Source organism: Anolis carolinensis, chromosome 4 (genome assembly GCF_035594765.1).
Source record: "Anolis carolinensis isolate JA03-04 chromosome 4, rAnoCar3.1.pri, whole genome shotgun sequence".
In the NCBI taxonomy this organism is placed as follows: Eukaryota; Metazoa; Chordata; class Lepidosauria; order Squamata; family Dactyloidae; genus Anolis; species Anolis carolinensis.
Genome location: NC_085844.1, coordinates 36946972 through 37089432, shown reverse-complemented (window position 1 = coordinate 37089432; position 142461 = coordinate 36946972). Strand labels below are relative to the sequence as shown.

The 142461-nt window shown below is 39.2% G+C and overlaps 1 protein-coding gene and 2 long non-coding RNA genes across 4 annotated transcripts; 1 reads left to right on the top strand and 2 right to left on the bottom strand.

The window, feature by feature from the left end:
• Nucleotides 1-64561: 64561 nt before the first annotated feature.
• LOC134298838 (uncharacterized) lies at nucleotides 64562-75724 on the bottom strand. The gene is made up of 2 exons (XR_010005943.1): nucleotides 75509-75724; nucleotides 64562-64803 (listed from the first exon to the last, which is right to left on the bottom strand). It is a non-coding gene; the product is annotated as an uncharacterized LOC134298838 (long non-coding RNA).
• On the top strand, nucleotides 75337-128379 carry pkia (cAMP-dependent protein kinase inhibitor alpha). Of its 2 annotated transcripts, none has more exons than XM_008108471.3 (4): nucleotides 75337-75494; nucleotides 76686-76828; nucleotides 124639-124816; nucleotides 126879-128379. In XM_008108471.3, exons 3-4 carry the CDS (start codon nucleotides 124666-124668, stop codon nucleotides 126956-126958), a joined length of 231 nt encoding a protein of 76 aa, XP_008106678.1. In that variant the 5' UTR covers nucleotides 75337-75494; nucleotides 76686-76828; nucleotides 124639-124665; the 3' UTR covers nucleotides 126959-128379. The 2 variants fall into 2 exon arrangements, with proteins under 2 accessions (XP_008106678.1, XP_008106679.1); XM_008108472.3 differs by lacking the exon at nucleotides 75337-75494 and adding an exon at nucleotides 75866-76005.
• On the bottom strand, nucleotides 104094-106048 carry LOC134298839 (uncharacterized). The gene is made up of 2 exons (XR_010005944.1): nucleotides 105955-106048; nucleotides 104094-104174 (listed from the first exon to the last, which is right to left on the bottom strand). It is a non-coding gene; the product is annotated as an uncharacterized LOC134298839 (long non-coding RNA).
• Nucleotides 128380-142461: the final 14082 nt, after the last annotated feature.

Here is a 142461-nt window from a genome sequence, read left to right as displayed (position 1 = left end):
GAGGCAGGAGCTCTGATCATAATTGCTGTCCCGTGTTCATAGTTCCCTCCTTTCAGGACATTGCTGTCTCTTTTCAACCCTGGAACATGTGATGAGCTCCATGCCTTTCCATGCTTGAAAAAACTGAAGTGTCCTATGAAGGAGAAATTTCTCAATGTGATGAGGTCGATTGCTGGAGTTTCTTCCTTTCAGGACACTTCTGCCTCTTTTCAACCACAAAAGGCTATGCATGATAGTCGGAAGTAGTTTAACTCATGTGATGAGCTCAGTGCCTCTTCATGCTTGAAAAGAGACTGAAGTGTCCTACGACTGGGAAATTTCTCAATGTGACAAGGTGGTGAGGAGCATCCTTAAAAATATCTACATATATAAACCAGAACCGCGTTTCGATTGAAAGGACAAGATCCCTCTTCTTTCTTTCTTTCTTTCTTTCTTTCTTTCTTTCTTTCTTTCTTTCTTTCTTTCTTTCTTTCTCTCTTTCTTTCTTCTTTTTCTTCTTCTTCTTCTTCTTCATTTGTCCTTCTCAATGGTGGGGTCTGCTTTACTGGTTGTTGGCACCATTCTGTCCACACAGTTCTACATGCCTCCTACAGCATTGAAGTATCTTTCTTTGATCATTTGCTGGCCAGGGATGGCAGGAGGTGACCAGGGAATATCTGGATGTAATTTGGCAGTGGCAACAGAAAGGTGACCATTGCTCTCGAGCAAGTTATTGGAGTTCCATGTGCCATATCAGGTCTCTTCTCCCAGCTATGGAACTCTGGGGAGAAACAATCTTTTAGATAGTCTGAACTAAGCTATATACATACAGGTTTTGACTGGCATTTGAATTGTGGCCAGAAATTAATCAGAAGGTAGTGAAGATGTTTTAACAAGAGATTAAATGCTGCCTATAATGGGATACAATCAGCATTCTGCCACTGCATTTTGAACCCACTTCAAATTGTTTTCAAGGGCAGTTCCATATATTGAGTACATTACAGTAACCAAATGAGAGGTAATCTAGGTATATGTCACCATACACAGATGTGACATTATGTGGAATGGGTGCATGCTAGATTTAGTTGTGCTAGATAAACTCCTGGTCATTGCTGAAAGCTGGTCATTCAAGCTTAAAGCTTAGCCAGGGGTACACCTAAGCTGCAAGCTTGAGATGTCAAGGAGAGTGTAACCCCATCCAGCACAGGCAAGCCCCTATTCCCTGATCTGCTTTTTGATTGAACAGGAGTGCCTATTTCTTGTCTGAATTAAGTTTCAACTTGTTGGCCTTCACTCAGCCTACTACTGACATCAGACTGAAACATTTTCCTTGAATGCAGATGGAGAGGAAATGTAGAGTTGGGCATCATCAGAATACTGGTGGCACCAAATCCCAAAATTAACCTTTTCCAGTAAGTTTCATATAGATGTTAAATGGCATAGGGGACAAAATAGAACTTTGAAAGACCTTACAGAGCTTCAGGCAAAAGTTTCCCAGCAGGATCTACAGAACTGGAACCACTGCAAAACAGTGTCTCCAAATCTCATCAGGGAGAGTTGGTCCAGAAAGTTACCATAGCTGATGGTATTGAAAGCCTCTAAGAGGTCAGCAGAACCAGCAGGGATTCACTCCCCTTTTCAGTTCCCTAGGTGGGTCATCAATCAAGATTACCAAAGCTGTCTCTGTTCCATAACCAAGCCAATTACCAGGATGCTCCTGGAGCTAGCAAGCCACCACAAACTCTAGAACCTTGCCCAAGAATGGACTATATGATATATTTTATACAATTTGGGGGGGGGGGGGCTGAAGGAAAATCTCCTTTAGGGTACTTTATTCTTCTCTGAGAGGCTCGGTGCTCCCATTTGCCATGTCTTGGTAGCTATAATCTGGTCAGCTTCCATTTAATCACAACTTCTCTGAAAATGTTCAGATTTGCTAATTGTTTTGTAATGTATCTACCTGTGGTGTTTACTTTATGTAAACATAGGCATGCCTTACACTGATGGATCATTTGGAAACAGCACTTCCTAATCTGAATACATGACATGGATGGGAATGCCATGAAGAAAGCAATTTACATATGGTAAGTATACAAAAGCCCTGAAGCATAATATTCAAATCAGAACAAAATTAAACACCTCAACAAGGCAAGAATTCTGAATACAGGAAGGAAGAATAACAAGCAAATGAGGTCCCAGAATTTATCTCTCCTAAAGATCTTGATCCTGATTTGGCAGGTGATGCCCTCCTGAGGCAATAATTAATTCTGCTGCTAGGTTGGTTTGAATCTTTCCACAGCAGAAACCTTCAGCTATGACAACTATGTCCCAAATTTCTGATACACTGATGACATAACAAAGCTTTATCCTGCCAAAATACTCTTACACCTCAGGCACTTACTGATGGAGGAAACCGGGGGATTGGAGAGTAACCTGCACCTAACATGGGCATGGCCACTGGCATTTGTGAAACATACAGGCCTACGGGAATCCTTATTATTTCAAGCCTCTTGACATGTAAAACTCTGCTCTGTCTTGAAATTGACAAAAGGTCCAGTGACATTAGTAGTAACACATGTAAGTAAATGGCTTCTATCGATGAGAACACTAATCAGTTTAACTTTTGCCCAAATCCAAGTTTTTCAAATCTTACATTTCTTCTTCTTCTTCTGAAACAGTGGCAGCCAGTGGCTTCCATTAAGTGTGGAGGTGAATCTGTTCTAGTAGAATTCACTACGAGCTTTTGAGGATCCAACTAAAGTACTAAATCCTATCCCTAAAATAAATTCAAGATCCTGGATATCACCACCCTAGTTCCTGCTACCATAGGTAATCAATATTTAGAAATATATGAACAGTAGTGCATATATATGGATGGTATCATGCCAAGGACCATCAAGCTTGCTATCAGTGTGATGCCATTTGAGAAGGGGCAGTCATAGTTAAAATTTGTTTCTGCTGAGAAACAGTAATTCTGCAATTAAAACCCAGGGGAAGATGTCATAAGGTTATTTCTCCCATAGGGCTTTTTCAAGTAAGAAAGTGTGGGCAAGTGAGTGTCCCAGAGGAACAGAGAGAGAGAGAGAGAGAGAGAGAGAGAGAGAGAGAGAGAGAGAGAGAGGAGAGAACCAGCGATCTAGGTGAGCTTGCTACAAGTAAGTAAGCTCAAGAACACTAGGAACAGACATTGCAAAGGAATTTAAGGTCCAGAGAATGAAATGGAGCATGAAAGTCTCCCTTGTGAAGGAAAAAAGTAGTGGTGTGCATTCATATAGAATTGCTGTTCGTTTCGTGTAGTTTCATTAGTGTCATCTCATTTCATACTTGTGTCCCGCTAATGAAAATGGACCACCTATACGACACAAATTTTCATCTGGCTTACAGAAAAAAATGAACATTTTTGGACCATTGGCTGCAATGGAAGGGCTTCTGGGGCTCACCCTCCCCCTGCTCGGTTTTTGGGCTAGAGGGGTAAAAATTGCCACACATGGAGGGCATTTTGACCCCTTTTAGCCCACCAACTTTTAAAATGTTTGGGTCTTCCCCAGAGTTGTTATTAATATTATTATTATTATCAATACCAATCGATACACATCGGATGTAATTAGGAGGCACTCGTCTCCCAGACTCAGCTCAGGATGCCAGAATAACTGCTGTTCTTAATAAAAATATTATCATCAAGACTCATCGATACACATTGGATATAATTGGGAAGCACTCCTCTCCCAGACTCACCTTAGGGTACCAGAGTAACTATCATTATTTATATTAATATTATTATTAACACCCATTGGTACATATCAGCTGTAATGGGAAAGCAGACCTGCTTATTGTTACAGGGCCAAAACAAAAGGAAAATGAAAGCAAGCATAATAATTCTGCAGCTTTTATTTTTGTGTCGCCTCTCAGTTCCTACAAAAAGTCATCATTCGTTTTGTGTAGACGAACATTTGAAATGATAGCACGAAGGAAACTAAGTGAAAAAATTTGAGCACATCTCTAGAAAAAAGGTTTCAGGAAATGGAAACTGAGAGCAGATCTCTGCACGGCATAAAGTTCAATCAGGATTTTCTCAGTTCAATGCAAACATTCTAAGTGGATTATCCACTTTGATAATATTGATTATATGTCACTGTAGAGGGGGCCTCAATGAACAGTCTCTATAGCAGTGGCTTTCAACCTTTGGGTCCTAAGATGTTTTGGCCTACAACTCCCAGAAATCCCAGCCAGTTTACCAGGTGTTAGGATTTCTGGGAGTTGAAGGCCAAAACATCGGGGGACCCACAGGTTGAGAACCACGGCTCTGCAGCAATCAGTTACACAATTTTTGTGCATCCTTTCTACTGTCTTGTTATCACTATCTTGTCTTTGCCCTCATATAACTCTCCTATATCTTTGGTCATGCCCTTCTTTTCCTGAGCCACAGTGCTTGCAGGTGGATAATAACACATGTCATTGTTTACTCTGTGACACACCTTATAAACTGTGCTTCTTGGGACAGGGCCTTCTCTTTTTTAACCTTTAAAAATGAAAAATGAGCAATGTATAAAGGAAAACTTCAGATGTAGGCACTTCACATAACAGCTTCCATTAACTTCATGAGCAGCAGGCATTATGTTATGTCAAAAAGTGCCAATCCAAGCTTGGTCTGTCTGAATCAGAGGTTTCCACAATGAATGCTCACTTGAGGAAAAAGATCTTAAGGGTTACCATAGTCTATTTTCCATCATTTCACTTCTTATCAAATAATATGTTGGTTTCTCAATGCGAGCAACTGTCTAAACCTGAGTCACTCATTTTTTGAAGGTCCCTCAAACATTTTCCAGTATTGTCTCAACCTCATTGCTATGCAGCCCCTGCAGATGTGGCCTTTATGGTACAAGTTGGCATTGTCCATTGCTCTTGTGCCCTGTAAAGCATAATGTATGCTATAATTTCATGAAGATTAATTGCAAGGAAGGAACAAATTAAGGAAACATTCATTTTACTGACTTTGGTTGCCAATAGTACTTTGTGTGTGCTTGTGTGAGAGAGAGACAGAGAAAGCAATGAAATTACATAGGAAATTCTTTATGTGAAGGATTGAGAAATAAAAATACTATGGTTATACTACATAGAAGGCATTCCTTTCTGATTAGGTTTGCAATCAAAAAGGAGTCATGTTTGCTTTCTACACCACAGCATGTTTCTTGACCTAAACTGTATGCTTGTAAAATGTCTATAACCCATTATTGGATAACAGGGCTTGTTTTCATCTCTCTCTAAATACTAGGGCCATCGTTAATAATCCTTTTGGGAGAAGTGTTCTACTAAAGGTAAGTCACAGGCGCTGTCTAAAACATGCTTTACCATAATAAAAAATAATATTTTAGAAAACCTTTGGACAGAAAAGGAAAGACAAAGTAGAAATAAATTATTATGAAAAGCATCTAGTATGAATAACAACATACTAAATATATATCGTAAATATATCCACATCTGAAATTTGCCTAGGAGATATCAGATGCCTCATTGAAGTTTTTCTTGAAGTTTACATACATTATCTTGGACTTTTTCTTTAGGGAGAAGCTTCCATTCTCCAAGTTCATGCTTAGTACTCAATATATGCTTCAGAAAGCCAGTTAACACTGCACAGTGGTACCGCACCCGGGTCCTCATCACCTCATCCTCAGTGGTAACAAAGGTTACAGATTTGCTCATTTCAGATTCCTTTTAACATGTTCTTTTTAACAAATATGTAGTGCTACAGAAAGGCTCTACTGGCATAATTTAGGCACACATACAGCCTCATGCAGAGAATTCTTTAGATCACGCTAGCTTCAAAATTCATTTACTGCAAAATTGTAGGAGAAACAATGTACTGCTTTGTCTGAGGGGTGGCAAAAGGCATTGCTTTTGCAGTTTATCTTATTTTAGAAACACAGAGGTGTTTTGGGCTGGATACTCCGTCCTATTTTTCTTTCCTCGATATTATGAGTTTTGCCTGAATGCAGATAGCCTTATTGAGCCGTGTGTGTGTGTGTGTGTGAATAAAACACCCCATTTAACCAGAACTAGTGGAATTTCTTTATTCCCCTTTGTAAGTGGTTTTTCTGGCTCTATAATACTGTTTTGGCTGCTTGTAATCTCATGAGTTATGAGTGTTATTTCCTTACAATTGCACATACTTTCCATATTTCACACAACCCAATTATTTATCACACACATATACATGTGTTTTGAATTATTTTTAAATTAGCTGCTTCTTATTCTATACATTTTTTTAAAATTACACTCAGTATTTTTCAGCCTCAAAATAAATGATACAGTCAGCACTTTTTAATGGCTTCCTATTTTCATAAGCTCAGTGTGTTTTTGTTTTCGAAGAATGTACAGAGTTGAATTTTGCTTGTTGTTAGGGTTTTGTTTTGTGTGGGCCTTTTATTTTTCTTATTTTTGCACTTTCTCTGTACCTTCAGGGAACACTTTATGAGCATCTATTCCACTTCCAGTTTATCGGTGATCCTATTTTTTCTTCAAGGCCACCTTTCCTCTAGGGTGGTTCACCAGAGTTGCAAGATCAGTGCTCTTTCTATTCCCAATCCTTCAAATGTGCTCACAGTTCAGCTGAAATTCTGGAAATACAAGATTACTTTCATGGGCACAAGAGAGTACTCGACTCTAGTTATAGCCCACCTATAGTAATAAAACAAATAAAGGTCATCACAAAAAAATAACTAAAATATAAACCACTAGAACACTATCCATTTCAAAACAGAGAGAGAATCCTCTCTTTGCTAATAATATTAATATAACTGTCACAAACCGGACTAAATTACTTTTGGACTTTTTTACTATAGCACCATGCCCACAATTAAGGAACACTGTTTAAGTTATACTACTAATACTATACAAAGTACATGTAGGTAAAGGTAAAGGTTTTCCCCTGCCATTAAGTCTAGTCTTGTCCAACTCTGGGGGTTGGTGCTCATCTCCATTTCTAGGTTGAAGAGCCGGCATTGTCCGTAGACACCTCCAAGGTCATATGGCTGGCATGACTGCATGGTGCACCATTATCTTCCTGCTGGAGTGGTACCTATTGATTTATTCACATTTGCATGTTTTTGAATTGCTAAGTTGGCAGAAGCTGCGACTAACAGTGGGAGCTCATGCCACTCGCCGGATTTGAACCGCCAACCTTTCAATCAGCAAATCAGCAGCTCAGCAGCTTAACCCTTTGTGCCACCAGGAGCTACAAAGTACATGTACATGATGTAAATCAGTGTTTCTCAACCTGGGTCCCCAGATGTTTTTGGCCTACAATTCCCAGAAATTCCAGCCAGTTTACCAGCTCTTAGGATTTCTGGGAGTTGAAGGTCAAAAACATCTGGGGACTCCAGATTGAGAATCACTGATGTAAATAGTCTCCATGTTTAGATAACAGCTGGCATCAACATTGCTGTTATTCTAAACTAGTGTTACAGATCCATAACTGCTTCATATTCAACCATATTCATGATTGAGGCATTAATATCATACTTACAAATCACCCCCCCCCCCCAACTTACCTTGACAATCAACAGCTGCATTGAATGGTGGAGCTTCTTTCTACAGGAAATTATGCTTCAGCATTACAATCCCAACTCTCTTCCATCAGCTGTCTCTAATGTTACAATCAGAAACCGGGTCCTTGTCATAACTCTGTGTCACACTGCAAATCATTTTGGGAAAAGGTTGCAAACACCATCCTTCTGTAACTCAGTTCCCAATCCCCTTCACTTTATCCAACTGTTGGGTCTTAAAGTGGGTTTACAGAGTGAGATCAGGAGATTATACACAGTTACATATTCGTAACTTCTCTTGGTGGACTGGATGTATTTGCTGCTGCTGTCATCTTTTCCCAATCAGACATTTCCTGAAGGGAGAGTCAACTGAAGGATGTTGCAGAGATTTAAAAAGTAACATTTTGAACTAAAGCCCTCAGAATCTTATAGCCATTAGAAAATATGGCCACTGTATTGAGAAATGAGAAAGATATCTTTCTTTAAAGCTGCATAGCAGTATGGAGAGAAGTTCTTTTAGAGATTTCCCACCATCACTACCATCCAACCTCTACAGCATTGCTCTATTATAAAACAGTACAGGTTGAACATGCCTTATCCTGAATGGAGGGCTGAAATAGTGACGCCTCTGTTTCCTGGTGGCTAAATAAATGCACACAAACTTTTTTAATAAACAAATTTATTAAAATACAGCGTATAAAATGACCCTCATGCTATGCATACAAGGTATAGACAAAATACTGTAGAGTCTTGCTTATCCAACGTAAACAGGCCGGCAGAACATAGGATAAGCAAAAATGTTGGATAATAAGGAGGGATTACGGAAAAGCCTATTAAATGTCAAATTACGTTATGATTTTTAAAAATTTAGCACCAAAACATTGTGTTTTACAACAAATCAACAGAAAAAGCAGTTCAATACATGGTAACGTTATGTTGTAATTACTGTATTTACGAATTTAGCACCAAAACATTGCAATGTATTTAAAACATTGACTACAAAAACATTGACTACTAAAAGGCAGACTGCATTGGATAATACAGATCGTTGGATGAGTGAAGGTTGGATAAGTGAGACTCTGCTGTATAAATTAATTTCAAGTTTAGACTTGGCCCCCATTTCCAAGATATCTTCTTATGTACATATATGCAAAAATTGGTATTTCAAAATACAAAACATCCAAAATCCCAAACACTTCTGGTCTCAAACATTTAGGACAAAAGATACTCAACTCATACTAGAGAAAGCAACATTAGACAATATGTCTCATATTTTTTTCATATCAGATATAGATTAGACATTAAGCTCTGCATGGGAATACAAGCAACCAGTGGATAACAGTAGAAAAAGAGTACCTTATCTTCCAATATATTGGCCTCTAGAGGCTGAAATAGAACAGTTATGGTTTTATTTATGTTGCTAAGAGAGTGAGTGAGGTCCACAGGGATTGGAATCTTCTGCCTAGGGCCAAGCTCGCAGCATTCATTCATAAATCAGACTCCAGATATGGTGTAGCATCTCAAGGAGACATTTTTAATTTTTTTTTTATTTATGTCATTCAAACAGTGAACATTCATGTGCAGGGACCTTTCCCACTGGACAATCATATCATAATGATTCCACTAATAACCATGGCTGCATCCCATAGAATCCTAAGGTTTGTAGATCTGGAGAGGCATCAGAGCTCTAGATGAGCAATAGTATCAGGGGGGGAAATAAGTTATTCTTAGTAATTGTTGTTACGGGTTTGTAGAAAAACAAACTGCGTGCAGTCCTGTCCAGACTTATCCAGTCCTTTGTTGTATCCACAATGAGCAAAAGAAAAACAAACCACAAAAATGGAAGAGAAAATCAAAATTTACTCTTAAGTAGCAGAGTCAAAAATCATAATAAAACTTCCAGCAACAAAAACTCACATAGTCTCTTGCATTAAATTCATGCAACTTCATAGTAGGCTCTCAGCAAGCATTCAGTAAGTCCCCCAGTAAGTCCCCAAAAGACATTGCAAACATTTCCCAGATATACCCCATTCAGGGAGTGGCTCAAGCCTGTTAGCCCTGATTGTTCCAATTACTCAACCATGAGTTGTAATTAACCAGGTGTTTTTCTCTTAACACACACTTACACAAGTAGTGATCCCACAGAAACTTAGTCACATACATGCATATACAGTAATAATTGTTACTACCCCCTGAAAATAAGTATACTGGGGTTTTGCCCATTTTCTTTATCCTACTGGCAATTTGGAAGTTCCAAGTCAGTGTAGTGATTATCAAATTTCAGCGACACTTGAAAAGACTCTACTAGATCATTTTGGTATTGATACAAGGGCAACCATATCAGAATAATATCAGCAAACCTTGGGAAATCTACCCAGTTCTGCAGACTCTGCTACACAGAAAACAACACTCTGAAATCTGATATCAGAAATGTGTTCTCTATTGCAAACTCCCTTTGGGCCTTGCCCATTATTTTAGAAAGAAATACAACAAAGACTGAAGGGTATGTAATTGTTGAGATTGCTCTTTTTTCATCCCTTTGAAGTTCAAGATTAAATCCAGTTACCTGGTACCTTTCCCATTTTCACGATGCCTTGATAATAGCTGTGATAAAGAAAAGGTCCTATTGTTTTCCAGAGCTGATTCTCCAAGCAGATACTAAATGTCCAATTGTTCTTCATAGTTCCTTGGCAAATATCAATTCTCTTTGACACTCTTTCTCTTTTCATCACAAGATAAAAATTACTATGTATATGCCTTGTATAGGTGGCTGCATTTTTCTCTTCTTCTTTTACTGATGAGCTGTCTATTGAGAATTCTCGTGTGTGGTCTGCTTTAAAGCACACATAGGCATCCAACAACAAGTAAACATATTCCGTTGCCTGCTTATTTCTACCTCCATTGTGCAGTGAGCTGAGCATTAATTTAAATCTTCCCTTGGGAATCACAACCCTTTTCCACAGTGTTTCACTTTTAATATTTCTTTTTTTATTACAGAGCTATAGAAAGTGAAGCCTGATACCCTTATGCAATTCCTTCAGGCAGTACTCAAAGGAAAAACAAAAGCAGACTGCTCTAGCTCTGTGTCAATCAATTGCTAAATTCCTGAAATATAATACTTTTTTGTTACCAGACCTCATCAGATGAGTCCTCAGCAGTGTCATAGGATGTTTTTGCCCCAGTTGAGACACAGAGCCCCACGCCGCCTATCAGACGACACAGGGTCACTTCCGGCAGGGCTCCATGGCTCAACTGGGGTGCAAATGTCCTATGATGCTGCACCCTGAACACAGAAGACTTCCCATGTTCTATTTAAAACAACGAAGCCAGCGTGTGGGGAAGCAACATAACAACGCTTCCCCACATGTGATGGGGAAGTGTTTCTGCTGGCGAGGCGGGGTACAGGGTGCCACAACTGCCCCGCTGTACCCTACGGGGTACAGGGCGCTGCAACTGCCCCGCTGCCCCGATTCCCCACAGAGGCTGGCAAATTACCCTGCGAGACTGATAAGGTCCTTAGTTTTAAGGGAAATGTATCTTAAACTAAATTGAGATGATGTTCAAAATTCATACTGTGGAGCCAGGTAAGGCCTTCCTAGTATTAAATTCCCAACCATTTTCTCTATATTGGGAAGATACATTCTCAGTGACTACCCCTTTTATAAAGATGGCTAGAGTGCAACTGTACACGTCCACAGAGGAAAACCTTCATATGCTGCTAGTCCAAGAATTCTATTCATTCCTGAACTTCTTTTAAATCTTTGCAATAAACTAAACTAACAGATAGTCTGCAAGGAAACATTAGACGGAAATAGAGAATTGTTGAAAACAAACATCTGGGACTCATTTACACTATGAAATTGTACAGCTATGATTCCACTTTAATTGTCCTGGAACAGCCTATGGAATCTGGGGTTTTGTAGCTTGGTGAAGTACTAGTTGAGAACCCTAATTGCCCTTTCCTAAACTACACATCTCAGGATGTCATAAAACATTACCATGGCAGCTAAAGTTAAATTGTAGTACTATAACTGTAGTGAAAGAGGAGCCATGGCATTGTAGCTAAGAGACCTAAGGCAAACTAAGATGGTGTAAAGAGGGGACTACTTAAAATGGTTGAAGATAACCCAGATAAGGACACAGTCTTTAAGACCTGCTGGTAAGAAAAGATAGCAAGGATGAAGAACTGCATTATTACAAATGCTAACAATAAGGACCTTACCCAGTCCTGCCCTCAATGCAGCAAACCGTCTGGTACACTTTAAGCTTAAAAGGGGACAGAAAAAAATGTGAAAAAAGAGTTCTCTGTAATACAATGGATTCACTCTCATGGGTAAAGGATGAGGATAAGGATCCAATCATATTTTTGGTGTGATATGAACTACTCTTTCTGAGAGTGCAGCTCAGTTGAAGTTCTTTAATTGTCAGTCAAAAGGCAGGCGAACCCTGAGAAGGTGTGAGGGTTACCAGTGTCATGTAGACAATGTTAGCAAAATGCTTAAGAAAGGCCCTTGTTATCGCTGCATTGTAAAGTGTGATAATATTCGAGCACAGCAGAAAGGTCACTTGCCTGCCAGTATATAGTATGCAACAAAAGCTTGTAAAAATTCAATATTAAAATTATAGTACGAAACAATATTAGTAATTGTTTAAAAAATAATGTTTTGAAGCAATGTTGAATGGTTTACACATGAATTTTTTTGCAGGGTAAGTTACTGTGCAGGAGAAGCTGGCTGTGTCTTAGAATTTACGTCAAATGCAGGGAAAACTAGTAATTTATGTGTTTTCATGAGGTGGAGCTAGAATTATAATGACATTTACAAAATCTCTTCCCCACTGCATGCTCTACATGAATGTTGTTTGAGCAGCAAATGCCCAGATGGTTTAGTGAAACTTCCTGTCAACACTTAAACCAGGGAATAATTTTCATCAGTAACCTGATGGATGCTGGATTCAGTTTATACACCAGGCATGGGCAAAGATTGACCCTCCAGGTGTTTCAGACTTTAACTCCCATAATCCCTAACAGCTGGTAAGCTGGCTGGGAATTCTGGGAGTTGAGATTCAAAAAATTGGGAGGGTCAAAGTTTGTCCATGCCCGTTACAAACCTTCAACCTATTCTCAGACTAGAGGGAATTATAGGTACCGCTCTGGCGGGAAGGTAATGGCACTCTGTGCAGTCATGCCAGCCACATGACCTTGGAGGTGTCTACGGACAACGCCGGCTCTTAAGCTCAGAAATGGAGATGAACACCAATCCCCAGACTCCGACATGACTAGACTTAATGTCAGGGAAAATCTTTACCTTTACCCATAGAAGTATCTTTTCACCAGCTGGCCAGAGCAAGTCAGGCAATTTTGCCAAACCTTATGAAAGATCCTCGTTCAAGCATGCAGACCCCTCTGTGCATCTAGCAAACCATCTTCTTGGTTTCAAACTCTCTTCATCTGCAACTAGGTCTGAGAGATCTAATTATTCCTTCAGCAGTCTTTCAGCTATGGATGATCATCACATATTTACTTTGACCTTGTCAAGATTTGAAACTATATATCCCAGAATTATAGGCCTGGAATTCTGGACACTGTAGACTACAAAAGGAATATTTCTAACCTCTTGAGCATTTCTCAGTAACTTGATGAATACAGTCTATGACCGATATAGTTTCAGACTGTTGAGTCAAAGCACACACACATTATTTTAAATGTTCAGGCTGAAGTTGCTTCCTTTTTTTCTCTTTTTCAATTGCAAGCATGAGGAACTCTATCTTATTAATGCATTATAGCATAGGAGTTTTAATTGGGCGTCTTTGGCAGGTTATATTTGAAAGTAGTTTACCTTTCTCGTGCCTCTCTTTACATCTAAGTCTGTATCTCTGTCATTACTAAACCCATCCTGTCTTTTGGCTATGTTTTAAAAAAAACAAATCTAGGGAGCACAGAATGCAGGGCACATGCTTCAGATATGAAAGACATAGCCAGCTCCTGAGTCAAATTAATCTGAAATCCACAACAGCTGTTTCTGAGAATGAAGCAGTCCTTTCTAGTTGCTACTGAAAAGAAGCAATTAATATAATTATGTGAAGTATATGGCTGTTTTGATTAAAGATAAATGGGTCTGTCATTGGACAATTAATGGATGGGGACCTAATAGAAGAACATACATAGTCCTTCATGGCTAGAAAGCTCTCTTTCATGCACTTCAAAAAGTAGAACAGTCTAACCTAATGTAGGCATTCCTAGCTATACCTAACTTCTAGGTAAGTCCTCAAAACTAGCAGTGCTGTAGGAAGGCTTTATTTCTTGTTAGATAGCAGTGATCAGGAGTGGAAACGGTGACAATGATCTCTTTCCATTCATTCATTCATTACTACAAAATCACAAACAAATGAAATGATGTCTCTGCATGCACAAAGAAGCCTTCTGTAAATAGATGAAATAGGAAGTATTTAATAGGAAGATAATCTGTGGAAAAATAAAACATTTCTCTTCATATTTGCCTAGCAGAAGTTGCAGAAGCCCTGGGGATAAACTGCAGATTTTGTGTACGACACATAAAATGACACCTCTGCTTTTAGTCATGCTTACAAAAGCAGCTATATATTTTTTCAGTTGATTTGATGGGGGCACATCTGGTAATTCCATAAACTTCATATGTGAATCAATAGAGCAGTAATGAATAGTGAATGGTCACAAAATTGGCAATCAGCATTCGTTTCTAACATGGAAAATCTGAATTATCAATCGCAGGACCATAATAGTCACTGTTATTATTACCTTCCAGCTAAGATTGTTATTATTGACATGGTCCCAAAGAATAAGAGGTACAAAATAAATAATGAGATATATTTTATTGGGGTCACATGTCTTTGTTACTGTTGGTAAGTTTCATGTTTGCCTATACACATCTTCATTTCCTGATGTGCAGCAACCAGGATGGAAACTGTTGTAGCTCCATTGACTAGTTGAGCCAAGACATTTCTTATTCTCAAGCCCCCAGGGTGACAGTTTCAAAGCATACAAAAAACAGCAGTAGACTAACCAGTTTTCTACAAATATTTTAACCTCAAAGCACAGAAACGAGCTTGCTTCCATTTAGGTCAGAGTATCTCACAACATAACAGAGAATGAAACATATGTAGACATATAACACCAATCTTTCAAAGGACACATGCACATGGTTTTAAATTTTGCAATTTTCAAAGTTGCTTTAACTGTTGCTGTGTTTAATGTGCTTTTATCTTGTTTAAATTATTTATGGTTATAATCTGGAAATATTTAAATCGTCACTATCCCCCCGAGATTCTATCATCAGGGGGTTTTTTGTGGGGGAGATGTCTAAATAAATAAATAGTTAAAAGACAAAAAAAAAGCATGCATGTAAAAAAGAAACACAAAAACCAAAATCCAAACTTATTTCATATAGTGAAAAATGTGAAGTTGAATACTGGTGTCTTTACTGTTACATTTCATTATACACTCTGCCTGAGAGGCAGAAGCTCCTTCTTTGGAGGCTTTTAAACAGGCTGGATGGCCATCTGTTGGAGGTACTTTAATTGTGCTTTTCATGCATGCTAAGGGGTTGGACTTGATGGCCCATATGGTCTTTTCCAACTCTATGATTCTTTTCAACTCTTCCTACGACCACATACAGCTCCAAAATCGATCCATGTCTCGAGCTATATCTCCCTCACATCCATATATGTTTGCTCAAGAATGGCAACTCAGTTCTTCTAGGGGAGCAAAATCAGTCATAGGAAACAAAACAAAAAAACCAAATGGGGGAGAGGAGACCCTTGGAAGGTGGAAATAAGTTTATCCTCACAGCAACTTCATGTAGTACAACAGTTCTCAACCTATGGGTCTCCAGATGCTTTGGCCTACAACTCCCAGAAATCCCAGCCAGTTTAACAGCTATTAGGATTTCTGGGAATTGAAGGCCAAAACATCTGGGGACCCACAGGTTAAGAAGCACTGATGTTGTAGATTGTGCTTGAAAACTGGGCATGATTTCTAAGTTTATCTTCCAGCTAAGAGTTTTTTTTTCAAGTAGATAAATCCAAGAGTCTTAGCCACCATACTAGTTTGTGTCAAGAATCAAATATAACCTTGCTTTCTTTTCCTTACCAGATTAAAACAGCAATCTTTCTCAGAATTTCTTTTGAAAGCTTATATTTACACACTAAACCTAAATTTTAAATTCCGTTAATGTCTCCAGCTATTTTCTCCTCTGCACTGGTCCTCTAGAATCATTTCCTCCAGTGAAACATCCAGGAGTCACAAAGAGGGTTTGATGAAGGAAGAATCAGACAAAATCTGATTTCACTCTACAACAACAAAAATGGGCAAGCAAAGCCAAATGGGATTTGATGTGATGTTTCTCCTTCACCATTTTATGAGGCTATACCTCCATAACTATTCAACTAACTCAAATGTTAGAGTTACACAACAAAAGCCAAAGATCTGACACAAAGAGGGTGGAGAAGGTGTGTTCTTTGCTGCATTAGAAGACAGAACTAAGTCTAATGGGTTTAGGTTACAGGGGTTAGATTTTGAATGAACGTTCGAAGGAAGTTTCTAACAGTAGAATTGTTTGGCAATTGAACCGATTATTGAGAGAGGCATCAAGAGGTCTTCAAAAAGAGTCTGGAGAGCTTGCTGCTCTGCTGCTCTAACTGGACATCTTGCATTGAGCAGGGGGTTGGAGTTGATGGCTCATAGGACCCTTTCCAGTTTTTACAATTTTATGATACTCCTATAATGCTACTTCGCGATCCCTTGTTTGGAATAAGTGACTTCCAAGTTCTGAAGCTGAGAAATGGCCTAGTGAATTAAAACAGAGTGATCAACTGTCCAGCTGTAGACACTGTATGGTCTCAATTTTTTCTTTCTAGAGTCACACAAGTTGGTCAGAGAGCTTTTCTTCCCAAACCAACTACTTGTGGTTCTTGAAGTGCTGTTCCCAGCATTCACCACTTGAGGGCAGTAGAGCTTAATTAAATTTTAATAACAAAACTGCTCAAAGGAACCAAGAAATAATAGTATGGCAATAAAAGAAGTTAGAATAATTTCAATAATGATGTTTTTGACTAATTAGGTCAGAAGTTATGTGTACAAAGCCTGGAGGTTTCAGGAAACATTTGGCGGCTGGCCTCTATGCTCAAGAGAGGCTTCGTTGAGCGGTTGTAAGCCCTGCCGTTTGTTGCTTACAAATTAGGTCCTACGGAATCCAATCACTGGTAAAATAAAATGCAGTAATGGTAGTTTTTCATGATTCAGTGGGCATAGAGCCCATTATCAGCCACAGAATTTATTCCTTCCTCCCTGCTCTATGCTAAGTTGTAAAAAGCAGTACAAGCAGGGAAATAAGGAAACATCATATGAAAAATATTCTCCTCAAACCAAAACCACAAGTCTTGATGCTATTGAACAGAGCTGCGGTTTCCCTTCATACTCAAAATAAAAGGGCAAAAAATACAAAACAAACACATTTAATAAATACGTTTAATAAATACATGACTTGCTCTGCATAAAATAAAAGGATTTTTTTTTATATTCATTCTGGATATAAATGATTCCCTTTGCTGTCTCAGCTTTATAGGCTGGGCTCTAACATCACCAGCATTATAATTGCACACCCACGGTATTATTCTGGCAGGATGTACTATATAAATAAAAGATTACCAGTCAAGAGAGAACAAAAGGGCAGCTGGTTTTTATAATCCTGTTAAAATAATATTGTTTAAAATAATATCGCTATAATTCTCTGCAAAAATACCACTCAAGAAAGGAGATGGAGAAAATGGAAAAGGGAGTTTCTGGCACACATGATGAACTGCCTTCATGCAAATCAGTCTAAATATGAGCTAGGAACTGCTCTTACTTGATAGCAACTTTCCCAAACTGAAGTTCTTTATATGCATTGGACTACAATTCCCATCACCAACTCCGCATACCAAAGAGATCACAACACATTTGAACATAAGTCATAATAAGTACATTCTAAGTATCTCCAGCCAAAAATATTAGCTTTGGCTAGCAAAGGGTAGGGTTAACACAACTGTTGTGTTTATTTTGCTGTCTGTGCCTTTGTTCAGAAGATTTCACCACACTTTCTGTCCCTGTGATCATTGGATTCTGAAAAATGTGGCTGTGGAAACAAGAATCAATGAGATAGCTTCAGTTAAGGCACCTTTTCTCTTTCAGGAGTGATTTTTTTCCCTAGCAGTAGATTTCTCTCACTTCCTGTTGTCTCCCCCCTTACCCCCTACCCCCCCGGTTCTTAACTATGAGCCTTTTGTAACTCAGGGACTGTCTGTATACTTAAGCTTCAGGGCAGAAAAACTGTAAACTGCCAAAAAGTGAGGCAAGAAGTTATGATGGAAGTATCATGTCTGCTCCCTTCTCTTTCTTTTGCCTTTTCATGGCAAATCTGGGGGTTTAGACTTCAGTATCCTCATTCCACTAATACTGGAAATTTCCTCACTTCAAAGGGCCTAGACATTTAGAGAGAGCCTCATTTATCTTACAGTTATACACAATGTGGACTTTGTTGCCTTAGGATGGAATATATAGTATCAGTTAGAGTAGGGCCTGAATCCTGTTTCATCTGTTTCTTTCGTGGTTTTGTACCGTTCCATCCATTCGGATGGCATGGAACTATACAACCCCCTGAGAACAAAAGAAGCAATGAAACAAAAGGAAAAGGGGAACAGTAGCCATTTGGTCAGCTGATTTTCAGTGTTTGGCTGTAGGCCCTGGCTGATAGGGCCTAAAACTAAGTGCTGGGCGCTCGATGCTCATAGACCCAGCTTGTAGGACCTACAATTGAGTGCTGAACTGTAGGCCCTGGAAGCCGGGCCTATGAGCATTGAATGTTTGGTACTTGACTGTAGGCCCTGTGAGCCAGGTCTATGAACCATTGAGTGTTTGATACTCGTAGGCCCTGGCTGCCGGGCCTAATAAATAATAATAATAATAATAATAATAATAATAATAATAATAATAATAATAATTTTATTTTATACCCCGCCCCATCTCCCCGAAGGGACTCGGGGCGGCTTACATGGGGCCAAGCCCGGACATCAACAATATAAAAACAAAGCAATAAAACCGATCAATCAACAATAAAAACAAGTCATAAAAAATCACATACAAAAAATATAATGATAAAATCTTGGATTGGATCCAAAGGAACTGGGCCAAAAGTGCAAGTTATGTCGATATCATCAGGGAGGGGTGGTTACCCAAATTGTCATAGCCAATAAAGTGCTGGGGAAGGCATACACAAGGGACTATTGCTGGATAGGCAACAGGTCGATCCTACTAGATCAGTCACCAAAGGCCTGTTGGAAGAGCCAAGTTTTCAGGCTCTTCCGAAAGGAGAGGAGGGTAGGGGCCTGCCTGATCTCCCTGGGGAGCAAGTTCCAAAGCTGGGGGGCCACGACAGAGAAGGCTCTCTCCCTCATCCCCACCAACCGCGACTGCGAGGGTGGGGGGAGCGAGAGGAGGGCCTCCCCCGACGAGTGAAGAGATCGTGCAAGTTCATAGGGGGAAATGCGGTCACGAAGATAGGTGGGTCCCAAACTATTTAGGGCTTTGTAGGTGATGACCTGCACCTTGAATTGGGCCGGAAAATAAATGGCAGCCAATTGAACTCCTTAAACAGGGGGGTTGAATGCGCCCTGTAATTTGCTCCAGTTAGAAACCTGGCTGCCAAGCGTTGTACTAGTTGCAGTTTCCGGTCCGTCTTCAAAGGCAGCCCCACATAGAGCGCATTGCAATAATCCAGTCTAGAGGTAACTAAGGCATGGACCACCATGGTCAGATCTGACTTCTCGAGGTACGGTCACAGCTGGCACACAAGTTTTAATTGTGCAAAGGCCTTCCCAGCCACAGCCGACACCTGGGCCTCAAGTGTCAGTGTCGAGTCCAGGAGAACCCCCAAGCTGCGGACCTGCGCCTTCAGGGGAAGTGCGACCCGGTCAAGCACAGGTTGCCACCCTATACCCCGATCAGACATACGACTGACCTGGAGGACCTCTGTCTTGTCAGGATTAAGTCTCAGCTTGTTCGCCCTCATCCAGACCAACACAGCGGCCAGACACTGGTCCAGTATCCGAGGGGCTTCCTTGGATTTAGGTGGAAAAGAGTAGTAGAGTTGGGTGTCATCCGCGTAGAGATGGCACTGAACTCCAAAACTCCGGATGACCTCACCCAACGGTTTCATGTAGATATTAAAAAGCATGGGGGACAAAATAGAACCTTGCGGGACCCCATAGGTCAATATCCAGGGGTCCGAGCAGGAGTCCCCCAGCTTCACCAACTGAGAGCAACCCTCCAGGAAGGACTGGAGCCACTACAAAGCAGTACCCCCAAGGCCCATCCCGGAGAGCTGTCCCAGAAGGATACCATGGTCGATGGTATCGAAAGCCGCTGAGATGTCTAAGAGAACCAACAGGGACACACCCCCTCTGTCCAGTTCTCTGCAGAAGTCATCCACCAAGGCGACCAAAGCTGTCTCGGTACTGTAGCCAGGTCTGAAGCCAGACTGAGATTGGTCCAGAAAATCAGTATCTTCCAAGAATCCCTGGAGCTGAGAAGCAACCACCCGCTCCAAGACCTTGCTCAAAAAAGGAAGGTTAGAGATTGGTCTGTAATTACTTAGATTGGTTGAATCCAAAGAGGCCTTCTTCAAGACAGGCCTCACTATAGCCTACAAGCCATCAAGCACTCAACGCTCGTAGCGACTCGCAGGGCCTACAGCTGAGCGCCAGGCCCGCTCAACTGTAGGTCCTGGCTGGCAGGCCCTGGTGTTTTGCTGCACAGGGCCCGAAAAATCTTTGTTCTTTTTTGGGCCTTGGATAGAAAAGCCCATTTGTATAGGCACCCGTTTCTGTAAGCGGCGGACAGAAATGGAAATGGGGCCATACGAATGGTACAAATAGAAATAGGCAGTATAATATATAAATCAGCAGGACTGCTGACCAAAAGTCAGTAGTTCAAATTCAGGGACCAGGGTGAGCTCCCATCTGTCAGCTCCAGCTTCCCATGTGGGGACATGAGAGAAGCCTCCCACAGGATGGTAAAACATCTGGGCATTCCTAGTAAATGCTTCAACTTTCAGTGCTCCATGTGAGCTGGAAGCTGCTATAAATGAACAAAAAACAACGAAACACCAAAAATAAATGGTGCAAATTCAAAACATGAGTAGGCACATTGATTTGTTGCTTTAAAAAAATTTTTTAATTGAATTTAAAATTTTCCGTACAAAAATTACTTTTATCACATAGCAGATATATAATGTATCATACAATACTTGCATTATTCTTTTAACTGGGATATCTATTAACAAAAAAGTGAGTTAGTGTTCTAGGTATTTCTTGAACTCATGTAAGCTTTAAGGAGACCATGGCAGCTGTCTTTATCAGGTGGTAAAATCAAAGATCAAAGATAGCCACGGGCTTTTTAAGACTGGGAGAGACATGTGGGCAAGAAAACTTCTTCAATTTGTCACTGTGGGAGGGTGTTAATGATAAAACTCATAACCAGATGACTTATAAGAGACATCTTGAAAGCACATGCAGAAGCTGTGTACCATTTGTCAACACTGAGGAACATTTGCCCCATCAGGCGTTTTAAACTTCCTCTCACTACAGCCCTGTCCAGCATGGTGAGTTATAAGGGATAGTGGGAGATGTGATCTAAACTAAAACTTCCTGAAGGTCAAAGGTTCCCTCTCCTGTGGTTTGTGTTGGAAGTGGAACTTCTGTCAGGAAAAGTAGAATCTCCTATGTGACAGAGTAAACCTGGGCATCTTCTAATATAGTGCCCTGGTGGCAATAGGAAGCTTAGCTACCTTCCTCAAGTAGCAATAAAAGTGAGAGCAAAAGAGGTCAAAAAAATCTTAGCAACATCATCTAGGAAACCATAGTTATTATCTACAACACTACAGGAAAAATCATTCCAGAGAATAATGTTTGGATTCTTCCTTTGCAATGAAACAAGTGATTACACTAAATTGTTTCCTAATATCATAGTCTTTGTGTAAATGAAATTCAATGCTAGAATGTCACCTATCTGGGAAAAATGACTGCATGTTTGAGAAGCACTAAAGCTGAATCATATTTCTTGTCAGATACTCAAAAGCATTTTATGTTCTTATGGAATTATATTATATCCAAAAGAAAATAAATAGGCAATTTGTGCTGGAGAAAGATCTTGAACAACAATGAACACACACGGAGTGAGACCCTGATGTGTTGTATTAATATATGCTTTTGTGTTCCCTAGATCCACCCAGGTTTAACTGATTCCACACCAAACCCCACCAACATTTCACAGACAGAAACCAGGACATATATAACCAAGCAACTGCAAAGTGGAATCAGGTTGTTGGAAGGAAGGAAGGAAGGAAGGAAGGAAGGAAGGAAGGAAGGAAGGAAGCAAGGAAGCAAGGAAGGAAGCAAGGAAGGAAGCAAGGAAGGAAGCAAGGAAGGAAGGGAGGGAAGATGCTCAAGTTTGGGAGAGGTTGCAGCAATTTGCTTTTGAGTCTATTAGGAAGGAGAAAATATTGGCCCTTTTTACTTCCAATAAGTTCAAATTACCTTTGCATGCTGAACTTAGTTTGCAGCAACTAAATCAAGCTGTGGAAAATGAGAGAAAGTGAGATGACAAAAACTGGGACTTTTTTTAAAAAAATGAAAAAGTGGGATGTTGAATTCCTTCAGCATTCCTTCATTTGGGATCCCCATCTACTATTAGAAGAATTATCTCAACTTAACACAAAAATATGTGTTAATATTTCTGTTCTTTGAGATTCTGAAGGGTTAGCTAACCACTGGTCCTTGGTGCTCTCTGTTTGTTTTTAAGATCTTGAAAAAAGCAGTAATAGCAATAGCATTGTACATTATAATTTTGATTTCTAAAATAGTGGTTTCATATTGGGCTATATCATTTGATCTGTTTTAGGCAGGACTGCTTATAAAAGCATCAAAACAGAATGTTGCAAAGATGAAGAACACATGGAGGTTCTGATATTGCTGGATTCCAGTTCCCAACAGCACAACTAATGCTGAGTTTTGTCAGATAAGACAATAATTGTTGTGTCTTTGCGGACCAATGCAAAAAGACTCAATCTGAGTATAAACATCTTTTGCAGAACCTTCCTCTTTTCAAATCCGGACTTAAAACACAGTTTCTGTTTTGCTTCAATCAGCAAGCAATAAAATAGAATTACAGAATCCACGTAAACAGATCAATGGCTAAACCTGATTTAATAAACTATATGAGCCTTTAGAGTCCGAAACATCTACTGCATAACTTGCATTCCTAAATGGTAACAATCCACCTGACCAATTGTACAGATGATTTAAGTCATTATGAATAAACATGCTTGTCTGATCCATTCTAAGGCAGTGAGAGTAGGGTATGTTCAAACTCCTGGAGTTCACAGAGAAATAACATTCATATTTTAAAGCTTGCATGTTAAAAAAAATCCATTATTTAACTTCCCCCCTACCCAGAAAACAGAAGAAAGGCCCAAAGGAGTTATGTTATGTACACTGAAAAATCAAATATTGCATTTATACAATTCTTGTGCTTCCACATACATAATTCTGCTAGCCTTGTATGGCTGCTGCTTTTTTTGAATGATCAACAAAATCCTTTCTTCAGGAAAGAGAACAACACTTATTAGAGAACTACATTGAAAGAAGAGAAAGTAACGTCTGTAACTAAGACAAGAAGAAGAGAGGAAGAAAAATGTGAGAGGAAGTAAAGTCAAGCCTAAGGGCCCTTCTATACATGCCTAAAAACCTGGAAGAAACAAGGATGAAAGGTTAGGGTGGCACAGAATTGGGATAACAGTTTAAAATCATGTGTTTAAAAAGTGTGCTTAAAACCTGATTACGGCCAAAAAATGTGCATCTTTGCATGACTGTATATCCCTGCAGTAATGGAAAATATGTGACTTCTTTCCAAACCCCCTTTGTGGATTGCTTCAGAGCATGTGCAAATTTTAAAAGCCCCAAACAGCTGATCCGGCTGTCAAAAAATGGAGCCACCGACACACAGGTAGCTCAATCTAAGCACAGTTGGAAAGCAATAAGAATTTTCTGCAACCATTCCTTCCAGTCTAAAAGAAGTAACAGTAGCAACATCACTATAGGGTGTAGGGTTGTGGACTGAACCGTGTGATACCATCAGAACAAGGGATGACACAAAAATTACTGTCTATAAAATTTTTGTGCAGTCTTTCAGCAGTAATTATTATCTTAAATCAAAATATCCCTGTAGTTAGACAGCACCACAAAAAAAGCATTCCCCATAAGCCCAGCTTACATGTACTGTATCCATACACCTACAAGGCTAAAACTCATGTTGAATTGTTTTCTTTTCCTTCTAATGTGCATGTTCTCCAGTTAGGCCTGTCATTACTACCCAATTACAATGATGCTTTAAATTATGTGGCTTCATCTGCATACACTGTTGATTTTGTTGCTGCTGGGGGTTTTTTAATAGTTGTTCATTTTCACAAATTTTCTGGCTTTTTAATTGCTATATTGAGGTATGCTCTGGCATGGGGAAAAGTCCACAGGGATGACACCAACCCTAACAAGGCCACTGAGCATCAGTATATAAGAAGTAATGGAACTAGAAAGTCAATGCAAGAAAAAAAGGAAACATAGCAGAGAATCCTAACTATCTGTCCCTATCTCTGTTCTCCCACAGATGCCCATACAACTGAGGTTAGAAATGCAATAGATTATTTAGAATAAACCTATGCAAATATGTTCTTACTCTGCATGCATAATGATGACAGGAAAAGCTACTCCCATTTCAACTTGTAAGGAAAAGTTTTCACTGCTGGAAAACTTGACCATTATCACTGGCGTTTGAGATAGACAAAACTTAGCTAGCCTAATTATGGATCTGACTCAGGCCCCTGAAACAAGATCATACTATTTTGTCACCTGATTGGTTTGGTTCTGTTGCTACTTTAGTAAGATTAATCTGCCCAGATATCTGAAATGAGAACAATATTTTCCATGCCACTTAAATTTGAGGTTCGGATTGAAGAGGAAAATTCCTGTTGGTAGCTAACCCTGAGATAGTAGCATGAAACAGGCTCTAGCAAAGCATCTCTTTGTATCTTGTATAAGAATTGAATGGCTGTATTGACCCTTGCCTGAAAACTATAAAGAGTCATGATCTATTAGTAGTCAAAACCTGAATCTGGCTCCAAAAATGGTAGAAAAATTAGCATAGGCTTACCATTTTGTGTTTCAACCAAGCTGTACTTTCATGACATGAGTTTGGGATTTAGTGGTAAGTAATTGAATGCTCACTCTGAGGATAACTTTCTATCCTCTGGTACTTTCCCACGGGATATTCTTGAGGTAGGTGTGGCAAATCAGCTGTGAGAAATGATCAGCTTGGACAGGTCCCACATCAGTTCATGTTCATCCAGTGTACTGACTGGGATTAGTGCATGCTGATACACCAAGGTAGTTCTAGACTGTGGGGACTGAGAGTTTGGAAATAGCATTTCCACTCCATGAAACAAACAATTGTCTGGATGAGTGCCCATAACTCCATATCACACATGGAAAGGGGAAATATCATTCAACACACAAACTTTCCTAAGCAAGATTCAAAAACAGACTATCCTTTTCTACAATTGCCTCAGAAAAACTCCTTAGCACACATCTCATCGCTCACTTGGAAAAACACAAATCATCCTCCTCCATGCACAGGGTTGGCAAGAGTTTTTGGTTTGAAAGAGAGATTTTCCATTTTTAGTTAGCCTTTGAGTCATTATCATTCAGAATTAATTCATACCATACCTAAAATAGGAATGGGAACTGTAGATTCTGATTCTCATCAGCCCATTCATTATAGATAGTCAAGGGTGATGGGGATTGTAGTTCAACAATATCTGGAAGAGCATAACTTCCTTTACCCTGCTCCAAGAAAGTTTTCCTATCCCTGCCTTAGATCCTGTCTGAAATCCTGTTGGTACTTTCATACCCTCCAAAATTTCACAGATAAAACTGGGAAATGCATAGCCATTAGGCAAGTAACATCAGAGTGCAGTCAAAATGGCAAAAGTTATTAGCAAGGAAGGACACATAAACCCAAAAAGGCTGCAGCAGTTTGCTTTGGCCTGGGTCTATTGGGAGAAACAAGCTACCACCTTCTACCACTTTGAATTTAGTTTCTTGCCAATGAAATAAAACAAAAAGGAAAAGTGGAGAGGGGGGGGCAGAAGCTAGGATATTTTAAAAGCAGCTGAAAGCATGGGAAAACAGAAGATTAATCAGGACCATCTCTGCCATACTGGGATAGTTGGAAGTAATGTGCTTTATGCCAGTGGAACAGTTTGTGACACTGTTGTAATGAACATTTTGCAAGAGTACAACTTTCTACTATTGTTGACCCATCCCTGCCACCCATACCACTGTAACTATATTTCCCAAAAGGACATTGGCCACCATGTACATGGGTAATACTGAATAAGTATGGGTAAGACTTTCTTTGGTTTATTTTTAATCACAGTTTACCAGACTTCATAAATGTTTTGGCATATGCAACAGAAGAATTTGAGATGTCAAAATAGTAGTGTTAGTAGTGGTTAGAATTTGTATACGTTGTTATTTTATAAAAAATAATCAAAAATCCCAAAACTTGCAGTATGTGCAAACATGTTTTGTTTTTGTAGGGTTTTTGTTTTGATATAAAAATTATTAAACTAGATGTTTAAAAAATGAGGAAGAAACTGCAAATAATCAGTTTGTCTGTCTGGGCTTAGCTCATTGAATGCTTAAGCATTTGAATGTGTATCTCAGTGTATTCAGCCATGTTAGTCCTGAATTAGCATCGTCATGTCTTTTTTTCTGAATCCAAATACCGTATATACTTGAGTATAAGCCAGGTTTTTCAGCCCTTTTTAAGGCTGAAAAAGCCCCCTCCCTCCTCCCTCAACTCATACTCGAGTGAGGGTCCTGGCTGGCTTATATTTGGGTCGACTTATACTCAATTATATAGGTAATCAGAGTTGGAGAGCTTTATCTTATTGAAGTATTATTATCTTAAATTACAGTTTTATGTAAATATTCAAAAACATTTAACCCAGGGGTCCTCAAACTTTTGAAGCAGAGGGCCGGTCCACAATCCTTCAGACTGTTGAGGGGCAGAATTATCATTTGAAAAAAAAATACAAACACATTCCTATGCACACTGCATATGTCTTATTTGTAGTGCAATGCAACAATAACAATGAAAGAACAATACAATATTTAAAAATGAAAACAATTTTAACCAACATAAACCTAGCAGGATTTCAATGGAAAGTGTGGGCCTGCTACTGGCCAATAGATAATCAAGTTAATTATGATGGTTGTTGTTGTGTGCCTTCAAGTCATTTCAAACTTTGGGTGAGCCTAAGTCTAAAATTATTTATTTATTTATTTACTACCTTTATTTACTACATTTATATCCCACCCTTCTCACCCCAAAGGGGACTCAGAGCAGCTGTATGTACATACAATATATTATATTATTAGCATAGCACAATATTAGCATTATATATTACTATATTGAACTATACCACTCTATAGTAATATTATATGTAATATATAACATATAATTAATATTATTATATGGTATTATTATTAGTATTATATTGTATAACATTATAATATTTTTATCAATATTATATGTATATACAATATATTATATTATTAAAACTGATATACAAATATTATATTATAAAACTGAGGGCGGGGCCCAGGTAAATGACCTTGGAGGGCCACATCCGGCCCCTGGGCCTTAGTTTGGGGACCCCTGATTTAACCTAATGATGCCTCAATTAATGTAATTTTATTAGTATCTATTTCTATTTTTATTTTTGAAAAATACCAGTAGCTGCTGCATTTCCCACTCTCATACTTGAGTCAATATGTTTTCCCAGTTTTTTGTGGTAAAATTAGGTCCCTTGGCTTGTATTCAGGTCAGTTTATACTCATGTATATACAGTACATGATGGATCTCTTCATGCTGTGCATGCCCACACCTATTGGTCAAGACAAATGAAACAGAATTTTAATTTCTTTCCATATTTGCCCATTTATTCATATGGGGTATAAAACATTTGAAACAATCAAATCAGGGTAAAAGTGAAAGCAACAAAAAGTTAAAGGCTCTAGAATTAAAACTGTGCCCAGCATCCCTACTTCCAATCCATGCAACCATTTTATCATGCCGATTGCTTTCTCATCCCTCATATGATAGAATAGCACGTTTCAGAATAGGACAATTAGAAACATATTTTCCTCAAGTATATCCAGCACACAGATATCCAAGAGGGAGATTGTTTGGCTCTTCCTCAGATCACATAGTGGTTGGCCTCCTCAGTATGGAAATACATGAATAACTTTGAATTTTGTTTTCTCTTTTCAACATTGTCTTTTTGTTCTCTATTTATTGCAGGTATCAAATTCTTGAAAACAGAGAAAGGAAGAAAGGGAGAGAGGGTGGGAGGAGAGGAGGGATACAATTTCCCTATAGAAATAAAGCTTAGGTTGCTATGAAGAGAATTATTCATAGCGGAGGCTGAGATTTCATCTACAGGTTTTAAAAAGCCCATATGTACAACACCAAAGACAACTGGCTCATAAAATCCTTGAATGCTTAGCTTCCTTTCTTAATGAAGCTGTTATTCATTGCTACTCAGCATTTCTTTCCTTTTAAATATTGACATCAGCCTCACCCACTTCTCTTCTCCACCCTTTCATATATATACAAATTTTGCCAGCTCATAATGCTTGCTGGATATAAATGTGATTCCATTTTCATCCTGATGTTATTCTGAAGCTCGGAGTATTTCTTTCTGAGCAGGCCAGGACCAGACAACCAAATCCATCTACTTAGAGCCATATCACTAAAAGTATTCATTGTTAACCCCTAAAGAATGCAGGAAGATGTCTTATATCTGAAGCCTAACACCATGTTATTTTAGCTGTGTGACTATATAAGAGTTTTTATAAATAAATACATTCACATTTATAGATAAAATGTGGAAGAAATTACACAACGTACACACACACACACAGGGTCAACCCTATTACATCAGTAAGTCAGTTTAGATGGTGAAAGTCTATTGGAAGCAATATTGCTTGCTGACAGGACACTGGATGTAAAGATAGTCTGGCTAGGATTTGCCTTGGCAGTGAGTTCCAGCGCCTGCAAGCAGCAACTGGGATCATTGAACTTGTCAGTCTCAGATTCATAACAGTTCTTGTATTTTATCCCAGCTAGTTTGATAGATAAAAGTTTCTTCTTCCTGTACAGAAGGTTATATCACGTATGCTTGGATAAAACTCACCCTCATGTATTAATCGAGGGCAGGTTTGGAGGCCAAAATTATATATCTCGGTGTGACACATGGATAAGTAGAGTTATTTCATGCAGACGGGAAAGTATGTGTGTCGCTTCAAGGGGGCAGTTACTCTGGGCTGTGGCTGCCACTGTTTTTCTGTCCAGGTGTTCAGAAAGGCCTTTCGCCACTCTGCTTAGAGAAGGGGATGGTTCATTTTTTGATAAAATTAAGTGAATAACTCTACTTAAGTATTAACCCTAATTTCCCAGTAGAGTGGCAAAAGATGAAAACTCAGTTTATCTCAGGTCAACCAAAAAGAAGCACTGACACCACCACCCCAAAGATCTTTTGAGGGGAAAGATCAAAAGCTGCCACCACTATCATAATCACCATTTCGCACATTTAAACAATTCAAAAGTAGGGCTATGATGGAACGAGTACAGGGTGGTGGTGTTTCTTTCTGGTTCTCCTGAGCTAAGTTCTCACCTTTCACCGCTCAATTCAGAGAAAGGGGTGGCTCCTTTTTTGATAATAATTAAGGTATACAGTGTTCCCTCACTTATCGCGGGGGTTATGTTCTAGGACCACCCGCGATAAGTGGAAATCCACGAAGTAGGGACACTTTTTAATTTTAATATTTATACATTATTTTATTTACCCCATTGCTGCTGCTTCTTCTCCTCAGGGCTGCTCCCTTGCTTCGGCCCTGCCATGTGACTCTGGCTGCCTCTGCCAGGGAAGAAAGAACACCGCTCCGCTCAGTGAGTGAGCGAGGAAAGGAGGGAGGGAGGGTGGTGCGGCGGCAGAAGAGCCAGGAAGAGGTGGCCAGACTCCTCTTCTGCCTCCACTCCAGCCGGCTATGCTGGGAAACGTGGAGGACTCAAAGCTTAGAGGCGGGAGTGGAACCTGTTCTGAAGGAGGAAGGGAGGTGGATCCTTCATCCCACACCTTGTGTTTTTTTTTTTACCCTCTCTGAGTGGTTACAGAGAGATGCCAATCAAACCAAAGCGAGCTACAGCCCGCATTCTTACCCTCCCTATCCTTCCCGCGGTACGCATGCGCACACGTAATCACTCATACGGCCACGGCTGAGAAGTAGCAGAAGCAGGTGGTGGAAGGGCGCGCGGGCAGAGCACGCAGGCGCAGGTGTGTGCAAGGAGGAAAAAAAAGGCAGCCTCTTTCTGGCTCTTCTGCCTGCCCTCCCTTGCTCACTCACCGATCAGAGCAGCATTCCTTCTTCCCTGGCAGAGGCAGCCAGAGCCACATGGCAGGGCCGAAGCAAGGGGGCAAGCCCTGAGGAGGAGACACAGCAGCAGCAATGGGGTGGGTAAATAAATTAATAATAAATAAATGTTCCCGTGAAACAGCGAGTCCACGATAAGCGAACCGCGAAATAGCGGGGGAACACTGTAGTACTTATACTAACTTGTGGATAATTTGATCTAGGTATTTTGGGTTGATAGGTAAAGGTAAAGGTTTCCCCTGACATTAAGTCCAGTCATGTCTGACTCTGGGGGTTGGTGCTCTTCTCCATCTCTAAGCTGAAGAGCCAGCATTGTCCGTAGACACCTCCAAGGTCATGTGGCCGGTATGACTGCATGGAGCGCCATTACCTTCCCGCCAGAGCGGTACCTATTGATCTACTCACATTGGCATGTTTTCGAACTGCTAGGTTGGCAGAAGGGTTGATACTAGACTAAAAATGTCTAGACTTATGTGTATACAGTAGTTATTGTACATAATTTTTCTGAGTTCAGTTGACTCAAAAAGGACCAAACTCATGTGAATCTCATGTGAATCATTTGCCTTACCAAATACTTTCATTATTCCCATGAATCAGTCACAACAGAAAAAAGATTTTAGGACAGGCATGAGAAAATTGAAAACAATGGGTTGCATGAGGTCTCAATCCCATATTGGAATCTTCTGAGCTACTAAATTCCCCAAAACTCCAACAACCAGCAATTTTAGGCTGAAAAATCATACACAGCCTAGAAAATATCCAAAATGTTCCAAAAACTGGGAAAATCTGATGTCTTGGGCAGATCCTCTATGGATACAACATACCTGCAAAATGGCTCAAAGATGTCAAAAAGCAGTCATCTTTTGACTAAAATGTGAAAACAGAAGTGGTGTGACATTACATCACTAACAGGTACTTGGGAAATGAAATTTTGGGCTGCTCCTGACACAGTTACTGACCTCTAGCCATTTTGTGTCCCAACCTGTATAAACTACCCCTATGTTGCCAGCCATCAAGTGATGTCTATTATTTATTATTTATTAATTTCCAGCATTTATACCCCGCCCTTTTCACCCGGGGGGACTCAGAGCGGCTTACAACAGTTGGCAACATTTAATGCCAAGAACATAATAATAAAACAAAAACAGTACATATAATCAATTAAAACTATAAAAATACATCATTAAAATACATTATACTAATGAGTGCTCAAACAATGTGCATGAATGTGCAAAGATGTATTAGATGATACCTTGGTAGGATTGACTGGGGAAGTGAATTTTGTCAAAAGAGCCTCTAGATTATTTTATAAACAGCTGTTCTGTACCCAAGTTCATCTGAGTAAGCACTGCTGAAGGAGATGTATTTTCAAGAAGGTTTGCATTTTTTTAAAAAAATGTACAATTTTGTTGCACTGGTGATCTTTCTGTGGAAAAATAGAGGCTTCTACCATGTGCTGTGAGAAAAATCAGCACAGCTTCCTCACAAAGATGGCTTCCTTTTTCAGGGCCTGCTGTGGTCATTAATTCTCAGGAACTTCTTGATAGGTTTCTCTGGCCACTTTCTATCCATGGCTTCAATACAAGCTTCTGACTTCAGCAGAGGAAGTGAATCTGAGACAATAAAATGGATACATTTTCCTTTGAACTGCAGGGTTAAAAACATTAGAGTAAATGGTGGCTGAAAATCTGAGATTAAAGCATGAATCTCATTCCAGTTCACTTGTGACTCTGAGTGGGGGTGGAAATGAATTGAAGTCTCTAGACCACAGTGCCTTAATGCAATCATCCATACAGCAAATTACCTGGAATGATTAGATTGCTGAAGTGTGCCCATGGGTCCCTACCCATTATGTATTGGGGTGCTGGAATCTCGGCTCTTTCAAAAGGAGAAGCTAAAATTAGATGAGATATTACCATTCTGAAACATCCACTAGAAACAGTGCTATATTCCCACCATTGTTCTTCTTCTCTTTTCTTTCTCTCATATACCCCAAACGAAGCTTGGTCTCTGAAACTGTTTTAGTCATTCCTTGCACAGGAGAGAAAGTAAACACAGCTGTAAGATTTTAATGGCCTGAAGATAAGTGTACATATTTTTCTTGGTTTTGGTATCGCAGGCTGTTGACTGAATTTCAAAGTGAGCAATAACAACAGAACTGTGAGCAATTGTTCCGATGCAGGGTGCATATTAATACCCAGACAGAGCATACCAACGGAGAAACATTACTGTTGCCATCTTTCTGGGCAATAAAATTGCCACAAATCACTAAATTGCCTAAGTACTGTACATTTCTGTCGAGAGAGATTGAGAGAGAGAAAGATGTGGCAATTTCTAAGGTAACTGACCCGCAACACAATTATGACTGAAGCAGGTCTGAAACCTGCTTAGACTAAGAGAGACAATGCAGGCACGCAAGGCCAGTATGAAAAGGAAAGAGGAACACAATGACATCAGGTTTGAACAACACCCCAGTATGTGAGAAGGAAAATTAATGCCTACAGGGCTGCCAAAGTGAACTTGTTTCTAAGCCCAGGAGTGGAATACAAGGGAGACTTTTTATCACAATTATATCTGGGTGAGGATTGTAACATGATTAAAAATCCACCGCCACACCCACATCTATTATTAAATTGTGGAAAACAAACAGTCATGCTCTCAAAATGTATTCAGCATCACATATGGCTTGACCTTGAATCTCAATGTCAATAAAAAAAGTTGTAGCTTTAATGACTGTATAGACTCTTTGCTAAGCTTGTTCTCAAAGGAAACAATAAATGATTTAGCAGTTATCTTATCACCTCAAGAATATTTTTGAAAAGTACAGTTTTGGAAGACTATTCCCATTTTGGGATGTAGTTTGCACAAAATTCACAAAAATAGGATTTATTCGCAAAAACATAAACCACTGTGCCAAAAAAAATCCTTAAATGGCAACTCTAGACATTTGGCACAAAAGATAAGTATGGCAGATCCAGCATCAGCCCCAAAGGATTTTGCTAAGATGTGCCAGCCCTCTGCATAAGTAAGCATAACATTCACATGTGCCGGGGAAATGAGATTCCCGAGTGAGTGGGTGTCCAATGTGCCAAAAACTCTACTGACTCGATACCCTGGAAATCCACTGGTGGACCTTGAACAAGTCCCCCTGTTTCAGCCTCAGAGGAAGACCATGGCAACCCCCTCTGCCCACATCTTCCCAAGAAAACCCAGGAACAGTTTGATCTTAGGTTCGCCATAAGTTGGAAATTACTTGAAGGAACACAACAACAGTGAGTGTATCCTAATAGTTCTGCTAAACACGTTTCACAGTTTTATATGTGTCAGTTAGACTGCCAACTCCTCCTCCATCTCTCCAATCCTCCTTTTTTTATTTATCAACAGCCTAATTCTAAAACATTAATCCTAAAATGGAGGCAACTATTATGGGGATGGTATTGCTTAAAGAACATAATTTCTTCTTCTTGGATGCTATTGAAGGCATAGGAGCAGAGTCAGACAAAGGTAACAATTCCACTTCACAAATGTTACTTTTTTAAAGCTAAAGCATACAATAGGCAAAACTTGATTCACATATTCATTACAAAGAAGGGTAAATTTGCATGTCTATCCACAGAGGGAAACAGGATGCTGGACAAGATAGGTTTCTTTCTTGTTCCAGCAAAATTCTTATTATGTTCTTAAAATATACAGTAAGTAGCAATGTGTGCAAATCTGCCACTGAAATATCTGGGCTGGATTCAGATATCTTCCTATGAAAGGAAGTGGGCGGAAGCTAAGACTATGAGCTACTTTGAAGCTCTAGAAATAGAAAACAGAAATACATGTGTGTATTCAAAGGTGTTGTACAGCTAAGAAGTGTATATAATGTGTTTGGGCCTTTGTGCCTTCCTTGAATAGTTATTCTCAGAAAATTAATTATATTATTTCATTGTGTTTGAGATATTTTATAAGACTATACTTAACTCCCACAAATTGTGAATGTACGGGAAAGAACATAAAGATTAAAGAGCTGTTCAGCAGTGGAACTCTCTGCCCCGGAGTGTGGTGGAGGCTCCTTCTTTGGAGGCTTTTAAACAAAGGCTGGATGGTCATTTATCAGGGGTGCTTTGAATGTGATTTTCCTGCTTCTTGGTAGGGGTTGGACTGGATGGCCCATGAGGTCTCATCCAACTCTATGAGTCTATGAAAGATGATTAGCAAAAACTGGCAGATTCAATCAGACTTTTAGAGTTTGCCTCTAAAACGTCTGGCTTTGAATCTCTGCATATTGTGTGTGTGTGTGTGTGTGTGTGTGTGTGTGTGTGTGTGTAATAAAGTTTCCAGTAGTTTTTTATGACAGCATCCACATCTTTAACAACACGTTGATGGTAGGAATAACATGTAATTCTCCTTGCTGAATTTGGCTAGTTCAGTTTGCTGATGTTTCCATTCTATTCATTTTATTGTAACCACTTACTAACATTCGCAAATTCATAAACAATCTAAAGTCTCTTTGAAAAGCTGCATCTCATACTGTGATCCTGTCCAAGTCTGGAGATCTTTTTTGGAAAACTTTCTTTCCGTCGCAAACCAGTTTGGTGAAGTTACAGGAGAGGGCCTTCTTGGCAGCTGATCCCCATTTAAAATCTCTTTTTACTGGCAGGAAAAGATATTTTTTCTGGTATTTGATGATTAATTGGGGTTTTATGGGGTTTTCATTTTAGGGGATAATTAATTGGTTCTTTTTATAAGAGGAGGTTTTTCTGCATTTTGTCTTTTTATTATGCTTTTTAAATTATTTATTCTTTTTTATTAATTGTGTTTTAATATAATAGCTTTGGTCTCAGATTTATATTGTCTTGTTTTAACTTTGTATTCTGTTTTGACTCTCATGTAATGAGAAAGGTGGGTATACAACAGACAGAACAAAATTAATTTTATTTTTAAAATATGAGAAAACTGCAATGACATATTTCCTATCTATCCCTTGCCTAATCTGCAGGTAGTATCTGGGATCTAAGGATGCCCAAATGCAAAGAATGTAAGAAATGCCTATATCATCATAGCTAGTACAAAACAAAGAATTTCAGCATTAGTTACTTACATGACAAGCACAATATGCTGAATTTCCCACTTCTACAACTGCTAGAATGTGAACATTGTCTTCTTCTTTTACAGTTCACCATCTTCGTGGTATCTATAGTCATAAAAGTGTTATGTGCCTGATCCATTATTGTTGTCAGATAAGGGAAAGAAACCAGAAGGAAATTATACTTGCCTACTTAAAAAAGAACCCTCAGTATATTGTGGGATGCTGCCATCTGCTGAAATATTAAGGAAATTGTGAATTTGGATAATATAATGTATGTGGGATACAATTTACAACTGGTGTAGGATCTTTGCCCTGCTCTTTCTGGGTTGGATGAGGCATTAGGCCAACTTCACACATATACAGAGGACATATATACAATCATAGACCATATAAAATCCAGATTATTTGCTTTGAACTGGCTTTTATGGCAGTGTGGACTCATATAATCCAGTTCAAAGCAAATAATGTGGATTATCTGATTTCATAATCTGGATTATACGATGGTATAGAAGTGGTCACAGTGAGTATACATATCATTTAAGCCTGTTAATCTGTTACAAAGTAAATATTAGTGAAATCATAAACATCTCCTTATAACATGCCAAGCAGTTTGGTTCACCTCAGTAGCAGGGTCTTTGTGGACTCCCCCACTCTGACCCTAGTTTCTTAAAATGACCTCAGTTCACAGAGCTTACTGCCATGTTAAGTTTGGAAAGATAGAAATATTACTGTTTTCATCCTGAGGTCTCATAGAAGGTCAGAAATTTGGGGCACATGAAGTTTGCCGTGTGGATTATATTCAAGTCTTTTGTTATCTTCATTTTCTAGACTTCTGCTGCTCTTCTTATTTTCTGTATTCCTGAACATAAGGCTTAGGGTGCATCTACACTTTAATGCAGCTTGATACCACTTTAACTGCCATGGCACAATGCATGGAATCACGGGAGTTGTAGTTTTATAATGTCTTTAGCTTTCTCAGCCAGAATGTTGGTGACATACCAAACTAGAAATCCCAGGATGCTATAGCATTGAGCCATGAAAGTTAAACTGATGTCAAACTGCATCAATTCTTGTATAAATGCATCGTTCTCTGTCATTTGGGGGTTTTTTAGCCTATATGGATGTGTTGCTAGTGGGAAAGAATGGCTCTTCAAGTGGTGCCATTGGTTTTTTATTTAGATGTTTTGTGTTAAAAGCTCGTGCCAAGAACTAGATAAGTACACAGACTGTAAACTAGTTAGCGTTTTGGCAGCGAGCTCATGTTGGTTTCAATCATTTCTTCATTTTATGTACATTCCTGTTACTGAGGTTCCAAATCAAAACTTCATGGGGAAACCCTTGATGGGTATGCAACTGAATAGATTCCTCTGAACCTATTCCCTTTTTCTTTGCTGGGGAAAAATCAGATTACTGGAAATCTGATAATCATAGGAATTCATTGAATCACAAGAATTTATTGAATTAGTTTGCTCAGATGTAATATTTAATATTCTGTTATTCCATAACTGTGTCAAATTTAATATCTTCCAGCTCTGTCATCATTATTATAACTATGAATATTTGAACCAAATGAATGTCTTATATAACACTGGATTAGAAAACTACAAAAAAAGGGTTAGATAAGACTATAGGAGAATCAATAACTCTGCAGAAATGTTGAGAGGGTAGCATGTCTTTGGATCATCTGTTTCTTTAAGTAGAGGTACATTGGCTACTCAAAGTTTCTGGCTCAGTGGCTGAGGCACTGTTGGGAAAAGTCTTGAAAATACAAGTTTAGTATCACTTATCCAAAATGCTTGGGATCAAAAGTTTTTTGGAATTGATGCCTTTATTTGATTTTGGAATACTTGCATATACATAATGATATACCTTAGGGATTAAATCCAAAGTCTAATAAACCTGAAATTCATTTTTGTTTCATATAAACCCAATATACATAGCTTGAAAAGAATATTATGCATAATATGTTTAATAATTTTGTGTGTGAAACAAAGTCTGAGAGCAGAGGCGTCACCCATATAGACAATTTCAGATTTTGGAATTCTAGATAAGACTTTCCTGTAAAGCATACATATATGGGACTTGTTTTCCAGAAATATTTTTTCTATGCTCTGGTTCCCACTCTCTGGCTCCAGGTAACTCAAAACTGAACACTCCCCCATGGTGCATTCTTTTCCCTTCACCATTAGTTTCAATGGAAAACAGCAATCTGTATGAGGCACCCTGGAGAAGACAGAGGCTGGATCTATACTGACATTTACAGTGTTCCCTCACTACTTCGCGGTTCCTTTTTTGCAGATTTGCTGTTTTGCGGTTTCTCAATAAACTCTAAAAGACTATTAAAAAGGTAAAGGTTTCCCTTGACGTTAAGTCCAGTCATGTCTGACTCTGGGGGTTGGTGCTCATCTCCATTTCTAAGACGAAGAGCCGGCGTTGTCCGTAGACACCTCCAAGGTCATATGGCCGGTATGACTGCATGGAGTGCCGTTACCTTCCCGCCAGAGTGGTACCTATTGATCTACTCACATTTGCATGTTTTCGAACTGCTAGGTTGGCAGGAGCTGGAGCTAACAGCGGGTGCTCAAGCTGCTCCTGGGATTTGAACCTGGGACCTTTCGGTCTGCAAGTTCAACAGCTCAGCGCTTTAATGCACTTCACCACTGGGGCGAATTACAATTTACAATTTACAGCCTAAGGAAGGAAGGAAGGAGAAGCCAAAGGGAGAGAAAAGGAGCCCAAGCGGCAACGGGAGGAGAAGGAGGCGATTTATCAACACACAATTGGTTTATAAAGACTTAAAATAGTGTATAACTACTAAAATAATGTATAAACATTAAAATAAATATAGTGTCCCTACTTCGCGGATTTTCACTTATTGCGGGTGGTCCTGGAACGTAACCTCAGGGATAAGTGAGGGAACACTGTAATCCAAGGTTTCTTCAGATGAGTTTCCTACCACCTCCCCTGAGGCTGGGAAAGTATGACTTGCCCAGCATTACTTGTCACTTTATCGTTTTTTAAAGAAAACACCTTAGGATATTCATAACAGAATATTCTAAAGCAAAGCCAATTCATGGTTCTAAAGTGCCTTTTAAATTGCCTTTTAGAAGTAATTAGGAAAATAGTACTCATTATACCACTAGGGTGCCATATTTGTACTCCTTAGGTCTACTTAGAAATGTAATGTTAACCAGAAAAGTAATTGATAACAGCTATCTACATTACTTCTAAACTCTGAATCAAGAAGTCAGTGTTCTAGATTATGAACACTGATCCAGAAAAGTGCAACCTCGTCAGAAAGCTCAGGTGAAGCGTCCCGCTTCGTCAGACTTCTGCGAGGAAAGAGTGAGCAGCGGAGCAAATATGTCATCCTGCGCCCCATTCCCTCTCCGTGACGCTTTCCCCATCACATGGGGAAAGCATCATCCTCTCAGGGAGGCCCAGTGGAACCAGCACAACACGGAAAGCCTCCCATGTTGAGGTGAACATGTCCAGCAACACTTTCACCCCAGTTGGGGGCAGGGCCTGAAGTCACACCATGTTGTGTGATATCCAGCATGGGCCTCCATCCTCCAGATGGGGTGAAAGTGTCCTAGGATGTTGATTTCACCCCTTCTCATGAGGTTGATAGTGGTAGCTGATGTCTTTGCATGGCACCAATTCACCTTACCACAGCTAGAAACATTCACAAAAATAGAGTGCATATTTTATAATTTCTTGATTCAAGAAAAATACTGTTGATGTTCTTATGACCCTATCCAAACACTGTGCTATTCTTTTCCTCTGAAATCTACAAATATATCCTATTGTTTACATATGCAGTGCTCATTTAGATTTGTGTTGTCGAAGGCTTTCATTTAGATTCATCTCAGTAGAAATTATACATGTTCACATTCAAGCTTTGCCAGTAAGAGAATCTTTGTTAAAATAGCTCCTGAAAATTACTTATTGAAGACTCAAGTATATTCAATGCATCCTTACTCCAACACAAAAGGGGCAATTGTTTCTTCTTCAACAGCTCCAAATTTAACTTGTTAATATGCCTTCTCATTCTTTTTCCAGCAAAAGCAAATCCTTTTATATGAATCTAGATGAAATAATTTGCTGCAGGTCATTTTCACAGAAACCATTTGAGCAATCCTGCTTATTTGGAATGTTAACAGGCAACTAAAAATCAGTGAATTTTATGACTACATGTTTTAAAAAGCTTTGTAAATGGACTCGTTATAACAATTTTCATTCAAAAATCCAAGTGAGCATCTCTAGCTCGAGCCATCCGTTAGCTAACAGTTACCTAGTTTGAGGGACAAACCTAATAAAGGCAATTAAAGAGAGAAACAGCAGGAAAGCTGAGCACACCAGCCTGGTGACAATGGTATTCCTGCTGCTTGGACAACAGGAACACAGCAAACAAGGAGTCTCTCCATAAGGACAGGCAATCAGCAAAAATAATGAGTTTTAAATTATCATAGGGGCTGACAACATCCTTCTTTAAACAAAGCAAAGGTGGGATATAAAAATCCAGCTACAGAAGACAGAGAAAACGCATCTATAAACAAGCAACATCAACAAAAAAAAATAACCCTAGAAAAGTTATTATAGAATGGAGACTGTTTTTGCTGCCTGGCTGTCAATGAAAATGTATTGCGGTTCGCTTTCCACTCACCCCCCTTCGAAATTAAAATGCTCTGTCTGGGGACAGTTGTTGACTGATAAGGAAGGGCTGCCTGGATTTCAGTGTGACATTATTTCCTTGCAATAGCATGGAGAAATTAATTTGTTTAAAAGAAAAGCAGCAATGCAAAATTGAAATGGAATGAATTAAAAGATCCTTTCTTCTCAAAGCATGGTGAGGTGGTTTTCTCTTCTTTCACACACACACACACACACACACACACACACACACACACACACACATATGTCTTCCTATTGTATCTTTACCTGCATTTCCCTTCAGTCACTGAGACTGAAATCTGTTTTCCTGGGCACTTAAAAAAAAACCTGAGAAGTAATGATTGTGGTGAGCGTTAGGATGCATCCTCCACACACATTTAGTAAACATTCACTCTCCTGATTTTAAAGCATCTTTTACAAGTTGATTGAACATCAGCCAAATCAAGATTTGTATAAAAAGTCACACTATTTGCTGCTGTTTGAGCATCACATATAGGGATTTAATAAAACAGAATGCTTGCTGTATATATTTGAAAATATTAATTTTACATTATAATGAGGTGAGACCTTTTTTGGCCATGTGGAATAAGAATTTATTTATTTATTTATTTGCATCATTTCTATTCCGCCCTTCTCACCCTGAAGGGGACTCAAGGAGGATCACAGAACATATACACGGCAAACATTAAATGACTTTGGGCATACAAGACAGACAACTGATAGAGGTATTTGTAGCATTTTCCAACCTGGCCACAGGGGAGTGCTGCAGTTCCATCCTCTGACGACAAGCCCTTTCCTCCTTGTTGTTTGATCGCCTGCATTTCTGGTATTTCCTTTTTTATGGTGCCCTAAAAAATACCTCCCCACTAAGTGGTGCCTAATTTCTCTACTCATAGCTACAGCTGTTTTCGAAATGCCTAGGTGGACAGCGAGCTGGGCCAAAGTCGGGTGCTCACCCCAACCTGCGCTTTGAACTGCCATCCTTTCAGTTGGTAAGATTTATTGCTGCTGGTGATTAGCCAGCTGTGTTAAAGCCTTGCCCTAATGTTCAGGCAGAACCTCAATTCCTGTCATTTGAACCCATTTCTCCGTGTCCTACTTTCCAGGTCAGCAGAAAACAAGCCTGCTCCCTCTTCCTTATGACATCTTTTCACATGGCTATTTTTTGTGTTACATTTTATACAAGTCCTCATAGATCTAGGCTGGATTCATTCTCATCACTCCTTAGCAAAGAGCATGTGTAAATTTTCTTTTTATTTCTCAAGAAGGGCATTCGCACATCTAGGAAATATCCTCCTAATTAAACATGAATGTACCCCATCATCCCAGAATCTAAAATTAATTACAAACTGGAAAAAAATACAACATCTGCATTAAGGTCACTATCATGAATCTTTCTGATATTATTATACAGTTAGCCTTTCTTATCCACTGTTCTGCATCCACAGCTTGAAGCAACCACAGCTTAAAAATATTTGGAAAAAATCTGATAAAACAAAGCTTGCTATTCACTATTTTATATAAGGGATGCCATTTTATTACACCATAGTATGTAATGGAATTTGACCAACCATGGATTTTGGTATCTAATCCATCTCAAATCCCAGCAAATACAAGGGAGCTGATATTAGTCACCAGTATTAGTCGCTAGTATAATAAATATACTTTATATTTATATTCCACTTTATCTCCCTGAGAGGACTCAGAGTAGATTACAGGATACATACAAGGCAAAAATGCAATGCCATCACTTAATAACACAATCAGGCAATATATAGACAGAGGCAAGGCTTCCTGCTTTTTTTCATTTCTGTCATCTGGAGGTTGTGCTTGACTCAGCCACAGGGAAGTGCTGTTGTTCTATTTTCCATGCCAAGATGGCTGATGTCCATGGACGCCTTCCTGATTGAATTAGCTGGCACGTTTTTCAGGGGTGCCTTTTACCTCCCTGCCGAAGCGATACCTATTTATCTACTTACAATGCTGTTTTCAAACTGCTAGGTGCACAGAAGCTAAAGGTGATGGTGGAAGCTCACCCTGATCTGTGGCTCAAACTGCTTGTCTTCAGATATTCAGTATTCAGTAGCTGGAGGTTTTGACCTGCTATGCTAGCCACAGCCCATTAGTATTAGTCACTCATGATTATGATTTCATTCTATATCTTTCTCTTACTGCAGTACAATAACATTCATAATACTGTTGTTCCTCCACATTTATGAGGGTTAGAGCCATGAAAGTGGGAGAACTGCAAATATAAATAATTTTCACCTGAGAGATCACTTCTCTAAGCATTTCCAGTGCAATTTCTCTGGATCAAGGTAACTAGGAGGACACAGAAATGCCTAGGAGGAATTTTATTTCATTTTTGTTGTTTATAGACAGCCGTAGAGGCAGTTGTGTATAGGCAACAAACAGTGTCAGCAAGGAGAAAAAATAAGAGAAGTGTAAAGCAACCAGAATGGATGTCCAAAGAACTTTTAAGTGAGGTAAAAATTAAAAGAGACATGCACAAGAAATGGAGAAGGGCAAAAATCACCAAAGAGGAATTCAAACATGGATGAGTTTTTAAACTGGGCGCCACAGTTTAAAAGAGATATTGACAAGCTGGAAGGTGTCCAGAGGAGGGCAACTAACATGATCAAAGATCTGGAGACCATGTCCTACAAGGAGTGGCTTAAAGAGCTGGGTATATTTAGCCTGCAGAAGAGAAGGTTGAGTGAAGACATGATAGGCATGTATCTATATGTGAAAGGATGTCAATAAGCTTGTTTTCTGCTGCCCTGGAAACTAGGATTCACAGCAATGCATTCAAATTACAAGAAAAGACATTCCACCTGAACATTAGGAAGAACTTCCTGACTGTTAAAGCTGTTCAACAGTCAAACTCTCTATCTCGGGGTGTGGTGGAAGCTCCTTTCTTGGAGGCTGGAAGGAAATCTGTCAGAGGTACTTTGACTATGCTTTTCCTGCATTGGGGGGGGGGGGTTGACTAGATGGCCCATGTGGTCTCTTCCAACTCTATTATTCTATTATTCTATAAACAACCAAATCTTGGAATACATAACCTGAAAATGCCAGGAGACAACTGTATTACAACTGTTGTTGTACTACTGCAAAGTATTGTTTTATAACTTTCAGCAGTTTTCTAGTTGCAAGCAATACTTTCTTATCTGATTAATGATTTGTAGGAGTATATGTTCATGTTACTTTATTTTTAATAAAACATAGGGTGCATATTTTATAAGTAAAATGTAATTATTATGATACAGAGCTATGGTTGTTATATCTCAATGATTCCTTTTTATATTTCATTATTTTTATGCTATTACTATACAAAACATTATTTTCATACCTTGATCTATAGTTGCATTATATTTTAATGTAGTTACTGTTTTTAGATGCTCCTGCAACCCTTGGTGGTAGTTTGCATTTTACAGATGGGAACTTCTCTTTTTATTTTTCATAAAATATGTCCATGACACATATCTTGTCCAATGTCAAAATCCCTGCTCAGCCATGGAATCCAACCATGTGACCTTAGCTAAGTAGCAACACTGTCTCCCAGCCTTAGAGGAAGGCAATAGAAATCCTTTTTAAAATAAATCTTGCTGAGAAAACCCTATGAGAAGATTACCATAAATTGGAGTCAATTTGAAGACACTGAAACAACAACAAAAATTCATCTGCAAATCACTTTTTAAAAATTGTTTTGGTGAATGTTGTGTTTGGTTTTCAACATGTAATATATGAATTTAGGAAAGAAAGAGAAACAAGAACTCGTGGCTCCTGAAACTCTAAAGTTGATAGGAGTGGGATAGATCCTTTATTATTCACCATTTCTTTGCTGCTATTATTCCTTTGGACATTTATTATATAGAATCAAGACAATATCACCATCTATGTTGTTTTCTATGTTGTCATTCCATGATATACATATTTTTTAAACCATATGCTGCTATTGCAGTCTGAGTGAGACATCAGCACTGTGTTTGTAATCTGTAAATTCTTACGCTGTTTAGTACTACTTTAAACTTATTTTCATCTTTAGAAGATAAAATAAAAAATACCCTTTAGGTTTGCTAGGAAGGACAGAAATTTGACATATTCTGCCTTTTAAAAGTAACTAGTTAAAGAACTAGAAAGTGGAACTCACAAATGAATGGAGAAGTGTTTCAATTCATTTGCATAGAGAGGAAATTTGTGCAGAATGAATTTTGTATGTGGCAGTGGCTGATGGCTTTCATCATCTCTTTAGCGAATCTGCTTCAGGGTTTAATCTGAACTTTAATGTCATCATTCAAGGTGCTGAGTGCTATCCCCAAAATGGGTTCAGCAACCATTTTTATCTTTTTAAAGGTCAGTTCTGATATGGATTCACCATCCTGTCGACACTGGAGTTGCTGGTTGTGTGTGTTGTGCGGTGGGCCAGTAAGAAAGAATACAGTGGAAGAAATAACACAGAGGGACAAGACACTTCCAATATTTTTTAACAAGACACCTGAGCATGGCAGACATGACTCCTCACTGCTGTTACATGGTAATGTATGTGACATTTTTTTAAAAAAATACCAGAAAGGCTTTTTCATACCCCTACTATTTTCAGTAAATGTGCTAGGACTTCATCCATGCTCTCTGTACAAAACTCTATCCTGCCTTTCTTGTGGTCTCCTTGACTGGGATTACTGCAAGCCAGTCTCATTCACACAAGAGATGTACTTTTTCTGGTGACCCATACTGCGAAGCCCACAGACCTATCTTTGCGGCATGCTCCTAGCATTTTTTGTTTTGATGTGTGTGCCATTCATTCTTAGTATGTCTAGGATTGCTGCCAGATCAGATACATGTGTTTACACAGAGTTCAACCTTGGCTCATTCCCAATTAAGTCAGCATAAGGTGCTGACTGAGTTTTATACAGTAGAAGAGCCAAAAAAAAAATCAATTTAACTGTATGCTTTTCACTTCACAAAGACAAGAATGTACTCATTGTTCTTTGGGGATGTGCCCATACTGTAATTTGCAGTAAGAAATAAAATAGCTTGCACTGGAGGAACACTTTATGTATGTAGCAGCTAACATATCCATCATCTTACATGTCCCATGAATCAAATTCTTATATAGTAGAGAAGCAATATAATTCTGGCTTCTTATACTTGGTTCAAACTTCAGCTTTTCCCTTCATTAGCTCCACCCAAAGCATAAGTTATCCCTGTCATGACCATTTCGCTCTAATAAAAAACAGGACCAGGAAATTTCCTTTGGTCCACACATTTCTTTTGTTGTAAAGGCTGAAACCATCTCAAAACAAAACCAAAAGATTCTGGAATGGGGTTTTTTTGTAGGCAAAGAAAAGGAAATTGGCAAGACTGTTGATAGTAATAGTTCCATTTTTCTTATTTTGTTTGTGGCTTTCTGCTTATGCGAAGTTGCATTCCCATGAAGTTGGATATACTTCTAAACATTATGGATGGATTGCACTGTTACAAGCTGTAAGAGCACAATATATCTGCATCACATTAATGTTTGGGGTCAACAGCATTGGAGATTATGATTAATCCAAACTGTTGAAAAGTTATGTCTGGGGATTACAGCATACCCTGGCCAATGGCACTGCTAGATGGGAGTTCTCAGATTCATAGTCCAAAAATGTTATTTCCAAAAGATTGAACTAGATTTACCTTTCCAATATAGTAGCTTAAATCTATAAGAAGAGCAGAGAAAAAAAAGTTTTTTTTATTGCTTGGGGATTTGTAGTCCAAAAATTACTTTTTCAAGCTTTTCCAACAAAGTGATTTAAATCCAGTTATTATATCTAGAGCAGGAATGCTAAATTCATGGGAATAATTATGCAACCTCCACATACTCTGCAGGTCTACTGTACTTGGGAGTAACAACTGGTTTTACCTATAATGTCAATTTTTAAGGTCATTGAAGGCACATTGAGGGCCAAAAGGCCACATGAGGCTGAATCAGAGTGATGAAAGGAAAAGTCACCTCAATGTGGCTTTGACCTGTGTTAACCAACTGTTCGTCTACTTTCCCTTCTAGAATAGTAGACTCAAAAGGTGGGATGTAGAGTTCTTCCATAACTTACAAAAAGCACATAACTATAGTGTTCTTCTCCAAGAATCAAATTCCCAGGTGACAACAGATCCCTAAAGAAGAGTTCCCCTTCTACCACTTCATTTTGCAATAAGGAACAGTGAAGTCACTAAAATAACAAAATTGTCAGGACCCAGGCTGCAGAGCACCAATAACCATACGCAGAGACCAGAATCTATCTAATATCTTTATTAAAGGATTATATAAAGTCAATAAAAACAAGTGAAGAATATAGTTCAGAAGTAGACCTTTCAGGAAAGGTCAAATATAGTCCAGGAAAACAATGTCCAATATGTGATATTAGAGTCCAAAGTTGTAATCCAATAACCGAAACACACACTTTGCCAAGCAAAGTGTGGGGAAATGACAGGGTCCTTTAGTCCAATGGAGCTTGGCAACAATGCTGGAAGCAAACTAGATTCTTGGCAAACAAGGCTTGATACGTGGCAGCAAGAGGCAAGAAACAAGAACAAGGTCCGTGGCGAGGTCCGTGGAAACAAGGAGAGCTTGATGCTAGAACAAGGTCCGAGAAACAAGGCTTGGAACTTGGTCCTGGAGGCAAGGGACTGGAGTAGCGTAGTCCACACACGATCTCACTCCACAAGGTGACGAATTGACTCCGCAAGGATTTCTTTGCGGGCAAACACCTATATAGGATCTTGTTTTCCCGCCAAGGAACACTTTCCCTGGGGAACAAGAAACGAAACCCATACTGTGTCCAGATGCATGACTCCTTAAGATTTCCCAAGGGAAACAGGCTTAATCAGTTAATTGTCTGGCAGCAATCCTGGCGCTTCTGCGATTCGCCTCCCTAGCGCCTCTATCTCGATTATAATAATCCCGGCGAGAAAATGGGGGAGATTTCTGCCCAAGGCTTGTTTGGCTGACTTCTTGTGGGCAAACATCTTGCAGGTGCAAGGGCTCCAATTCTGGCTGAAACGGTGGGAAACCCAAGTTTTCCTCTTCATCTGCCACAATAGTACTGGGAACGGGACTACATGGCCCATGAGTCATCACAAAGATGAAGTTCAACAGGAGCAAATACTCCACTTAAGCAGAAAAAAATGGAATGCAAAGATACAGAATGGGGGACGCCTGGCTCAACAGCAGTACGTGCGAAAAAGACCTTGGAGTCCTCGTGGACAACAAGTTAAAACATGAGCCAACAATGTGATGCAGATTTGAAGACATATTACGAAGCCAGTAACTTAATTTGGATAAAAGATTGGATTCAATTAAAAAATAAAAAAAAATTAACATTAGAGGGATTTGATTTAAGAGCCGGCTGGCATTCATATTTATGGTACGACAAAATTAAAATCGAGAAAATTTTTGGAAATCACTTCATTAGATCGGCGCTTATAAAAACTTGGAACAAATATAAACTAAGAATGTATAATAAGACCCCGACATGGATCTCCCCTCTCGAGGCGGTCCAAAGGAGACTTCTAGGTTGGTCACAATGGCCCAAATACGAAGATCTAATAAAACTGCAAGGATCAGAATATGTATTAAAATCCCAACAGGAGTTGAAAACAGAATATAAAAATATAACTTGGTTACAGTATGGCCAATTGAAGGAATACTATAAAAAAGATGAAATAAAGGGTTTCATGGGGGGAAACAATCTCTGGGACAAAATACTATTCTCAACAGGCCACCTAATCTCAAGAATTTACAAAATATTACTAGAATGGAATACAGAGATAGAACAGGTAAAGAATAATATGGTTAAATGGGCCACAGATATAGGAAGGCCCATCCAAATGGAAGAGTGGGAAGCATGCTGGGGAAGGAAGTTAAAACACACATATTCTTACCAGTTAAAAGAGAACTGGATGAAGATGTTTTACAGGTGGTATATCACCCCCAAAAAATTAGGAATGATTAATAATAAACTAATAAAACTAAAAACTACAAATGTTGGAAATGCGGTGAAAAAGAGGGAACCTTCCATCATATTTGGTGGGAATGTAAAAAAGCGAAAGAATATTGGAATAAAACACATGAAATTATACAAAATATGTTGAATATAAAAGTGAAAAAGACTCCGGAACTCTACTTGTTAGGAATTTTTAAAGAATCCCAGGACATAAATGAGGAAAAACTAATGACATATCTAACCACTTCGGCCAGAATGTCATACGCCAGATATTGGAGACAGAAAGTAATACCTAAGACAGAGGAATGGTTAACTAAAGTGGCGGAAATAAAAAATATGGATAGGCTAACCTATTTAATAGCAAAGAATCAGGGCAGACCAAGGAAAGAAACAAACTGGCAAGCAATAGAAAAGTACTTAGGAACTAACATGGCTACAAAATAGGATTGGAAAATAAAGAATAAAGGAAGGACTATATAAATAACAATAATTAAATAAAGAAAATAAATTAATTTTTTATATACAAAAAAAAGAAGAAGAAGAAGAAGAAGAAATTCCAGAACACGCCCTAAGATTGAGTCCAAACCTAATCACAGATCCCATGAAGAAGACAATAAAATAGCAATGGGAAAAGAAGCAAGTAAAGAGGAACAGATGAAGAATTTTCAAAATGAAAAAGACAGACCTACCTGCCGAGTGAAGTGGAAGTCGACCCCCCCCTTCCCCATCTTCCCTCTCTCTCTCTCTTTCTTTTTTTTCTCTTCTTTTTTCCCTGCCCCCCACTTTACTCCCCCCCTCCTCCACCCTCCCATGGTGTGTTCTTTGTTTTTGCTTTTTTTGTTTTTTTATATTATTTTATCTTATCTGTATATACATATATATGTACAAAAATATAATAAAAAATATTTTTTTAAAAAAAACAATGTGATGCAACGGCTAAAAAAAAGCCAATGGGATTTTGGCCTGCATAAATAGGAGTATGGTGTCTAGATCGAGGGAAGTCATGCTACCCCTCTATTCTGCCTTAGTCAATTTTGGGCACCGCAATTTAAGGGAGATGTTGTCAAGACCCAGGCTGCAGAGCACCAATAACCATGCGCAGAGGCCAGAATCTATCTAATATCTTTATTAAAGGAATATATAAACAAGGCTTGATACGTGGCAACAAGAGGCAAGAAGCAAGAACGAGGTCCGTGGCAAGATCCGGGGACAAGGCAGGCTTGGAACTAGAACAAGGTCCGTGGCAAGGTCCGGGGAACAGGAAACTGGAGTAGCGTAGTCCACACACGATCTCACTCCCGAAGCTGACGAATTGACTCCGCAAGGATTTCCTTGCGGGTAAACACCTATATAGGATCTTGTTTTCCCGCCAAGGAACACTTTCCCTGGGGAACAAGAAACAAAACCCATACTGTGTCCAGATGCATGACTCCTTAAGATTTCCCAAGGGAAACAGGCTTAATCAGCTAATTGTCTGGCAGCAATCCTGGCGCTTCTGCGATTCGCCTCCCTAGCGCCTCTATCTCGATTATAATTATCCCGGCGAGAAAATGGGGGAGATTTCTGCCCAAGGCTTGTTTGGCTGACTTCTTGTGGGCAAACATCTTGCAGGTGCAAGGGCTCCAATTCTGGCTGAAACGGTGGGAAACCCAAGTTTTCCTCTTCATCTGCCACAATAGTACTGGGAACGGGACTACATGGCCCATGAGTCATCACAGATGTTGACAAACTGGACTGTGTCCAGAGGAGGGTGACTAAAATGATCAAGAGTCTGGAGAACAAGCCCTATGAGGAGTGGCTTAAAGAGCTGGGCATGTTTAGCCTGCAAAAGAGGAGACGTGATGGCCATGTATTAATATGTGAGGTGAAGTCATAGGGAAGTGGCAGCAAGCTTGTTTTCTGCGACCCTGAAGACTAGAATGTGTAACAATGGCTTCAAACTACAGGAAAGGAGATTCCACCTGAACATCGGGAAAAACTTCCTGACTGTGAGAGCTGTTCAGCAGGGGAACTCTGCCCCAGAGTGTGGTGAAGGCTCCTTCTTTGGAGGCTTTTAAGCAGAGGCTAGATGGCCATCTGTCAGGGTGCTTTAAATACGATTTTCCTGCTTCTTGGCAGAGGGTTGGACTGGATGTCCCACAAGGTCTCTTCCAACTCTATGATTCTATGATATCTTCCATGCTAATGAGACAGTGAATCTCCTCTGGATTTCAGTGTGAATTCGAGAGTTAGTCAATGTATTGAAGCCTATTCTTACAATAGGTTCAGCAGCTTGGATTTTCATTTGAGACCAGAATGTCACATCCTCTTTCCTAACTGCAAAATAAGGAGAGCAATACATGGTCATCATAGGCCCTTCTTCTTAGCACTCAGCCTCATATAATAAGGGAATAATTTGTTGCTTGGACTCAATTTCCATTAAACTTAATATGTATAAAATAACAGCAGTCATTTTACACCCCTTTTGCATAGAAACTAGAAGCTATTAAAATACAACAATAATTACACAATTTCTTAAATGAAACTTTGATTACTAAAGCACTTATCTTTATTTCAACTATTGTGTTTCATTAACAATTTTTTTTGGATTTCTTCATTTTTTTAATGATCAGCTGAAAACTACAGAAGTCCAGGAAAGCTGGACTTCAGACAAAGGAACTGTCTGATTAATACTTTGTTTTGTCTGTCTCTTCACATGGCACAAAATTATATGTGGGTATGATTTCTTAGCCTACTCTGCCACTGTGAGGTCAGACTGTAAAATGCATGAGGAAAAGTATGGGAGGAGGGTGTTCCTGAAATGTATTGATTCTTCTGCCCATGTGGAAATATGATACAAATAGTGCAGCAGCCCAAAATAGGACTCATGCAGGGTTGTGCGAGAGCTCAGATGCCAAAAATAAGAATTCCTCAAAGACTCCATCCAATGATATCATGGACAATTTATAATTTTGTTTTTCAATTTTACAACACTTGCGTACTGAAGTGTGGAATTATAAGATAGACCTTATGCATCTTCACAAAATGCTATGAGAAAGTTTAATGTTGTGTGAAGCCCACTGAAGACACACTGTTATTAATGCTGTTTATCTGTTCCATTTTGATCATTCATAGCATGTATTTTTTTTAAAAAAACTGTTGGTTCTATGGGAACATCCATTTATTAGTCTTTTGACATTTGTACTCACAAATTCAAGTCACACACTATACTTATATGCATCTTTCAATGATGCTGTAATTAATTATGAGTTTTCAAGTTTTAAAATTTGCATTCAAGGGCTACAATCTTAACACTGCAGTTTTACAAAAAATCCCATGTAATTCAAGGTAGCTTCCACCCAGGACACTGAATTTCAGCCAGTCTATTAACCTGGACATATGGCTACCTCGGTCTATGACCAATAATGTTAGTGATAGACAATCAATTGATGAGATCTGAATACACAACTAGTGCGATACATCAATATATTCTCAATTATGTTTAGTGTGTGTGGCACACTATTGCATATAATACGTAATTACTGGAAGACTCCACTGAATTCCAGCAATAAGCTTATGTATGTTAGTAAATATTGCCTTTTTAAAAAAAATATGCTTAGAATAATATTTTTCCCTGTTCCTTCTTATACATTACTTCAGAGATAGTGTTTAACAAATAGTCTTAATAAAATAAAGACATGGGTATATGTAAGAAAAAGAGTGTGTGTGTGTGTGTGTGTGTGTGTGTGTGTGTGAGAGAGAGAGAGAGAGAGAGAGAGAGAGAGAGAGAGAGAGAGAGAGAGAGAGAGAGAGAGAGAGAGAAGGAAATACAATACTGGTTTCAGACATTTGTATAGATCACCCTCTTGTGGACATTTTGTTTGATCTCTAGTAAGAATGAATGTGCTGTATTTCATCACTTTAAGCTCTTGAACTGAAAATGAAGCTATCAGCAATGCTTAATTCAAACAAAATTCAATAATCCGAGCATAACAACTAGGATTTACATCAAGATGGCTTTACCATCACTTCAGTAGTTAGAAATATACTCTAGAGCTTACTCTTCAGCTGCATATGAGGGTCAGGTTCATGCCTGTATAACCAAATACATTTTTTAGTCATGCCTTGTCTAGAAACAACCAGATTTCATGCTAAGCATGTCATTAGTAAACGTTTCCCGTAGCAGCTTGTGATGTCTTAAGAGTCTCTTCTGAGGCTCTAATCTGTGTACTCTCCTTATCAAAGGTGATGTGCATAATTTCAATAGAGAGGAATGTTTCAGTAATAGTTCCCCAGCTTTGGGACTTATGCCCCAAAGTGGTACACCTAGGACCATTTTACAATTATAGCAATCTGATTCCACTTTAACTGCTGTGACAACATCTTATGAAATCATGGTGCTTGCAGTTGGTTGAGACACCAGAATCCTGGCTGAGAAATCTAAATGGTAAAGGTAAAGGGTTTCTCCTAACATTAAGTCTAATCGTGTCCGACTCTGGGGTTGGTGCTCATCTCCATTTCTAGGTCGAAGAGTTGGCATTGTCCGTAGACACCTCCAAGGTTATGTGGCTGGTATGATTGCATGGAGTGCTGTTCCCTTCCTGTTGGAGTGGTACCTATTGATCTACTCACATTTGCATGTTTTCGAACTGCTAGGTTGGCAGAAGCTGGGGCTAACAGCGGCGCTCACTCCTATTCCCAGATTTGAACTGCCCACCTTTCGGTCAGCAAGTTCAGCAGCTCAACAGTTTAACTTGCTGCACCACCAAGGGCTCTAAATCTAAATACCCTTCTAAATCTAAATCTAAATACCTCTCTCTAAATTCCAAATCTCAAGATTCATGCACTGGCAGGTAAAATAGAACTAAAATTGTATAGTTCTGTGATATGATTCAAAGAGAAAACTGGAGAGAACCCTTATGCCTTTAATGATTGGTTAGAAAAAAATCAGGAGTTGATTCTTGTGATTGCACAACAAGTAGCACCTGTTAAAATTCCCTCTTTTCCATCATCAGAGCCAGCAGAGTATTGTGATTTGAGCACTGGACTATGAAATTTAGAAATAAAGGTTCAAATGCCCTCTCTCACCCATAGAAAGCTACTGGGTGACTTTGAGCAAGTCACACTCTCTCAGCTCCAGAGCCAAGAAAACACTCCAATAGGCTTGTCTTAGGACCATAGGTCATACAGGTGATTTTGCTGATGTCAGCAAAGGTGCCTGGAAATAGTCAGAAGTTCTCTGAAGCTTGGTGACCAATATTATGATGACAAGCAATTTCCCAGGTAAGTTCCATCCTCTTTTCCCTGCATAGTGGAATGCAAGGGACAATAGGATAGCAGCACAGGCCTGGTGACAGGTGCCTGATGACAGCCAGAAGTTCTCCAGAGCTCCTTGGCCAGTTCAGTGCAGTTCAAATTGCATTATATGGATCTACACTGACCCTATCATTATTATTTTCATTACAGTAGATTCTCGCTTATCCAACCTTCTCTTATCCAGTGTTCTGTATTATCTAACACAGTCTGCCTTTCAGTAGTCAGTGTTTTTGTAGTCAATGTTTTCAATACATTGCGATGTTTTAGGGCTAAATTCGTAAATACAGTAATTACTACATAATGTTACTGTGTATTGAACTGCTTTTGCTGTTGATTTGTTGTAAAACATGATGTTTTGGTGCTTAATTTGTAAAATCATAACGTAATTTGACATTTAATAGGCTTTTCCTTAATCCCTCCTTACTATCCAACATTTTCACTTATCCAACGTTCTGCCTGCCTGTTTATGTTGGATAAGCAAGACTCAACTGTATTATCTTTATTTATAGCCCACCTTTTTCCCTGTGTGGACTCAGGACGGCTAACACTCCACACTAAACAAGTTTAAAAGATTCAACACAAAAGTAAAAAAATAAATAAATAACAGTGTGGCAAAAACAGATTTAAAATACAGTAAATACACTAAAATGGCCTTTAAAACTCATATTTTCCCCAATCCCACCCAATCTCCCCAATCCTGCCCCTTACCTTTCCCCAAATGCCTGTAGGCCTGAAAAGGTCTTCACCTGTTTGCTGAAGACCAGCAGGGATGGGGCCATCCTGGTCTCTATTGAGAAGGAGTTCCACAATCTGAGAGCAGCCACCCTAAATGCCCCCTCTTGTGTTCCCACCAAGCACACTTGAACAGGTGGTGGGACCAAGAGAAGGCTCTCTCCAGTAGATTGTAAATGTCTCCCAGGTTCACAGAAAGAGATACAGTCCTTCAAATAACCTGGACTGGAACCACATAGAGTTTTTTTGGGTCAAAAACAGCATTTTGAATTGTGCTCAGAAACATGTTGGCAACCAGCGGAGCTGTCACAACAGAGAAAGTTGTGTGCTCATACTGCATTATTTGGCAGTGTAGATCCAGACGTAGATGGGTGGTGCAAAAAGATTTGCATAGCTTTTTTGCTGGAATATAAAGCATGATCAGGTTTGTTTCAATGTACGCATATCCGGTGGCTCAGTGTGTTAAAGCGCTGAGCTGCTGAACTTGCAGACCGAAAGGTCCCAGGTTCAAACCCGGGGAGCGGAGTGAGCACCCACTGTTAGCTCCAGCTTCTGCCAACCTAGCAGTTCGAAAACATGCAAATGTGAGTAGATCAATAGGTACCGCTCCAGCGAGAAGGTAATGGCGTTCCATGCAGTCATGCCGGCCACATGACCTTGGAGGTGTCTATGGACAACGGTGGCTCTTCGGCTTAGAAATAGAGTTGAGCACCAACCCCCAGAGTCAGACATGACTGGATTTAACGTCAGGGGAAACCTTTACCTTATATTGTGTTAACTACCTGCTGCCTGCTGGTAGGTAGATTCTGGGAGCTGCTAAGAATGGAATTTTGGTTGGGAAGAATGCTATCCTGGCATGAAACATTTTTGAATGTTATTAGCCATAGGATGTTGTCTGTACAAATGCTAAGATTTAAATATTCCCCTCCTCAGGAAGGCAAATGCACTTATGTAATATTTTTCCTCATTTTTATGCTATTATATAGCCACTATATAATACAGGCATCCTCAAACAGTGGCCCTGCAACTATTTTAGCCTCCAACTCGCAGAATTCCTGACTAGTGAACAAACTGGCTAGGACTTCTGGGAGTTGGAGGCTCAAACAGCTAGAGGGTAGCAGTTTGAGGATACCCGATTAATGTATGGAAAGAAACCTATTTTAAAGACACAATTTAACCACATGAGGGCAGTCTTTCAATATCTTCAAATAAGACACAGACAACTTTTCAAGAAATTTGGAAGCCTGAACGTTTAAACTATTAAAAACCTATCATTTTATTTCTCTAGTTAAAATAAGAAATCCATACTGTAAAATGTTCTCACCCTAAACCAGGGGTGTCCGAACTTTTTTAAGCCAAAGGTCAGTTCACAGTCCCTTGGCCTGCTGGGGGGCCAGACTATAGTTTGGGGAAAAAATGGACACATTTCTATGCACACTGCATATGTCTTATTTGTAGTGCAAAAAAATGAAAGAACAATGCAATATATAAAAAAAAGAACAATCTTAACCAACATAAATGTACAAGTATTTCAACGAGAAGTGTGGGCCTGCTTTTGGCTGGTCAGAGAGTCAAGTTAATTAGGATTTGTGTTGTCGAAGGCTTTCATGGCCAGGATCACAGGGTTATTGTATGTCTTTCGGGCTGTGTGGCCATGTTCCAGAAGTATTCTCTCCTGACGTTTCGTCCACATCTATGGCAGGCATCCTCAGAGGTTGTGAGGTATGGATAAATTAAGTAAGGAAAGGAAAGAATATATATCTGTGTATAGTCCAAGGTGTGGCAAGAGTTCTTTGTCACTGGGAGCCAGCATTAATGTTTCAGTTAATCACCCTAATTGGCATTGGAAATGTTTTGTCCCTTGCCTGGGGGCATCCTTTGTTCAGTCAAGTCCTTATTGTGTTGGTTCCCATCTACTGTTTTGATTTTGGAGTTTTGTAATACTGGTAGCCAGATTTTGTTCATTTTCATGGTTTCTTCCTTTCTGTTGAAGTTGTCAACATGCTTGTGGATTTCAATGGCTTCTCTGTGTAATCTGACATGATAGTTGTTAGAATGGTTCGCAAGTTCCTGGACCATCTTAACAGCATCCACCCAAACATCCAATTCACCATGGAAAAAGAAAAGGAAGGAAAACTGCCATTTCTAGATGTTCTGGTCATCCGCAAACCCAATCAACAATTGGGCCACACAGTTTACAGAAAACCTACACACACAGATAGATACCTTCATAAAAACTCCAACCATCACCCAAGTCAAAAAAGGAGCACAATCAAAGCCCTGACAGACCGTGCACAAAGAATCTGCGAACCTCACCTCCTCCAAGGTGAACTCAACCACCTAAACTGGGCTCTACAGGCCAATGGATACTCCACCACAGACATCAGAAGAGCTGCAAGGCCAAGAACAAGCCATGAGAGTCAAGACAAAGATCCACCCAGAGGAAAGGTGTTCTTACCATACATCAAGGGAACTACTGACCGCATAGGCAAATTGATGAAAAAGCACAACCTACAAACTATCTACAGACCCACAAAGAAAATCCAACAAATGCTATGGTCAGCGAAGGACAAGAGGGATCCTCTCTCCTCTGCAGGAGTCTACCGGATACCATGCAGCTGTGGACAAGTATACATAGGGACCACCAAACGCAGCGCCCAAACAAGAGTCAAAGAACATGAAAGGCACTGCAGACTAATTCAACCAGAGAAATCAGCCATAGCAGAGCATTTGATGAACCAGCCTGGACACAGAATACTATTTGAGAACACAAAAATGCTGGACCATTCTAACAACTATCATGTCAGATTACACAGAGAAGCCATTGAAATCCACAAGCATGTGGACAACTTCAACAGAAAGGAAGAAACCATGAAAATGAACAAAATCTGGCTACCAGTATTACAAAACTCCAAAATCAAAACAGTAGATGGGAACCAACACAATAAGGACTTGACTGAACAAAGGATGCCCCCAGGCAAGGGACAAAACATTTCCAATGCCAATTAGGGTGATTAACTGAAACATTAATGCTGGCTCCCAGTGACAAAGAACTCTTGCCACACCTTGGACTATACACAGATATATATTCTTTCCTTTCCTTACTTAATTTATCCATACCTCACAACCTCTGGGGATGCCTGCCATAGATGTGGGCGAAACGTCAGGAGAGAATACTTCTGGAACATGGCCACACAGCCCGAAAGACATACAACAACCCCTTAATTAGGATTGTTGTTGTGAGCCTTCAAGTTGTTTCAGACAGCGGCATTTGGTGCTTCAGAGGATGGTGGAGTCTCCTTCTCTGGAGGGTTTTCAGCAGAGGTGGCATGGCCATCTATCAGGAGGTCTTTGAATATGGCAGGGGGGCTTATAGTTACTTTCTGGCTCTCCCCCTTTCTTCTCAAGCAAGGAGCAGCAGCAAAAGGCAGCCTTTTTGGATAATGCGAGGAGGTGATGCGAACAAAGACAGGCGGAAAAGGAAGTGAGGGAGGGAAGCCAGGCAGGCACTCGGCCACCAGCAGCAATGCAGCAGCAACAGCAGCAGTGAGCGCTTAGGACAAGCAGGGCCATTGGGGAGCCTTCCTTTGTAAAGATTTTTTTTAGAAGTTGTGAGGAGAGAGAGAGAGAAGGAGAAGTGGTCCTTGGGACAGGATGCCCAAGGCCAGAGTCACCCAATGAGAAGGTGACGCTTAATGCAGGTGAAGGAACGCAAGAAGCCAACATCTTCTCTCTCTTCTCCCAAGGAACCCGCCTTTTCTGGGGTCCTGATCCCCAAAAAGGCACGAACAAATAAATGAATAAAGAGAAGAAGAAAGTAAAAAAAGGGAGGGGGGAAGGAAGTTAAGGGAGGAAGGAAAGAAAGAAGCTAGGGAGGAAGGCCTGGAGAGAGAGGGCCGGTGAAAATTTGAACAGGGGCTGCAATTGACCCCTGGGCTGGACTTTGATGACACCTGCGCTAAGCCATACAGGTAAGCAGTAGAGTTCAGTATCTTTTCATTGTTTTGAAAGAACATTGCCTCTGTCATGAAGGCTTTGCAAATCAAATATGAAATGAACTGAAACAAATTCCCTCTGCTTTTTGCACTGTCGAAATTTGAAAGGTATTGCTATTTCCAGCATAGAGTGTATGCTGTTTTAGCTGTTAAAAATGGGTCCATGAAGAAGGGAAATGAAGTAACATAATGAAGACCCATATAATGTAGTTTGAACTGCATTGAACTGCATTATATAGGTCTAAACCAGCAGTTCTTAAAGTGTGCTCCACGGAGCCCTTGGGGCTTTGAGAAGCATAATAGGGGGATCTGCACTTTACTTCCTCCTTGCTCCTCCAATAATTTCTTCATCTTTTCTGCTCCTCTCTTTCCCACACCTCCCTCACCACCAAAAGCCTTTTTCCTCATTTCCTTTGTCACTAAAGCCTTTTTTCCCTCACCTTCCTCGCCACCCATATCCTTTCCTCTTTGCTTTCCTAGCTTCTAAAGCCCTATTTCCATCTTACCACTCAGGGGGTGCTTTCATTGTGCTTTTCCTGCATGGCAGATAGGGGTTGGACTGGATGGCCCCTGGTGTCTTCCACTGAAATACTATTACGTTTATGTTGGGTAAAATTGTTCTTCATTTTAAATATTGTATTGTTCTTTTTTTTCTTTTCCTTTTTTTTGCACTACAAATGAGATATGTGCACTGTGCATAAGAATTTGTTCATTTTTTTTCTAAATAGTTCACACAAACACTCTCTATCCATCTGCCACTGGCCCAGCCTGTCTGTCAAATTTTAAAATGCAGTGCGTCAAAAAGTTTGTTCATGCTTGATATATATACATTATGTATAGTATAATATATAATATATAAACATTTATTGAGGCTCCACGAGAAACTTCTTCTTCAAAGGGGGCTGTGGCTGAAAAAGTTGAGAACCCCTGGTTTAGACTGACCAGATAATGCAATTCAAATTGTATTATTTGGCAGTGTAGATCCAGTATAACCTAAATGTAGTACTATAAATATAGGTGAATACACAGAATGACAAATCTAGACTTTTAAGAATGATGGATTAAAAGTCGTCTACTCCCCATTCCTGAAAACATAAGTACTGTACTGATTGCGATTCATGCACTAGGCAAGGAGTCCAGCTTGATCCACCTTATTTGGTAATTACCAAATGCCTCTTTAACTTGTCTCCCCAAATAGTGGTGTAATAGTGGTGGTTAAGGACTGCAATTTCTCTATGACAGGTCGGAGTTTTGTCTTCAGAGTATAATCTTTCATAATACTCTGTGAATTGTTTTTCTATATCTTCATTCCTATAGTATGTAGGGAAGGTAACACAATATTTAGGCAAACAAGAAATCCCAAGAATCACAGAAAGCCAAAGAGAGATTTTAAATAGGAAGGTAACACAAGAGGAAATAAAAAAAGCCATTAATAGACTCCCGCTTAATAAAGCACCGGGACCCGATGGGTTTACGATGTTATATTATAAAATATTCAAAGAAATCTTAACGACACCACTACAGAAGGTCATGACTAAGGCATTAGAAGAGGGTATAATTCCAGCAACTTGGAAAAGTGCAAATATAACATTGCTCCCAAAGGACAAGGTAGATATCACCAATATAAAAAATTACAGACCAATATCACTTCTGAATGTCGACTATAAAATATTTACAAGTATTCTAGCAACAAGACTTAAGGAAATACTAAAAGAAAGGATCAAGGATGACCAGACAGGTTTTCTACCAGGTAGGCACATGAAGGAGAACATCAGAAATATCTTGAACGCCATAGAGTATTACGATAAAAATCCTCAAAAAGAAACAGCCTTTCTATTCCTTGATGCAGAAAAGGCATTTGACAATGTCAACTGGTTTTTTATGCTAGAAGTTCTTAGAGAGATGGATGCAGGTTTCTTCTTTACAAACGCAGTCAAGGCAATTTATTCTCATCAAATGGCAAAAATAATAATAAATGGAAACCAGTCAAGAACTATAGAGATACAAAAAGGAACAAGGCAGGGGTGCCCTCTCTCCCCGCTACTGTTCATTATGACTCTGGAAGTCCTTCTGGAAGCAATCAGGAAAAATAAAGATCTTAAAGGCCTAAGGGTAAGAAATCACAGCTATAAAATACGAGCCTTTGCTGATGATTTAGTTTGCTTGATAGAAAACCCACTACAACAATTTGACCATTGGTGGGAGACAATTACAAACTTTGGGGAAGTAGCGGGATTGAAGATAAATCGAGAAAAAACAAGAATATTAACAAAAAATATGTCACAGAAGAATAAGGAAAACCTAAAAGAAAAAACGGGTATAGAGATAGTGAAAAAGCTAAAATATCTTGGGGTAGAACTGACGGCAAGCAATGCTCAGTTGCAAAAAAACAACTATGAAAAGAAATGGAAGGAGATAAGGGAAAAAATGAAAAAGTGGGGGGCGCTCAAACTCTCTCTACTAGGTAAAATAGCTGTAGTCAAAATGAAAATCTTGCCGGAAGTTCTATTTTTATTTCAGAACATACCGATTTTGAGAAATAAAAAAATGATTAACAATTGGCACAAAGAAATAAGTAAATTTATATGGGAAGGCAAAAAGGCCAGAATCGCTACAAAATATTTGAAAGACGAGGTAAAAAGAGGAGGACTGGGTTTACCAGATTTACAGCTATATTACGACGCAGCAGCACTGAGCTGGGTAAGAGATTGGGCTAACCTTAAGGATAAGAGAACATTAGATTTGGAAGGATACGATCTAAACAAGGGATGGCATAGCTATCTATGGAAAGAGAAAGATAAAAAGGAAAAAAACTTTAAGAATAATTACTTAAGAGCTGCCTTGATAGAGACATGGAACAGACACAAGAGAAGATTCTATACGAGAATTCCGTTGTGGTACTCACCACTAGAAGCAGAACATAGAAGGGAAACACCAAGGGAAAATTGGCTAACATACAGACAGATACTAACGATAGTAAACGAAGACATTAATTTGAAAAGATTCGAGGAAATAAAACAGTTGGAGCCAAAAATGACATGGCTAAACTATTGGCAAATTAACAAAAATTACAAAGAAGACAGTAAGATAGGATTTGAAAGGAAGGAAACCAGCTGGGATAAAATGCTAAAATCAGAAAAGAAAATAATAAAAATTTTATATCAACAATTATTGGCTTGGGAAACGGAAGAAGTACAGGTCAAAGAGGTGATGACGAAATGGGCTAGAGATATAGGCCACACGATAAGTATGTCAGAATGGGAGAAAACATGGAAAACAAAGATCAAATATACATATGCTGTGGAAATAAAAGAGAATTGGTATAAGGTATTTTACAGGTGGTATCTCACTCCAGTCAAGCTTGCCAAGATGAGCAAAGGGAAGGGGGACGACAAATGTTGGAAATGTGGGGAACACATTGGTGATTTTATGCATATGTGGTGGAGGTGCAAGAAGGTTAAGAAATATTGGCATACTATTCATAAAGAAATGGAGAAAATACTTAAAAAGACATTTGGCTTCAGGCCAGAATATTTTCTACTTGGCATAACGGATTTTCAGATGGACTATAGTACAGAAAAGCTATTCACATATATGGTGACGGCAGCCAGGATTTGTCTGGCAAAAATGTGGAAAACAAAAGAAATTCCACTAAAAGAAAACTGGGTTCTGAGACTTCTGGACATTCAAAATATGGATTTACTAACCCAAATTTTAAAACGAGACAATGCTACCATGCGAGAGACAAATTGGACTATATTGAGAGAATACATAGATAAAGTAAAGTGGGACTGAAAACAAAACACTGCAAGAAATTGACTATGGACTGAACAAGTGCTAAAGTACAGCGCAAAAAAAAAAAATTGATTATACGTTGAGCAAAAATATGTTGTCATGTAAAGGGTCTGGAAGGAAATGGGTTTTTTTTTCTTTTTTCCTTTTTTTTTTCTATTCTCTTTTCTCCTTGTTTTTCATGACTCTCTCTGTGGTATTGTTTTGCTTCGCCTCTATCGGTTATGAATGTAAACTTAATAGATACTGCTGTAGGTTGGATAGAGGTATAGATAATCACGAAGCTGCGTCACCGTTCTAATGTAAAAATTTTATCTATCACAAAACCTAATAAAAACAAATTCAAAAAAAAAATTCTCTATGACAGGTCGTAACATTCTTTGATGTATACTTCTGCCTTCTCTTCCCCTCTGTGCCCATAGATAGCCTCCAGTTCATTTTGTTGGTTTAGTGCCATTTTTCTTATCTGTTGAGGCCATCTTGAGTTCAGTCTCTATCTTCTGAGATATTTGCTTCATCTGTAAACTTGATGCTCTCGTCCTTCTATCCTTCCATCCCTGTAATTTACAACAATGTTGAACATTACTGGGCCTAGCATCCTATGGCATCTGGACCTATGGCATCCTATTTGTTACTTCTCCCAGGGATGAGGACAAAATAGTGAGCATTTGGAGGTTTAGGTACTCAACCAGTTACAAATGCACCTAACTGTCACATCGCCAAAGCCATGCTTCAGCAGTTTGCCTGCAAATATATCATAAGACTTGTACTTTGAAAATCTGTACTCTGAAATCTGCAAGGTTTGTAATTCTATTTTTTTAAATATGCGGTTAGTCTGGCATGAGTTATTTTTGAGAAACTTATATTGTTTTTCTCTAATCAAAACATTTTTCTAAGGTTCCCGGTTGGACTGTTACAAACCTTTACCTGGTGTCAACATCAAGCTGACCAATTACATTGCATGCAAGATATCATTATATTACAGTATATGGCAGGTAAGGACTGAGCCTTCATATCATTTGCATCTCTTTTAACAGACAAATGTACTGTTTTGCATAAAGGAAAATAAGTTCCACATTTGTGGCTAAATTAGCAGGCATCTAGGGGGTTAATCCTTGGACATTGCTTTATACACAACAGCACCCATTAGCCTACTAGAACTCCCAAAACAATGCATAAGATAAAAAAATTAAATAGTATAATTGTTTTTATAATAAGTTATGATTGATGATGCTAATCTCTTGGGTTTTATATGCTACTTTTCCATAAATGGGTTTGCCAATTTCTACAGCATCACAATGGAAATGTAAGCTTAAGATCTATGTTTGTCTGGTGCTGTGTGTATGTGTGGATATGTGGATACATCAGTCCTTCATCCAGTTCCCACTGATACAAACTCCTTTTCTTCAATTCCATATGAGTCCTTCACCTGTAAGAACAGCTAATTGACAGTTTTTAAATTAAGTTCTGTAAATTCTCTTGGTCCTCACTAGAGACAAAGACCATAAAGTGGAGAACAGCATAAAATAAGGATTGACAATAGTTTATGATCCATGAATACTGGTTTTGGATTTCTATGGTGAATGGTCTAGGCCAGCTTTTCTCAACATTGCGATGGGCATCTTCTCCAGGAAATGTTGCCATTGTGGATAGGAATGATAGAAATCATGGTCCAGTTTCTAGAGTGTGCCAGTTGGTGAAGAATAAACTCAGCTGTTATCTGTATGAGATTGGGGGGGGGGGGGGTCATCTCTGTGATAATAAATACTATTTTGTCTATCTTTATTCCAGGACATTTGCAGAAGTAGACTCAGCTGTTCACTAGAGAAAGTAGAAATCTTTTGGCATTCCAGTGAGACAAACCAAACCAAAACCCTTATCTTACTTTTCAGCCCATTCTTTAAATTATTATTGAATTCTTTCCTGAAACCACCTTATTAAACCTGTGTGACACCAGTGACTTTTGTATTTGGGGTTTTATTTTCCAACACATCCCTCCATTTTAATGAGGTTTGTCACAATGAACCAGTAACACAAAATGTATATTCTCGTTCAAATCATTTATAACAGTACGCAGTGGAGCGACAAAGCACCAGACAATACGGGGACTGTCTAGCCATTCATTGTATTGTCAGCATGCTAACAATAAACACATTGTAAGGAAAACAAGAGAGAAAAGAAATAAGAACTCTGACATCGATTTTAAAGGAAATGCCAGAGGAACATGATATGGTTTCTGCATGGTCCTGCTAGACACATGGAAAGTTGAGCAAAGTATAAAGTTGGCCTGAAAGCAATCAAGGATGCAAGATGGAAGGAAACCAAAGCCCTGATGGATCATAACAGGCAGTATCAGAAGCATTCTTCAAAAGTAGGAATTTTGGAAATCTGAGATAACTAAAAGATCTTTGGTTTATGTTTTGCTCTCAGGGGTCTCATCCCAGTGACAGAATACTTCATCATATAAGACAGAGGCCAATAAGCATCAGGTGAGTGCTTTTTTAAAAAATATATGAGGAAAGCAAGTATAACCTAACTGGCATTGGTTCCATATTCTAAGATTTATTATGTGAAGCACACTAGGAACATTTCAAGAAGCAAAATGCTACTAATGGGAAATACCTGGCTGCCTCTAGACATGGAATTCATTCCTTAAGAAGGCTAGAATGGCCACAACTTGCTGTCCTTACATCCACAACAAAGACTTAGGCTGGATCTACATTGCCATATAATGCAGTTTTAGAATGCAGATTAATTGCATTGAATTTGATTATATGAGTCTACACTGTCTTATTGTGATTTCAACATTTACAAAAACCACAGGTTCAGGGCCTGGCATGTCTAGCTTCCCAGAAGGCCAAATGAGACACAGATGGGTTGAAGGCAAAATCAGAGGTTTATTTTCACTGGCCAGAGAGGATGCAGCAGAGAAAGCACTTCAAACAACTTGCATATCTAGATCTGCAAACACATGGGTTTATTTATACTATATTTGACAGAAAGGCAGAGCAATACAGAGCAACTGGAAATTGCCACACTAGTCTCCCATTGGTCCTGGAGAGTCCTGGCTAGAATCCGTAGGCCCATTGGAGGAGGCGCGAGTCTGCTTCTGAGCCAACCTATTCAATGCAAAAACATATGGTGTAAAGGTTATAATAAAAATGACAATAACATGAAGTGGAATTAAACATTTCATCAATAGCCCAACTGCTATTTCAGCAATTGCCAACCTAATCCCAATACACAAACACAGAGTTCAAAGGTATATCAAAGATCATCCAGTCCAGCATTTACCAGTGCAGGATCTTTGCTAGGGGGCCATCCAGTTTCATCTTAAAAGTAACTCACAACACATATATGTTCCACAGCAGTTGAACATTTTTTTAAAAAATTCCCACTGTTTACTCAAAACTGCAATCATTTTGTGTGATTTTTAGCTAATGATTTTAGTCTACCTTCTAGAACAAAATAAAACTAATTTTCAATCATCAATATCTATTTCTATAGAGATTGATTTGGGATTAAAACCCATACTTAGGTTTCACTAGATAAGGAATTTCTGGATCTGATAGAAGCCCTGATATGGTGGAACGTCAGATGACATACTATTATAACATATACAATGGCAGAATTCCTCAGATAAAGCAGCTCGTACTCTGTTATTGAGTTATTATGGAACAATCCCAATATGCATAATCATAACCCACTTTTTGGAAATTCAAATATTGTAATTCTATTCTAGCCAAGTAATAACCTATATGCTTCCCAAGCCTACTTTTGCATCCAACTAAAGGAAAATAAGTGAACACATCTCAGCTGCTCCCCTCATTCTATTTGGACATGCGGAGTTTCCCAAAATGTGTGCTGGACACATAGCAAGAATAGGGCTGAAAAGGACTCTACAGCACAATTCTACTAAGTCTTTATTCTTTTCTTATGGATGCTGTTCATGGTCTTTCTACCTTCATGGGCATAGGATCATGAAGGAATCCAACAGAACTGATATATTTTTCAAGATACAATTTGCTGTCTTTTTTTGTGTTACATGCCAAAGTGCTGGAATCACTTATGTAAAAACAATTTTGGAGGGACAATATGTAGAAATAGAAGATGTGGATGGATGAGAGGTCCATGCACCTACTTTTTATGCATGGAATATAACTTCTGAATGGGAAATTTATGCTTCTCACTCAGTGGAGGTAAAATCAATGAAAGCAATTTATATGAAAAGGTTGACAGCACTTTATAGATGATATATGGCAATATGAAATAGTAGTGAAAATCTTAAGTAATATATATCCTCTGGAGAAAATATATGTATAACTCAGCACTATGGAGAATATAATTAATCAACAAAAGTATTATTATTATTATTATTATTATTATTATTATTATTATTATTATTATTATTATTATTATTATCTTGCCCTCTCTCCCCATGGGGAGGTCTGTCAAGAGGTAAAATTCCTTAAAATTATCTTTTTCTTCTATCATATATTACAGGCACCTGGAAAATTTTGGAATTAGTATAGAGAGCTGACTATATGGGTGGTGGAATCCATGGATAAGCACCAAGAAGGCCATTGCAAACAAAATGATTTATTTTCTTTGCTTTTTGTCTGATCTTTCCCTATCCTGCTGAATTTAATGATAAAATGTACTATTTTCAAGTAGGCTCATTGTGGGTATTCTTTCTATTTAGATAGTCAATGTTAAAGAAATCAATTTCCAATTCAATAAAATAAGCTGTATACAAAAATGTTTGCATATGTTTACATGTATTTTCTGTGAAGAGAGTCCATAGCTTTCCAAAAAAGAAAAAAAATATGGTTTATTGTCCTGTAGCTTGTCACTTTAGAACCTGAGCTTCCATAATTTATGGATAGCTAACTAATTAACAAATGAGCATATTTTAGGGAGGTTTTTTGACCCATGGGCCATATTTGTCCTATCATTTATAATTTCATCCACCTTCGGACATTTCATGGATTAGAACAGGAGAGCAATTTCAACAGCTCCAAAGGTCAATTTCAAACCCACATACTGAAAGACACACATTCTTAAGACAACATACACTACCACCACTTCCAAATTTCCTCAACAAACCCTTGAAAACCAGCTTATCGCTTGCTTTAAGCAGTTTATAGTGGTGTGGCTCCAAGTACAGCTGCAAGTCATTTAAAGCAAAGCCAGGCAACTTCATGAGGTGTTTTGCTAAGACTATCCCCCCACCGCCTCCATCCCAATTTATGCACTTCTAAAATGGCAGGAGAGGACAGTGGATCCTTGGTATCTGCTGGGTTTTGTTTCCAAGATCATCCATGCATACCAAAATCTGTGAATACTCAAGTCTTATAATATACAATCGTGCGGTAAAATTGTTTCCCTTAGAGAAAATGGCAAAATCAAGGTTTGCCTTTGGGGAAATTAAATCAGGTTTACTGGGATTTCTAGTTTTCCACAGTCTTTTCAATCTGCTTTTGGTTGGTACCATCACAATGGTTATAGAAAATAACAACTGAAGCATTACAAGCACACAGACAGAAAAACATTATGTTTATCTAGTATTAAAATAATTTTAACAGCCCATTTCACTTTTTGGTTGAAGGGTCAGGGCTTGCTGTTAGTTTCCCTTCTTCGTCTCCTTTTCTATATATGCCTCTGCCACTGTCAGGGATCAGTGCCACCTGTGGCTGATGTGGCAGCCTATGTGTCATTCTCCTTTCTAGCGACCTAGTTATTTTGTGAAATGTGACCAAAAGCATGAGGCTGCTCTGAAATTTGAAAAGCATAGTCTGGTATTGGTTTCTGTGTATGCTCACCTTTCTTTTAGCACTCACCCCTCCACCCCTTCCTGCTTCCTATTTTGATTGAACAACCTATCTAGGCACAGCTGCAGCATCTTACAAAGAAAATCCATAAATCCTTTTTTGGCAGGAACTTCATTTTGTATGTTGACACAGTCATAATATGAAACTCTAAAAATAGCTGCTAAAATAGCAGGTTTGCTGGCTCATCACTCCTCACATCTAAGATGGTTGCTCACAATAGCAGAAGGTGGGAAATTGCTTTGTGCCAAGTCTGATTATTTATCCATCTTCTAAACTATAGCTATTCTAGCAAAATTGCTGTTTTGACTACAATTTCCAAAAACCCTAGCTGGTATGGCTTTCTGTCCATGCTTGTTGGAGAGTCTGGGATTTGGAATTTGAAAAGTAAATTGTCCAGACTCTGCCCATTTTAATTGGCAATGATGCTCCTTGCAAATCAGCTGAATGCATCATGGATCTTCATGCAGGTTAGTTATCCAATGGTTCAATGTCTGATCAGGGATGTGATCTCTCTTTCCTACTACACTATTATAATGCTACTAGCTGTGCCCGGCCACGTGTTGCTGTGGCAAAGTGGTGGTGGTATTGGTTAAAAATTGTTGTGTAATTGTTATTTGACGTTATTTGTATTTTTTAATTAATTTTATTGTAAGTTGTCTTTTTATTTATTATATTTTATTATTTTCTTGTATTATTTTTAGTTATTTTCTGTTATTATAGTATTTTATTGTATTAATTTTTTAGTGTTTTTTATTATTTTTAGTGTTTTTTATTATTTTTTATTGGGTTGCTAGGAGACCAAGTTGGAGGAGCTTAGCCTTCTAACTGGCCGCAATTGGATAAAAGCAATTATTCCTCTCTCTCTAATTAGGACTTTATTTTTCTTCTTTTTGTTGTATCAACCTAGAGCCGTGGATGATGGTTTGTATCATCAAATTTAGAGGTTGGGGGGCTGTAGTTTTGTTGTTTTGTGGGTCGCCATGATGCCATCACTCTTTTATATATATAGATGATGTTGCTTTAGCTGTCACAATAACATCCTATGGGGCCCTAATCATAGGATTCAGAATCATAGATAGATAGTTGTATACTAATATGAAAAAACAATGAAATAGCTGAAATTTGTTTGTGACTGAAATTAATAGTATTGTAAATTTAGGTACAGTAGAGTCTCACTAATCCAAGCCTCGCTTATCCAAGCCTCTGGATAATCCAAGCCATTTTTGTAGTCAATGTTTCCAATAAATCATGATATTTTGGTGCTAAATTCATAAATACAGTAATTACAACATAACATTACTGCGTATTGAACTACTTTTTCTGTCAAATTTGTTGTATAACATGAAGTTTTGGTGCTTAATTTGTAAAATCATAACCTAATTTGATGTTTAATAAGCTTCTCCTTGGTCAGTCCTTATAATCCAAGATATTCGCTTATCCAAGCTTCTGCTGGCCCGTTTAGCTTGGATTAGTGAGACTCTACTGTATATAATTTACTTCCAAGCGTAACTGGGAGAGTATTAAGCACGGCTAGATTTTTCATAGATCCAAATATGATTTATCTGACAACAAAGCTTATGGTTTACTTATGGTTTTATTTTCAGTTTACTTATGGTTTGGCAATTTTTATTCACTAATATTTTAGCCAAGGATATTTATTAAAAATATCTTATTAAGTACATATATGCAAACACGGGCATTCCAAAATCCAAAATAATAATAATAATTTGAAACCCAAAACACTTCTTATTCCAAGAATTGGGGATAAAGGATAGTTAATCTTTATGGCACTAATAGAAAGACTCTGTTCTTAGTATTCTGTGCAGTGGTGCTACAATGAGATAAATCCATGTGAAGAGATTTTTGTTTAGAAGTGCCATCTAAATTTCCATAGAAACATACAGGGGACAATATTCTTGAATGTGATTGTGCTTAATCTCTTCATTGACAAAAGATGTTGGCACTCAAAACCATTTGGAAATCCGTTTTCCAAGGCTGAATTCACATGAAGGCCATATCCCAGCTCAAGTGGGCAGTATCCTGCCCTGGGTTGACTCCAGGAGTGTGGTGAAGGAAAGTAAGTTGTGTGCTGCTTTATGGGGTAAATGGAAGGAGCAGGACAGGGAGAGGGGATAAGGAGACAGCCATGACAGATGACAGTGGAAGGAGGAGGATAAGGGCAATGGGAAGGAGCTGGATTGGCTGCTCCTACAGCAGTGTCCTCAGTGGATCTGACCTTAAGCATGACTATATACAGGGTGTTTGAAAAAGAACTCCCTAGTTTTAAGTATAAATACATTAAAACTAGGGAGTTCTTTTTCAAACACCCTGAATAAGCCTGTATTAAGCCCAGACCCAGCAAAGCCAATGCTGCAAGGACAGTGGAAAGGGGCTGGGGTGGCTGCTCTTATGGCAGTGGCTCTCATCTCCTTGCCTCCCCATCCTCTTCCCTCCATCCATCCAAGACACACCACTCACCCTCCATCCTCCTGCTCTCCCATCCCATCCCGTTCTCACCCTCCTACCTGAATAAGTGAGGAAATCTGCACATAGGCTGGCCCAGCCATCCAACCAATTTGATTTCCTCCCAGCAACCAAAGATTTAACCACTAAGCCTGAACACAGATGGACCCAATGTTGTCATGTTAAAAATGGGATAAGGCAGCAACACTGGATTATAATCCATCATTTGTGGATTGTTCACAGTTTTCCTACTTTCACAGGCAACCTGCACTACTAATCTTTGTAAATGTGGAAAGATGGTTGTATTTAATAAAATAATAAATATTTAATGAAATGTAACACACAGTTGAGCAGAGAATCTTGGACATTCAGATATTTGAATATGCAGTTATCCACATATATACACTGAATGTGAATGGGTTTGGAAACATGACCTGATCCAAGATATCTTTACAGGGAGCCAAAACTGAATTCCCACTGAGTTTAATAATATAAACACATATCTTTGTGAACAGAGAACCTCAGACCTTCGGGTATTTGAATATGCAATTATCTGCATGCATAATCTGTATAAAAAACCTACAAAACATTATGAGGTCATACTTGCTGGGGAGGATGCCAGCAACTGTCCGGACCTACAACCATTCTCGCCTTCAATTCCACAATCCTAATTTGGGCCCAGGACATACAATGCCAAAAAAAAAAAAACCCAACAGTTTTTTTCCTAGAAGCTTCAGAGTACTAAGTTTGGATATTATTATTTTTTTTAAATGTATTAAGCCCTCAAGCATCTAAAAGAAGGGGGTTCACTTTGAAACTGGAGGGACATGGGACTGGGACAGAAATAAGGGTGAATTATTTTGAATTATTCAGTCTATGTGTCAGGCATGCAGAAGAGATTATGTTTTATCTTTGGGGAGAGAAAGTAACACTGTGCATGAGTCATCAATAAACAGAGCCTGTTTATTGTCAATAAATTCATTTTTCCCTGGCATTGGAAACAGTGCCTTTGTTACAGTGTAAGCCTTTCTTCCACAGCCTGCAGTCTCCAGATATGTTGGAATGCAATCCTCATGACCCCCAGACAGCAAATCATTGACGGTGTTGGTAGGGATAAATGGAGGTTTTAGTCCAACACATCTTCTGATTTCCAAGCTGCCGAAGTCTGCTTTGTAATAATCTTGAGAATTTGCACAATATTCCCATCATCTGCATAATACTTATAGGAAACATTTGAATCTGACTGGTTTGCATTTAAAAAGGTCAACACTGAAGCTATTAAGTTCTACTGGATTTCATCTTGCATCTATGTGCACAAGCTGTGCTGATCAGTAGGCCATCTTTTTACCGCTTCATCTGGAATTCCAACTGCATAGTTCCCTGAAAAAACCAAACGTAGTCTTGATAATGTATTCTTCCCTCACTCACAGACCAGACTACTGCTGTGCCCTTGAAGACAGTCTAGAAGTTTCAACCAGTCCAGAATAAGCAAACCTGAACTGTCTCTTGGGACAAATGGTTCACAGAGGAAGGAACCTATTAGAAAACAAACAAACAAAATCTTCAAGATGATAAAGTCTAGCTCAAATGAGAAGAAAGCAAAGCACATCCTTTTGGCAAAACAGTAACCGTCATAAGGGATGAAAGAAAGAAATTGAAACTATTAATCCAATAATATTAATCTCCAAATGCATTTTCCAACACTCAAACCACTACATCATGCTGACTCATAAGTAATTATACAGTAGAGTCTCACTTATCCAACATAAACGGGCCGGGAGAATGTTGGATAAGTGAATATGTTGGATAATGAGGAGAGATTAAGGAGAAGCCTATTAAACATCAAATGAGGTTATGATTTTACAAATTAAACACCAAAACATCATGTTACACAACAAATTTGACAGAAAAAGTAGTTCAATATGCAGTAATTCTACATAGTAATTACTGTATTTACGAATTTAGCACCAAAATATCATGATGTATTGAAAACATTGACTACAAAAATGTGTTGGATAATCCAGAACGTTGGATAAGCGAGTGTTGGATAAGTGAGACTCTACTATACTATCAAAATTAAAACCAATTAAAACCTCAACCACTAAAAAGAAAAAAATGTCCTCGATGGCATGTTGACACAAAACTTGCTTGCAGAAAGATTGTTTAAAGGGCATCTCAGTAAAGTAAATTCCAGCACCTGAGGGCAACCACAGAGAAGGCGCTCTTGCATGACCCCTCCAGAGATAACTGCAACAATGGTGGGACAGACAGATGGACTTTCCCAGAAGACCTCAAAACATGGACAGGTTTGTATCCTTTAAATAACCCAAAATTGAGTCACATAAGAGTTTACTAGTCCTATCCAGCACTTTGAATTATGCCTGGAAATGCATAATTTCCAGGTAGCCAGTGAAGCTGTTGCAACAAAGGAGTGTCATGTTTCCTGTAGTTTTCCATAGTTAACAATATGTCTGCAACTCTTCACTCACTGAAATTTCCAAACATTCCTCAAAGGCAGTTGCACATAGAATGTGTTACAGTAATGGATAAAAAGTGTGTGTACCTGTGGCCAGATTCAACATCTCTAGGAATAGTTGCAGCTGGTACAGAAATTTTAATTTTTGCCAAAGCACTTCTGGCTACTGTCAAAACCTGAGCTTCTAGAAGTCCAGGAGTGCACTTAGACTTCAGGTTTGTGTCTTCAACAGATGTGTGTAAACCTATCCAGAATAGGCTGAACCCATATTATTTGACTGAACAGGAGCACCTCTGCCTTATCTGGATGAGAATTCAAGTTCATTTGCCCTCATCCAATCTATTACTGATGACAGGCACCATATTAGGAATGAAATAGCTTCTCTGCATTGTGAAAAGGAGAAATAAAATTGTCATCTGCATACTGTTCACACCAGACCGCAAAACTCCAAGTGACCTCTCCAAGCAGTTTCATATACAGTAGAGTCTCACTTATCCAACATAAAAGGGCTGACAGAACGTTGGATAAGTTTCTACTACAGAAAAAGTAGTTCAATATGCAGGAATGCTACATAGTAATTACTGTATTTACGAATTTAGCACCAAAATATCACAATGTATTGAAAACACTGACTATAAAAATGCGTTTGATAATCCAGAACGTTGGATAAGCGAGTGTTGGATAAGTGAGACTCTACTGTATATGTTAAATAGTATTTGGGGGGGGGGGGGCAGATCCAAACCCCAAGGGACCTCAGATCAGCAATCAAGGGGTCAAACCATAAGGCCTCACTAGCACCTTCTGGATTTGCCCCCTCATGGGAAGAATAAATCTACAGTAAGGCAGCACTTCCAAATCCCATCCCTGAAAGATACCCTTGAAATAGATCTGCTGAAAGCTGCTAAACCGTCCAGCAGAGCCAACAGGGATACTCTCCAACTGTCTAGTTTCTGGCATAGGTTATCAATCAAGACAACCCAAACCATCTCTGACCCATACCCAGGACTGAAACAAGATCGAAATAGAGCTAGATAATCCACCTAATCTAGAAATAACTGTAGATGGGAAGTCATTACACAGTACAGTATTTTGCACAGTAATGGGAAATTTAAGACTGGCTAATAATTATAACATAGTAGGAACCAGAGACAGTTAAAATAATAGCATTATTGTAAATAATGGTATTATTGACAACTCTGTCTTGCATTAGAGGAGCATCAACAACTCCCTGTGCCCTCTCCGCCAGGAAGGGCAAATATCTAACACACATGTGGTGGCTCTCACCCCTTCAAAAATCCTGTTCACATCCTTAGGTTGCAAAAATTGAAAAGGATCCATTGTCACTGGGCAAGCAGGGGCCAGAGTTACCTCCACTGGATTTGTGTCATTTATAATTTCCAAGCAATTTTATCTGTAAAGTGCCAGGCAAGTTGTTCACAGTGAGCTTGCCTATAATAGATCCCTGGTCACTTGAAAGATCTCCACTGGTTGACTTTTAGGTAGGTGAAATAATGGCAAATAATTTTAAAGTCTCTCCCCCCTGTGTTGCTTCACAGTAGGTCTGCAAAATGTTCTAGCCTGAAGAGTCAGCCTGATATAATGGTTTGACTGTTGGACTTCAATTTTGGAGATCCGGGTTCAAATTCCTGCTCAGCCATGGAAACCTTGGGCATGTCATTCTTTCAGCCTTCAAGGCAAACTTATATCTTGCCACATTAAAACGACTTGAAGGCACCTTCATAATGTTCAGGTGGAATCTCCTTTCTTGTAGTTTGAAGACATTGTTCCACGTCCTAGTCTCCAGGGTGGCAGAAAACGCACATGCTCCCTCCTCCCTATGACTTCCCCTCACATATTTATACATGGCTATCATGCCTCCTCTCTGCCTTTTCTTCTGCAAGCTAAACATGCCCAGCTCTTTAAGCCGCTCCTCATAGGGCTTGTTCTTCAGACCCTTGACCATTTCAGTCCCTTCTCTGGACACCTTGCAGGTTGTCAACATCTCCCATCAATTGCAAAGCCTGGAAGTGGACACAGTGTGATCCCAGGTGTGGTTTGACCAAGGCAGAATAGAGGTATAGCATGACTTCCTTGGACTTAAGACACTAGACTCCTATTGATGCAGACCAAAATCCCATTGGCGTTTTTAGCCCCTGCATCACATTGTTGGCTCATGTTTAAGCTTCCCATGCTGATCTCAAATAGTTTCCTATGTCAGGGCTGTAGCCAAGGCAGGGGGGGCTAGGTGTTCAAACCCCCTCTCCCAAATTTTTAACTGGTTTACTCATGAATTTTAACTGGTTAACCAAATCCCCATGAGTGTCCATTGAAGTTTATCTGTCCTGAGTGTCGACTGAAGTTTATCAAAGGAGCCAAAAAATTATTTTGCGTTATGGAACTATTGTACTCTTAATGATTTGCTAAAAAATAAAAGTTTTACTCCCCCCACCCCCCACTCTCGAAATTTTTTTCTGGCTATGGTCCTGCCTATGTGTAAGCTGCCTTGAGTCCCCTCTGGGGTTGAGAAAGGCGCAAATAAATAAATAAAATAAATAATATTGAAGCCTGGTCTAGAAATGCAGTAGAATGCAGTAGAGCAGTTCCTAAGCGCTGTATGCTAGCTCCCCAAATACACATGCTCTTATCTGCTAAACCCTCTGGGAATGGAAACCAGCAGGATGTGAAGCCCCCACGTTGCGCCTCCTTCCAGAGAGAGTGCGTGGTGGCCTTCGCCTCTCCCCTTTCCCTTTTTCCAGCCCCTGCTCCCGGGTGGGAGAAAAGGAGGAGCGAGTGCTCTTTGCGCGTCACAATTTGATCGCCTCTCTCGGCCAATCGGCAGCTTCCCCTTTAAAAATCGAAGTGGGAGCCGAAGGGTGCCCCCTCCCTCCCTCCCTCCCTCCCTCCCCAAATCCACATTCCCTCAGGTCGGGCTCAGCCAGGGGGGCCGAAGGCACGCCAAGGAAAGTGGGGGAGAGAAAGAGAGACCCTCGGAACACAACACCCCCCAGAGTCTCCAAAGGCAGGGGCGGCGCAAAAGGAGGTGGGGAATCTCACCCTTTTTCTTTCGGGGGGCATTCCCAGTATGGTTCCTTCTTTCTTTTCCAGAGAGGGAAGGATTGAAGGTGAAACCTGACAGGGGGAAACCTAGGCACGGCGGGAAAAGCACACCCCCCCCCCCCCGTCTTGGAATCCAGCCTTGGCGCGTAAAAGCATTAAAGACCTGTTTCATTGCCCTCTCGCGCCTCCTTTCCCTCCCCTCCCCGCGTGGGAGCCAAATGCAGTGATCCGCGGGTGGGAGGAGGGAGGGAAGGACTGGGGAGGAGGAGGAGGAGGAGCGGGATGACTTCACGGCAGCGCCGTGGCTTTGGACTCAGCGGCTGCAGCTGGATGCTGGGGAAGGGGTCCCTGGGTGTCGGTTAGGGGAAGGGCCAGCAGAGCAATCTCCGGCCCGCGCCTCTCGCCCCCCCATTCTTTTAAGTCCGTTTTCCCCCTTCGTTTGGGGAAGTGAAGCCGGGCCGTTGCGCAACGCTGCGACCCTCCCCTCGAGGAAGGTGAGTGGGTTTGCTAGACGCGCTTCTCCAGGCCGTGGAAGCCCAGAGAGGGAGGCAGGGTACGCTGCCATGTAATGCAGTTAAACTGGCCATGTTTCAAGATGGATTATATGGCAGCGGAGATGGGAGCCAGGGAAGGCTGGATGGGGAAGCGCGGGCCCTCAACACGTGTCAAGCCCGCGGGGGCGCGAGCACGTCGGAATGATTCCCTCGCGGGCGGGTAGAGAGGGAGAGGAGGGAGGGAGGGAGGGAAGGCTGCGGTTGGCCGCTTCCCTTCTGGGTGGGAAGCCAAGCTGGGAGAGGGCGGGAGGGAGACGGGGGTGCCCAGCTGTCGCTCTTTTCCGTGCCCCCCCCCCCACCCCGCTCCCCGTTGGCTCTGGTCAGGGACAGCAGGAGGTTGTCTTGCTCTCCGAGGAGCAACGCACCACTGCTCTGCGGATGGGAGAAAGCGTCGCCTCCCCTCCCCGACGGTGGTCTGGCCCTCCTCCTCCTCTTCTGGGGGACAGCGCTTGTTTGCTCTGCTTCCTAAAAATAGCCCAGAGTCTGCGGAGAGGGAGGCAGGGAAGGAGCGAAGAGGTGGGCTGCAGCCCGGGTCTCCTTGCTTGCCTTGAGGGGAGGGGGAGCTGCTGCTCTGGCCTCAAGGCACACTCACCGTGGCTGTTTTTCCTCCCCTTTGCCAGCCCCAAAAGCCCCGAGCGGGTTCCACCGTGCTTCTCTGCGATGACATCCAAGACAGAAGCCAGCTGCAGCCGAAGGGGCTAAAGGGTGGTGGCGGCACGTAAAAGATGGGACCCGGGACTGCACCACTTCAGTTCACTTGAAGGTAGGCCAACCAGCCGACTTGGGGTCATGCTTGAGCCATGGACTCTGGAGATCAGCATGGGAAGCTTAAACATGAGCCAACAATGTGATGCAGGGGCTAAAAACGCCAATGGGATTTTGGTCTGCATCAATAGGAGTCTAGTGTCTTAAGTCCAAGGAAGTCATGCTATACCTCTATTCTGCCTTGGTCAAACCACACCTGGGATCACACTGTGTCCACTTCCAGGCTTTGCAATTGATAGGAGATGTTGACAACCTGCAAGGTGTCCAGAGAAGGGACTGAAATGGTCAAGGATCTGAAGAACAAGCCCTATGAGGAGTGGCTTAAAGAGCTGGGCATGTTTAGCTTGCAGAAGAAAAGGCAGAGAGGAGGCATGATAGCCATATATAAATATGTGAGGGGAAGTCATAGGGAGGAGGGAGTATGTGCGTTTTCTGCCACCCTGGAGACTAGGACGTGGAACAATGTCTTCAAACTACAAGAAAGGAGATTCCACCTGAACATTATGAAGGACTTCCTAACTGTGAGAACTGTTCAGCAGTGGAACTCTCTGCCCCAGAGTGTGGTGGAGGCTTTTTAAGCAGAGGTTGGATGGCTATCTGTCGGGCCGCTTTGAATGTGGTTTTCCTGTTTCTTGGCAGGGGGTTGGACTGGGTGGCCCACGGGGTCTCTTCCAACTCTATGATACTAAACCATTGGGTGACCTTGGTCAAGTCGCACAGTCTTAGCCTCAGAAAACCCAGTGGGAGGTTCCCCTGCATGAGGGACAATAGTCACCAAAGAATGGGCTAAATGTTATATCAGGTTCCTCAAAACCCTGTGAAATGTTTGCCTTAGATTCAACAGTAATCAAAATGTGAGCTAAACCCTATGACAGGTGCAATTCATACAGTCATAGAGTTGGAAGAACCCACAAGGGCCATCCAGTCCAACTCGCTGTCATTCATGTCAAGGGGGCATGGGAGGGTCTTGCTTTGCCCCTTGACTACCACAGCACTTCCCTCACTTCTCCATTCTTTTCACTACACCCCCTCCAAAAGGATTGCATATATGCACTTGCCTCCTACATACTATGTACTTGATAGCTGGAAAATGTCATAGCATTTCACATGTGAAAGTTCATGGTGGGCATGCATATGGATGCTAGAACCTGTTTTGGGAATGCACTCCAGAATGTGGATCTGAGACTTGTGGCGCAGTTGGGTAGTTTTAGACTCTGGATTTAATGAGGATGTTTGTTGTTGCTTTTTGGGGTGGGTGTGGGCAGTCTTTGGGTGGTAATATCTATTTCTTGAAAATGTGATAACATTGTGCTCAGAGAAGCTGCCCCAAAGTCTCTCCTACAGAAGACAAATATCAACTAGGATACAGCATGTGGGTGAGGAGTCCAAACAAACAAAGGAGTGAATATGATAATAAATAATAATATGAAAAACATACAAACCAGCCAGTCTCAAGGCACTTAATTATGACTGATAACCAACCATATAATAAACACATTAATAAACATAATAATAGAACAGAGAACAAGAATACCAAACACTACCTAGCTTCTACAAATGTTTCTGTGTGGAACGTAGACTAAATACAACCCAAAGATGAAGAAATTTATCTTAATTTCATACGATATAGATAGTTGCATAGTAAATAATAGTTTAATCCTCGGTGTGGAAGTCTATGATGAACCATGTTTAGGTTTAAACTGTTGTTTACAATTCAGGTACCTTTGGTATAATTTACAAAATTATAATAAATTTCATTGTCTATAGGTTTTGGTGTTTTGTGTTCTTTGAGTTAAGTTGTCCTCATATAGACATTTATAGATCTTAATTATAGTGATATATATTATTATGTTTTGCATTATTATGAAGTGTGTTATTTTTTGTATTAGTCAATAGTATATAATATATGGCATCTTCAAATACTCTGGTGATGCCAGCCACTGATGCAGGTGAAACATCAGGAGAAAATGTTGCTAAAATACGGCCATACAGCCCAGAAACCACACAACACCCCAGTATATCATATGGTTAGTTATCAGTCGTATGTAGATGTCTTGAGACCTTAATTACCCTGTGTTCTGTATATTTTTCATATTATTTATTATTCTATTCCCTTTTTTGGTTTTCAATTTCTCCCTTTCCTGTTGTTTCCTCGCTAGGGTTTTCCTTGTTTTGAGATCCTCCTATGTTAAGATTGCTATCCAAGACAGCAGTTGGTCCAATTGGGATTAATTTACATTGTATCTAAAGCATGTCATGCTGTTGTGTTTGTAATCACCCTTATGCTTTTAAATTTGGGGTAGTGTAAAGGCTAAATTTCCTTGACTTTTTCTTCTTGGTGTATGTTTTTGGACTTTTGATTCTAATTAGTGTTCTGCCAATTTTCTGTTGGATGTATTGAGTGTTTGGCTTAAAAACTACAAACTGGTGCTTGTCGAGTAAACTGTCACTTCCCTCCAGTAATTGAAAATCCTTCCAGCCTGAAACATGAATTTGTGCCAGAATGTGAAATATGTTATGCCAATAATCTGCTGAATACTGAGCAAACTTCCATTATGTTTGTCAAAAATGAATCACGAAAGATAAACAGTAGGCATTTGCCCTATTTAGCCAATGTGGGAGAGGAAGTAGTGCATACTGGAGACCATTACTAATTCTGCCACATGTTTTACTAATTTTGATGATCGCATGTGTTTTAAAATTCTTGTTCATGTCTTTCTTGACCCTCACCTGATCAAGAGCAAACATGTACCAGATGAGCCATTTTTCCAGTTTTGATTAAAATGGAGAATCATGTCCTGAAGAGTAACTCAATCCTCCATTCTATTCTTGATGCTACAAATGTCCACTTTATGGAACTCTAGGTCTAGTTGGCCTGTTTCAAGATCTAATGAATTCCTTGTGTTTCTTAGTATTCATCTCCCATTTTCTGAGCAACTGGAACTGTATTTTAAAATAGAAAAGCCTGAATGGGGAAAATATACATTTGGCAGGTGAAATTTTTGGTGAAATGTCTTTTTGACTACAGTTTTTGAATATATGTTGAATGCCCTCTTTATTAGAATGATTTAAGAAAACACACAGTTATTTTCATAATCTAAATGTTGTTGACATAGGAGTACTCCACAGGGGAGAAGCATTTGGAAAGGATATGAGGGAAGAATGCACAATGTGTTCTGAAGATGGTGAAATTAGGATAATTGAGCCGCAAATCATGAGAGTTTTACTGAATCATCAAAATGGCCATTTTAAAAACCAGGCAGCATTTTCGTTTGCCAATTTTCTGACAGGGTTCTTGTGTTATAAATGCTGCAGGGAATATAGGAATATAGTGTCCGTTCTGTAACATGTAGTTATGCCAAGGACCAGGTACAGTGACTGGAGAGAGTAGTGTATATGTGTACATATTTGGCCACATCCACACATCAGGACACTTTGAAACAGTTACATTTAAACAATTGCACACAATGCATTGTGCACCAATTCTATTTTATAGACAGAAAAACATAAGGTAGAAGGGAGAGCAGGGAAGCATAACGAAGTTACTAGTGGAAGATGTGTTTGTGAACTTTTTCTTTTATCATGTCAGATAAAAATTGGATGTACTTGTCCTTTCAACTAAGCACCAGGGAATTTGTTTTGACAAGCAGAAGTGCGTGGTCTCTGCTGCTTCTGCACACAATTTATCTCCCAATTTCAAGCCTAATTTGCGTGTGCAAAGGTAGAAGTCCATCATTCTTTTCTGTATGTATTTTTTCTTGTACTGAGCTGAAATGCTACCTCCATTATTAACAAGTAGCTATTTTCTGTCAAAACATCCTTTTTGCAGGTTTTACTTACAATGCATGTGTGTGACATATTCCACACATACAAAGTACCCAAAATTATCATTACAATTTCAATTTTATATACAATTGATCTTGTAAAGATATTTTTCAGATAGCCTTTGCATAAGTGGAAACTCAATTGTATGGAAGCCTACATTCAGGCAATTGTTAGCAAAAGCCTTTTCTTATTCTAATCGCAATGCTTAGACCTGGATGTCTGTTGTCAGTACTGGGTTCAGTACTGTTTTCCCATTCATCGTGTAATGCCTTTTTCATGCATGTAATACATAAAGAAGAACTTTGTGTCCACTCCTTTCTAACAAGAGTTTTCAAAATGTCTAATGTGCAGTTTTCTTGTAATTAATTTATCCGTGTACTATGTGTGTATTCAATTCAGCTTAAAGAAAATATGTAAACACCAGAACCTGTGACCCTTCAGATGTTGCAGATCTAGTTCCATCTGTCTTTGCCAGAATGGTCAGTGGTTAGATACCATGGAAACAGCAGTTTATTACTTTTCTCCTGCAGGAAAGGTTACATTTTCAGTGCCTTTTTAGAGGAAGAAATATACAAATAGTCCATTAAAAATATTGCAGTGTCTTGGTCTCAGCACATTTAAAACAACAATGGCAACAAAAGACTTAATGTGATTCTCCAGATGTTGAACTGCAGCTAATGCCATTCTAATCCATTCTAGTCAATGGCGAGTAATTGTGGGAATCAAGGAATTCATAGCTATATGTTGCACATCTATGCCCTAATTTATCAGAAAATATCCTGAAAGTTGAGCACTCTGTCAGGCAGGGATACCCAAATGTCTTATTATCGTATAGAAACATGATTTAAAATAAAGTGAAAAATAGGCTAAACCAAGATAATAAAGTGTTAAAAGAGCTTGAACATTTGAATCAGATATATATATGCATGCTACTTATATATAATAGAGGCTGTGGTGGCACAGCAGGATCAGGTCCTGGATGGCAGCAGTTTTACCATTCATGGATCTGGCATTCAGCAGCAAGAGTTCACCCCAGTTTAAGGCTCTTCCCATGACTTTGTAGCACCTCAACTTCCTTCTTGTTTACAAGTTCCACTCAGTGCACTTTGCCCAGCTCATTTTATGTTTTTATTGCTGTGTTTTTCATGTGTTTTATAATGATTGTGATTTAAGCCCGGGGGGCCTGTCATGTTGGCTATCCAAACTATTTGTAATCAGGAGGCACTTTGGGGGTCACAAGAATTATCTCGCAGCTCCCAGCATGGTGGAGTACAAGAGGTGATGATGGCAGATAATCAGAAAGTCTACTAACATCTATTCTCCAGTCAGAGATGAAATGAGAAGTTCACATGTCTTGTGCTTTTATTTATTCTCTTATGCAAGAATAGCCAGTTTTGTTTACATGAATGTCAGGTGATGGTTTATAAAGCCAGGTGCATGAGAGTGAAGCATTGCTTGAAAGTACACCTTATGCTGTCAAGTACAGTAATACTTGTGCCAAAGTAGAAAATAGAATGGAACTGGCAGTGGGAGGCCAACGGAGAATGTATTTCTTTTGTTCCTTTTAAAAAAGTGCTTCATTGCATCTGGTCAGTCATTGTATGTATGTTTGGCTGCTGTCTGTAAACGTCTTGTGAGAATTATATTGTTCTGTCAACTGCAGGAATTTAATACTTCAGCTGATGGTTGCAGATGGCCATAGAAGATGTTCTGCTTACCTTCCACCTAGGTCAACATTATGATCAGATTTTATTTCTCACTTCCCTAGATTCTAGAATAAGCTTAATAAAAGAAAAGCGGCATAGGATTTGGACAGACAAAACTGCATTGTCAAGTGTTCTATTAAAATAAATGCAGGTTTCTTCAGAGAGAGACTTCTGTGGAGAGGTGGACTGTGTAGCTCCTGTCCTCCTCAAAAGTTATTGTTAGCTTTTACCACCCACTCTACCCCCATTTTCTAGCTTTTCCACTTCTTCCTACAAGAGAAGTAAGTTGGTGCATTCAATCTATCAGTCAATCACTTTCTTTGTATCCTGTCTTCCCCCAGACCTGGGACACAAAATGGTTTCCATATAAAAAGAAGTAAAAGCTGATGTAGCTTTCCAGTGTCACAATAGCTTAACTCATATATTACTTATGTGAATAAGATAATCATAGTGAAAGAGGCAGTGTGCACATATGTTTTGCTTACACTGTGACATTAGAGCACAATTCAAAATGCTGGTCACACTCTATAAAGCTCAGGTCCCGGCTACTTGGCAGATTATATCTCCCAGCATGAACCTGTCCAAGATCTGAGATTATCAGGAGAGGCCTTTCTTTCAGTTATACCACCATAGCAAACATGATTGGTGGGAACATGAGAGAGGACCTTCTTGATGGCTGTCCCTCGACTGAAACTCTCTGCCATGGGAAGCCAGAATGGCCCCCTGCTTGCTATCCTTCGGACAACAGATGAAAACATTTTTATTCAGGTAGCCTTTTAAGGAAAAACTTTCTGAATAGCAAGCCAGGGGGTGTTGTAAAGAATTTGATATTTTAACAGTTTTATTGGTTTTAAGTGTTTTAAGGCAGTTTAACTGTCTGTTTTGTTTAATCCATTTGAATATTTGTTTGTACTTTTTTAAAAGGTGAGGTGCTTTGCATCTCATTCAAACTAGACGTGATATATAAATAAATATAGTAATTATAATTATAGTAAATGTTTTAAACCCAGCATTAGTGGAACAAATATCTGAAATGGGAAACCTCCCATAATGTTAGGAATGTTGCAGCTGTTCCGATATTGTTGGATTGCAACTATGAGCCTTCCACGCTATTATCCATACTGGTTAAGGCTGCTGGGGTTTGCAGTTCCACAGAATGTGAAGGCCTTAATGAGTACTCCCTCACAGAAACTCACCAACCCAGTACTCCCCCTACTTGAAGAAGCTGGAACAAATCATGGTAAATAAGGAGTAGTTTTTATGGCAAGCTAATTGTTAGTGGAGTTAGTACCAGAAGGTCAAGACTTTTATATGGTCACTATCTGTGCTCGGCCACAAGTTGCTGTGGCTTATGGGAATCATTTGTTGACCAGGTGGAATAGCATTAAATAGCCTTGCAGCCTCAAAGCCTGGCTGTTTTCTTATACGAATCCTTGTTTGGTGAGCTGGAATACAATGGAATAGGCTTGCTGCTTGGAAGGCTGGATACTTGCGTTCTAGGGAAATGGGTTTTTGGCCAATTTGAATTGCACTGAATAGCCTCGCTGCTTCAAGGCCTGGTCTCTTTCTGTATAGGGGCATTTTTCCTTGGGCGGGTTGAATGGGACGGTTGAACAGTACTGAATAGCCTTGCTGCTTGCAAGCCTGGCTGCTTTCTACCTCGTAGAATCCTTGGTTGGCCAGGTTGAATAGCAATGAATAGTCTCAATGCAGCAACTATGAATGCTGCAATTAGTCACCTTGATTAGCATTTAATGGCCTTGCAGCTTCAAAGACTGACTGCTTCCTGCTTGGGGGAATCCTTTGTTGGGAGTTGTTAGCTGGCCCTGGTTGTTTCCTTTCTGGAATTCCCCTGTCTTCTGAGTGTTGCTCTTTATTTACTGTCCTAATTTTAGAGATTATATTGTTCTGTATTATTATACCACGGTAATTTTAGATATTATATTAATCTTATATTATCTGCTTAGAACTGGATTATATGAGGCCCGTTCTACACAACTGTATAAAATCCACACTGAACTGGATTATATGGCAGTGTGGACTCAAGATAATCCAGTTCAAAGCAGATACTCTGGATTATCCTGCCTTGGCATTCTGGGTTATATAGGTGTGTGGTAGGGCCCTGAGTCTACACTGCCATATAATCCAGTTCAAATCAGATAATCTGTATTTTATAGGCAGTGTGGAAGAGGCCTAACTGAGCCCTGGCTGTCCCTGGCTGGGGGTTGCTAAGAGACGAAGTGGGTGGAGCCTACCCTTCTAACTGACAGCAAGGGGAAAAAGTTCTTCCTTTTCCTTTAATTCGGACTTTATTTTTCTAGGGGTTTTTTTTTTTGAGAGACATATGTCTTTTGTGGCCAAATTTGGTGTGATTTGGTTCAATGGTTTTGTTGTTTACTCCATAATAAAATGCATATTACATTTTATAAATGTAGATCGGATAGTTTTCCTTATTAAAAGTCAGCTTCTTGAACAAAATGGCCAAGATTCATAAGAGCAACCTGAATCAGAGACCATAGGGGCCAACCGGTGCGACCCCCTACTATGCCTTCCCCTGGTATAATACCTTATTTATTGTGTGTTCCTTTATTTATACCAAAGGTAGGCAGCTATGGCAGTTCTAGTGGTCAATTTTCTTCTTGGCATTCTCTTTAAGCTACATGGACTAACAAATAGGGGGATGGAAGGAAGTTGCTTTAAAAATTGTATATAGGTTAAGCAGTGCAGGTGAATAGTTACTTTTGAAGTCTTCCAGAGAAGGCACTTTATCTTTACTGTTCAGAAAAGCAGCATTTAAGTTAGCCTAGGAAAGCGGAAGTGGGGGGGGGGAGCAGAGGGCCACAAGAACAACCTATAGCTTGATTTGCAATTTGCAGACTTCTTTGAATCTTTGGCTGCAAGGAGGCAAAAGAAAGAAAGTGCAATTCAAAAAGATGCATCAGACAAAGCAAAAGAGAAACGTCTTCTTCCTCCACCCCATGTTTTGTGCATCATTTGCTTTGCATTTCAGCCTTTCAGCCTCTATGTCTGCATTTTGTGAAAGAAAGAAAAGCTTGACAATAAACTTTTTATGGCCAAACTTTTTATGACCAAGCATTATGTTTAGTTTGACACCTAAGAAAAGTGAATAGGGCACACTTTAAATACAGGAGGGAAGAACACGTTTAGAAATATTGCTGCTTAGTTCTGTTTTCTAGTAATACTTCTGTAACAGGGCATTCCTTGGTGGGTAGATTGTCTCCTTAAAGCAGATGTTGACGTGGGAGGCAATTACAGAGGATATGGAGCTACTTTGCACATTAAGGAGGAGAAAATAGGGAGGTGTCTGTGGGAGGACAAAGACACAAATTCATTTTACCAGGAAAGAAACTAAGAAGCATTAATTTGGTACAGAAGATAGCAGCATTAGCCCTCCTCTGACATTGCATGCATGTCTGTTTTCATGTTGAAATCAGTCTGGACTCAGAGCTAAGGGGAAATTTTCTCCTTATTCTTTTCTGCCTTGGCTTCGTTTACTGAGATGTGAATGTGTCCAGCTAGAAAGGGCAGCAGATTAAGAACTTGTAATGTACTCATTGTTTGACCATAAACTATGAATCATGAGTGGCCTTTAGATGGTTTGGCCTGAAACCTGGGATGTCAAAGTACATTAATCTGCTGCTGTGGGATCTAGGAAGAGTATCTTGCTTTCTTGCTCACTAGTAGATCAGGTGTCCTTAACTGGAGAGTTCGTTGTTTGATATCTCTTAGAAGATAGCCTTATATTTCTTCAGCCAGTGTTTGGCGTAGGAAAAAGAATCCTACAAAAGGAGAGTCATAGAATCATAGAATCATAGAATAGTAGAGTTGGAAGAGACCTCAAGGGCCATCTAGTCCAACCCCCCGCTAAGAAGCAGGAAATCGCATTCAAAGCACCCCCGACAGATGGCCATCCAGCCTCTGCTTAAAAGCCTCCAAAGAAGGAGCCTCCACCACGGCCCGGGGGAGAGAGTTCCACTGCCGAACAGCCCTCACAGTGAGGAAGTTCTTCCTGATGTTCAGGTGGAATCTCCTTTCCTGTAGTTTGAAGCCATTGTTCCGTGTCCTAGTCTGCAGGGCAGCAGAAAATAAGCTTGCTCCCTCCTCCCTATGACTTCCCCTCACATATTTGTACATGGCTATCATGTCTCCTCTCAGCCTTCTCTTCTGCAGGCTAAACATGCCCAGCTCTTTAAGCCTCTCCTCATAGGGCTTGTAGAGACCATAGAGAGACCAAGGGCTTTGAAGATGTCCATCAACAGTTATGCCTAGATAGTAAATGGAGCAGGCACCCAGATCATCTATCCACAGGTCTTTTTACTTTGGTGGATGCATTGATGTGGGACAGAAAACATCAGAACTGAAACATGTCAGGAAATAAACTATCCTATTTTTCATTAGGAAGTCCAATAGCCATAATAGATAAATGCCATTTGCAAAATATACTGTTGGACTAGCTTAGCATTTGGAGGTCTTTAAACAAAAATTGTATGGCCATCCCTTAGGTGTACTTTAGTGGTGTTTATCTAATGGGGGTTAGACTAGGTAGTATGTTTCAGTTCTGCGGTCATTGAAACAGATATAGTAAATGTCTTGTATTTCTGTTGGAGACCCTGCAGCTACATTGAGTAGGTAAAATAGAGAAAGTGTTTTGAAGTTATAGCTGCTGGGGGACTCCCTTTGATTGTGGGTACCTGGAGGGCTTCATAAACTTCTAAATGAGGCTTTCATAATATCTGTGCAAATTTTACCATTAATAATAATAATGATAATAATACAGGTAAACAATAATCTATATTGATAATGTATGATATATGATTGATACAACTCTAACTGTATTTAGCAGTAATTAACGGTATGACAACCATATATGCAACATCATTACAGATTCTATTATCACATTTCACAGCAGGTGCAAGGACTCCATCCAGCCCTTTGTCCTCTTTTCAGTATTGAGCAAGAAATACCCCTCTCACACTGTTATTCTCTAGGAAACTCTCTGATACTAGAATAAGCGTGTATATATATGCATCCTGACTAGCAGCTGTTGATAATCATTTTGTGTACTGATCTTTATAGATAACATAGGTTATTATTATAGCTCTTTTTGGCAGTGATTTACAAAAATCTCCTTTTTCTTCTGCTTATCATACAGCCTCACAGTTTCTACTCCTGATACATTACAAACCAATCCCACATGTAACCATTTATATGCTTACTAATAACCATGGATCCCAAAAATGGTAACTAAAGGTTTAGGCATATTCATTCAGAAGCAAGAATTTACCTCCTTGGGTCTTAATCTCATGTAAGTGAATACAGGAGTGAAACTTAAGCCCTTCTGAACATCTGAGAACACATACAATTTTCAGCACAGCTGCCCTTCTTACCTCTATCATGTTACTTGCTTTTCTCAAGCAAACACAAACAGCTCCATTGACTGCACAAGTGCTGTGTCAACATCAGCACCTACTTACAGAATCCTACACAAAGAGAATGAGGAAGAGGATTGTAGCAATGTGTTTGGCTCAGCAAAAATAAACAAAATATGTCGACATTAGAGAACGGGGAGGGGAGACAGAAGTGTAATTCAAAGAGTCATCCAGGATTTTTTAAAAAATGATTGAATTGTAATTAAAGATATAAAGTGGAATAGCATCTTGGAATAGTCAGATACAAATGTTCAGAGAGTGCAAGCAAGTATTCACTACATTCTATGAGTTCTAAACTAAGATAATCTATATGATTTGTAGAATGACAATGTGACCCAACTGTAGTTGTGCTACAAAATACAAGTACAATTGAAGTGCTGAAGAAAATCATGTAATATCCAAGTTCACCCCTTACCTATTTTACAGCTAACTAAATCAGTCATTTTTGCTATATTCATGCTATCCTGACACAATTTTTAGCTGTGATCCTGGCCATATTTCCTTGTGGTCATATTCCCTAAAACATGGGCAAGGGTGAGGCTAAAGCCAAAAGTAGGTGAGATTGATGTATGTCTTTCTCTGCCATAGTTTTTTTTCCTCTTCCTCTCTAGACATATCAACATTGTGGAAAACAGATATAAAGGTTTTGAAGAATTATGATCATAGAATAGAATTTTGACATAGAAGCCTAAACTTAGTCCTTTCTCTTCAAACCTAAGTTGTGGGATGGTAACTTGCAAAGAAGTGGTGCATGACCACTTAAACAGTAAGGACTGAATCTCCAGTTAAATGAGTTAAATAACTGCACTTTAATACAAAAGTGAAATAGATTATAAAGGGGACATGTGATAAATCAGTTAAGCATAAGTAATTAAAATATAGTCTTATGTTTTTATTAAAGATGTATCTGATTTTCAACCCACTTCCCACCAAGTGTAAAATATAGACACAGTATGTGAGTCAAGGCTTTAACTAGGGTGGGGAATTGCTCTCAAGACTTTTAATGAGGCTTTATTCTATTGTCAGGGATCAAAAGGGTTTGCATCTGCCTGCCAGACAAAGGCAGAAGGCTGAGGAGGTGGAAGAAATAGGTAATAGTAGAATAGAGGAGGAGGAGCAATGCCAAGTGGAAGCTTTGAATAGGACGTGTACTTAAACAGAGAGAGCTGGATTCTTCCTTAAGAGGATAGGGGGAGTTGAATTGAGGAGTAGGAGGGAGGGCAGGCTTTAGCAAAGTGCACACACACATATACATGCAAAGAGAGAAAAAAACCTCCAAACATATTTACTAATCTTTTATAAGTTGGTGTTTGTAGGATACTTGAGAGTAATGGATAGTCCAGCTTAAACATGCGCCCTGGGCAGCTATTTTTATGTATTTTTATTTTTTTTTATGGATTTTAAAATACATTTTGCATGTGTAAATTTCTCCATGGTTTAGAGTCCTATCTATCATTTTTAAAATCACCAATATAGAGAAAGAAGTTTGCCTGCTTTGATTTCATTAACAGGGTTCAGGCTCATCTGAAAGTGTTTCACAACACCTTAGCTGACGGTGATAGCTTTGGGGCTAATGCAGTGGTTCTCAACCTGTGGGTCCCCAGGTGTTTTGGCCTACAACTCGCGGAAATCCCAGCCAGTTTACCAACTGTTAGAGTTTCACGGAGTCGAAGGCCAAAACATCTGGGGACCCACAGGTTGAGAACCACTGGGCTAATGGATGCTTCTGGTACATACCTAGTTTTTCTTGGGGCAGGGACGTGTCTTAGCTCGGTTGCTAGATATGAATGGGTTGAACAGAAAATAAAGCAGGTCTCATTAAATCATATAATATGTGGGGAATGTGAAAATGTAAGTCTCATTTTAAAAAGAAAAAGTAGTTAGGAATGCACATAGAGAAAACTGAATAGACAGTAGGCCTAGGCTCAGAATGTTAAGTAACCTGTCTTTGTGTTAGTTTTATGGACAAGTTCTAGCATCAGACGTGCTTAGACAGACAAACAGAAAAACAGAAAATTCCAACAAGAATAAAATGCTCTGGTACTATGCCACGCTCTGTCAGTGAACTACCAGAGGAATATTTTGCTTACAGATAATAACTACTGTCAGTATAGGCATGTAGCAATACAAATTGTACAGGTAAATATATTGCCATACTGTTTTGAAGGCATGTCACACCACAAACTCAAAGCTACATGATCAGGTATGTTAATGGCACTGTAGCCTAAAGTGGGGTGGAGGGGGGTCTTGTGAAACTTATTAGTTGTGAATGTGATGCATATTAACACAACAATTATTATTTTATCAAGGTTATGGTCATATGGCTATAGCTAATGGAAATATAAAATAGCTCACCTGGGATCAATCTCTGGCCTAGGATGTTATTAAATTTTAGAAAATTACCAACATTCTCAACATCGTATTGGTGCTAGTTTTCTCCCTTTCCTTCTCTAAGCTCTCTGTGACACCAAAGAACTGTTCTAGTGAGATGCTGCTTAAATATTTCTGAATCCAGAATTGACTGGTTTTTCCTGTTTGTATCTTCCTGTCTTCTACATTTGCCGTACCATTGTTTCCTGAGAACATTAAGCTTCACTTCATCACTCTGTTCCAGTTTCAGCTGCAGCCTCCATAAGTAGATTCAGGGCTAACATGGTTCTGTACCATTTCCTTTTGAGAGATCATTAATTCTTGAACTGTGCACATTCTATTCACATGCTTCGAGGTGGCCTAGTTTTCCAATCGAGAGTCCTAGCAATGAAGCAAAATCTGAATAAGAAGAATACAGATGTAGTCACCCATGATATTCTTTTTGAGTCATCCAGCATACTGCATTAAACATAGGAAATGTGAAAGCCCACCTCTAGTTTGATGACACTAGCAGTGAGCAGTAGGTTACAGATATTATACCAGAGATTGTGGGTACATACTTACCTTGTAAGGAAATTCAAAAATATTCACAACATGTGTGAGCTGGAAATAGGATTTTTGTGTTCTTCATCTTACGCAGTATGACAAAGGCAGGAGGCAGCTTCATAGACTCTGATGGTTACCAAACTTTCTTAATTTGAGGAATTTCTGTTATTGCAGCAGTTTCTAGAAAGTATATGGTTATATTTTAAAGTACTGTATTACTGTTACACTCTTACCTGGAAACATAAGGGCTGTGACAATTCACTGTGGTTCTTTGGGCCTTAATCCATTTCAAAAGAAAAACTGCCTTTATCCCCTGATTTTACAGGAAACCCCAATTCTTAAGAGTGTTGCCAGCCCTCCAGATGTATTTGTGATGAAAGAATAAGTGAAAGCCAAAACTGGTTGTTGAGGGACAAGCACTGCCACCAGGAAGTGGTTTTTCCTGAGTTTATCATTTTTTAAGAAGGTTTGCAGTTGTGCTACTTATTTATTTGTATTACTGTACCTCTCCTTAACAGAAAATACTATTAAATGCATGCATGATGGGGAAAATAATGTGAAGGACTGGAAATGCAGATTGCGCCCTAAAAGCGAGATGAGTTTGGCAAGGGGAGATATGTGGCCAATAATGGCAATCTCACCACGACATGTGTGGTGGTAATGGGGTCATTTCAAGGTCAATGTGGATCAGAAATTCTTTTCATCAATGTAGACAAGCCATAGGTTATGTCATGGTGTTATATTCATAAGACAAGTGTGCTTCAAGCTTTGAAATAAATTTGACAAGCACCATAAATTAAACATTTTCCAGTTCACTCAGCACATCTTGTAAATTCGTTTTCGTAATCGTTGTCCTTTCATTCTATCTGCATTTTCCAGAATTCTGTTTTCCCAAAGGCAGTCTTGCTCTGGAGCACAGTATCTCTCTGATTTAATAATTCTAACAAATATTAGCTATCTTCTTTTCTTGTTCCTGCCCAAAAAGGAGTTGGAAAGTGGTACTATTGTGATTCTAAGGCCAGAATCCCTTCAAATTTCACATTGGTTTAAATCTGTTTTTAGAAATATGTCTAACAGAGATTTTTTATACCACCAACTAATTCCCACATGATCCTTGATGATGTTGACTGTATGTGGTATGAGAAAGGCAGATGTAGGGACCAGGCAAAGGATGAGTGGATCGAGGATTTCAGCACTAGCAAAAGAGCCTGAGGAAGAATTCTACTGTGCATGAACTTGAGACAGACCTGAAGCTGCAAACCCCCGAACCAAGTGAAGGATATCAGGCCAACAGAAATTTTAGTAAACTTTCTGTGGCAAATATCTACCTGATATTACAGAAACAGGGCAGTGAAATCCCTGGCAGGCCATAATGCACAGGTGCAGTTGGTTTGATGGTGTAAGCCTAGTTTGAACTATTTGAAGAACGTATAGGCTATCTATATTCTTCAAGCATTGCTATGGTTGCACACCACAAAAATGGGTAGAAGTCTAGGTTTGAGAATATGAGGCGGCATGTCCAACTACAAAAAGAGGTTGAGCAAACTACACATTTTGTGTGTGCATATCATTAAGTTGGTGTGATGTTTGAATCTAGCAGTCTGTCCCTACTAAGCAAGAGTCAAGTTTTGATTGTGTCATGTTCCTCTGATTTGATGAGGGAAAAACAAGACAGAATGCTGCATTTGAACATTACAATAAGCCACTGATAGAAGGCCTGTAAGTTGTTTATCTGCCCTCACTTGTAGACATTGTGTACTATCTCAGCCTCGACAAGCAAGAACTCTACAGAATTTGTCTTTTCGCTGCATGTGAACACATCCTATTTTTAGAAATATTTTCTTCAGGGATCAGACTCAGACGTTTATCTTTGTTCTGTAGACATCATCTATCCTGGAAGCTCCCAAACATCTTCACAAACATTTCAGGAACAACATTTTCATTTCTGAGATGAAAGATTTGGAAGCTTGTAACAATTTGCTACCTATCATATGTTCCAGAGGCCTACAAAAAAGGATTGTCTTTGATCTGTGACAGAAGTCTCTAGCTTGAGGAATCCAACCAAAAATGCCTGAATGGTATTGAGCTACAGTGGTAATGCAATGGTATTGAGCAAGCATATATTATTTCTGCTCTCAGGTTAAGTATGCGCTGGAAAGGTTACAGTTATAGTAAAATCAAGTGGAAGAGCTGCCCCAGTGTATAAATGATGTGGGGTGTGTGATTCTTTTCTACTATATACTGATTCCCTGATTGACTTTTATGTGGCAATCATAATTGATTTGCACTTGGCCTGTACTGGAAAGAGCCTCAAGCCTTAGTTGTCAAAGACAGAACACCACAAGATAAAAGATAACAAAGTTTATTGGAGTTACAGAACCAAAAATGCCCGTAAAAGACAAGGGCTAGGCAAACACTGGCCTTAAAAGTAAAAAGAGACAAGAAAAACGTTCAAAAGATAAACCGGATTAAACCGGAGTTTAATCCAGGTTAAATCCAAACAGCTTGCTTCAGCCTGGGAATAAACAAACAGAAGCTGGTGAACAAAAAGTTCAAAGGAATGCAACTAATTGGCAGCAGATGCTTCTCTGCTGCCAAGAGCTATGTTTGAGTAACTTAGAGGTTACTCCTCCACACAGCAGGCAATTTCCCAATACAAACACAGCAGACGAGGGCAGAAGCAGTCAGCGAAGTCCCAATCCGTTCCGAAGGTCGTAAGGCAGATGCAGACGTTTGTAGTTCACCAGTTCCAACGATAGACACAGGTAGGAGAATCCGAGGCCGTAGTCAGTTCAGTCCGTAAGTCCAGAGTAAGCAGATGGCGTCCGTCAAGAAGACGACGGAAGGTCAAAGCTATTAAGATTAAGCAGAGGTTGCACAACAAAACCCCACACAATTCCTCCCGCCGTCTGAGCCCAATGTCCAGAATACCTTACGTAGTCAGCAAACGAATCACACCCGTCTTCAGGAAAACTTCCCACACAGATCCCAAGCGTTCGTCCAGATTACCTTGCCCAACGCAATTTGCTATTGCTCCCAAACCCCATTTTATGCCAGTTACAAGTCCTCATCGCTATCAGCTGTTCTCCTTAGCCCGGGCGTTTCCTCATCACTTTCCTCATCAGAACTGGAACACCTTTGACTACGCCCCACAGCATCCCCAGCTGTGGATCCCGTCCCATCCCTCCAGCTTGTCCACGGGTCTAATCCTGAAGGTCCCCAATCGCCTTCCATACTATCATTGCCAGTGGCACCCAAATCCTCCCTTACACGAGTCCATTCCATGTCATCCTCTTCCGAGCTAACCATCTCTTCCTCCATTCTCTCAGTAAACCCCTCAAAAGAATCCTCGTCAGATGGTTCTGCAAAGATATCTCGCAGCCGCTTCCTTTCTCGCTCCTCGAGAGTATCTGACTCTCGAGGAGTCTTACGCCCACGTCTCCCAGTAGTAGAGCCATGAGGCTCAACCATAACACTATCCCCTCTCACAAAGGCCTCCTCCTCCGAAGGCGGAGAGACGGCAGTGATGTCCTCCGCTACAGCACCACGACGACTGGAGGTATCTAACTTTAACAGAGAACGATGGAAAACTGGATGGATTTTAAAAGTAGAAGGTAAACGCAAACGAAATGCTACTGAAGAAATCTTTTTAACAATAGGAAAGGGTCCCAAATATCGTGGCGCAAACTTTCCCCCAGCCTGTTTAATGTACTTAGAAGATAACCACACCAAATCCCCTTCTTCCAACTCTTCCCCTGCCTGCCTATGACGGTCGGCCTGAGTCTTTTGCGTTGCCTTGGCTTCCAATAGTAAACGACGGGCAACATCATGCAACGCAGCCATTTCAGAGGAACGGTACACCGGGTCAGAGGAAACCACATTGGTTGACGGCGCCACACCTCCCCGCGGATGAAAACCATAAGTCAGTTCAAATGGAGTATGCTGACTAGACGTGTGCACAGCGTTGTTATAGGCGAACTCAGCCACCGGTAGCCATTTTACCCAAGCAGTGGGTTGATCTAAACAAAAACAACGTAAATATTGCTCCAACAACCCATTAACCCTTTCCGATTGACCATCCGTTTGTGGATGAAACGCTGAGGAGACGTTCAATTTAGTACCTAGACACTCATGGAAGTGTCTCCAAAAGCGTGACACAAATTGTGGAGCCCTATCAGAAATAATCACCTCAGGAGCTCCGTGCAAACGATAAATGTGTTTGGTAAACAATAAAGCCAATGTAGGGGCCGCCGGAATGGTCGAACAAGGAATAAAATGAGCCAGTTTAGAAAATAAATCCACCACCACCCAAATACATGTGTAACCCCCAGACTTAGGCAAATCAGAAATGAAATCCATGGAAATAATTTGCCATGGTCTCTCAGGAACAGGCAAAGACGACAACAACCCTCTAGGGCGCCCAACAGGCGTCTTACTCTGCTGGCAAACAGCGCAGCTATCACAAAAGCGAAGAATGTCTTGCCGCATCTTTGGCCACCAGTAGTTCCTGGTGATGAGCTGCACGGTCTTAAATCTGCCAAAATGCCCAGCCATGGGTTCGTCATGGTGGGCTCTAATAACCTCCAACCTGAGTGCCCCCACCGGTACATAGACCTGTCCCCTGCGTACCAATACTCCATTCTGATCTTGCAAGTGAGGCAGTATTGTACGATTCCCTGCTGACAACAGCATGAGTTGCTCTTGAGTCCAAACATCTTCTTACTGAGCCTCTATGATTTGATCATGTAACCCGATCTCATTTTCCACAACACATAAAGAGGCAGTAGGCAAAATGGTCTGGCACACTACCTGCTCATTAGTCTTAAACTCAGGCTTGCGGGACAATGCATCGGCCCGCAAGTTTGTCTTCCCTTCCACGAATTGAACTTTGAAATTAAACCTGGAGAAAAACAAAGCCCATCGGATTTGACGTTGGTTTAACTTCTTGGCCGTTTGCAAATGTTCCAAATTCTTGTGATCAGACCTGACCACGATTTGGTGCCGCGCCCCCTCTAGCCAGTGCCGCCACACCTCAAACGCCACCTTGATCGCCAATAATTCTTTCTCCCATATGGTATAGTTTTGCTCAAATGGTGTTAGTTGCCGAGGGTAAAATCCACAGGGACGCAAAGTCCCTGATGAATCTCTTTGAGACAATACAGCCCCCAACGCGTAGCTAGAAGCGTCTGCTTCTACTACGAACGGTTTGTCCACATCTGGATGTATTAGTATGTTGTCTGCCTGAAAACTAGACTTTAATTGTAAAAACGCATCGTGAGCTTCCCGCCCCCACACAAATGGCTGTTTCTTACGCAGGAGCTGCGTTAAAGGTACCGTGAGTTTGGCAAAGTTTGGGATAAACTCCCGGTAGTAATTAGCGAATCCTAAGAACCTCTGAACATCTTTCTTAGTCTTGAGCTCTTGCCATGAGTTGACTGCGTCAACTTTATGTGGATCCATTTTGAGTTCCCTTCCTGAAACTACATGACCTAGGAACTCAACTTCAGGTACATGAAAAACGCATTTAGAATCCTTAGCGAAAAGCCCATTAGCCCGCAGACGATGTAGTACCTGCTTAACATGCTGACGATGTTCTCTTTCATCCTTAGAAAAAATTAAGATATCATCCAAATAAATCACCACAAATTGGTCAATTAAGTCTCTAAATACATCGTTTATGAACCTCTGGAAGACCGCAGGCGCATTGCAAAGTCCGAAAGGCATTACACGGAACTCGTGGCATCCGAAACACGTGTTAAATGCCGTCTTCCATTCATCACCTTCCCGTATTCTAATCAAGTTATACGCCCCCCGCAGGTCAAGCTTGGTAAAGACCTTAGCCCCTTGCACCCTCGATAGTAATTCCGAGATTAAAGGTAGCGGGTACCTATCCCGAATGGTGTGTTTGTTAAGGACCCGGTAATCACAAACCAACCTGAGGTCCCCTGTCTTTTTGGCAACAAAGAACACAGGAGCAGCAGTTGGAGAGCTAGATGGGCGAATAAACCCCTTAGCTAAGTTCTCATCGAGGAACTCTCTTAAAGCTTGCCTTTCTGGTACTGTCAAGGCGTACAACCTTCCTGCTGGCAATTTTGCACCTTCCGCTAGTCTAATGGCGCAATCGTATGGTCTATGCGGCGGTAGCTTATCCGCTTCCTTCTTACAGAATACGTCTGAGAATTCCCCATACTCAGCAGGCACTCCCTCCATATCAGGCTGAGTAGGGTTTAGAGTAAAACATTCCTGCCTCCTAAAAGTTATCTTACGCGTCACCCAGTCCACTTGTGGATTTACTAAAGCTAGCCAATCCATTCCCAGGATCACATCGTATCTGGGTAAGCTTGTAATATCCCAAACAAACGTTCCCGTTAATCCCTGTACTTCCCACATTATTTCTGAGGTCCCATGGTTAACCACCCCAGTCTCCAATAGTCTCCCATCCGCTCCTTCCACCCATACGTCGCATGCTTTACGCACTACAGGAATGCCATGCTTCCTAGCAAATTCAATATCCACATATGAGACCGTAGCCCCTGAGTCCAGCAGTGCCAAAGTAGAAACAAGTTCTTTTCCCCCAACAGATAACGAAATGGGTACAAAGACATGTTTCTTCCCCTCAGTTGACTGCTTTAAAAGCCCTAATGCGTTGGACTCACGTCGCACTAGGGCTGGCCTTTTCCCGAAAGCTGGGAAGGTTTTACATTACAAGTTCTGGCAAAATGCCCAGCATTCCCGCAATACAAACACAACCCCAGTTGTCTCCTACGATTTTTTTCTGCTATAGACAGTTTTTTAAACACCCCGAGTTCCATAGGCTCGTCCCCCTTTACCACAGGTGCCTTAGATTCAAACATAGGTGGCACACACATTGCTCTAGATTGTTTACGGGACTCGAACCTGGCGTCCAAACGCAACACTTTAGATATTAAGGCATCCCAATTTTCTGCCGGCTCCAAGCGTGCCAATTCGTCCTGGAGGTAATCATTTAAACCAGCAGTAAACAAAAGCATAAATGCATTTTCCCCCCAGTCTAACTGATGACGGTACGAATTAAACTTATTTAAATAATCCAAAACAGTCCCCTTTCCCTGTTTCAACCGATACAGAGCCCAACTAGCATTCTCCGTACGGAGGGGATCCCCAAAAGTGTCAGTTAGTAGTTTTTTGAAATCACTCAAATTGTCCTTGACTGGGTCATTTCCCAAAATCAAATTAGTGGCCCATTGTCCTGCAGGACCAGTCAACAAACTCAAAATAAATGCCACCTTGCTAGTGTCCGTAGGAAAAGCTTGTGCACTAAGCTGGGAAAAATAAAGTTCAATTTGTGCCAAAAAAGTTGGCAGTTTGCTCCTAGACCCATCAAAGCGTTCGGGAGTCATAACATGTCCTTTAGCTGGCTGTGCTGCTTGCGCAGCGTAAAAAGCAGCCTGTAATTGATCAAAACGAGCCTTTAACTCCTCCATCGTCTTCTTGACGTAATTAACTTCTACGGAAAAACTTTTTTCAGGCGTTGGGCAATCTGTCAAAGACAGAACACCACAAGATAAAAGATAACAAAGTTTATTGGAGTTACAGAACCAAAAATGCCCGTAAAAGACAAGGGCTAGGCAAACACTGGCCTTAAAAGTAAAAAGAGACAAGAAAAACGTTCAAAAGATAAACCGGATTAAACCGGAGTTTAATCCAGGTTAAATCCAAACAGCTTGCTTCAGCCTGGGAATAAACAAACAGAAGCTGGTGAACAAAAAGTTCAAAGGAATGCAACTAATTGGCAGCAGATGCTTCTCTGCTGCCAAGAGCTATGTTTGAGTAACTTAGAGGTTACTCCTCCACACAGCAGGCAATTTCCCAATACAAACACAGCAGACGAGGGCAGAAGCAGTCAGCGAAGTCCCAATCCGTTCCGAAGGTCGTAAGGCAGATGCAGACGTTTGTAGTTCACCAGTTCCAACGATAGACACAGGTAGGAGAATCCGAGGCCGTAGTCAGTTCAGTCCGTAAGTCCAGAGTAAGCAGATGGCGTCCGTCAAGAAGACGACGGAAGGTCAAAGCTATTAAGATTAAGCAGAGGTTGCACAACAAAACCCCACACAATTCCTCCCGCCGTCTGAGCCCAATGTCCAGGATAACTTACGTAGTCAGCAAACGAATCACACCCGTCTTCAGAAAAACTTCCCACACAGATCCCAAGCGTTCGTCCAGATTACCTTGCCCAACGCAATTTGCTATTGCTCCCAAACCCCATTTTATGCCAGTTACAAGTCCTCATCGCTATCAGCTGTTCTCCTTAGCCCGGGCGTTTGCTCATCACTTTCCTCATCAGAACTGGAACACCTTTGACTACGCCCCACAGCATCCCCAGCTGTGGATCCCGTCCCATCCCTCCAGCTTGTCCACGGGTCTAATCCTGAAGGTCCCCAATCGCCTTCCATACTATCATTGCCAGTGGCACCCAAATCCTCCCTTACACGAGTCCATTCCATGTCATCCTCTTCCGAGCTAACCATCTCTTCCTCCATTCTCTCAGTAAACCCCTCAAAAGAATCCTCGTCAGATGGTTCTGCAAAGATATCTCGCAGCCGCTTCCTTTCTCGCTCCTCGAGAGTATCTGACTCTCGAGGAGTCTTACGCCCACGTCTCCCAGTAGTAGAGCCATGAGGCTCAACCATAACACTAGTTGTGCAACCCTTTTAGAGCCAAATGAAATAACGGGTGGTGATTTCCTATTTTAAAGGATAATGTGGCTTATAGCCAAGTGCCCTCTCTTGATTGTCAAATTGTCTTTTATTTGCACATTCCATACCAGAGATTTTATAGTGGCAAGTTCCTCCATTCTCATAGGGTTTTCTGTGTGTGACTTCAAGACAGCTGTTGATTTATGGCAACCCCATGAATTTCATAGGGTTTGCTAAGGCAAGAAGTACTCAAAGATGACTAGGACATCATCCAAATTCTATCTGTGCTAATGGAATACTTGCCCTGTTTATTTGTTGGGCATTACAAGGGGAGCAATAAAGTTTCAGAATTTAACACACTGCACAGTATCATTACTATGGACAGTAATAAATTCAAAGTCACTGATTTCCATTTGCACTGGTATGAGCTGAAGGTGACAGAGAGTGTAAAATGTGTTCTGGGTATTCTTTTATTAGCTCACCCAATAGGAAGGGCAGCTGCTAATAGATCTAGAGTATTGTTGAGTCATTAGATTTGCCAAAGATTTATCAAAGTATACTGGATATGTATTTTTCTGTTGGGTGGTAGTGATAGTATGGATCTGAGGGTGAAGGCATTCTCTGTAGCCATGGACAAAGTGCTTTTAGTTCAGTCTATAAAATGGCAGGCAACAGATTAAGATAGTCTGGTCCTTGATGTATTTTTTGTTTCCATTCTTCACTAGATATTATCCTCTCATATCATCAGGAAATTTATTTTACACAGGAGGCTGTTACCATTTAACATTTGTCTGTTGTTTAAGAGCTTGGGTGCAAGCTCTCGTTATTGTTTTGTTCTTGCTGCACAGACATTTTGTGTTATTATTTAATCAATATTTTGTTTTGCATTCTATACTTTAGTGTTAATTAACTTGAGTGCCTTTTGGGACTGGGAAGAAAGATAACTCCCCAGGATGAATGAATGAATAAATAAATATATGAAATCCTGCTCACATGCTGTTAGCATGTTTATGTATCTCCAAAAATATGTTTGAGAGAGTCTACCTTCCATATGGTGCATTTTTAATGGCTGACGTGAGGGTAAAGGATAAAAATAGTGTCATGCAAATCGCTTTTGGTTTCATGTTTAGCAGCAGCATAGGAGTATAAATAAACTTAAGCTTTGTGCTGTCTTATATGTGTGTGACTTATGTGCAGGGCCGGCCCCACCATAGAGGCCACGTGAGGCGGCCGCCTCGGGCGCAGGTCCCCAGGGGGCACCGTCAGGCTTCCCCCGCCCCTGCGGGGGGGTGCTTTTCCCCACCCCCTGTGCGGCGCCGGAGGGGGGGGGCACTTTTCTCCACCCCCGCTTAATATTTTAAATTATCTCCAGCCGGCCCTGCTTATGTGTGAACATATCTGCATATTAGTGTAATTTCTTTTTTGAAGATGTGATTGCTATTGTTTTATTTTATTCAATAGAGAACGATAAACCAAAAAATGCAGCAATTAAACTTCTGCCTGGAACATCATACGAAATTCATAAAGGAATACACTGTCTTCCATTATGTGTCCAGGCTGAATCATAGAATCATAGAATAGTAGAGTTGGAAGAGACCTCATGGACCATCCAGTCCAACCCCCCGCTAAGAAGCAGGAAATCACATTCAAAGCACCCCCGACAGATGGCCATCCAGCCTCTGCTTAAAAACCTCCAAAGAAGGAGCCTCCACCACAGCCCCGGGGAGAGAGTTCCACTGTCGAACAGCCCTCACTGTGAGGAAGTTCTTCCTGATGTTCAAGGATGAATTCAAGGAACTGTTAATGACTTTAAGGCACTAAAGGGCTTGGAACATTGATACTTAAAGGAACATCTACCAGAAAGGTTTAAGACCTGCTGAAGATGTCTTCCTCTGTATCCCATTAGTGAGAGCAATACATTATGGTAGAACACAGGAGAACACCCTTCCATTGGATGCCCAGTTGCTTTTATTTAAGCACCAAGTGAAAATATGATTATACATGAAAGAGGTCTAATTAATTTTATTTGAACATTCTTCAAATTAATTTCTTTTTAACTATTTTAATCCCTTTTAATAGAGAACAAAAGTGGCTTCTGGTCTGATCATTGAACTACATAGAATCGTGTGTGGAAGAGTTGGAGGAGACCACAAGAGCTATCTAGTTCAGCCCCCTTTCATGCAGAAAAAGCAATCAAAGCACTCCTGACAGATGGCCATCCAGCATTTAAAGAACAGAATCCAAATCTCACTTCAGTGTAGAAACCATTTGGACGGCTATGTCTCTGAACAAATCTTGCTAAGAAAATCACATGATAGAATCAGCTTATGGTTTCTATGTCGGAAACCACCTGAAAACACACAACAAATTATTTTAGTCTGTCTGTGTAACTTGTATAATATGTTTTTAGCCTTTTGAAATAAATGTAAGCATTTATACTGCTCAGATTTATCAGAGTGGTTTTAATGCACCCTCCCCTGAGAACTCTGGATAGAAAGCAAAATTTAAAAATATTTAATAAATAGTAATTCACATACCACAAATAATAATTTTATGCATGTTGACTATAGGAGCCAAGTTCACTTGCTGTACAGGGTAACTACTGGGACATATGACCACATCATGCTTGTGCATGTGTGCATTTGCCTTTAAGTTGCTTGTGGATTTATGGTGACCTACTTGTAGATTTCATAAGGTTTTTGTAAGTAATGAATACTCAAAAGTGGTTTTGCCAATTCCTTCCTCTGAAATATAACTTACAACAGCTAATATTATTGGTGGTCTCCCTGCTTACCTTCCATGATCAGAAAGGATCTGGTTCCTTTGGCGTATTTTAAGCCTCACATCCTTTCTAGTGACCAATAAGTTGGAAGTTAAAGTGACACATTGCCACATCATTTAATATGGCAAGAAATCAGATTATAATGTTTTCCTTGCTACTACAAATACTGAACTTGGTCATTTAATTCGGTCCAGGTATATGCTCGCTCTGTGCAATAATGTTTTTACTGAGTGTCATGTTTGAATTTGTTTTTTCTAATTTGGAATTTTTATTATAATGAGTATGTTATCATCAATTTATACTTTTGATACTAAGTGAAGTAGTTGTGGCATTCAATGTTTGCCATTTATACGTATTTTTACTGCCCTGAGTCCCTCTGGGGGGGAGAGGGCGGTCTAGAAATAAAGTGTTGTTGTTGTTGATGTTGATGTTGATGTTGTTGTTGTTGCTGCTGCTGCTGCTGCTGCTGTGATTCCTTACTGGCAATCAAATGATATGTTTCTTGTTAAGATTTGTTCAGCCCCATGTTCCAACATTAAATGCATTTTAGCATGCTGCTTTCTGCTTTTTCTATTTGCATTTAGTGATGTGGGATTTTGAGAATAACAACTGGAGAAGTTCCCTGTGCCCTAAGTATCATTATCTATTTAGCACATTTGGTTTAAATGTTATATTCAAGCAGACTCTAAGCCTTTTATGGAAATTATTTATTGGAATTTTTGTCATAAAAATGGGTACACCTGACAAAAAACTTTTGCAGAGCTGTGCATTGAAAGAGAACTGTATCTAATATATCTTATATCAAAAGTATGCCTGTCCTTTGCTGAGGTAATAATTATAGTATTTTTGTTCAGCCCCTGTCTCCACTACTTATCTGTTTCATTGAAAGATAAATGTGAGTCTGTGGTTACAGACAATGTATTACATCTTGTACTGTGTACTTATACTTATGACTATATTCAGAGGGATCATGCATTCCCTTAGAGACTAGGGGAATAAAATTGGTAGCATAGGCTTTTGTATATTAAGTCTATTTTCATCAGATGCAAATTTAACTCCTCAAATGTACCTATGACTTTTTGAAACAAGCTTTGCAGTATTTTCATTTGTTAGTCTGTTTTTCTGTGCATTACTGTTTCTTAACGCTTGTTTTTTTTAAAAAAAAATAACTGGTGATTCATATCCTGTGTTTAGGCAATCTGATATGATTGATTGCAGTATAACAGTTTAAACAACTATGGATACACGTAGGTCCACACATACATGCATACACTATACATCCATCCATACATCTACATTTGCATGCATATATTTGAGATATGGAACATAGAAAATTATTCAGAACCTCCTCCCCCCAATCCCTGGTTGCAATGTAATGGCTCACCAAGTTATGTGCATGTTTAATATCTGTTAGTGGTAAAGTGGCTGTCATCCTCCTTTCCCATTGTCCCCCACCATTTACTATTGCAGTTTCTGGTAATTTCATAGAAGCATCATCTCATCATGGAGTTTATATAATCCAAATGCCAGTGTTTTTATTCAGGATGAAATTAAATTTGTTTTGCCAACTTTACTGACTGTCTGTTCTGGAAAATAATATTACTTGTCTCCAAGGTGTTGGGACGAATGAGAAAGAACAGGACTTGTACTATGCTACCTTAACTTTATGATATCATGACATATATTTTGTGGGTGTTTCCCTATTTTGCCAGCCACAGTGATTTCTTGAATCTGTATGATCTAAGTTCTCTTCTGGGGGTGGGAGGGGTGGGCAATGTATGGCATTGTGCCCCCTTAGCACAGTGGCAGCATAACATCTGTTTAGCTCTGTCATGTTTTAAATGATTCTGTTTTATATATACTTAGGGAAGTCTCAGTGGAAGTGATCATAAATAATGCTTTCTACATCTTGTTATTCAGCCATGTTTATTCTTCAGTCCCTTCCCTGCTGCCATATATAACTCGCTTTTTCTTTTCACAATAACACTTTCTGGAAAGGAAGACAGAGAAAGAGAGGGTGAGGAAAATCTTACATTAACGCAAGAGTGTAGAATAGGGGGTGAGGTTAAAGAATGGCAATATTTGCTAGAATAGGGGACTAAGCAGTGTGGATTAACAATAGCAGGATTCATTCTCTTTTTGTTTATATTGAAGTTGCAGAGAGAAATGGTAAGAGGTTAAATCTATTGCCAGTGAACGGTGGATAAAACTGTAATGACAACTGATGTTTAAGGAGTAGGCAGACTAATGCACTGTATTGATGTTTTAAATGCTGTCTTCAGTAACAGATAGTGTCCTTCTCTTGGATCCACACAGGCTTCCTTATTCACAGTCAACTATTAAACTCAAACTTTTCCCTCCTTTTGTGGTTGCATTTCATGTGCCAAATTTCCTACACCTTGTGGTTGTGTGGTTTTCAGAAGCCCTATAGTTGTGTTTTTTACCACAAGTGATATTGTCTTTTACAGGATTGCATGTGGCAATCTGACAAGGCATAATCAATGTCTATGCATAATAGTTTTACTGTTGCCATTTTTTATCTTTCTAGCCATTATTTTGTTTTAATGATGTGACAAAATAATTTCAAAGAGATGCAATGAGATTGTCATTGAAGCATTATGTTGTACTGATGGTGTCTAGTGATTAGCTCCAAGATAATGTTATACATCCCATGGCCTTAAGCAGAAGTTGGTAGCTCACTGCCACCATGATTAAAAAGTAGTCAAACTAGTAGTCAAACACAGTAGTCAAACCAATGAAAATGACTCTCATGACCCCCACTTCTTTAAAGCAAGATGAAATGTACGTATGCATTTATAGAGAAATTAACCTTATATATAATGTACACACTTTGATATGATATCATATAATCTTGACTATTGAATGTGATAGTCACTGTGATAGTATCAATCTTTCCCCTGTGCATTAAAGTCCATTTCGCAGTTTTCTATAGAAATGTCTGGACAAAGAAACAGAAAATTCTCATCTGTGCAGAAACTGGTGAAGCAGTTCTTCTATGCTTAGATCATAGTGTTACTCACAATGAAGCATTGCTTCCATTCTATTTATCCATTCCTTTTAAATGTGAAAGTGGATGTGGGCTTTGTCCTATTTCCACATCTTTAACATACTGAAATCATCCCACATTGAGTTTCAGTTATGACTTTCAGCTGCAATTGTGTGTGTAGTTTAATGCAGGCATATGCCTTTCAGCATGATTACCAAAAGGAATGGTTCCAGCTTATAACAAACCCCTGTGAATTTAGCAAAAACATTTAATGCTTTTTTTTCATCAAATTGCATTCATGTGAGCTTCTTTGTTTGTCTTTCGCTTTTTCTCACTGGGTGCCACTTCAAACAAAGCTGGTCTACAAATAATTCTGTACTGAGGAAGAAGAATTTTGGCTTGTGTACAAACCAGGATCCATTTAGCTGTCAGGATATTTCTTGGAACAAGCAGTTTTTAAATATCTTCATATTTCTTCACATTTATTTTGAGTCACATGTGATCACATAGTGTCATGAAAACACAGTGGTGCTTGTAATTGACATTTTCTAAAGAGAAGAAATGGTTGATCCTAAGCCCATTGCCAAGGGGGTGGTTTACAAATTCAACCCACCCTAAACATTTTTCAGGTTTTAAAAAAACCTGGTTTACTCATGAATTTTAACTGGTTAACCAGATTCCCATTCTAAGTCTATGGGAAGCAAAAATTGCAAACACTATTTCAACCAAATTTTGATCATTTATTTACACTATTATTACCTACCTTTCTGCCAATTTACATTGCAAAAGCAACAATAGCCAACAAAGTGGAAGTAACCAAGTTTTGGCATTGTGGATGTTTAATCAGCATTTTCAATGTGAAGATGACATAATCTACTGAAATTGACATCACAATCATATCTGTGAAGAATCTTTTCACAATGATGGTAATTTCAGAGCCTTGTTGAGATCTCTTGCCAGATCAGGAGAAACTGACCTGAAAAGTCCTCTCAAAACTGCAGCTGTGAATGCCCAGTATACTTGTTCTCAAATACAGAATGAACTAATAGACATTTATAGTGACAAGATAGCCAAATAGATTGTTGAAAGATTCAGTGCATCACAGTGTTTTTCTATTTTGGCAGATGAAACTTTGGATGTGAGTACCTCAGAACAATTATTGCTCATGGTAACATATATTAATGTCAAAGTTACAGGAATCATAGAAGACTTTTTAGGGTTTGTGAAGATAAGTGATATGAAAGGAGGAGAACTTGCAGACATTATTTTGAAAACACTGAAAAAAATTGGGCTGAACTTGCAATACTTGTGAGGACAGGGTTATGATGGAGCTCCTAATATGAGCGATTATATTAGTAGTGCACAGGCAATTATACCACAGAAGTATCCGATGGCTATCTGCATCCACTGCAGTGCTCACTCGCTAAATCTAGCCTTAGAAAAGACTTGCAGCATTTCACCTGTCAAAAACTTCCAAGGAACAATATCATCTGTGTGCAATCTCATCAGAGCATCATCCATCAGACTGGTACCTCAGGCAATGACCAAAGGTGTTTTTTTCCCATTTTTTATTTTAAAATTTATTACATTCCAACAATTAACAAAATTTTAGCGATGCATGTCTTATTTCAATATACATAATACCAAAAGTAACTAATGCTTAAATGACATTTTAAACAATCCTTTGGAATGTCCCCCCAAAACTTAGTGATATTGGCCAGGTGGGCAGGGCTTCAATGCGTGACTGAGCACAGCTAGACATAGTCCAGACAGGAAACAACCAGAGCCAGCTAACACCTCCCAAAAAAGGATTCCCTCTTGAGAGTCGTCGTCATCATCATCATCATCATTATTGGGTTCCTGGGAACCCTCAAAAGGAACAAAACCTGACAGCCAGCTTTAACAAACTCTACAATCGGGACAGTAAATAAAGACTCTGAAAATAAGGGTATTCCAGACAGGAAACAACCAGAGCCAGCTAACACCTCCCAATAAAGGATTCCCCCAGAAAGGAAACAACCACGCCTTGAAGCTGCAAGCTCATTCAGTGCAAATCAAGGTGACTAATTACAACATTCATACTTGTTTCCACAAAGAAAACCCCACTTAGGACGACACCACAGCAACATGTGGCCGGGCACAGCTAGTTCAATATATTATCATTGTATCATTTTAACTGTGTGGAACGCCTGGTTCAAGGTAGTGTATCTTTCGTCTCCATCTATTTTGTTAATTAGGATTGACCATTTCCTGAACCAGTCAGGTTCTTTTAGACTATTTGTATATTTTCTTTTCCTTTGATTAATGAAATCATTAATTATATATTCTGATATATAAGACCACCAAGTTTCTATGTCCCATTTTGTCTCATTCCTCCATCCTCGGGCTATTGTGGCTTGTATTGCGGCTGTCATATATTTTAGAATTTAGAATTAATAGTGGTTAGTACTCTGCGTTGTGACCAAAGGTGTTGTTGGACTGTGATTCCCATAGCAAGTGATGAGGATGAAGGTTAATTGATGATGCAGTCCAGCAATATATAGACACTTAGGCTTGTGTCCCATCTCCAAAATATCTCATAATGTTTGTATATGCAAATACAGGTATTCCAAAAGCCCCCAAAAATCTGAAATCCATAACACTTATGGCCCTTAGCATTTCAAATAAGAGATATTCAAGCTGTAGTGTCAGTGAACTAATCAAATCATTGCCAATTCACATAGTAAAAAAACCACATTATTTCAAAACATACTCTTTATCTATATATCTAACAGATAACGAAGCATATTTTCTGCTACTGAGTTGTATCCTTTCTCTGTACCCATTCCCTGGATGAGTCAGCTCTAGCATATAGATATTCTCCTGGGCATCCTTTCGGGTTTTTTCCCCCTCCAGCAGCTTGATTTCTGGAGAGCTTATTAGCTCGTGTTACTATCAAAGCAGCATCAGAGTATCAATGTTATATCCTGTCTAGTGTGACCTTTCTGCTCTCTTATTTATTTGACCAAAGTGACTATAGGCTATATACAGATCATCTTGAGTGTCTTGAAGGAAAGGTGGATAAAGTGTAATAAAACAATAATAAACCAAAACCTAAAAGTCAATTTGATAACATGTTTTCAAGGCCTACTTCCATTTCAGTATCTCTTAGGGAATAGTAGACTATTACACAACATTGCAAGAGCCACAAAACAGCAATATCCCTTCACGTTACCTGCGACTTTTTGTCAAAACTCTTCAGGTAACTGATTTATGCAGGAGGGAGCTAGATATTGGGGCCAAGTAGATGGGCACAGAAATAAAGAAAAAAATGTAAGTGTTGAATTGTGACCAAAGCTGGTGAAGAATTTAGGATTTAAGTGTTGGTATGGTGCATCGCTATATGTATTGGACTGTGACATGAATCCCCACACAAACATGATGAAAGCTCACTGGATAACTTTGGACAAGTCTTGAACTCTCAGATTTAAAGGAAGGCAGTACCCTCTCCTGAATGAATCTTTCCAAAAAAAACCTCTTAAGGTAGGGTCACCGTTCACCAGAGATGAACTGAAAGCACATAGCATCTGCAACAAAAACCATAAAAATACAAGTCACATACTTGAAGTGTACATTATAAAGCTCCCCCCTCAGACTCATTCACATACACTCAGCAACATTTTTTTTAATATTTGAAGGTTTTTGTTTTTTCATTTCTTTAGTTACCCTGAGAAATTGAAGATACTGAGATCTGTAATTTGGACATGGTCTTGCTCATAATATTTACATAGTGGTTCTTGATAGAGCATGCTATTTGTAAAATCTAATTATACTTGTCTACTTTCAAATAGACCAGACTCTTTATATCATGCAACTGTGAATCATTTGTGTATGCTAGTCCATGACCAGCTGTATGCAGACTAGCATCAGGAGCTGTAATTAGGAAAAATTTAATGTGGCACCATTTGGAATATGGGCAGCCAGCTGTGCGGTATCTGAAAGCTGGCATGAATAGAATAGTTTCTGAGCAATCCAACCCGTTTCCTGTTGCTTCTTATAACAGAGATTGTAGAATAAGTCATGAAGATGCCCAAATTCTGTTTTGTCTTCTGTCTGTTTAATTTCATCTTAGAATTTTCTATAAAGCTGGGCAACTGTATCAGGCTTGATCACCAGTTTTCACCCCTGTGACCTCTGCCCTTGCAGATCATAATGGCATGTCTGGACAGGAAGTGACATTCTATCTCCAGTCACCATTTCTGGAAGAATTGCAATCAAAAGGGGATTTGGAGTTCTGGAAACAATGAAAGGCAAATCACATTTGGACATGATTTGGGACAGTCTGGCATAATATTCTGGTAGAAAGTCGCCTGAAAATTGTGGGTTTTTCAAACAGGGAGGTTTCAAGAGCTGCAAAAAAATGTGCATTGAGGACATCATGTATCCTATGGGATGCATCTCCTCCATCTTAACTTCTTATGAGAGCCTTTCTGGAGGCACTCAAAAAAACAAAAATAGCACATCTGCCAAAAGAGGAAGAATGCTAGACCACATGTTACTAGCATGATGTGAATGGACTAAAATATTTATTTACAACAAACCCCTTTTTGCACAGGGATGTATTTTATTTTTAAACCATATTGAGTCTGCAAATAATAGGCACAAAATGTTCTGAATAAATGTACATAATCAGCTTCAGGTGGCTCATGTAAAGATCTGGACAGACACCACTTTTGAGTTGGATGTAACATTGAGTAACAACATTAAATACCCTCCACTGCTCTCATTTTGTTGGCAGATGTTTATTGGTTGGCAGAAACTAAGGGCAATATGAAACTGGTGTGCATAAAGCTCAATTTTTTTTAATTTATGCATGCTGAAAGTATCCCATGGAGATCTATTTTTATTTGGTACAGATTGAGTTCCCTTATCTGAAATGGTTTGAACCACAAGTGTTTTGGATTTCAGAATTTCTTTGGATTTTGGTATATTTACATGTCTGCGTGTCTGTATCCTTGAGCTGGGTCCAATTAAACAGAAATTTCATTTAGGTTTACTCCTAGCCTGAAGGTAAATTTATAATTAATACTTTTTTTTTGGCATACATTGAACTATCAAAAAGCAAACGTGTCATTATTTCAGCTTTTGAAGTATTTCACATTTCAGAACTTCAGACGAGGGCTGCTCAACCTATACTACATTTTCAGAGTCAGCATGATGTAGTGTTCTGAACATTGGATTACAATTCGAATCCTGACTCAACCATGGAAACCTACTTAGTGACCTTGGACTCTCTTGGTCTCAGGAATGCAATGGCAAACCTCCTCTGAACAAATCTTGCCAGGAAAACCTGTGAAAGAGCTGCCTTTGGGGTTGCCATAAGTCAGAAACAGCTTCCAGGCATAAGCAACAATAATTGTATTCTAACACTTACAATTATCAACTCAGTGCTTCAAATTCACTCTTGAGTGTAATTATTTTTTTGCTCCGGTAACTTGTGCCAAGGTCTTTTAAAGAGTATTGTCTGCTTTTACGATTCTCAAAGAATGACATTTGGACTTTGCTAAAGTATGCTAGTGTTTTGTGTTGCTTCTGGAAGCTAGAAAAGATGTGGGTTCAGGAAAAAATTACTTTAATTGTCTGTCTGCCTTTCAAGTGGAACATGTATATTCTCAGGATGGCCTTTTGAATAATGCTGTAATAAGAACTTTAATGGCCTATGTAATAATGAAGTCATAAATGTATTCCTGCTGGAAAGAGAGCTGAAAAGGCAGGCTCAGAACTTCCTGATGAAATAATAATTGTCTTAACTAGGCTCCATGGTTGCATAGCAACAAAAGCAAGCAGGCTTTGACTTAACAGTCCTTAAGTACAGTGTTGCTTTCAAAATGTAGTGTTATTTAAAAAAAAAAAACCAAAGAGAACATGTAGGATACAGATAACTAAATGGACAAAGCAGTTGTTTAGCCTAACAATGAACTGGGAAACTAATTTTTTAAAATGCTGTATTATGTTTTAGACATATTTTTACATGGTATAAGCCTTTATTTAAACAGGTATTTCCTACCACTTCTTTTGTTCTGCACCTACGCCATTGGCTTGGGCATTCTGTTACTGGAATCTATAACAAGCTAGCTGAGTGGGTCTTTCCATCTCCTTGCTGCTGTGTCTGTGGTTGTAAATGGGTCCAGTTACTGAAAGGGGAGAGGGTCACATGACGGAGAAGCCACAGCTCAGTAGCAGACAATGGGTTTTACAACCAGAAGTCCCAAGTCAAATTCTGGATTCTTTAGAGAGAGACTTTTGGTAACAGATGATTAAACCTTGAAGAGCTTCTTAATACAGTAGAGTCTCACTTATCCAAGCTAAACGGGCCGGCAGAAGCTTGGATAAGCGAATATCTTGGATAACAAGGAGGGATTAAGAAAAAGCATATTAAACATCAAATTAGGTTATGATTTTACAAATTAAGCACCAAAACATCATGTTATACAACAAATTTGACAGAAAAAGTAGTTCAATACGCAGTAATGTTATGTTGTAATTACTGTATTTACAAATTTACAAATATCACGATATATTGAAAACATTGACTACAAAAATGGCTTGGATTATCCAGAGGCTTGGATAAGCGAGGCTTGGATTAGTGAGACTCTATTGTAATACCAAAATTTGGTTCTTTCCATTTTTTTGTTAAGCAGCTCCATGAACATTGTGTGTCTGCATCTGCTTCCTTCTGCCATCAGCACTTAAAAATAAGGGTAGGCAAGTTGTGCCCCACAATATGTTTCCAGACTGAAGCATCCATCATTCAATTGCATTGCTTGCTGGAGCGGATGGGAGATGCAATGCAACCACACATGAAGGATTCTCTATGTTTCAAAAAGACAGCATGGATGCTAACAAAACATGACTCAAAAATTACTGTTATTAATAGCTATCAGGAATGCAGCACCACATTCATTAGTGTAAATTGACTGCTTGCCTTTCCCAGCAGTATTGTTTCCACTTTTTTGTTGTTTTTAGTTTAGAGCAATTAATGGCTTCTGATTAAGAAGGCATCTGTGACTTTTCTGTTGACTGCTGACACTGGTACTCTGCAAAGCACCATGATTTTCTTAATGGAAAAATTGAAATCGTGGCTCATTTGGGAGATGGCTTTGCTAATCCCAATGTCAGATGGGTTGCTGTTCTAGTTCCCAGGCCAGTCTGTGTTACTCAAAATCATGGGTGGCTGCCAGACCATGAGCATTGGGTGCCAATCTATGGCAGGTTTCTAGAAAAGAAAGAAAAGGTTTTGGACAATGAACACAAATATGTTGCTGGACACTGGCACATGGTGAGAAAACCCAGTCAGCCCTCTGTATCTGATACTTGAGAAGTAGTTCTCTAAAGACAAAAGTGTCTTGGCCTATCTCATGTTTGGGAGACTAGCAGTTATAGTTCTCCAATGTGTCAGGGACCAGTGCTATATTTATGCGTATTGGCTATGGATTTCCTTTTCTTTTCTGGAAGCTCTCCAGAAGTTGGCAACTGATAGCTAGTGGACCTCTAATACCAGATCCATAAACCACCTCTTTGAGTACCATTGTTCTGGGAGACAGGGCTCCTGCCATACCCTCTATGCATATAGGGAACTTCCAGAATTCGGGAGGGGTTTCTGTTTCTATGCTGGAAAGATTCGGTCCATTGTCGCCAATTGGAAGAAATTTTAGAGACTCATTTCACCATCATTTTTAAGCCTATCAGCATGAAACTCACCTCACTTGTAGGCGACATTTACCTCTGCAAGCCTGTCAAGTTTCAAAACATTTCACCAATCCACTAACATTTTGAAAATTTTAAACGTTTTTATCATAACATTTTAAAAAAAACGACAAGAGGGGGATCTTGGAATTGAAGTCCCAAACGCATGCCACAAGAGGGGAGGACAATGGAAACAGTCAACCAGGCCTCTCATTGGCTGAGAAAGAAAGTGAGAAACACACACAGAGAAAACCTCAACTCTCATCATGACCTGTGAGGGAGCACAAGGGAAGAAAGCAAAGGTGGAGCAGCAGCTTTTCTGATTTGCGAGGCTGCCCTGCCCACATGCCGCTGCCTCTGACTCAGGTAGAGTGCAGCTCAGCTCCATTGCTCCACATTAGCCCCCATTAGGCAAAAGATCCAGCTGCTGTCATCTGTCTAAGGCATCTAAGGCATCGGTTGCACCACACCAGGCTCATTTTCATGGATTTGACAACCAAATCTGCCGAACCATCCAAATCCGGTACACAAAAACAAATTTATGCACACCACTATTCCATTTTGTTTTTGTTTCTGTAAAATAATACTTTGGCAAATTAGTCTTGTATAACTTCCTGCATGAAATGACATGGAAAAAGTGAAATATATTGAAATATCTTGCCCATTCTAACTGTATTTTTCTCAATAGCCTTTATTGACATTTTACCAATGAGAAAATAACAACAGCTTGAGCAGAACTGAGGTCATTTGTAAAACTTTGGCAATCCTGCTATTCCAGAGCTAAACAAATGAACTGAACATCTAGCGGAGACATTCCTTGGTTGTCAGCAAATTTAAAATCTCTTGAATAGGATTCTTTTTCATTACTTGTATTTATCTTTGTTAGAGACATGACAGTTACTGTAAAGCTCTAGAGAGGTTATACTTCTAATCAGATAGCTTGTTTTGGCTGAATAACTACATTTTGGATAGAAAGGCCTCTAGATTGTATGGAACTTTTCCATTGATGAAACACATTGATTTCTGAAACATTAGAGAATCATGATATTGCTATTCTTGTATTTTGTGTGTTGGTTTATGAAAACGCCACCACTTTCTCTGTATTTCTGAGCATTATCTCTTTAACAGAAAGTTTTGTACCAGAGGCAAAAAGAATAAAGATAGACATAAAAAGACTGTAAAAAGAACCTTCTTTGTCAGAGGCTTTGCCTGTATTATCATTAGCTTCTGTGTTAGTATAGATATTTAATGTGGTCTATTAATAGTAATGTATTCCCGTGAGCTGAAGTGTTTTTGCATTATTTCAAGACTCCTAAACCAGGAACAATAGACTAAGAAAAGAAATGGTTGGAATTACTGAATTTAGAAACAATTTTGTTTATCTCTTTATGAACAGAATATGAAAAATGTACATTTAGGATACCAAAATTTGAAGGGAAAAAATTACAAGAAACAGTCTTGTTGCACAATCCTGATTCATTCTCATGTTTGTTTGTTTAATTTATATGCCTCCTCCCCTTCTTCAGTATTGAACCTGAGGCACTTTGGAACAAATTTTAGTATAGCTAAGATTTATTCGAAAACAAAAATTTTAAGACCATTAAATAACGAATTCTAGATTTTAAAAACTCAATTAATACAGTTAATGGATAAAGGCTCTTTTAGATTGCTTTTCTGCTTTCATGTAGAGAGAGAAAGTCAAACACTAGAACACTAATACAATCCAGAATAAAACATGTAATTTTAAGAATTACAGGATGAAACAATGTTCTTTTAAACAGGCAGTTTTGGTGTGGTATTTGAATTTTCTGTGGGCAAAAGTCAACATAAAACACATTCTGTATTAGTCTGATCACAAAACTATTTATTTATTTATTTATTTACAGTATTTATATTCCGCCCTTCTCACCCCGAAGGGGACTCAGGGCGGATCACATTACACATATAAGGCAAACATTCAATGCCTTAACATAGAACAAAGACAAGACAAACGCGGGGCTCCGAGCTGGCCTCGAACTCATGACCTCTTGGTCAGAGTGATTTGTTGCAGCTGGTTGCTCAACAGCCTGCGCCACAGCATGGCTTCTATTGTTACTGGAACATATCTTTTATATGAAATTCACCATATTTATTCAAGTATAATGTGCCATCGAATGTAATGCACACCTCAATTTTGAACGTGTCCATTACAAAAAAGGATTCACTGTTGAATGTAATGTGAGATAATGGTGGCCACAAAAAGGCTGGTGTGAAGCAGTGACCCTCTGACTGGACTTTCCACCGGTCTTTTCACAGCCACTGCTGCCTCTCTCTCCTCTGTCCCCAGCTGGGATCTCTTCTCCAACAGGGCAGATGGTTTTTGGTGTGCGGTTCTAATGCAGCATTGAATCTAATCCACACCTCAATTTTAACAATGTAATTTAGCCAAAAACAGTGAGTGTTAGACTTGATTAAATATGGTACTTGGTTTGGTGTTTGATAGGCCAGATACCTACAGTAATTGAAAGTTAGAATATAAGAAAAAAACACATTTCTCAGGAAATTATTTCGCATAATACCCTGGAAGTTACACAGTTAAATGTTTTTTCCATGTCCTAAGCATAGTCCATTTACTATGCTATTGGGATGCTTTCTGGAAATGGAAAACTATTTCCTTAATGGTCCTATTTCAATATTTTTTTACTGTTTCCTGACAATTTCCTTTTTGCAGTGAACCACTTACATTCTTTATTGCTGTTTTGAAAGCTTGTCCTTGTATAAGAATGCCTATAGTATAGTTGTTTCTGAAAATTGATTTGTTTCCTTTTGTAGATATCAGAGGACTACAACCAGGACCAGTAAGGCCATCCTGGACCAGTTTTTTTACATGTGGGGAAACAAGTGGCGCATAGTACTTTGCTTATCTGCACAGTAGATCCATTCAGATTCTATTTAAGTAAAAAAAAAAAAAGGAACATTGATCTGTGTCGGATGGTCCCCATTCCTATTTTTAATGGAATTGAGTAATAAAAACCAGGATGGCTTTCCTGACAAGGAATTATTATATTTAGTCTGGATGTTAATCTCCCTTCACTTTTCAAAGTCTGCAATAATTAGTAATTATTTAATTATTGCCTTGGATATAAAATTAGCTGCAGAAAACTAATACCCTTTTTCTTTTAAAAAATACAATTATATTGTGTTGTCCTCAAATTCATCATCCAGGTTGCTCATTGTTCCCTGTGAAACTATGTTGATCCACCTGGTTAGATTACTATAGGAGTATATTAGGGATATAAGAATAGTCACACATTTCCTAATTTGTGAGGAAGGGAGCCTTGAAATTCTAAAATACTATTTCAAAGATACGTTCATTGTGTTTGCCTCACATACTTTTTACATCAGCAATAATAGTAAAAAAGTTGGGTTTCCTCCATAATTTTTGTGTAAAATGTTCATTAAAAATCTGAGGAGCAAATAAACTATCAGATATCCACATAATCTCACTCTGATATGAAGGTAAATTTTGTTTTTAGTGTTGTTTTCCTAAACAATAATGAAATAAGCAAAATTTTAAATATCACTGGGACCCTATATAGAAAATATATTTTGCTACAAAGAATGCCCTGTATCTTCTTATAAGATGACAATGATGATGATTATTATTTATACCCTGCTTTTTCTCTCCACAAGGAGACTTTAAGCAGCTTACATAGATAGCTTACTATCCTGTATATTCATTCAATAACATGCAAATCTGCAGTGTGTTCCTCACTCCACAAATCTTGAATTAGCAAAATATGGATTGCCAAGAATGCCATCTTACATTTTCCCTAAATAAATAAATCTTACGATCTGCTCCAAGTACAAGTGGTGTTATCCAAAACAACAGAACTGGTATAATGCCTGACCTTAAAGGTCTATACCAAGATTATCTGTTGGTCTGCCAGTCCCAATAGCTCTAGCCAGCCTAGCCAATGATGGCCAACAGTGTCAGGGAGGCTGCATAATTCCTGTTTCTAGAATACCAATTAAATACATGAGTCCAGCTATTTTCTTCTAGCTTTCATACCTGTCATTGAAGATCTTCCTTTTACCGTATATTTCAGATCACCCTATTCCAGGTCATTACTCTCAAATGTAATTCTACCTAGTCCCATTTGCAGCATGTGTACATCTTATAATTTATTCATCCAATGCATCAGCCATCTAGTAACAAGAGTTCACTGCGGATTCTGTCATTATGCTTTGATATGAAGATAAAACCAAAGGTTTTTAATAAGTGCAGGTATAATTCTAAACCTGCCAATGCCCACAATGCCATTTGCAGACTGAGATACGGTTCAAGTGCCTAGACTATACAGAGGCCAAGCTTTGAAGTGATAACAAATGCTCATAACTGGCATTTTGCTAGAGATTTACATATTTCTTAATGACTTTAAATGAATACAAAATTGAATGGAGTAGCTCCATATTCAGCGGGAGTTACTGTAACATTTTATGGAAATATCTGTTTTGCAATGATAGCCAGTACTATGATTCCCCTTTAATTTCCATGGCTACATTCTATGGAATCCTGGAATTTCTAGTTTGGTGGGGCATGGTAGTTCTGGCTGAAAGTGCTTATAAATGCTCTTACCTAAACTTTACCGTTCTCCCTGATTCCATAGGATGGCAGTTAAAATGGTATAATAGAGCTATCATTGTCTAGGGGTCCAAGTTTTTGTTTTTGTTGTATTTTGTTGTGTTTGTTAATTTTAGATTAATCTGAGATAACCACTTGGCTCCTTGAATCAAATATAGCTCTGAAAGTCCTCTTCCATCTTTTCTCCACTCTCTTTCTAAGGAAGGAACCTGGAATATTGTAGGAGAGCATACCATATGAAACACTGCCACAATTTAACATGAACGTGTAGAGTTATGGGAATTAATATGAGCCAGCAAAGGGGAAAACTCATAGTATTTTAACTGACAAATGTGTAGTCATTGTTTGTTGTTAGTTGCCTGGTGTGTCAATTTTGATTGGGAAAGCAAAGTGTGATTTTTTTTGGTGCAGCACGAGAACTAGACTTACAAAAAGCTTTCTCCAGTAACAGATCACTGCAATGGAGTCTAATTAGTGTGTTGTATAGTTCTCCCCTGGGGGAGAAGAGCGGTATATAAATTAAATAAATAAATAAATAAATATGTAACTTTGGATTGATATTAAATTAGCATCAAGAGTCCAGCTATTTTATTTGTCATTGAAACGTGGCGCATCACAGCTGGTCTGAATTTCCTGGTGGCTTTGCACTTTTTCTTGGAAATCAGATTGGCATAAACAGATCAGGTGGATGTGATCTCATGGTAAGAGAATATGTAATGGTGAATGTGTAAAGGATCAAAGTATGGACATGTGACGCAGGAAGTATCTTGCTTGACAATCTATTGTGTGGCAGTTCTTACTTGGGCAGCCAACCAGTTATTGTTTGACATGCTTCTTGTGTATTTGCAAACCCTTTTCTGTTTTTGTGACACTTCTGATTTTAAATATAATGAACTGATTGATATTTGCCTTTCACCAAGGTGGAAGTGTCTTATGTAACCCTTGAAAAACCTTCCATTCTCCTCCCCTCTTCCTTTTTTTGCTGCTACCTCTCTGTCATCTTGCACCTGCTATTTTATTTCCTTGCCAAATTCTCTAATGTAGATAAATGTCCTGTCACACATGTATTGTAGATAGCTGGAACAAGCCTTGGGCAGCCTAGAAGTGTCATTCAATCTTACCTTTTAGATGCCACACAAAGGGGAAAGGGGCAGAAAACAGATAGAAGTTACTTGTCCTGGTTTACAGAGAACATCCTCTGAACATTTCAGTTACTGAAAGTATTGTCTACTCGAATTTAATTCAAAGATAAAGGAGGTTGAGATCTTGAAATTGCTAAACAGCTAACTCAGCAAAAACATAGATTCCTGGTCACAGTATTTTTTTTAAGATTGCAGTAGTTCTTTTACACATTTACATCTATGTACATTAACTTCTTACAAAGATGTGTTGTTTTTAATCTTCTCCTTTAGTGGCACATTTCTTCCTTCTCGGTGATAAGCAGGTGCCCGACCCGCCATAAATGATAACCCTTCCCTTTTAACTAAGCTGAGCAACATGCATATGCAGATAAGACAGAGAAGGATTGATATACTATGTCCTTGTTTTCCTGCTGCCTGACCTCCTTCCTTATCTGGCCTATAAGATTGATAGCTCTCTGAACTCCAGTTGCCAGTGCCAGTTTCATTGCTGCATATCTGGAGATTCATGGTGTGAGAGGTTGTCTGTGTTTTCTGAAGACAAGGGTGAGAATCATGCAGCCTTGTAGATGATGCTGGATTGCATTTCCCAGTAGCCCAGGCCAGCATAGCCAGTGGTGAGGAGTCCTAGTAGTTGCAACCTAACATCTGGAAGAATGCATAATCTGTAAAGATCTTTAACCACACCAATTCATTCCTTCTTTGTCCCCCATTCTCTCTACATCATGGTGGTTAAAGTGATCCAAATTCATTTCTTCCTGTGTGTATTTTATTGACCTATCCTAATGGCAAGAGAAGTTCTTCCATGGATTTGTACAAAAGAATAAATTTGAAAGGAGGGATAGGAATGCTTCATCTATCACTCTCTGCATCTTGTTAGCCTCCTAGCAGGCGCAAAACAAAAGCAGTTAGATGGTGGAGCAGTTGATATAGGGTATTTCTGCATTCCCACATTTGCAAAAGTACAGCATCCTACTTGCACCCTGGAAGAAGAATTTCTAAGGAATTAAAATTATACAAAACAGTATGTAACCAAAGAGCCAGAAATAAAGCAGGAGAGTGTCTTAACTGAATTCTCCAAGACTATCAGTTTGCCTGTTGCAAGCAGATTATTCAAATAACTAAAGAGATAACTTGTATACATTTCAATATAGAAATAAAAAGACAATATAACTGGAAACAACAACAAGGAAACCTCATTGGGAGCAGATTGCAGAACAGTCTGTCAACTGCTAATATCAAAGATTAAAGTGTAAAAGTTTACTAAGTCAATCATAGTGCCAAAATAAAGTCTACAGAAATCCCCTGAATAATTTGCACAACTTCAACTCATGTACAAGGATCTAGAAAAATGGTTCTCAATTGTGGGTGCCTGGATGTTTTGGCCTTCAACTCCCAGAAATCCTAACAGTTGGTAAACTGGCTGGGATTTCTGGTAGTTGTAGGCCAAAACACCTGGAGACCCACAAGTTGAGAACCACTGATCTAGAAGAATTGTGAACCGAAACAAGTGGCATGACAAGGAAGAATGCAAAAATATATTGTGACCAGTTAGAAAGCCTTGAGATAGCTGATGAAAATAGAGTCAGAATCTTCAATATAATCTAGGCATAGGAATAGATGTACAGTAGAGTCTCACTTATCCAACATAAACGGGCCGGTAGAACGTTGGATAAGCGAATATGTTGGATAATGAGAGATTAAGGAAAAGCCTATTAAACATCAAATTAAGTTATTATTTTACAAATTAAGCACCGAAACATCATGTTATACAACAAATTTGACAGAAAAAGTAGTTCAATACGCAGTAATGCTATGTAGTAAATACTGTATTTATGAATTTAGCACCAAAATATCACGATGTGTGGAAAACATTGACTACAAAAATGTGTTAGATAATCCAGAACGTTGGATAAGCGAGTGTTGGATAAGTGAGACTCTACTGTATTATAATAATAAATGGCAAAGAAACAGAAGACAACAAAAAATTGGAAGAACAAAGACTGAGGACTTTGAACTGTTCAGCAACATGTGCACAGGGATACAGACAAGGGGAGCTATTATAATCTGCAGAGAAGCAGAAGGTGTCAGCAACCCAAAAAAAGGAAATAAACTTCTTCCAAGAGATCTGACAAATTAAATGTATTGCTTCCATATTTTTATTTTTTCTTCATCATATCATGTGTGCCAATCATGATATGATGAAGAAAAAATAAAAATATGGAAGCAATACATTTAATACCTACAGAAAACAATTAACAATTTGCCTCAATGAAGAATCTTTGAACAATGAGCCCACAATTTTAGCATGCAAAGTGGAAGCTGTTCTCAAAACACTTGGTAAAAATAAATCACAAGGAACAGATGGGATACCAATATAGCCGTTTCAATCTTATAGGAATGGAATCCATGCAGATTTTAACAAAAATCTGCCAACAAATATGCAAAAGATTCTTACACAAAGTGGAAACACTTGATAAATATTCCAATGCCCAATAAATGAAACACCAGAGATAGCAGTAGTGTTCCCTCACTACTTCGCGGTTCACTTTTTGCGGATTCACTGTTTCACAGTTTTTCAATAAACTCTAAAAGAATATTATAAATCATAAAAATTTACATAAAAATAAAAATTTAGAATTTACAGCCTAAGTAAGGGAGGAAGGGGAAGCTGAAGGGAGAGAAAAGGAGCCCAAGCAGCAACGAGAGGAAAAGAAGGCGATTTATCAACACACGGTTGGTTGATAAAGACTTAAAATAGTGTATAACTACTGAAATAATGTATTAACATTAAAATAAATATAGTGTCCCTACTTCATGGATTTTCACTTATTGCGGGTGGTCCTGGATTGTAACCCCCACGATAATTGAAGCAACTATATAGTCTAAATTAATTTTTCACATCAGCAAGGTGATACTCAACTTTTTGCAACAGAGACTTTTACCATATATGGAAGAGGGTGTGCTAGACATCCAAGCTGAGTTCAGAACAGGAAGAAGAACTAGAAACAATATTAACTAGATCAAGGAATTTCAGAACAAAATCAGTTTATAGACTTTTGCTAAACCTTTTGTTATATCAGTCATGACAAATTATGGATCGCTCTATAAAAAGAACTAGATGTGCAAAAACATTTGCTTAACCTGCTGCATTCTTTATACTCTGATCAAGAGGTCACTGTCAGGAGAGAATATGGAAAAACAGAATGTCAAGGGCCATTTTATCACCCTATTTAATGTATATGCAGAATGCTTCATATGGAAGGTGGGAGTAGGATCAGTGGAAGGAGGCGTAAAAATTGGAGGCAGAAATGTCAACTGCTTAAGTTACAAGATGACAACATATTACTAACAGAAAATAGCAGAGTTGGAATGAATGCTGATGGAAGTTTGCAAAAACAGAGTTATAAATGAATATTTTAAAAAGAACAAAATAATAATCACAGATCATCAGCATAATTTAAGAATGAATAAAGAAGACTTAAAATATAATTGAGGATTTTCTACACTTTGGCTAAGTAATTATTCAAAATGGAGACTAAGTCAAGAAATCAGAAGACCGGGAAAGACCTGTTATTAAGAGTCAAGATAAAATCCTGAAATATAAACATATATCACTGAATACCAAAATCTTTGCAGTTATACTTCTGATTTTTATGTATGTCAAAAAGATGCAAGAAGGAAATTAAGTCGTTTGAAATGTGTTACTGAAAGAAACCAATTCCAGATGTTCTGTCTGGGAACATCTCAGAAAAATGCAAAAGATATTACAAAGGAGTTCTTTATTAGCACTCTCTTCCCACTTAGATGGCTTGGAAAATACTCCACACACATACAATCCAGTTGGATATACACTCGTAAAAGTTTCATCTATGTAAAATTCAAAACTGCTGCTATACTGTTGTGATTCGGAGCAACCTGCTGTTTTGAGCAGCCAGCCTAGCAAGGAAATCAGTTACACACTCTTATAGTGAGTTTCTTTGCCTTTGTTTTGCAGACAGTAGTATTTTTTTCATTTGAGCAGAATGAAGAGGCTTTTTTTTTAAAAAAAGCTTAATTCCCAGCAATTTTGAGTTTCTAGGACAGGTCATGGTTTCAGTATGCCTCCTCCTCCCCCTCTTCATTGCTAGTTGCTGGCATTTCCTAAATCTCACAAAGGAGTGAGACAGAACCACACATATTCCACCTCCACCACCACGCCTTTTTTTCTCAGAATCTCAACACATTCAGTAATTGGTAACAAGTAACCCCCCCCCCCCCCAATTATGCTGTATTGTATTACAGGCAAAAAAGTAACAAAGTTCCAAGTCATTACTGCAGATTAAATAGCTAAAAAAACATGTTAGATAAACTGGTTATGTCCTAGCTCTGGCTTAAACAAACTCATGAGCTCTATTTTAAACCTTGTTCGCAGAGTTTAAATGTGGTATGTCAGTGTTTGGCCTGCTTACCCTGTCATATGCCATTCTCCAAAGTTCTGTCAATCCAATATAGCTATATTTAGCCTGTATAAAATGTTGTACCTAATCCCCTTCCTCTTGCTTCTCAAATAACTGTTCAGTTGGCTCCAGGAAGGGTCATATAGCTGTCTGTCTCTTAGCTGTGCTGAGAGGGAAGGGAAGGAAAATTGGGGATAGAGTCAGGGGGCTACACCAGTAAAGACCAAAAATAGATCTTGCCAAGAGCAGGTTGATCTCCAGACGATGCTTCCATTTGAAATCTTTGCTGAGATCCTGTTTAAAAATGTTTTAGAAACTCTAGCAAGAAAAACATGGCCTTTATCTGGGAAAGGGTCTACTGCATCAACTGCCTGTTTGGTTGCAAATACAGCCAACTTCCATCCAATGATTCATCCATCTACAACTTATCCCTACCCACACCCACACCCACCCCAAAAAATCCCAAAAGAAAATCTTGATTTTACTATTTTATATTAGGGCCACAATTTTACTATACAATTGTATATAATGGGACTTGAGGATCCAGCAGATATCAAGGGGCCGCTATACAACTAAGTTCTGGTGACTCAAGTCCTGGAGGGCAGACTCCCAGCATATCTAAGAGATGTTGCCTCCCAGCGTAAATGCTACAGGGAATTCTTAGCCAGAGAGTTCTAGGGGTTCACCAAACTACAAACCCAAGGATTGCATAGAATAGAAACATGGCTGTTAAAGTGAAATAATAATGCTATTATATTGTAGTGTGAATGGGCCAAGATAAAGATTTAAATGGTAATTAGGGTATCAAGCTGTTTTGTTGTATACTTTACATGCATTAAACACCACCGCCATCACCACCCCATACTTTATTGTGGTATATTTTGGTATCACTGTTCAACTTACTCTTTTTATTATGCTTTTATTATATTTTTTTGTTTTGGGTCTTGGTTTTGTTTTTGCATATTTACATATGTGGAATCTCATATTCACTTCTGTGGAAGTCCTAATTGAACTTATACTAAAATTAAAACCAGCTTGTTTTAAAGATGCTGCCAACATTATTCTTGTTCTCCTTTTTATCATTCACAAGGTGTGTGGTAGCGCTATGGCCTTAAATATATATATATTGGGGCTGGGGGGGGGGGGTCAGGAGTTTCCATTCTGTCTTATGAGAGGAAATACATTTTCAAAGACAAAGACATATTAATCTGTATCAGTATGCAGTAGGGATTTTGTAGTGTCTTTGAAACTAACTCAGTGAAAGACGTTTGAAGCATAAACAATATCGGACAAAATACAATGTCAGCTCTATATCAGGTTTTTAAAGACTTCTACATTTTTCTCCATTCTGGAAGATTGGGAGGGGGGATCTTGGGTATTCCAGATGTTTTGTCCCTTCAGCCCCAGCCAGCAATGGTAAAGAATTATAGAAGTTATAGTCCAAACTAGTTGACAACCCAAAAGTTACCCATTCCTTGCTTCTCTATTGTCCAGTAATTTTATACTTTTTTTTCTCTTAGGTACTGCTATGTGGATACTTGTTAGCAATGACTGATGTGGAATCTACATATGCAGATTTCATTGCTTCTGGACGAACTGGGAGAAGAAATGCCCTTCATGATATCCTTGTATCTTCTACAAGTGGGAATTCTAGTGACCTGTCACTAAAGTTATCCGAACTTGATATAAACAAAACTGGTAAGTACTCAACTTTTTAACAGTTAAAATAAAATGTTGTTAAATATCATTGGTGTTCTGGTATTATTCATAGAAAAATGTTTGGGCTTTAATATCATCTCACTTTTCTCTTTATCTGGAAAGACACCTGTGGCCTTCCTTGTTTGTTTTTTGCTAAAATGGCGTTGAGATCCTCAAATAGAATGCATATGGACACCTTCCTTGGTACCTACTAGGCTCTGTTCCCCCTCCTAAATTGCCAACAGATTCCAGGTACAATATTTCCAAGCAAAAACTGGCAAAGCCACCTCTAAGTATTCCTTACCTTTAAAAAAATCCGTGAAATCCATGGGGTTACCACAAGTAGCATGAAGGTGGACACACAAACACTATTTAATGAGCTTCCATGATTAAACATTCAGAGAAAGAATGTGGTGAATATCTTTGAGTTTCAATTAGTCTGTAACAATATGTTCATGTATCTCTGTGTAACTGATTCTTTTTTATAAAAAATAGAAACTACTTTCTATTAACTGTTTAATAAGTATATACAGCTGGTTTCCTTTCCCTATTAGTTATCCATGGATCTTTCCAAACTAGCTTTTTTATTCATGTATCACCATATAACTGATCCTCTCTTTTTTAAGAAGAGAAACTACTTTATATGGATTGTTTAATAATTATGTACAGATGTTTTTATTCAGATAGCCTTTCCCTATTAGTTATTCATGGATGTTTGCAACAAGCTTTTTTATTCTTGAGTTGAAGAATATTTCATATTATGTGTGTTTGTATGTGATTAGCAAACAGACCTTAATAATTCAAGAAAACAAAACAATTTGATTTCTACCCTCCTCTGCTATTTAAAATATTAGTGTTTGCAGCCAAGATGCTAGTTTATGAGCCCAGAAATGTTCCCTTTTGCCTCAAATGCTTGAATAAGATGTCATCTTAGCTCCAAACAGAGACAAATCAAAGAGGCTGTGATGTTGAGTTGAATGTTTTGCCACTAATCACTGAATTGATCAAGACTGTATACTTGTGACTCCTTAAGCTTCCATTTAGGTCTATGGTTATTTTTTCAACAATATCTTGTGCATCCTTGTTCAGTCATACAAATTAGATTACAGCTGATTTTTTTTTTGACTTAGTAGTTCCCACCAGTCACCTGTGCCCCTAAAGTGATTGTCTCCAGAAAATAAACCCAGGTGATGCAACGTTTGCAGTCACAAGGGAACAATTCCGGTTTCTGACTAGTATTTTCAGGACAGCGTTTACTCTCACTCTGTGCCTAATTTATCTCTGTTGAGAATTGAGATGCTCACTTTTATTTTAAGCAACCAAACAAGGGAGAAGCTGAAACGTTTTTCTTATTAATTGTTTGTATTAATTATTCAGAATGTTTAATTTAATTTTGCTCTGCAGTAAATTACATAATTTACCAGAGGGTATAGACAGAACCATCAGTTTTAAATCTGTTCTTTTTACACATACACACACTCACATACTTCTATCTTTTCCTTGCCACAAAAGCTCTATTCAAGTTGCAATAGCTCAACTGCACTTTCTGACAGAGGTTGCTAGGAATCATCTGTCTGGAAGCACACTAAGATGTTTGCACTCCCTCCTTTTGCTTCAACTGTTAAAAGGATAGCATGTTAATCAGTCCACTCTATATATAAAAAACCCTATGCATTAATTATGACATAAGAACTATTTCTTTAAGGCATCTTTCCAAACTGCTTCCAGTGACGTTTCTATCCAGGGTTGTTGTGAAGACATTTCAATCTAAACTCTAAAGATGCTCAAGGTGGTGGTTTGACATAGTTCCCCGCCACTCAGCCGCTTCCAACATAATGTGCCCCATCTGGTTCTTTCTGGATAATTTCTACCATATTTCAGTGCACAGTTTTGTAAATCATTGCAACCCACAACAACCACCACTCTGTAATTGGTGTTTGGGAAAGTCAATGACTTGGTTAAAACTATAAGAACTGCCTTTTCTTTTACTGGCTCTGCATTAGGTCAGTGAGGACATTATTTCACTACAGCTGCTCTTCTTCGTTTTTGTTTTGTTTTGCAGAAGGGGAAGGAGATGCACAGAGGAATCCCACCGAACAAACTGGGGAAGCCCAGGGGGAAGCTGCAAAACAAGAAAGCTGATGCCCCACTTTGACTGGCTGCAGCAACTGTGGGATGTGTCCCAACTGCAAGAGCCTGTTAAGAGAAGCTTGCATCTTTTGAGCAAGCCAATGAAACCAAAAAATATAATAAATATGTATGGGCCACATTATTGGAACCTGCATTATCCAGTACTAAAAATGCAAAGGCAGGCTATAGCAGCAGACAGAACTTTCTCTACCTCTGCTAGTGATGGTTGAGACTTGGTTACTGATCTCAAGACTTTGTTGGCAGATGGATCTCATTGCAAATGACCACTTGGTGAAATGCCAATAAGAAGCAGAGGAATCTAGATCTTGTAGCAAAAGGCTTTCGGTTCAGCAGAGGCTCAAATTGCATTGTATGACAATGGTTTCAGTGATTTTTTGAAGGTTGTCTGACTAGAGTGTTCACATATTAAAATCACTTGTAAAGGAAGCACCATTTGGTTTTGTTTTGTTTTGTTTTGTTTTTTTTAAAAAAGGAACTTTGCTTTTGTGTTTTCAGCTGTTACTTACAATGTTTTATATTGTACAATTTAGATGCTCCACACTGCCCCTTCTCAAAAGGCTTATGAAAACAACTTCTGTGACTGTGAATTTTTCTACCACTTGTTTTGAAAGGGCTAGGATTTTTTGTTTTGTTTTTCATAGTTTAGTTGTATGCACACGATAACTATAAAATCAAATGCTAACCTGATGAATTTGCTAACCTCAAGATTCATCTGCATTCTTTCATTTACAAGATAAATATGATGTAACTAACGTATAGTCTGGTGTGTCTTGTGCTTTCTCAGAGCAGTTAGGTCACTTTGCTTGTAGCTGGTTGGAAATTAAGACGCTTTTCTTTAATCTCATCCTTTAAATAACTATTTTTTCTTTTTTAGTGATAAAATTTTGAGAGGAAAATTATTGATAAAAAACTTCAAAGAAGAAATGTTATGTTGGGAGCAGGTGGAAGAGGACCCCCCTCAACTTTGATAAAAAGACTTTTCAAAAGTGAAAAATTATGTATATTCACTTTTTAGAACTGGATTTTATTTTCAGTTCCATAGGTAAGATTGGAATAAAAAATGATTTTGCTGTGGCAATCAAGTGGACACCAATCACAAGATGAGTTGTGTTTTCCCACCACATGCCCTAATTGTTTTTCATTTGAAGAAAGTACTATCACGTTTTTGGTAATTTCAAGTGTTACAGACTCTTAAAATGTTTGTAAACTCTACTGATGAACTGGTGTAATTTTGCTTTCTAGTAAATCTGAACGTTGGTTAATGAAGCACCTATTGTTGTGACCACAGTTGTTGTTTCTACAATATATACATATTGTGGTTCGTTGTCAAATACATTTTTGGTGTGAGATGTGTAAACTCTCTGATCAGTACTGAGCTCAATAATTTACTGTTAATAAATAAGAAATCAGCAGTTATGTTTATTACTCATGAGCAGACATTTGCTCCCTCTGCACATCTTGTTATGTAAAAGAACAATTATTTCATATTTCATCTATCAGGCTGCTATTTTGTTTGACATTTATAATCACGATTTGACAACAGATGCAAAGATTTCTGTTAACAGTGATAGTTCAGTATCACTCAATTGTAATTTTATTATGCATGCATAAAATTAATTGGTCACCTATCCTACTTATAGCACAAGCTTTTAATCAAAAGAAGATCCACCTAGATTCAATAGGATTTACTTAACATTCCATGTATTTAGAAGGTAAAAGAAACTGGCTAAGTTTGATTTTTCAATTTAGTTGCAAGGAAAGCTTCCAAACTCAATTAGAGGTTAGGCATGTCTGCCATTTGCCTTAGATAGATAGCAAGATAGACTGCCTGTGAATATCCTTTGGCGGAAAGATTCTTACAAAGAAAACCCTCTTTCGCATTCCTACCAAACATACTTGTAAAGTTGGTAGAATCAAGAGAAACATTTCCCCTGAAGAACTTTTGCAGGCTCATATAGGAAGGACTAGTCCTTTGGATGTGAACTATATAAAGCTTTATAAGCCATAAAAATTTAACTGATTTTAAACTGACCCCCAGTAGTACTGGTGTTGCATGGGGGAAGATCCAGTTCTCAGTGAAATCAGGCCTCAAACTCACAATTTTCCATGGTGGTCTCCTTAAGGAACATTAGCAGAATAAACATACAAGGTGATAATACCCAGTTTGGGAAGAGGGACCTGCCTGTGACCCCAAGTGTCAAGGAACCATATAGTGATACCCAGTTGTCATCCCAGTATTTTTTCCTGTTTAAAGTCCTGAGGCTGCACCTGAAAAAATTCATAGGATCATTTTATTGTTGGCACTGATTACTAGACCTGTTCCAACCTATACAGCTCTAATAATAATATTAAGTGATAGCCATTTCATTTCCAAATCGTAAGTTGCATATGTAGATGGTGTTGCTAATATGGCTCCTTTTGTCTAACACAAACTTCCCACCACTAGGTCTGCAAAAACAATACCATGCATAGCCAAAGCAATACAAAAATCAAGATAAAAATAATTACAAGGTCTGTAAAATTAAATCCCTTTAAAGCATTAAAATCACAGAATGAAAGCTGTGTAACACAGAAAGCTGTTTTGTGTGGAACAAATTGTTCTTAAATACCTTCTCGAATAGGATAGTTTTCAATGCCAATGAAGGGACAACGAGGAGGAAACCAGACCAATTTCCCAAGTTCAGGAGTCAGAGAAGCTACTGAAAAGGCCCTCTCCAGCATTACCACCAAACATGCCTGTGAAGATGGCGGGATCAACAGAAGTATCTCATCTGAACATCTTAGAGATTTTTCAGGCTCATATGGGTAGGCCCAGTTCTTTAAGCAGCCTGTACATGAACTGTTTTCACCCTTACAAGCCACAAGCCATGTTCTGATTTCTGCTTGGAAACAGACTGACAGCCAGTGGAGCTGTTTCAATAAGGGGGTCATATTCTTGTAACCAGCCTCTCCTAATGCCCTGCAATTGCAGAGGTTATGCTACTTTTCCAGGTATGTATACATTTGAACATCTGATGTGATAACTGTTCAGCTGAATGATAGGGACATAGCATATGTGGTTGAGAACATAACTTTTTGTAGTTATACAAAACTTGCGTTAATTACCACAAAGGATTAACTAGCTTGACTGCTACTTAGAATGTAGATGCTTGCAGAATTGATAAAAAGTTCCACTGGCCAGATGTTTGTTTTTAGATTCAAAGGCTATGTTAAATGGCAAATAGAAACAAACACATGGAGCAAATGCTTTAAGACATTTGCTATCTCTGTTCGTACATGCCAGTTGATCCAACTGTCTTGCTTACATAAGCTGTTTCAAAAAGGTGTTGTTGTGTTTTGTTTTTTTGTTTTTTTTGGGGGGGGGGGTTCACTACAGGAAAAGAGGTTCATCCTAAACATTAAGAACAACTTCCTGGTGGTAAGAAGTGTTCAATTGTGGAATCACCTTTTTTGGAGGTTTTTAAATAGGCTAGATGTCTAGCTGTTGGGAATGCTTTTGATGTGTGTTCCTGTATGGCAGGGGCTGGACTGGATGGCCCTTGTGGTCTCTTCCAGATCTATAATTCTCTAATAACTGTATTAAATTTTTAAAATATGAAGGCTAAGAAATGGAGAAATTAGAAAAATATGGTAGCAATCCAAACTTATGATATATACTGACCATATGTTCTAATATAAACTAGTTGTGTATTCCATTTGGAGTTGGAATCTATAGAGTGTCCCTAAAGCTTAACACAAGTGTGCCTGAAGTATAGTACTCTACATGTTAACATAAAAATAAGTCCTGTTCATTTCAAAGGGGATTGCTAAGAACTAAATATATGTAAGATTTCAGCCTTACAATTCAATCCTATGCCATATTTATGTAAAAGTAAATCCCAATATGTTTCAGAGAGGTTACTTATAGGATATCAATTACTTCAAGTAAATACAGTAGTTTTGATTTGGTTCCAGGTGGATACCAAAATCTCCGCATGATCAAGTTCCATTATATACTATGGCATACTAAAAGGGTGTCTTGCATATAAAATGACAATATCAAGGTTTGTTTGGGGTATTTTGGGGGGGGGGGGATATTTTATGCCTTGAATGGTTCTTTAAATATAAAATGTGTGGATACCAACAGTTAACCGCAAATGCAAACAGTTCCCAAAATAATGCACCGGATTTGAAAATGAATATGCTACGCTTTATTTAAAATGTATTATTTTAATTTTTATTGGTTTTATAGCCTATTTTTCTCCCGGGATGTGATTCTGTTTGCTTTTTTCTTGGGAGAAAGTTAAACTTATTTATGGCACATCGCATGCTGCCTTATCACCAGGCAGCCTCAAAACAGTTCTATAATTATTATTTTAAAACGAGTCAAGCAGCACTAGGAAGTCTACAATGCAGTAGATGAAATGACAGCCAGCAGAAACCAAGTCAGTAATATGAAGAGATAGCCAGGTTGGGTTAGGGATTGTAGTCCAAAGGTGCATCTACATTGTAGCAATAATGCAGTTTGGTATCACTTTAATTGCCATAACTTAATGCTATGGGATTTTGGGAATTGCAATTTTGCAAAGTCCTTTAGCCTTCTCTGCTAAAAAGTGCTGATACCTTACCAAATTACAAACCCAAGATTCCATAGCATAGCATTAAGCCATGCTAATTAATGTGGGTCAAACTGTATTCTACAATGTAGGATGCACCCAAAAAAGCTATTTACTAGTCTCTGAGACAATATTGTGGAAGCCATCTAACATCTTTATTCCCTTCCCCTTTTAACAAGGACAAGAGAGAAGCTGTGTGTTGCTTTGTGGAGGCTATAAAGAGCCTGCTTTCCTGGAGTATGTTTACTTGAGTTAAATTCTACTGCAATTTTAAACAGAAGATACACATGGCATGTAAACAGCAGAAGACACTGGCAACTAAGCTCCACAAAAGTTTCCCCTGGAGACTTTTTGACTTTTAATGAACATTGTATAAGCATTCAACTGTTAACTTTTGCAAACATAGTCACTTTCGAAATAGAAGTTTATTTATAGACTTAACCTTACAATACAAAGAGGTTACTTTTGCCAGCTATTGTTGATCATTCCATTCACCCTCTGTTGACTTGCACCTCAACTTCACATGATTTCCATTGAATGTGAACACATTTTAATGTACACCTTTTTAAAGTATGGCCTAACCCATGTAGAGCTTCTTTCTTAATCATTCAGGGTAGGACTGAATTTAGCTAACTACTGTGGTGGAGCAGAGACAAACACCCACCTCCTGGTCACATCTTGCTTGTTCTCACACATATATCAACAAATTGCTTAATACATCTATGAAACTCTCAGCAGATCTCAGTATTTTAAAGTTTAGTGCCTTCAGTTTGAGAAGAGGATACCATCAGGGCCCTTTTATCTCTCAATTGAAATTTTACTAATGAATCAAACTACAAGAAATAATATTCACTTGCTTAGTCACTACAGAATGCCACTCCATTGACTGATTTTGGAAGGGTTCTACTTCTGGTTTCATGCTGATAGCTTTATTTTACATTGGGCTGGCCATAACTGGATTTCTGTAATTCAAACAGAATAGAATTTGAGTAGAACTTGAGCTTTGCTCCAGTATTGTGAGCTGTTTCTACTTGCAGTGGAAAATGAATCTGAACCAGCTGTGAAAATCTCTTTCTAGGTTGAAATAGACATGTAAGATAGACACAGTGATTTTTTAGGCTATCTTGAAGGAATGTATAATAAATGCTCTCTCAAATCGGTTTTTTGTGTCTTCCAGAGGGGCAATGGCAATTTCACTACCCTTTTGGTTCAGGTCCAGCCCAGACTGTTGAACTCCCTCTCAAGACAGTCTAAGATGGCCCAATCCCTGCTGGCCTTCTGCAAGCAGGTCAAAACATTTTTTCTGCAGGCAGGCATTTGGAAAAGGATAAGGAGCACATTACTGGGGAGGTTATTTATATCAAGACCAACTACAGGAGCCAGTGTGGTGCAGCAGCTTGAAGGTATAAGTCTAAGAGACCAGGATTCCAATCCTTAATCATGAAAACGCACTTTATCACCTTGAACAAATCACACAGTCTCAGCCTTAGATGAAAGCAATGGCAAACCTCTACAAAGACAACCCTAAGGTAGAGTTGCTATGTGTCTTCATGTCATCTCTCTGCCTTCAAGTTGATTTGAAGGTACATAGCAAAAAAGGATCAACTACGATTCCACAGTAATGTAGCAGCAGGTATTGAGTGCTTCAGAACATTTTGCCAAGTGATGATGATGGAAGAGAAGATAATAGAACCAACATTATTCCATGAGTTTCAGTGGGTATAAGAAACTCAGCCTGCCAAGCTCCAGGCCAGTGTACACCAACTTGGAAGTGAAAAGTATAAACTTCTCAAGATACAGTGTTCCCTCACTACTTCGTGGTCTGCTTTTTGTGCCCTTGCTGTTTCGCAGTTTTTTAATAAACACTAAAATAATATTATAAATAATAAAAATTATGATTTACAGTGGCGATGGTCTCTGTCAGGTGCGGGCGGTGGGGCGGAGAAGGAGCCCAAATGGCAGCGGGAGGAAAAGGAGGCAGCACCATGTTCCCCTGCCTCTTTCCTCTCTCCCTCCCTCCCTCCCTCCCTACCTACCTACCTCTTTCTACTTCCTTCCTATGGAGAAGCCTAGCGTCCCTACTTCACGGATTTTCACACTGCAGGTGGTCCTGGAATGTAACCCCCACGATAAGTAAGGGAAGACTGTATTACAGGATTTGAACTCGCAGTAGCCTCAGCTGCCTTAGCCAAAGAGAGGAAATGTTGAGATAATGCATTCCAATGATATCTTGATGCTCATTCTGCTCTACAAATATGTGTAGGGGACAAGAGAATAAGCAGAGAGCATGTTGCAAAAATTGCTATCAGCAGGCCCCTCCTTATTCTTAAATCACATCATTCTAATGATCTGGGATAGGGGAATAAATGTCTGAGCAAGGATGTCATTTAATATTATTGTATTGCTGCAAAGAGCAATAGCCTTGGCTGTTAACTTCCCTTTCTAGTCCTCTTTCCTAAGCCTATTTCTTCCCTCATCTACTAGCATGAAGCCTTGTGAGCCTTATTGAAATTAACAAGCAACACATATATGCCCTCTAGTGGTCATGTTACCTGTTTAAAATGAGAATTTAATATCTGGTTTATCTAAAACGTTACAAATTTACTTGCCTCAAGCAGGAACTCATCTAGCTATTTTATATTTCTTTGCCAGTTTATAAGAACAATTATATAATATTTGATGTTTATGGAATATCTTTTGCAAGGCTGCTGATACAACCAGGATTAATTGAGACTGAATATAATAAAATGTTACTCAAACCTAGGACAGATTTCCTACCCATAGCTTCACATTTTATATTATTCTCTTCTCTTACCTTTTTGGATTACACTTTCATCTGGTGACTTTATGATAGCAAAGGCCTGGTCTAGGTTTGACATGGTTTTATTTCATTAATAAATAATGGTGATGTGAAAGGAGAATCTTGGCATGTTCTGTCTAGACAGATCCCAAGGCAGGCATATTTGAGTTCTTGTTGACAGATTTCCAATGTAGAGAAAGAATCAACATGTATTAGTTATCTTGTATGATGTGTATATTAATTTGGCCAGGAACAGACTGGAGGAGTGAAATTTCCTTTATTGCTAACATGTTTTCACAGCTGCCATTGCTAATTGGGGCAACAAAGATGAGCCAAGCCTGCATGCTTTCAATGACCTTCTTTGCTTCTGCACTACCAAACCCTTAGCAGTCCATCTTCTATCAAACTTGCTCAATCTTCCAGTTGTTTTGGACTTCAGCTTCCAGAATCATTGATGATTAGCAAGGCAGGTTGGACTTCTGGAAGTTGACGTCCAAAACAACTGGAGGACTACAGCCTGGGAATTACCGGTCTAGAAAGAATTAATTTGGGGACTAGCCCAAGCTTTGTGGTTTGTTATTCCTAACCTTAAATGATTAATACCAGCAAACACTCAGTATAAGCTATAACTGTATCCCTTATCAAAGCAACATAGTGAATTTTTGAGGGCTGGTGACAAGGGGAGCTATAGTATAGCTTCTCATTGTTCTGTTTAGCTACATAGGATCTCAGCCAAAATCTGCCAGCTCAAATCAGACAATTTCATCAGTGCCTTATTTACTTTAGCATTTTCCTCTTGCTGTCACTATCGATTCTAGACTCATTGGCAACATGCACCAACTGGATTCCAGTTACAGTGTCCATAGAATATTGCAACATCTTAACACTGCTGGGAGGGAGTAAGATTAAAGCATCCCACATCTTTGCAATTTGGAGGAGTGTGTATTGGTTGCCTACCCAATATCAAATGCCACGAAAGCTTCCCTTCAATTATCTTAAGCCTTAGAAAAGCTTTAGATATCAACATTTTTATTATATTACTGATGTTCAACTAATGGCTGAAAAGAGGCCAATTTTCAACCATTTTTGCATCTGTGAAAAGGACGTGATCTGACAGGAGATAAAGCAAAAGCAGGTAGATTTGCACATTCAGATCACAAGCCAAGGTGGCAGATATGCATGGCCAGAAGAAAACCAATTCATGTTCAAGAAAGGAAGCTAATGCATGTTGGCAAGTTGGCAACATTGTCAGATCCAGTGCATGCACTTAAGATGATATTACAGCAGGATAGCTATGTGAGGGCTAGGGAAACCTTGCCCCCCCCCAAAAAAAAACCCAATTTCTGATGTCCTCTAGAGGTCTTCTCAAAAATAATGATAAGAGATATAACAATGCATCACTTCTTATTGCCATTTTGAAAATGGAGCTCCTGATGGCATAGTGGGTTAAAGCCTTGTGACTTGAAGGTTGGGTTGCTGACCTGAAAGCTGCCAGGTTTGAATCCAACCCGGGGAGAGCACGGATGAGCTCCCTCGGTCAGCTCCAGCTCCATGCGAAGACATGAAAGAAGCCTCCCACAAGGATGGTAAAAACCTCAAAACATCCGGGTGTCCCCTGGGCAACGTCCTTGCAGACGGCCAATTCTCTCACACCAGAAGCGACTTGCAGTTTTTCAAGTCTCTCCTGACACAAAAAATGAAAATGACTGCAGATGGAAAATGAGGTATTTGAAGTAATGGGAGTTTCTTTGGTGCCTGTGGGGGTGGTTGTCCCCACTTTTAAAAAATGGGGGGGGGGGGGATTGAGGGAAATACTGATGGACTTCAAAGGCCACAAAAGTAGGTTTCAGGGGCTGCATGTGGCTCATAATCTGTGCTGTGCCCACCCATGTGCTAGAGAGACCACAATAGGTGAACTATTTCATATGGTATGTCTGTATTTGCATTTGAAGACTATGTCTTTTGTTTGTTGAATTCATTTTTTCCCAAAGGTTAGAAAGGGGGATGCCCCAGCATCTACCATATACTGGCAGAGGACCAGATGGCCTTGAGCTATTTTTGTCCTGAAAGCAAATGTAAATCACAGAGAGCATCTGACAAATTGTCTTCATTGAACACATTTGTTGCCATAGTTGGTTTTATGATGTCAGGTTAAGCTATCTTAAGTGTAATGAGGGCTGTCAAGCAATTTCATCTTGAGATCTTTTCAACTGTCCATGGACTATTTTATTTTCTCTGTACCAATTTGGAAATCTGCAGAGTGAAGTTGTACCTTCCAAGAATATAAATGTGATGTGCCAAGAAAAATGATGCAGCACATGACCTTGATGCTACACAAAGCAAAATCCAAGCTTAATCCCTTTCTGTCAGTGTAATCTCCTTTGCCACAGAGATGTCTGCTTCCTTTTTCACCCATCAGAGTTCACAGAGGCGGTCTCCCCACAGGCCTCCTCCTCCCTCACCATCACAATCATTTGGACCATTTTTAACAGACATGGATTTGTAATGTAAAGCTCTCAAGTCTTTATTATTCAGTGCCTCCGGATCTGATGTCAAACAAGATGTAAAGAAAGTAGAAAGAAAATTCCATTGTTTAAATAGGACATTTGCCTGCATTTTTCAACCTTGCACGTGGCCATGAAGCCAGCTGACAAAGATTGAATTTTTGCTCTGTTTTTCAGCTGTCTTGTTGCATCTAAGCATTTTTAAAAGGCCTTTGCATATACTTGGATAGTTTCTGCCTCCTGACTATTAGTAACAACTCACTTCATGGCCAGTCTGCTCTCCACATTTGCTGAGGTTAGAGGCACAGGATCCTTATGAAAGTGGGTAAACCATGAATAAAAAACTCATTTTTCCCAAGAGGATACCTTTCTAGGAATGTCTAGGTCCTCCAGCATGAGTCTAGAATCAACCTCCACCTGAAGCTGGCCACAGAATTGTATTGGAGGACACAGAGATTGCTAGAGAGGTAGAATCTCTATGTTCTCCAAAATGATTCTATAGTTAACTTCCAGCACACTGGAGAACATAAAGATTCCTAGAGAGAACATTGTAATAAAATCTATGAATAATCAATTCTGAAATGAGAAGGGCCAAAAACAGTGCTATCATTCAGCTTCAGCTGTTATGGTTCTAACCTACAGAATCCTGGGATTTGCTGTTTAAAAAGGGGTATTTACTAGCAATCTCAGCCAAAAAGCTTTAGTGCTTCACTAAACTGCAGACTCCAAGATTCCACATGATGCAATCACAGCCGTTAAAGTCCTAGCATTTCTTTTTTGTCATCAGATCCAAGAACAGATTTATCTGCCTAGTGTTGGATAACTCTTAGCAAGTTAGCTTAAACTTAGATAAACTGAAGACTCAATCAGCCCCAAAACTCCACCAACATTGATATACAGTACTTTGGCTGACGTTTTGGATGCTCTAACATCAACCAGAGCATCCAAGAAAAGATAGGTGGGAGGGTTGCAATGGGTAACAGTTGGGACACAGAAAGAGGGGGCAACTGGACACTGTTATCCCATGTCCCTGGGCCATCTGAGCCCAGGGAACATGGAATGGTAGTCACAACAGCTACCACCAGTTCCACTTAGAAGCCAGCCCAGCTGTCTTTACTCTCCATAACTTGAATCCTGGGGCAGGATTTGGATTTTTTTTTTCTAAATTAGCTTAATTTGGGGCAAGGGATCTTCCCTGTATGGTGTTTAGCCACTGCAAAGCTGATCAAAACATTCACTAACATAAATGATTACTGTACATGAGCCCTATTCCAAAAGGGCATATGATCTTGCCAGCATTCACTGCCCCAACATGGCCTCAGTACCTGAGGATCCTGACTTAAGACTTTCAGGGATTTAGATAGGCTGTGGTGGCTGGACTTGGGGTGAGAACCAAAGCTGGTGCTTCTTCTGGCTGAGGTGGAAAGGGACTATTGACTGAAAGGGAACATCTGCTCTTGCTTAGTAACAGATTCTATCCTAAGCAGCCCTTTGTGGTATTTTCCATAGGAAACAAAAGGAGAATCACAGCCCTATGTCTATGAATACTCAAGAGTTGCTGCCGAAATTAATTTTATTTCCAGTAGGGGGAGTTCCAATACTAAACTGTTGTAATTGCTTTAGAATTGGTGAGGTCACTCTCTCTGTTTTTTAATTCATTGATGATTAAGTAGTATAGGAATATTATATATCAAGTATTAATGCTGGAAAATTCCTTTTGTTTCACATACATGCCTCGTAGAATGTATTGATAACCTGCATTCTAAGCCTAGGGTGAGGTTTGCACAATGGACTGTGACTCCTAGCATTCTTCACCATTGGTTATTACGGCTAGTATTTCTGGGAATTCTAGTCCTGCGTCTACTGGAGGGTGGCATAAGTCCTTCTCCTGGGCTAGATCCCCTGTGTCGTGTTGTCCAAGATAGCCTGGAAATTAAGGAGGTTTGGAAGAATTCGAGAAATTTGCTGAGCTGATGCTGAACATTCCTGGCCTTTTCTCATGGCTCATTTAAACAAATCCATTCAAGCCAGTTTCATTTCAAAATGGATTTGAAGAGTGTTGTGCATCTCCCTCTTCCCCAACCCTAAAGAAATAAACCACTTTATTTGACTTTCTACGTGAACATTGATTGACAACAGGCCCTCAATATCTGCTTTTTCTTCCATGACACATGGATCCTCAAATCCATTATATAAAATGGCACCCCTTATATAACATGATGAACAATTCAAACAAATGTCAGAGAGAGCCTGAGGATCTGTGAAATGGTGGGATGTTACAGCAGGATATGCCCACACATCCACATAACGTTCAATGCACAGAAAAATCAAGGGGTTTTCTTTTTGAATCTTTTTTCAAGTAATTTGAGCCATGGTTAGTTGAATCTATGGATGTTGAGCCTGTGCATCACAAAATGTAGAATGTCAAATATATCTGTGTAGCACAATGTGAAAGCTCTTACACTTAATTCTAGAGCCTATAGTTCGGGGAGCTGCATAGTTCCTTCGAGATTGATGCCAATGGTTTGCTTGTACAAAGTGGTGTGTATAGCTATTTAAAGTGAAACTTCTTAAAAGCTTTTTCTACCATGATAAAAGACCATTGTTTAGTTCTGAGAAACACTTACCTCAGGAGGATCACAGTTCTGAGGCAGCTGGCACTGAAATGAAGACAGCCAGAATATACCCTGCTGACAAATTACATTTTATGAAGAGTGGATAAGCACAACATAGCCATAGCGGTTTGATAGCATTTTAACTGTCATAACTGTATCCTAGGGTATTTGTAGTTTGATGAAATGCTTGGGAATTTTGGGGGACAGCTTTAGTTATTGCCTTTGAATCAGATTTCCCAAGATACAATGGCTGAAACGGTGTATCAGTTGCTTAGTTAGATAAGATATACATAAACATAGAACCTCCTTCACTAATTTACTATTTTGGATCTGGGCCCCAAATTTGATGGAAACATTATTCAACCATGATCTGAGCACCAGCAGAATGGATTTCCTAAGCTTTAAAAAGAAAAGTACCTTTCTGTGATTCCTTTTGATACTGTCATCTTGATTTTGCTTCTAGAATTAGGCTTTCCTGAATGTAAAATGATTTTTATTTTTATTTTTGCATTTCAACGATTACCAACAAGAAAATTGCTGCTAAATTACATTTGTGTACAATCTTCAGTGAGTCCACAGAAAATATAGGTCAATTTGTGCACACTGTGCCACCATTTATTATTTGTTATTCTTTATTAATAACTGTGGAACAGGATTAAACATAACATCTACAGATGGAACAGCATCCAATTTTGAGGGCATCGCTTTTGCTGCTTTTTGCTGCAACAACATATACAGCATCAAATCAAGTGATAGCATCTGTTATGGAGAGTGTCCTAAAGAAATAGGCACAGTCAACCCCAAGTATGGAGATAGCATTACTAGATTATAGAGATAGTATGAGAAGATTACATCGGTGCCTAAGAATCATGAATTAGTTCTCAACTGGAATTTATAGAATGGACTGCCAGAATAAATGGAGCACAACTAGGAGTGTGTTCTTTTGGCAGTATTTCACTCATATCTGCTCAATAAGTACAAATGTGGTTGTCATGTGCCCTCAAATTGACTCTGACTTATGGCAACTCTATTGTTGGGTTTTCTTGGTGACATTTATTCACAGAAGTATTGTCATTGCCTTTTTAGGGTGGGAGAGTTTGACTCACCCAAAGTCACCTGGTTGGTTTCTCTATCTAAGTAGGAAATTAAACATTGTTTTTTGAAGATCCTAATGCAAATCACAGCCCCAAAGCTGTGAGTATGAATTACAGAATCTGGACCACATGGAGAAAACCTTAGCATGGAGTCACATTTAGTGATAGGAAATAAACAACATAGGAAATAAAAAGTGCAACTGCAATGGGTTGAGGGACTATTTTGTTTTTTAAAGCAAAACTATTTAAAGATAATGAATGTTAACTGGAGTTCATCATTAGAATACATATACAGGATTAGAGGGAAGGAGAGTTATATTGAGAACGATAGAACACATTTACCACTGTTCCCTCCCCTCAAAGTTTCATAACGTTTCACAAATCCACTGATTTTTGGGACTTTAAAAAAGTTTTTATGACAACATTTTTTTTAAAAAAGCAACAAGAGCTATCTCCTTGAATTTTTATTTTCAATGATACAACATAACCAGGACATAATTTCCCCCAAGTTTCAGAAAGATTTACACATCCACTGATTTTTAGGGAATTTTAATCAACATAAACTTAACAGTATGATTTCACTGGAAGTCCCCAAGGGCTATCCAACCCAACCCCCTTCTGCCAGGCAGGAAAAGCACAGTAGGCTAAAACACCTGGGAACCCACAGGTTGAGGACCACTGCCATAGAGTGCATATAATGTGCAAATTCAATTAAAGATGGTGCTGATAATGGTGGCATTGACACATCTGCAGTCACACTGTTTTTAATTGTTTTTTTTACACTGTTTGCTACTGTAGTGTCCATAGACATCTCCAGGTCATGTGGCCGGCATGACTGCATGGAGCGCCGTTACCTTCCCGCCAGAGCGGTACTTATTGATCTACTCACATTTGCATGTTTTCGAACGGCTAGGTTGGCAGGAGCTGGGGCTAACAGCGGGCGTTCATTTCGCTCCTGGGATTTGAACCTGGGACCTTTTGGTGCACAAGTTTAGCAGCTCAGTGCTTTAACACACTGTTGCCACCAGGGGCCCCTTATAATATAGAAATTTAATAATCTGTGATTTGTTGCTGTAGTGAGATATTGTATATAGTAAATAATTCATATAATATGGAAATTTAATTATCTGTGACTAGTTGCTATAGTGTGATATTGCATATAATGTATAATTGCATTTGTGGAAATGTAATAATCTGATTTATTACTGTAGTGAGATATTGCATATAGTGTACAATTACATATAATAAAGAAATTTAATTACGTGATTTGTTGCTGTAGTGAGCTATTGTATATGGTGTATAATTGCATATAATATGGAAATTCAATACTCTGATTTGTTATTGTAGTGTGATATTGAATATTGTATTCAATTGACTATAATATGGAAACTTAATGTGATTTGTTCCCGCAGTGAGGTATTCTATATAGCAGGCATGGGCAAACTTCAGCCCTCTAGGTGTTTTGGACTTCAACTCCCACAATTCCTAACAGCCAGTAGGAATTGTGGGAGTTGAAGCCCAAAACACCTGGAAGGCCAAAGTTTGCCCATGCCTGCTATATAGTGTATAATTGCATATACAGTAGAGTCTCACTTATCCAACATTCTGGATTATCCAACGCATTTTTTGTAGTCAATGTTTTCAATATATCTTTTGGTGCTAAATTTGTAAATACAGTAATTACTACATAGCATTAATGCGTAATGAACTACTTTTTCTGTCAAATTTGTTGTATAACATGATGTTTTGGTGCTTAATTTGTAAAATCATAACCTATTTTGATGTTTAATAGGCTTTTTCTTAATCTCTCCTTATTATCCAACATATTCATTTATCCAATGTTCTGCCGGCCTGTTTATGTTGGGTAAGTAAGACTCTACTGTAAG

What these genes read in the sequence shown, in the direction of transcription:
- pkia (XM_008108471.3), top strand. Translation starts at nt 124,666, where the DNA reads ATGACTGATGTGGAATCTACATATGCAGATTTCATTGCTTCTGGACGA. An exon ending in ACTTGATATAAACAAAACTG is followed by an intron (nt 124,817 to 126,878) that starts GTAAGTACTCAA and finishes TTTGTTTTGCAG; the next exon opens with AAGGGGAAGGAGATGCACAG.